Source organism: Ornithorhynchus anatinus, chromosome 2, assembly GCF_004115215.2.
Source record: "Ornithorhynchus anatinus isolate Pmale09 chromosome 2, mOrnAna1.pri.v4, whole genome shotgun sequence".
NCBI lineage: Eukaryota > Metazoa > Chordata > Mammalia > Monotremata > Ornithorhynchidae > Ornithorhynchus > Ornithorhynchus anatinus.
In genome coordinates, this window is record NC_041729.1 from 36166918 (window position 1) to 36301249 (window position 134332).

General features: G+C 49.8%; 1 protein-coding gene across 2 annotated transcripts; it reads left to right on the forward strand.

The window, feature by feature from the left end:
• The first annotated feature begins 9692 nt into the window (after window positions 1-9692).
• LOC100081081 (ATP-sensitive inward rectifier potassium channel 12) lies at window positions 9693-114674 on the forward strand. Of its 2 annotated transcripts, XR_003756243.1 has the most exons (4): window positions 9693-9795; window positions 46193-46347; window positions 98966-101121; window positions 112027-114674. XR_003756243.1 is itself a non-coding variant. In XM_029056404.1 (3 exons), exon 3 carries the CDS (start codon window positions 99121-99123, stop codon window positions 100420-100422), a length of 1302 nt encoding a protein of 433 aa, XP_028912237.1. In that variant the 5' UTR covers window positions 9693-9795; window positions 46193-46347; window positions 98966-99120; the 3' UTR covers window positions 100423-104918. The 2 variants fall into 2 exon arrangements, 1 of the variants encoding a protein (XP_028912237.1); XM_029056404.1 differs by lacking the exon at window positions 112027-114674 and having other exon boundaries at window positions 98966-104918.
• The last annotated feature ends 19658 nt before the right edge of the window (window positions 114675-134332 follow it).

The following is a 134332-nucleotide window of genomic DNA, read 5'->3' on the forward strand; positions in this document are numbered from 1 at the left end:
ACCGTACTCACCCAGGTGCTTCGTACGGTGTTCTGCACACAGTAAACACTCAATAAGTATCGATCGATCGAACCTCCTTCTAGAATTCCTTACAAATGGCCAAATGGGACCGGTCAGAGTTCTGAGGGAGGGACCAGTGATGGAGAAACAAAAATCAGGGTGGAGGAAGGAGAGGGAGCAGAAAGAAGTGGAGCTGGATAAGCATTTACCTGAGAAAATTGGCCCCCAAATCATACTAGGTACATAGTCAGTGCTTAATAAATACTATCATCCTTATTCTTAACACTGGATAAGAGCAATATGAAATTTTCTCACTCTCGAAATCTGGGAGCCTGCAGATCTGTGGCCCACCCCAACCCCATCGACATGTAGGGGTAAATTACAAGCTAAGCAAGTTGGACACTGTCCCTGGCCCACATGGGGCTCCCAGTCTTTAGCCCCATTTTACAGATGAGGTAACTGAGGCCTAGAGCAGTTAAGTGATTTGCCCAAGGTCCCACAGCAGACAGGCGACAGCGCTGGGATTAGAACCCAGGCAGAAGGACTCCCAGGCCCGCGCTCTATCCGCTAGGCCGCGCAGCTTCTCCTTACTCCTAGGAAGTGCTTAACAAACACCACAGTTCTTGTCATTATTGGAAGACTTCACAGGGGAGAGCGGCACCTCACCCCACTGACTTAGTTTAGCGGCTTCGCTTTCCCCGACCCCCTTGCCAGCCTGGCAGGGGAGAGCAATGGAGGAAGGCAAATCGGCTACGTCAAGTCCCACGGCCTTTCGTTGGCCCAAAAGGAAGAGAGACATCGCTAAGTCAGGTGCGACGCAGCCGGCTGAGCCACAGAGTAGGATTCCCCACTTTCTCGGCTGAGGAAGCCATGGCCACACTCGCCATTAGCCCCCTTTCTCCTGCAGTGGTGAAGATGGCCAGAAGAGAAGTCGGAGGTGAAAGGTAGTTATTCATTTTCTGCACTGGAAGGGAACTATAGTTATTCAATTTCTGATGCTGCCCGTGGAGAGAACACAGGACCGGAAGTCAGGGGACCCGGATTCTAATCCTGGCTCTGTCTTCTTGCCCCAGGGTTTGGCACACAGAGCTTTTAAAAAAAAGTTCCAGATTTCTATTTAAAACTAAATCTGTACCTGGAAAAAGGGATCCCAAGGTCAAATCGGTAGTAGTAATAATGATAATAATAATAAAAGCACTTTCCGTTATGTCAAACACTGTACTGAACACTGGGGTAGACAGAGGATAATAAGACTGGTTACAGTCCTTGCACCATACGGGTCTCAGAGTCTAAGGGGGAAGGAGAACAGGTTAGGCGTATTGGCTAGAGGCCGGGCCTGGGAGTCAGAAGGTCGTGGGTTCTAATCCCGGATCTGCCACTTGTCTGCTGTGTGACCTTATTCATTCATTCAATAGTATTTATTGAGCGCTTACTATGTGCAGGGCGCTGTACTAAGCGCTTGGAATGTACAAATCGGCAACAGATAGAGACAGTCCCTGCCCTTTGACGGGCAGGCAGGTCACTTCACTTCTCTGGGCCTCAGTTCCCTCCTCTGGAAAATGGGGGTTGTGACTGCGAGCCCCGTGTGGGACAGGGACTGTGTCCAACCCATCCAGCACTTAGTACAGTCCTGGCACATAGTAAACACTTAAATACCCTTATTATTATCATTGTTTTTATTCAGCCCTATTTTACAGATGAGAAAACTGAGACACAGAGAAGTTAAGTGACTTGCCCAAGGTCACACATCGGGCAAGTGGCAAAACTAGGAGTAAAACCCAGGTCCTCTGACTCCCGGTCCCATGCTTTTTCCACTAAGCAATGCTGCTTAGTATTACCTCCGAATGATTCGATATTCTGAATCTAAAATCCTTGGTTTTTGAAAGCCTCAACCGGAGGCACACACACATTTTCATTTTTTGCACTCCAACCTTAAGAGATGAGGCGGAGCAGGTTTCTACCTTCCCACGTGATGGATGGGTAAAATGGAGGCACAGGGAGGATGGTTCACTTGCCCCAACAGTGGCCCGACAGTGGCCGAACCGAAAACAGAACCCCAACCTTCCAGCCCCCACCTGGCCATACTGATCCATCCTGAGGAAGAAGGACTAAGTTACGGAAGCAGTGTGGCCTAGTGGATAGAGCCTGGGTCTGGGAGTCAGAAGGACCTGGGTTCTAATCTCAGCTCCTCCACTTGCCTACTGGGTAACCTTGATCAAGTCACTTCATTTCTCTGTGCCTCGGTTACCTCATCTGTAAAATGGGGATTAAGACCGTGAGCCCCATGTGGGACCCGGTTAGCTTGTGTCAGCCCCAGCGCTTAAAACGGTGCCCGCCACATAGTAAGCACCTAATTTGTCTCGTCCTATGCCGTAGAGTCATCTCCGACCCATAGCGACGCCATGGATATATCTCTCCCTGAACGTCCCACCTCCATCTGCAATCGTTCTGGTAGCGTAGCCGGAGAGCTTTTGCGTAAAAATCCGGAAGCGGTTTACCGTTGCCTTCTTCGGCGCAGTAAACTTGAGTCTCGGCCCTCGATTCCCTCCCGTGCCGCTGCTGCCCAGCACAGGAGAGTTTTGACTTGTAGCAGATTTCTTTCAATCGCTGGCCACTGCACAAGCTAGGAATGGGATGGGTAGACCTCTGCACGACTTTCCCTCCCGTAGTCGAGATTGGTAGAGTCCCGGAAGCGCCCCAGGTGCCACCCTGAGAGGGGGTACCTAACGACAACAAAAAATCCAGTGGATCGCCGTGGACGGTCTTCCGCCTCCGCTCTCCCGGTCTTGGAGACTCCTACGGAGGTGTGTTAGAGAGCCTGGAATGGTCCGAGGGAGAGCACTGTCCAAGCCCTCTGTCTCTGTTGCGGTCAACCTACGTCGCCTCCTCTGAGAGGCGGATTCTTCTTGGCGCCAGGATCCTCGGGAGGACTCCGAGCCAAACCGAGGCCGGCCACCACCTGGTGGGCAGCATGGGGCCCTCCGGGACAGCTGTTTGGGGTTGAAGGCCGCGCAGGAGGCCTCTGCGGGGAAGGAGGAAGAGTCGGGAGCGGCAGATGGCAAGGAGGATTGGCAGTGCCACGGGCCTGGCCTTTGGACCGAGGTCAGGAGGCGGAAGGGATCGCTGCCCTGTAAAGCTGGCACCCCCTTCTGCCCCCAGGTGTGCTGGGGGGAGGGGAGAGCTGGGAGAAAGCCAGCTTTGTACTGGCCGGTATGGAGTTTGTGTCGTGGACACGGCCCGCCCTCAGCAGGGACGGCGGCCTGGATCTCTGAACAGAGTGTTCGGGTTGGTTTTTTTCCCCTTCCTTTCATGCACATTGTTTGGATTGCTGCTTCGTTTATAGTGCCTTCCTCCACCTTCCCAGGCCCTGCCTGCCGTGACCATGTCCCTTTAAGAGGGAAGCCAAGGTAGATCCCCTGGAGAACTATCGCACTCTCCCAAGCGCTCAGTACAGTGATTTTCACATAGTAAGCGCCCAGTTAGTACCACTGATTGATTGGTTGCAGAGCGAGAAGAGAAAGCTCTGGGGAGAATATCAGAGGAATGTCTCTGGGTTCCGGGAGTGAAATCCTGTGGGTTGTCTGGGAAAGAGGACCATATTCTAAAGGAGGCTGTGTCTGTCACCTTTCTTCTCATGCCCCAGTATCCTCGCTGAACTAGATTTTCCCTTCTTCTTCTTCTTTATCTTATTAATAACAAGAACAGTATTCATTCATTAAGTGCTAACCATGTGTCAATGCCGTGGGAGATTTAAGATAACCAGATCGGATGCAGTTCCTGTCCCTTCGCGGGTTTCCAGTCTAAGGGGGAGGGAGAAAAGGTATTTTATCCCCATTTTACAGATGAGGGAACTGAGGAACAGAGATCACACAGTTGGCTGGGTTGGAGCCGAGACTAGACTTTAGGTGTCTTGACTCGCAGGGCAGGGCTCTTTCCACAAAGGCTGTCCTGCCTCTTTCTTCTCTCAAATGATGCCGTGCCTGAAGCTTAACTGTCACTTTTCCCAGAAAATATTGTGCTGAAGGGGGCCTGAGCCCCAAAGCCGGGCTGGGGACTGAGGTGTGGGCCAGGCGGGAGTGGAAGAGAAGAGGAAAGGCAGCTGCTAGATCTCGGGGCAGCGGCTGGGGAAAAGTCTCCAAATGCAAGAATAGGTTTTTGTTTGTTTTTTTTTAATGTAAATCCAAAGTCTGATCGATAAGTGTTTCCTGTTAGGAGGCTGTGTGCCCTTTTTAAACCTGTCATCCGCTTCTAAAATTTGCTTTTTTCCCCTCAAATCAATTTAAAGGGAAACAGCCAGCTCTGAGCATAGAGTGGTGAGTGTGTGTGCGTGCGCGTGTGTCCGAGTCCTCTAAGATTGATGCAAATCACTCCCATCACAAGCTCTTAGAGCGGCAAAAGGAATCTCGTCGTTTCCAGGGCAATTTGTCCCGTCCTTCTTTGCAACGGAATCGCTGGGAATGGCTTGTCCCATACTGAGTGGTGACTGTGTTGTGAGTTGAGGTGAAGGGGCAGGGGTCACCCGCTCACCCCTCCCAGGTTGGGTCAGGGGGCTCGCCGCTCAGCCAACCGTCCGCAGAAGGGCTGCTGTGGCCAGTAGGGAGGGGATGGGGACAGGTCTACCCAGGACCCAGGCATTTTCTCATCCAGCTTCCCTGGGTCCAAGGATGGTGCTCTCCTGAAAGGAGCAGAAAGGAAAGGAGCTGCTCAAATGCAGCCTTGAGCAGAGGCATTGGCTACCACGACCCAGCATTTAAAAAGATATCAGCCTGACCATCAGTTGCAATTCTGGCAGAGGCTCTAATGAGAAATTCAATCCACTCTGCCTCTTCTTTCACCTATTCCCCTTTGCTTTTTTTTTGTCAGACTCTGGGAGGAAATTCTGAAAGAGAGAGAGAGAGAGAGAGAGTTCATAACAGCCAGAGGCTTATGCTCTTTTAGGCGACAGTGGCCCTGAGAAATGGGCACATGATTCTCGGAGAATTTAATCCACTAAGGCATCGGAAGCCTTTGTTTGGTCTTTCAGTGGGCTCGCCAGCCCATTCATCATACCTATCATTTCATGACGAGGCACTAAACTGGTCTGAAATACTTTAGGAGTTCAGCTCCGTACTTTATTAGCAGTGATGCTAGCCATTCCCGTCGCCATCCCCCAGCATGACCAGGTCCCCCAGGCATTTCACACATATAATTGTTTGTTCGTAGACCTCTCCCCGGGCTTTCAAACTTGGCTCCCAGACAACCGGGGCCCAATTCAAACTCCGGTTTCTAAAAATGAAGAGGGGGTTTCACTCCCTCTTTTGCCCCACTGAAACACCTTCCCCTCTCCCCTTCCACTCCCAGCTCACCTCTTATCCCAGGTCTCTCCAGGAAGAGTTTTGGCCCAGGCCTTGACTGGGCTGATTTTCTGCTATTTCTGGCTTTTGCTCTGTTGAGGAATCTCTGCCAGCCTGACAGGTGGTGTGAGCGTTCTCAGCCCAGCCTGGGGTGGCAGGGGTCCCCCAGGTACCAGCTTGGATCTGCGGGCACACCTGGCCTGGGGCCCCGGGGCCCCGAGAAGGAGTCGGGCAGCCTGAGGGGAGTGAGTGACCAGCTGACCGACTGGCAAGGGAAGTGGCTTTTCCCTGCTCTCCTCCATCTTTCCTCCTACAAACGCCCGCCGTTTGTATGTGTGTTGGGGTTGGGGGGGCCGGTGGAAGGGAGCCATCTCAGATCAGCAGAGGAACCATGTTAACGTGGACTGGGCCAAGGACGCCATGTTCTGGTAGTCGGGTTTGACTAGGCATAGGCTGAAGAGGAGAGTGAGAGAGAGAAAGAAATAACAATAATAATAATGATAATAATAATAATGGCATTTGTGAAGCTCTTACTATGTGACAGGCACTGGGATAGATACAAAGTGATGGGGTTGTACCCAGGGCCTGTCCCACATGGGACTCAGTCTTCATTTTCAGATGAGGTAACTGAGGTAACTGAGGCACAGAGAAGTGAAGTGGCTCACCCAAGTTCACACAGCAGAGACAAGCGATAGGGCCGGGATCAGAACCCAGGTACTTGCGTGTGTGTGTATGTTGGTAGGGGCGGGAAGGGCGGGGGAGAGGGTCATTCCTCACCAAACCTATGGAGAGAAGCTCTGGGCAAAACCCCCTGGCTGAGAGGTGTTATGGTCCTGAAACCCCGAGAGATGCCCGCGGTCCGGGTGAGGGGAGGAGAGTGCACAAGGAAAGTGGAAAACGTGGGACCCCACTAGGTGTGGAGCTTTAAAGGAAACCTGCTGAGAAATGGGATACGAAATATCTCCTCAACACTGGCCCCCTCTGGGGAGGGAAACCAGATCCTCTCCCGGTGGAAAAGAAGGTGAACGGATGTCGGTCCTAAAGGCTGGAAGCATCTCCAGGAGAATCCAGGGATAGAAGGGACCTGGAGAAGTCATTTTGTCCATCCCCCTGCCTCCAGGACATCTAACCCGGTCCAGGCAGATGAAAATCTCTCTTTTTCCAAAGGCCCTCCAGAGAAAGTGATTCTGTAGTCTCCCTTGGCATGCGGTTCCAATCACCTATCCTTTCAGGAATAATAATAATAATAATAATGATAGTCGTTATTTTTTAGATGCTTATTCTGTGCCATGCACTGTACGAAGCACTGGAATAGAGAAAAGATAATCAGGTTGGACACAGACCCAACCCAGATGGGGCTCTCAGTCTAAATAGGAGGGAGAAGAAGTACTGAGACCTCATTTTCCCGATGAGGAAACCGAGGCCCAGGTAAGTGACTTGCCCTAGATCACACAGCAGGCAAGTGGCAAAACTAGAATGCTCCCAGGCCTGTGCATTCCCACTGTGCTACCCTGCTTCCCAAAGCCTTCTTGCTGTCTGACCTAAAGCTACCATGCTGCAGCTGAAGCCCATTTCCTCCAATTCTCCCCACGATGCTCAGGACACCTGGCTGGAAACGCTTTGCAGGAGCTACGGGAGAAGCTTCTGCCAGTCAGCCTCCTGTTATGCGTCGGAATCGAGCAGCAGCAGCAGCAGCAGCTCTGTACTGACCCAGGCCCCTAGACCTCCGGGAGCCCGATCTGAGGGGGTGCAGAGATTGTGGGGGGAGGGGAGGAACCATCCCCTCCCTCCAACTCATTAGCCCGCGAGGTCTGAATCGTCCCCCCTCCCTCCCCTGGCTGTGCTTCATGACCACACATCGGGTCCTTAGGGTGAGTCATTTCCCTTGGAACAGTTTCCCTCCTTGATCATGGGAGGGGAAAGACGAAAAAGACCCATTAGATCATCGAGCCCCCCTCCCCAGAGAGCATCCCCCAGGAGAGTTGTTCTAAATCCGGGCAGCCTCGGCCCCACCTGGGAGGGGGCAGTGGGGGGAGAGATTATTGAAGGTGCCTGGGCCTCGGCCTGACCACGCTGCTCTCCCCGGCCTTGTCCACGCGCAGTGGGCCTCGCGTCCGCTCCCGGGCCCCGAGGGAGAGGTCCCGTGGGCCTCGTCGATCCCGGCTCCTCTGGACGGCATCCTGGGTTAAGAGCACTTTAGAGCCACTGGAAGCCACGGCAAAGGTTCCCGGGAGTAAGTCGGGAGGGGCGGAGAGGAGGGACGCATGTTGCGATGAAAAATGCCCAGATCTCCGGTGAAGCTGCTTCAGTTTCTTCGGGGGCCTCCCCCTCCCCCCGCGTCTCTTCCATCCCGTCCAGAGGTCTCTCTCTGACAGACCTTGGGCCGCAGCCAGGTCTCCGTCCTCATCGTTTGGAGTCCTTCAGCCGATTTCCATGCCGCTCAGCCACATAATTCTATTTCACATTAAAGTGAAAGAGTGAACCCGACGATCGAAGGGGAAATCTTTCGAATCATGTCTCTGGAAAGGCTCTAATATGTAGATATCCATATTTCTGCCTGTGAATGAAAGGAGAGTGAAAAGAGCCCAAGAATGAAACATGACTCTCTCAGTTGGGGAGAGAAAGGAGGCGACGGGCCAGCAAGCCCGGGAGGCCGTGGAAGAGCTAAGCGGCCCCGACCGAGCTCTGAAAGCTGACGAAAAGGGACGGACTATTTGACCGGAGAGTGCAGGGCTGGGAGAGAGAAAGGGGAAGATCGGAGGGAGAAGCAGGGCCCCAGAGCTGGTGGAAAAGGAAGGGCCCAGGGGCCCTTACGGTGTGTGCGGTCCCTGCGCGCAGTCCTCTCGGGAAGACCCCAGACAAAGGGGAGTGGGATGTGAGGCTGGACACGGTGGGAAGGTTTGACCGGGAGGGAAGGGAGAAATGGGACACAGGTGAGGGGAAGACAGGGAAGAGAAAGAAGGATGGGGCCGAAGAGGAAAACCCAAAGCCAGGGTTGGGGAAAGGAGGAGGGGAAACACGAAAGGGAGAAGCAGAACAGTCAACGAAAGGGATCTTAAAGGGAGAGAACGGGGGAGCCCGAAGAAAGCGGACAGGGGCAAGGGGAAAATGAAATGAACCCAATTCAGGGAAAGGGTGAGGAGGAAGTAAACCCAATTCAGGAAAAGGGTGAGGTGAGGGTGAGAGGGGATGGGATGGGGGTGGGGAAGCACGAGGGAAAGTCGGCAGAGGCCAAAACCGTGGAGAAGGGGCAAGGATAGGGTGGGAGGGCGGCCCGGGTTGGGGGCTGGTGGGCTTGCGGGAAGGAGTTCTGCAAGTGGGTGTTAATAGACCTAAGTGGGAGGACCCCGCTGGCATCTTGGGTTGCTTGGGTTCCGCTTGTAACCTGCCTAACCAACCCCAGGGGAGGGGACAAAGGTGGATGAAGAAAGGGGGGCGTGGAGAGAAAGGGAAAGGTTGGAACAGGTGGATAAGCTGTGGGGCAGGTCGGAGCAGCAGAGGAGCAGGGAGGGGGCACAGGGGCAGCAGAGGAGCAGGGAGGGGGCACGAAAGGAAGAGCAGAGGAACAGAGAGGGGGCACAGGGGCGGCAGCAGCAGCGGTAAGAGGAGCGGGGAGAGAGGCACAGGGGCAGCAGCAGAGAGAGGAGCAGGGAGGGGGCGGCAGCAGCAGCAGAGGGAGGAGCAGGGAGAGGGGCACAGGGGCAGCAGCAGAGGAGCAGGGAGAGGGGCACAGGGGCAGCAGCAGAGGAGCAGGGAGAGGGGCACAGGGACAGCAACAGCAGTAAGAGGAGCAGGGAGAGGGGCACAGGGGCAGAAGCAGCAGAGGGAGGAGCAGGGAGGGGGCACAGGGGCAGCAGCAGAGGAGCAGGGAGGGGGCACAGGGGCAGCAGCAGAGGAGCAGGGAGAGGGCCACAGGGGCAGCAGCAGCAGCAGATCAGAGAGGAGGAAAAAGCAATTGGCGGGGGGCGGGGGGCGGGGGGTCTGGGGGCGGGGAAGGCCTCCCTCCGGGCCCGAGGCTCAGAGACCGCCGGGGATCGGCCGGGGTAGGTGGCTGCCAGCGGCAGGGCCCCCGGCGGCAACGGCTCCGGGCCCCCCGGGCCCCCCCCCCGGACCCCCCGGGACCCCCGGCCCCCGGCCCGGCCCCTGCGGGCGGGAGCGGGGGGTTGGGGGGTTGGTCGCAGCCCCCTCCGTGCCCCCGCCGTGCCCTCGGCCTGGGCAGTGGCCGGAGCCCCCCGGGGGGCGGGGTGGGCGGGGGCGCCCGTTGAGTGGGCACCTCGGCATGGGGGGCCCGAGGCTGCACCCCGGGGGGCGCCCGGCGGGGGGCGGCAGGGGCAGGGGCAGCGGCCGGCTGGGCGGGCAGCGGGTTCCGGGGCGGAGGAGCGGGCGGCTGCCCTTCCCCACCGGCGGCTAACTCTGCCCACGCCACGGCCGGGACCGGCTCGGCGCCCAGCGGAACGGCCAGGTAAGGGGCCCCACCCGGGGGGGCGATGGAAGAATAGGGGGTGGGCACGGGGGACGCCCCCGAGGGATGGGGACACCGGGGGGGGGGGGACGGCTGGACCCGGAGACGATGGGGGGGGGGGAAGACTGAGGGCAGGAGGATTGAGGGGTGGGGGGCACCGAGGGGCGGGGGACGGGGTGACCGAGCGACCGGGGAACGGCAGCACCCAAGGACGGGGGAGGGAGTCGGACAAACCTTGGAGACGCAGCCCGGGCATCTTTCGGGGGGCAGAAGCCCCCCCCCCCCCACCTTGGCGGCACCCCCCGGGCGGCCCCCCTTCGGACCCCCTCCTCCCGCCCCTCACCCCCAACGGCTCTCCATCCCCGGACCCCCGTCCCCTTCCCGTCCGGCCGGACCCCCCGGCCCCTCTTCCCCGGAGGGCTTGGATTCCTCGAGGATCCTAAAAATAATCCTCCCCGAGCCTATATTAGGGACGAGGTTGTGTCGAGATGGCTTCTTCTTCTTCTTCTTCTTCTTCTTCTTCTCACCGAACCGGAGAAGCGCTGCCGGGGACCTTCTATTTCGCCTCTGATAGTTCTACGTTTCGACCCCAGAGCTGAGAACGCAGCGCTCGGCACAGTGTTGAGGGCTTAACAGAGATCCCGATCTCATTTGTCACCGCGCCTCTCATCCGCAAACCTCCTTCCTCTTTGGAGGTAACCCGCCTCCCTCCCCCGGGGCAAGAAACTTTGTGGGCCAAGGTTTGTCTTTTTTTCTTTTCTCCTTTTCACTTCGATCACCTCCCTGCCCACCCCCCGCCTCCATCCATCCCCTCTAACCCGCCAGACCCCCCCCCCCGCCCACGCCCGCGTAAAATCTGGATATTTGTGAGACTCTGTGTGTTTTCTGGGGTTTTTTTTGGGGGGTGGGTGTCCAACCCCGCTTCTGATTTCCCCCCCAGTGACCTTCTGAGGCCCTGGGTTCGGCGACGGGCTTCCGATTAACGCATGCCAAAGCGACTGACTCCCGGCGCTTAGAACAGTGCGTGGCACCTAGTAAGCGCCGGACAAACACCACCGTTATCCTTTGGAGAACGAGCGGGATTCCCCCTTGCTGGGACGGGATTGTCTCTGTTTGTTGCCGGAATGGACTCGCCGAGCGCTTAGTGCAGGGCTCTGCACACGGTGAGCGCTCCATCAATCCGATCGAATGAATGAAATCCTCGGGAAAATCAAAACAGACGCTCCCGGGATTCGATCTGACTCTCGCTCGAATTGCCTCATCCCTTATAATGAGATCCGATGTAGTACAAATATCCTTAAAATGTCTTCAATTAGCAACCTGACAACTCAATCGGCGGACCGGCTCGAAGTCATTCTTAATTAGAGAGCAAACAACGCTAGAAAGAGAATGTGTGTGTGAGGTATCGGCTTCAGAGAAGCGGCGTGGTTTAGTGGGGAGAGAGCGCGGTCTTGGCAGTCCGAGGTAGTGGGTTCTAATCCTCCGCCACTCATCGGCTGGGTGACTTTGGGCCAGTCACTTCACTTCTCTGGGCCTCGGGTGCCTCATCCGTGTAATGGGGGTTGATGATAGTGATGGCATTTGTTAAGCGCTTACTCTGGGCCAAGCACCGGTCTAAGCGCTTCCCAGTCTTAATCCCCATTTTGCAGATGAGGAACTGAGGCACAGAGACTAAGACTGCGAGCCCCGCCTGATGACCTTGTAGCTGTGCCAGCGCTTAGAACGGCGCTCGGCACAGAGTAAGCGCTTGATAAATACCGTTATTATTAATTCCAGCCGATGTAAATCGCGGGAACCTGATCGGAAAAGGACTCCGTTGCTGGGGGGAGGATCGGGAATGTTTTGGAGAGACCCGGGGTGGGGTGGGGGGAGAGAACGAGTCATTATTCTCTGCCACCTGTTTCTAGACTAGATCCACAACGGAAACCTTTTTCAATTTTATTTCTGGTCTTTAAGCGCCGAGGACTCTTTCCGTGGGCTTACCTCACTGGGATCTGATTCTTTTAACGACACATATGTTGCTTCTCGGGGCTCGGGGGTTTCAATCGCCGCCTCCCCTCGGAACGCGGCAGTTAAAGCCAAATCCCACGCCTTTTCAAGTGTGGAAGGATTCCGAGGTATTGACCGCGGTGTGAAAATTCGCATGGGGCCGTGTCTTTGCTCCGAGGCTATTTTAGGTCCCTCCAGATCAGCGCGAATATCGTAGGTGGTTCGGTTTTCCCTTTTCTTTTTTAAACGTTCAAAGTCACCCCGAGCCATCGGTGACCGGTCCCGGGGGTCTCCCCGGCACTCAGGGTCGGGGGGCTGCCGGGGCTCCCCAGATGTTCCTCGGGACGAAGATGAGTTGGGAGATGATCCTCGGAAAGGGACGAGACCCCAAGGCCTTGGGGGTCAGAGTCTGGCCCTCTGCGGCCTCTCCCCTGTCCTCTCCATTCTCCCTTTCCTCTCCCACCCCTTTCCCCGTCCGGAGGGTCGAGGGGGACCCCGTGGCGGGAATCGCCCATTTCTCACTGTCCCAAGCAAACCCTGTGGGCCTTGGGTCAGGTGTTTTGCTCCCCAGCCGACGTGTCCACCCCGATGCAGGGCGCTGCCCTCCGCCTAGGCCCACTGAAACCTGACCCCTCCAGAAGGGAGGCCCGTTGGGGAGAGGGGTATGTGTAGATGTGGGGGGGGGGGGGTGCGTGTGTTTATAGGGGAGCAAGCGCCCAATTTCAGTTGCAGGGGCCTGATGATTCTCTCATCCTCCAGGACAGGTCACCCTGGACAGCCCTATAAGGGGACCCCCTCCTGGCGACCCCCACCCCACCCCTTCCTGGCTATTTTTCCTTCCCCGTTCTTGGTCTCTGGAGTTCCGCCTCTCTGTCCCCCAGCTCCGTCATCGTCCCTCTCCCCTCTGCCCTACCCGCAACCCGCACCCCGACTGTGGAGAAAAAGTTGCCGGGGGTCCCGGAGGAGGGGTCGGTGGGGAGCACGCTGGCGGGAGAGATAGTAATAATAATGGTATTACGTTAAGCGCTTACTACATGTCAAGCACTGTTCTAAGCCCTAGGGTAGATACAAGGTCATCAGGTTGTCTCACGTGGGGCTCACGGTCTTAATCCTCGTTTTACAGATGAGGAAACTGGGGCCCAGAGAAGTGAAGTGGCTTGCCCAAGGTCACAAAGTAGACGAGTGGTGAAGTTGGGATTGGAACTGAGGTCCTCTGACTCCCAAGCCCTTGCTGTTTCTGCACCCTGGGGGCTCCTTAGGTACCCGGGAGACCCTGAGCCGCAGGGACGTCGGTGAGGGACCCCCCCCAACCCAACCCCCACCCCAACTTTCCAGTGTCGAGGTGGGGAGGCCCAGAAGGAACTGCCCGGCAAGGAAGGAGGGAGAGGAGGGTGGGGAGGGGGCATCTGGGCTCCGGTCTCTGGTCGGGGGTTCTGGCCTGGGCTCTCCCAGCTGGAAACCGCCCCGCAGACGGGCAGGGGTCGTTGCCCCGCAGACGGGCAGGGGCCGTTCCCCCGCCCCCTCTAATAATAATGCTAATGATGGTATTTGTTAAACCCTTACTATGTGCCTTTCATTCATTCATTCAATCAATCGTATTTATTGAGCACTTACAGAGCACTGTACTAAGCGCTTGAGAAGTACAATTCGGCAACAGATAAAGACAATCCCTACCCAACAGTGGGCTCACAGTCTGTGGTGGGGAACTAAAGCATGTTCAGTCAACGGTACCTATTAAGCGCTTACTGTGTGCAGAGCACTGCACGGAATGCTTTGGACATTCCAATCCTAGCTCTGTCACTTGCCTGGTGCTGTGACCTTCGGCAAGTCACTGAACATCTCTGTACCTGTTGTCCCATCTGCAAAATGAGAACAGTAATAACGTTGGTATTTGTTAAGCGCTCACTACGTGTCAAGCACTGCTCTAAGCGCTGGGGTAGATACAAGGTCATCGGGTTGTCCCACGTGGGGCTCACAGTCGTCATCCCCGTTTTACAGATGAGGGAACTGAAGCACAGAGGAGTTAAGTGACTTGCCCAAGGTCACACAGCAGACAAGTGTCTGTTGTCTGCTCTATTCATTCCTTCGTTCATTCGGTCATATTTATTGAGCACTTACCGTGTGCAGAGCACTGTACTAAGCACTTGGAAAGTACAGTACAGCCAATAAAGAGAGACAGTCTCTGCCACAATGGGCTCACAGACCAGAAGGGATAGACAGACACCAATACAAGTAAACAGGCATCAATATAAATAAATAGAATTGTAGATATCTACATATATGCACAGGTGCTGTGGGGTGGGGGGCGGAGGACGAGCAAAGGGAGGGAGTCAGGGTGAGGGGGAGCTGAGGAAAAGTGAGGCTTAGTCTGGGAAGGCCTCCTGGAGGAGGAGTGCCTTCGAAGGGGCTCTAGGGGTAGCCCCCGGTCCCCCCAGGGCAGCTCGGGGAGCCAGAACGCTCCCCCGCCCCACCCCGGGTTGGAGGGGGGAACGCTGCCTCACCCTCATCGTCGGTGCTCGTTGGTGGTAGAGCACCGTCCTGGGCACTGGAGATGCCCCGCAGAAATAAAGCACATCCCGTCCTGCCCTGGAAACTCCCCCTTCCCCTCCCCAGGGCCAGAATCCCACCCAAATGGCGCAGCGGCATAGCGCTGCGTATGTCTGCCCAACCCCTGTTCCCCACCCCACCCCGACCTCCCTGCCCCTCCCCTCTACCACTCAGAAAAGGAGTCCCGGGGATTCTGCTTTTGAGCAGCCCTCCTTGCGGACTCCAAGCGGCTCCTGAATTTGCATTCTGGTGCTTTGGAACCTCCTTCCCAGCCCCATCAGCCTGGCCTCAGTCTCACCCCTCTTGGACCCCTCCCTCCTCATTTCACTCCTTCATTCATTCAGTCATATTTACTGCACGCTTACTGTGTGCAGAGCACTGTACCGAGCGCTTGGAATGTACAATTCGGCAGCAGATTTCCCCTGCCTGCCCCAGCAGAGGGAGGGTCAGGCTGGTCCATCCCATCCAGTAGCCCCGGGAGGCGACGGGAGAGAGGGTTGGTGTCAGCTCGTGGACAGAAGATCTCCTTGCCCCCTAACCCCAGCTCTGCCTGAATCACGTCTGAAGCCATGAGGTTCTCAGAATACTGGGGCTTGGGAAGGAGAAAGGGGGAATCATCAACATCGTTACCATCGTCATCGACTTTATCGAACCCCTGCTGCATGCAAAACACTGTTCTGGCCTCTGGGGAACGTACGGCAGAAACGAAAGGCAGGATCTCTGCCCATCTCCCGGGGGATGAAGGAGAATGACCAGACACAGGGTCTCTGCAGGCCCGGTTAGGGAGGTGGGACAACCACTCAACTGTCCCTGCTGGCCTCTCCAGCAAGGAGTGGTGCGGCCTAGTAGAAAGAGCACGGGCCTAATCCCAGATCCCCCTTGTGGCGGCTCTGTGACCTTGGGCAAGTCACTGAACTTCTCTGTGCCTCAGTTATCTCATCTGTAAAATGGGGATTCAATATCCATTCTCCGCCCTACTTAGATTGTCAGCCCAAGGTGGGACAGGAACTGTGTCCGACTTGACCATCCTGTAGCACTTGGAACAGGGCTTGGCACGTGGTAAGCACTCGACGAATGCCACACGTATTAATTATTATTATTCTCCCCAGGCCCGGGCCCATTTAACGCCTTCCCCAGAGTCGGATGTGCTGGCCATCTCTCTCCGCCATTCCCCATGAGCGTGATTTTCCTCCGCCTGCACGAACCCACAGACTCCGAAGCTGGAGTCTGAGTGCCCAGACCCTCTCTCCCGGATTACAGGAGGAATCCTATTCCTCCTTCATGGACCATCCCGGAGTCTAGGCCTGAAAACTCAGTCTCCCTGGGATGTTCCAGGTCACGGGGATGGATTTTGCCCTGAGGTTGTTTATTCAGCCATTTATAGTTGTTCTTTTTAAATATTTATTGAGCACCCACTGTGTGCTAGCTAAGGGGCTAACTCAGCGGCAAGCGACCAGCTACCAGGCTAGGAGTGGGAGTTGGGATGGACCAGAGAACCCTGGCCAGCCCATCACCCTTTTGATGATGAAGACGGGGTGGGGGGTGTGTGCGTGTGTGTGTGAACATCCCCAAATCTCACTGCAGGCTGCCATCTCATTAAGGTGACGCTACTCTGCTCCGAGACTGTGAAATGGTTGCCCTCCCCCTCGTTCCCACCGACTGATCTTGGGCAAGGGTACGTGATTCTCTTGCGAGGCCCGGTTGAGATTTTTAGAAAAGCTAGGCTCACCAAGACTGTAGCCAGGGAGAGGGATAGTCCTGGTTTTCGACTAGGAAAAGTCCTGTGTGACTTGGCTGAACTCAGTGTCTCTCCAGGCCAGTCCCAGCCTCAGCTCTTCCCCACTTGCTGGTTTCCCAACGACAAACCCCACATCCCTGGAGGATGGGATTCAGGGATCACGTGCTCAGTAGAGTGCTCTGCGCACAGTAAGTACTCCATAAACACCACTGATTGATGGGTTGGTTGAATTCGAGCTGGGGCAGAGAACTGGACTGTCTTCCGGCACTGGGCAAGTCACCGAACCTAGGACCTAATTTCTCTTCTCCCTCCTCTACTATCTTTCCCCCACTCCTAAAAATGAGGAATGAGTAGAGGCTTTCGATGTGAGTCCTGTGGGGTAAAGTCTATGTACCACCTGACTCTCTTGTACTCCAGTGCTCAGCACACAGTAAGCACTTGGCATGACCTCTGTGAAGCGAAAAGACAGAGGTCTAATAGCAATCCAGAAGCCACAAGTCCAACTTAGTTCTCTAGCAGTCAGAGGGCTGAGTATCGTCTAGAGGAGCGAACTCGGGGCTAGTGGATAGAGGATGGACCTGGGAGTCAGAAGGACCCGGGTTCTAAATCCCGGCTCCGTCATTCATCCGCTGTGTGACACCGGGCAAGCCACTTCACGTCTCTGTGCCTCAGTTACCTCATCTGTAAAAGGAGGATGAAGACTGTGAGCCCCACGTGGGACAGGGGCTGCGTGCAACCTGATTAACTCGTATTACCCCAGTGCTTAGTACAGTGCTTGGCGCATAGTAAGTACTTAACAAATATCATTAAACAAGAAAGATTGAGGCACCCGAGGTGAAAGGCCCTCCAGAGTCCAGACCCTCCTACTCTTGCCTGCCTCCTGCACCCCGAGATTATGGGCTTGAAGGGACCCATCACTAAGCCGTGGTTTCTGGGGTTGGAGATCCAAACGCGGACCCCAACTCTGCTCCCATTGCCGCACCCCAATTTCCTGGCTCTCCCTCCTGTAGGTGGGGGCAGGGTTGGTTTGTCCGAAGCCTCGGAGGCCCTGGTGAGGAAGGGCTCCTGCCCGGCTCCAGCCGGAGCCTGAGCTGAGTGAGGCCAAGGGAATCATTTCAAGCAATCCAGATGAAATGGCTGCCCACCCCACTCGCACTGGCAGCCTCGCCGGTGCTGAGGCTCGACCGGAAGAGCCAGGCTGAGTGGACGCAGTGCGTTCGCGTAGACCAGATGGAGGAAAAGGACTTCTCTGCATCCAGGCTCTCCCCTCCCGTCCCTATTTCACTCTGCTGCCTTGACCATCGTTCTAAAACATGGCTTTATACGCATCTCCTCACTCCTCAGAAACCTCCTCTCTGCCTCAAGCAGAAACTCCTGACTGTTGGCTTTGAGAAACTCAATCAGCGCTCTGCCCACTGCTCATCCTTGCCCCCCCTCCCAGTGCATCCAGCTCGCCCACTCCGCTCCTCTCGAGTCAACCTACTCACTGTCTCTCATTCTTGTCTCTCTCATCCTCCCTTCCTCCTGGAACTCCCGCCCCCTTCATATCTGACAGTCCACCACTCTCCATCTTCAGAGCCCTCCTGAAATCATACCCCCTCCAGGAATCCTTCAACTGACTAATTCCCATTTCCCTATTTCTAACCCAACTGCCGCTTCAGCTCTGTCGTGTCACCTAAGCACCTGAGTACTCACCCTTCCCCCACCTCTCTCTGTTCCTTCCCTCTACCTGTAATTTATTTTAGGGTCAGTCTCCCCTGCTAGACCGTAAGCTCCTTGAAGGCAGGGATCATATTTACTGATTCCGTTGTACTCTCCCAAGTCCTTAGAACAGTGCTGTGCCCATAGTAAGTGCTCAACTATTGATTGATTGACAGATTGATTAGGTGAGGGAGAGGTGGGTGATCCCATCAGAGGAAATGGAGAACACGTTTCTGGGTCACAAGGGAGCAGGGCATGCACACACACACACACACACACACAAACACCCACACGCACAACTTGGGATTTAAACCAATTGTAAGGAGTTGTTGGTTTGTGATTGTTGGGTTTTCCAGAGGGAATGGGCCTAAGTAGCAGGAGGAGAGATTTGGGTTAGGCATGTGGTACTTCCCCACCCGCAAAAATTGAGACTGGAACAGGTGACTGAGGGAGCTCACAGACATTTTTGCTGGAGACATTTTCAGAAAAGAACAGGAGGATCATTATATTGGGATGGTTTGCAGGCAGCCCTGCCCAGAGACAGGGGGATGACCAGATAACTTCATGACATTCCTTCTAACCCGAAGATTTCATGGTTGTTGAGTTCTGAAGCTTTCAGAGCCCCCACATGTAGCTGCCAGAGCCTTTCCACCCTTTGACCCTGGTTTAGTTGCGTCTACTAAAATCTCACCCGGGAATCGCCTGCAGATTCAAAATGATCGCTCTGTTATGTAACTGGTGTCTCTGACTTAATAAAATGGCAGGTTAGGCCTAAGTGCAGTACAATGGGGGACAGCATGGCCTGGTGGAAAGATCAGGGATCTGGGACTCAGGAAACTGGCCTGCTGTGACTTTGGGCAAGTCACAACCTCCCTGGGCCTCAGTTTCCTCTCTTGCAAAATGGGGAGAAGATACCCACTCTCCCTACTTCTTACACTTTGAGTCCCCTGTGGGTCAGGCCCTCTGTCTAATCTGATTATTTTGTAGAACATAGTAAGCCTTAAAAACATTATTTACAGTTATTACTATTATTGCTATTATTATTATTACTTTTTTGAAAGACATATATACAAGCTAAAGTTCATTCTACCCACCGAGGAGCTGTCTGTGTTAGGACATCAAGCCCTGATAAACCCTTTCCCAAGAAGTGTGCAGAAGCAGCGTGTCCTAGTGGATAGAGCATGGGCCTGGGAGACAGAAAGACCTGGGTTTTAATCCCGGCTCTGCCACTTGACTGCTGTGTGACTTTGGGCAAGTCACTCCACTTCTCTGGGCCTCATCTGCCAAATGGGGATTAAGACTGTGAGCCCCATCTGGAACTGGGACTGTCTCTAAACTGATTAGCTTGTATCTATCCCAGTGCTTACTACAGTGGCTGGCACATAAGAAGTGCTTAACAAATACCACAGTGATTATTCAGTGACCAGAAAAACCATACAACTGGCCAATGTGCCCAGGAAAGCTATTTGATTGCCCCAAGACAATCTGTACCTGGCCTCCTATCCCGTCTCTTTGAAAAAACAGGGGAGCTACAAAGATTGTCAGCTTCCCCTGTCTTTTTGGGAGGGATCGGGACTGTCAGGCTAAAACTCTGCTAAGGAAGCCCCCGGGCCTAGCCCCAGAGACTCTCCTAAGATAGGGGCGTTGGCATAGTATGTTAGGACGCCCCAGCCAGAGGCCTAGGTCTCATTCATTCATTCATTCAATAGTATTTATTGAGCGCTTACTATGTGCAGAGCACTGTACTAAGCGCTTGGTATGTACGATTCGGCAACAGATGGAGACAATCCCTGCCCATTGACGGGCTTACAGTCTCAGCTTCTCTGCTCTGAAATTCTGACTCTAAGCTCACTGTGGGCAGGGAATGTGTCTGTTTCCTATTGTATTGTACTCTCCCAAGGACTTAGTACAGTGCTCTGCACACAGTAAGCGCTCACTAAACCCTGGGCTCCAACCTAGCTTTCCTGGCTTCAGCCGGGTGGATATTCTTGTTGCTGTTCAGCCCTTCGAATCGTCTGTGTGGAGGTTATTCAGAGCTCTTGGGTGAAGGGAGGAGGGCCTGATAGGTCCTGAGAAGACACTGGAAGGACTCTTTATATGTGTGTGTGTGTGTGTGTCTGTGTGTGTAGGGAGTGGAGGGCTGAGGGCAAATGCCAGAGGGTGAGGCGGCTCATCCTGGAGGCGTGCGGGTAGAACTGTCACCTCCAGTGTTCTTGGCTACAGCCAGGGTTTCCAGTCTTTCATTTTTACAAGTACTACGCTTCCTCCAAAAACAGAAAAAATATGAAGCAAACAGCTGGCTTTCATGGTGGTGCTGGAAAGCAGGACATCTAGGCACCCCCGCTTCCCCAGGCTCTTCTCCACCCCGTTGACAATCGGAATCTAGACTGTGAGCTCGTTGTGGGCAGGGAATGTGTCTGTTTATTGTTATATTGTACTCGCCCAAGTGCTTAGTAGAGTGCTTTGCACACAATAAGTGCTCAATAAAAATGATTGGATGAATGAATGAAAATCGATCTGCACACTTGCTCTGGGGGTGAGGGGCATTTCAGATAGAGCAGAAACAGGAGTGGGAGATTGGGAAGTAGAAGGGCTGATGTTTTAATGCACTCAGATGAGAGTTCCAGAGTAGAACCCAAACCTATAAGAGAAAGAATTCCTTGGTTCTAGGCCCAGTTCTGCTCCTGACTCGCCTTTTAACCTTGGGTCAGTCATATAAACCCACTGGGCCTTAAATTCCTCATTTCTCAAATGGAGAGTACAGTAACTCTCTTTCACTCCTTTCCTTCTCCCTTTCCGTCTTCCCTCCGTCATTCCCTCCCTCCCAGGAATATAGAGGGGAGAAATGAGTTAATGAACATTACTCTCTCCCTCACCTCCCTCTCCTGTTCTCCCGAGGAAAAGGTTGGCAAAGTTCACGATTGTATTTTCCAAAAACCCCAACTAACTTGGGCGCCGAGATTCCGCAAGCCACCACGTCGTCCTCGTGTAGACTGCAATGGGGCATGGCTCAAGGCCCAAGTGGCACGTGGCAAGCTGGGCAAAGTAGGCTCCTCTGCCCGTCGTCTGGCACTGCCCGCTGGCTCCCTCAGGAGCTGGTTGCCCATAGGTTCGATGGGCACTCTTGGGTTCCGGTCTCACCTACTGTGCACCGTAGAGAGTGGGGCTGGAAGGGGCGATGGGCAGATAAGCCGGAATTCACCCGGCAGAACGAGGAAGGCAAGAAGGAAGGAGTATCTGACCAGCGAGTCCGGCAACTTTCCGACGAGAACCAAGCTCAACATCCACGTGCGTGTTTAGGGCTTTTTAGAAGAAAGGTGCTGAGGAAATTGAGGTTCTTATTGTTATTATAAGGCCAATTTCTCACCGCTTAATCTATTAGGGAAGGAAATCAGGCTTTCTGGCAGCTGTTTCAACTCCCCGCCCTTCTTGTTTGGAGAGGCGTTGGTGTTCACTTGGGCCCACGGGAACTCGGAAATTGGAAAAGGAGCTAGATGGTGAGGGTCAGAATGGCCCAGCTGCTGGTCCCTGCCCAGACTCTAAAGACCACCGGGTATGATTGCATGCAGTTGGCATTCGACTCATATTATTGCATAGGTTTGACTTATCTATCTTTATTCTTGGTATTCACCGGTCTCTGATTCATAAGTTCTTTGACAAGTCACTTTAGAGTCCTGATTTGCTTTCCGGGCTAGGATGGCTTGGCTGAGAGTTTGGCTCAAGACCACCCGACAGCAGACGGAGGCCCCCTCTTCCCCCCGCATCCACATCTTCAGCAAGGCCACTTGAGGGGACTGTGCAGTCCTCAAATCCTAAGGCTGGGCTAAGGTGGCTCCCAATCCAACCAGGCCCTGAACAGTTTAGGGAATTGGGATAGTCGACCTATCCCTCCATCCATCCACCCACTTTTTTTTTTCAGTGGTATTTGTTAAGCGCTTACCATGTACCGGGCACTCTACTAAGCACTGGGGTAGATGCAATCTAATCAGGTTGGATACAGTCCATGTCCCACGTGGGATTTGCAGCCTCATCCCCATTTTACAGATGAGGAAACTGAGGCACAGAGCAGTGAAGCGACTCACCCAAGGTCACACAGTGGACAAGCGGTGGAGCCGAAATTAGGACCTTTTGATTCGTAGGTCCGTGCTCTATCCACTAAGTCACATTCCATCCACCCATCCATCCTTCTCCTGGGGACTTCTTTTGGGCTTTAAAGAATTTTAAAATGGAAGAGGCAGAATGGAGAGGGGGAGGGAATCTTCGGTCTAGAGAGACCAGGAGTCAAAACAAAATCACGAGTCAGTTCGTTGGCGACCCCGGTGCCGACTGAAGCACTGTTTCTATTGGCCCTGATGGAGCACTGTTTCCATTGGCCTTGGAACAGGAGGCCTGGGTCATTGGAATCTTTCATTCAGTCGTATTTATCGAGCGCTTACTATGTGCTGAGCACTCTACTAAGTGCTTGGAATGTACAATTCAGCAACAGATAGAGACAATCCCTGCCCAACAACGGGTTCACAGTCTAAACATCTTACCCCTGCTGGGACCCAAGCTGCTGATGACCCCTGACATGCCTCATGATCCTTTCTTTGGACTAATTCATGGGAAAGGTCTGCAGCCTCCTCATCTGAATTAAGGGAATGTTGCCGAATGAAGCAAGATCGGTATGGTGAATAGTATGGTAACGGATTCATCTCTCTCTCCCCCATACGCACACACCCCCACGCATTCAGGCACAGACACACCCCTCCTCCCTTGTCCTCATCCTAGGCCTCGGCGTCCGGTGGTCCAGCTAGCTCCTCCGTATTTCATTCTTTTGGTTCGATTTAAGGTAACGCCGATCGATTCCCTTTCGCACTCCTCCCTCCCTCCGCGTTTTAACCGACTCGGCCGGTCAGGCGGCTTGGAGAGCTGATTGATTTGTCGTCGCTGTCATCGGTTGCTGAGTTAGTGGCTGGGGCGCCCGGACCCTCCCCGGGTGAAGTTAAAAGGACCGGTGCGGGGAACGCCGGGGGTCGGGGCAGTTGGTTCTATAAGGCAGCTGACACAAAGCCCCTCTCATCGGGAAGCCCAGCTTTGGGGCCAGATGGCCGGGTCATTCGGGGACGTGGGCTCCAACCCAACCCTGACGTTGCAGCGAGGTGGAGGGGCCGCGGTCCCCGGTGAGGTGTCCTTAACGTCCGGGCTCCCTGCCCCTCTCGGGGAGCCGACCGTGACCAGGGCACCTTTGGAATAATAATAATAATAGTAATAGCGGCATTTGTTAAACACTTACTGTGTGTCAGGCAGTGTTTTAAGCAGTGGGGTGGATACAAGCAAATCAAGTTGAATACAGCCCCTGTCCCACATTCATTCATTCACTAGTATTTATGGAGTGCTTACTGTGTGCAGAGCACTGTACTAAGCATTTGGAATGTACAATTCGGCAACAGATAGTGGGGCTCACAGTCTTAATCCCCATTTTACAGATGAGGTAACTGAGGCAAAGAGAAGTGAAGTGACTCACCCAAGGTCACACAGCAGATAAGTGGCAGAGCAGGGATTAGAACCCAGGTTCTGCTGCCCTGCCTCCCCCCAACCAGGCCCGTGCTTTATCCACTAGGCCGCGAGAGCCGCACAAGGTTTTTGTTGCACACATGCCTTCTCCCACCTCGGTCCATCTAGGCGCTTCTGGGGTGGCATGTTGCGGGAATCAGAGGGCTCCTTGGCTTGGCGGGAGCTGAGAGACCTGTGGGAGACCTCGGTTCCTGGATCCTGGTTAGGTGAGACTCCCTCTGATCGGAATCTGGCAATTTCTCCCTTTCCTGCCATAAGGTTTGGGATATTTTGCCTCCCGCCTCACCGGGCCGAGAAGTCAGAGTAAAGGCTGTTGTGTAATGAGCGGTTGCCTTTTTTGTAGTTAATTATATGGATTGGTGCCATAATCAGACAAATAAGTAGTGTTGTCCCAGATGGCAAATACTAATAAGGGCAGAGGGAGAAAGTGGAGTTTGGCGCTTTCTGGATCGTACATCATTGTAAAGATTCGCTACTAAATATTGAGTGTGAACTGGGTGGTGTTTGCGTCTGAGGGAGAAACATTATCTCTGTGGGGAGAGAGGTTTTTATTTTCCTTCCATGCGGCCTCAGTGGCCAAGTGCTTCTGTGGCAGGCAGCAAGGGAGGACGTTAGCCTAATCACTGTCATCGTCGGTGTCGATATCATCACGTCACCTTCACTGTTGTCATGATCTCATGTGCACACTGTTTGAATGTCTCGGAGTGAATATCCCGGGCCAGGCAGGATACAATTTACAGTCTCGGGAAGTTTACGGCTGGATGGGGCTAGATGAACATCGACATGTTGACAAGATTTATTCAGGTAGACTTGACTGGGCCTCAGTTTCCCTGTCTGTAAAATGAGACTAATACTGCCTGCCTCTATTTAAAAGGCAGAGAGCCCCCCCGGACACACACACACACACACACACACACACTCTATTTAGGGATTTTGATGTTAGACTTGGATAATTACCACAATATCATTACCAGCATCATCAAATGTTTAGCAATTTTCTTTGGTTGGTTAGACATCTCAGCTAATGTCTCTTATATTGCTTGTTTAATCATTGAGGGAAGGCAGGATTCACCCCATTTTACAGATGAGGAAACTGAGAATGAAGAAAATGGTATTTCTTATTCAAACCTAACCGCCACACTAGCTGTATGGAGCCCGGGGAAAGGTGGGGGAGAGAGGGGAAGAAGGACAGAGGAGTCTTTGTGCTATTTTGGATAACTGAATAGGTAAGGAGGGACGGGGAGTGAGGATATAGAAAAATGGAATAACTAGAATCTCAGTCTGCCCACATCTGACAGAGTCCTTCTCTACAATATCCACTTATATGAGACATCCACACCCACCTCCTCCAGAAAAATGAGCTCTCTGCATTGGACGGGCACTTCTAAGACTACCGGCTCTCTTTCTCAGAAAGCATAAATCCCGTTCTCCCGAGAGAGTGAGAGGTATTTCAGAGGTTGGCTGTAATTAGAAGCCCACCTGTCATTCAGCCTTTCTTCCTGGTGTTTATTTGTGGATCCTGAGCCTATTGATTACGATGCTTTTGATGCTCTCTGGCATTTTTCTAGAACTTCAAAGGGAAGTTGGTTCTTTTTCAGCGCAGTATCTTTCGCCTCTGTGAAACGCAGCCCATTAATTACGTGGCTGCAGTGAAATTCAGCTATCACTGAGCCGCCGCTGGCCAGTGGTGGAACAAAAAGGGTGAGGTGGGGGCTGTCTGATGAAGACGTCAATTGTTGTGGCGATTCTCTCAATGACCTGACAGAGCTAATGCCAGGTCTCCCAGCACAGGAAAAGGAATTTCCCAGATTTCTCGAGTGTGGGTGTTTTTCTAGATAATGTAGTGTAGGGTGAGACTGTTTTCCCTGTGCAACATCTTTTGTTTATGTTTTGTTAGATCAAAAAGTCATGTTTGATTGGATGAGCGAGAGCAAGGCGACTCATTTATGCTGTCAGCTGCTCTCTAGGCTGAGCAGATGTGTGTTAGATATCATTCAAGCAAGGTGACTTTAAATGGGGCCGACTCTAAAGAGGCGAGAGGGTGCCTCGAGAAAGTGGAAACGCTCTGGGTCTGGGGTGGGAGAGGTGGGAGTGATCTGTGTTCTTCTGGGGTCTCTGACTTCCTCTTCGTTGCCTCACAGACCCTCTTTCGGAGCCCAGCCAGGATTCCCTGTTTAGCTTGCCGCAGGCTTTCTGGCTGAGAAGCAGCCTGGCCTAGTGGAAAGAGCGTGAGCCTGGGGGGTCAGAGGACCTGGGTTTTAATCCTAATTCTGCCGCTTGCCTGCTGCGTGACCTTGCCCAAGTCATTTAACTTCTCTGTGCCTCAGTTCCTCATCTGAAAAATGGGGACTCAATGCCTGTCTTTCCATCAAGGGTATTTATCGAGCTTACTTACTTGCAGAGTACAGTATAACAGTAAACAGACGCATATTCTGCCCACCACGAGTTTACAGTCTAGGGGGCTGGCAGTGCAGACGGCACCAGGGAGGGAACTGGGAAATCAATCCACCAACGGTATTGATCGAGCGCTTACTGTGTGCAGAGCACTGTACTAACCACTTGGGAGAGGCCGATCCGGCAGAGGTCCCCGCGTTGGCCGCGCACCACTGAACCCCGGAGATGCGTAGTGGCTAGAGCACGGGCCGGGGAGTCAGAAGGTCATCGGTTCTAATCCCGACTCTGTCACTTGTCTGCTGTGTGGCCTTGGGCAAGTCACTTCACTTCTCTGGACCTCGGTTACTTCATCTGTAAAATGGGGATTGAGACTGTGAGCCCCAAGTGGGACAGGGACCATGTCCAACCCAATTAGCTTGCATCTCCCTCAGCGCTTGGTCCGGTGCCCTGAACAAAGTAAGCACTTAACAAATATAATTACTGTTATTGCTACTATTAGAGCCTGCCCGTCCTACCAACCCGGGCCGGGCCCGATGCAGCTGTCAACTCGAGGGCCTTACCCGGGCGCTGTCTCAACGGGTGGCGACAGGTTCCCCAGCAGAAACTCCATCTTAGAAGGACACGCTCAGCAGCCACCTATGGCTTGGACCGTCCTCCCCCCTCCTGGTCCCTCAGAGCTACCGGTCCTCGCTCCTGCTTAGACTGTGAGGCCCATATGGGACCTGATTAGCTTGTATCTACCCCACTGCTTTGTTCAATGCTTGGCACAAAATAAGCACTTAACAAATATTATTCTCATTATCTCTCAGGACTTGATAATTCCTGATGGGAGGCCCCATCCTCAGAGGGTTCTGAAAAGGTCTGTCCTGGGAGCTTGGTTACAGAATAACAATTCTGAAGTTGGGTCTTTGGGGTGCGAAGAACCAGCCTGCTCTGCCCTGGCTTGGAGGGATAATAGAGTTTTAGGGAGGAAATTCAGCTCCCACGGGCACTGTGTTGGCAGAGTGCCGATGGCAAGACGCTCCAGCCACGGGGTGTCTCCTGGCCTCGCGAGGCTGGTTGAGGGGGCAGCGATTTGCAGACTGGGGGTCAGAATCCCTGGGGCAGTAACAGGGGCAGACCCCTGGGGCTGGAGGATCCTGGAGTCGAGGAGCACCGAGCCGCACTATGGTGCTCTTCGGAACACTCAAGGAGGAGAGGGAACAAATGTGCTTGTGAGCCGCCAGACGGAAGCTGCCTTTCCCTTCCCCGCTATCGCACCACCTCAGCTGATCCACCTTGGAAAAGGGTCTCACCCGCTAAACTTTGCTGATGCCCCTGGCAGGATGGAGGCCGTTCCCCAGCCCCCAAGGCCACAGGAAAGCAGGAGGTTCCTCAGCCCACGATCTCAGAGTGCTCCAAAGAGATCCAGGACCTAGAGACCCCTGGACTGCCGGGAGGGGAACGGACAGACCAAAGAAATTTGGGCTTAAGACACTTTTGACTCTGTGTAGACTTCGGGCTCTGGCCATCTCCTAAGGAACCTAGGGCCTTCCTAGTCCCCATCACTGATCTTGGGCCTTTGCCAGAAAAGTCCCAGACACTCTCCGTGGGGGTAGGCTTGAGCTTCTTTCGGTTTGACTTGGAAAATCCTGCAGACTGTAATTATACCCTGGTTGCCGGCTCCTGCAGGTGGCTTGGTAATTACACTACATGGGGCTGATTCCGCAGTCCTTCCTCATGCCTGGCTCCCCTCGGGAGTTTGAACACAGAAGAACTGCCGGCAAAGAGCCATCGGACCCACCGAGATCAGAAGGCAGAACACGAAACCGAGAGGCCTGATTCAGACTCGGGGCCGGGAGGGCCTGGATGTGTCCGGTAGTCCGGCAGGTCGGGGTCTGGTAATTTCCCCCTCAGACCTCCAGGACATCCCCTGATGCCGATGCAAGAGTGAAGATCGATGAGTGGTATTTATTGAGTGCTTCCTGAGGGCCGAGCCCTGTGCACTTGGGAGAATGCAATACAAAGGAATCAGTTCCTTGCCCACAGTGAGCTTACAGTCTAGAGGGTCTATGAAGAGGTATTAACCTAGGCTGGGGGAGTCTGGTTGGTAAATCAGGGGACACTCTGTGGGTCACTGGGACCAGGCCCGACGTTGGCAAGTAAAGTTGGATGTGAGCGGCCCCAAGTGTCTTCTGAGAAACGTGGGCACAAGGCACACAGAGTTGAGGAGAAGGGGCCCACAGAGGCTGCACACAACGGCAGACCCCCCCCTTAGGCTGGAGGAAGCTGTCCCTAAGCCCGCTGAGGCCACTCACAGTGACACTCCTTCTCGGCTGCGGGAGGGTGTCTCTAGACACTACGGAACGGAGAGTGTGCACACCTGGATATTAATAATAATAGTAGTTGGTATTTGTTAAGCGCTTACTATGTGCGGAGCACTGTTCTAAGCGCTGGGGTAGATACAGGGTAATCAGGTTGTCCCACGTGAGACTCACAGTCTTAATCCCCATTTTACAGGTGAGGGAACTGAGGCACAGAGAAGTGAAGTGACTTGCCCACGGTCACACAGCTGACAAGCGGCAGGGCCGGGATTCAAACTCACGACCTCTGACTCCCAAGCCCAGGCTCTTTCCACTGAGCCATGCTGGTTCTCAATTGTATTATTATTATTATACTTTGCTCCCAATCCTTTCCAATCAATCAGTCCATCAGTGGTATTGACTGAGCACCTATGAATTGCAAAGTCCTGTACTAAGCACTGGGGAGAGGACAACTGAAGCAAGACACATGTTCCCTGCCTTCAAAGTGTTCACAATCTGGTGCTTCCTGACGAGTCATTAACTGAATCCAGTTAAGCATCCTATTTTGCTCACAGACCCCCTTACTTTTTCCTTCCTCCCTTCCCCATCTCCTCTAAGAGATAGAAGTCTAGTGGATAAATAAGGAGTCCCCTGCCTGTGTGACTTCGAAGAAGTTGGTCAACCTCACGGAACCTCAGTTTCCCCATATAAAATGGGGATGATAATACCTACCATGCTCCTAAAGGGATGTTTGGAAAATGAATGATAGGATAGATGCACACACACAACAAGTAATATTAATACTAATAGCCAGAGGTCATCATGGCATCAAACTAAATTTAGGGGGCCAATTTACTTCCCCCTCTAGGCTGTAAGCTCCTTGTGGGCAGTTGCCGCGTCTCCCATTTCTGCTAGATTGCACTCTCTCAAGCAGTTGGTACGGTGCTCTTCGTACAGTAAGCTCTCAATAAATGCAATTGATTGGACCAGGATTCTAATCCCAGCTCCGCTACTTGTCTGCTGGGTGACTCTGTGTCTCTGTACCTGTTACCTCATCTGTAAAATGGGGATTAAGACCGTGAACCTCATGAGGTTCAAGGACTCCGTTCAGTCTGATTAGCTTGTATCTACCCCAGTGCTTAGAACAGTGCTCGACACATGGTAAGCACTTGACAAATACTATAATTATTATTATGATATGTTGTCCCTCCCTGGCTGCCTTATAGCCTGTTTTCTTCAAGGATCCACTTACCCTTGATGCTTAACTCACACTCTCCCATCACATCATTTGTTCCAGTCCCTAGTCTCGGCACCACACCCTCCACCTTCTCCTGACCCTCATCCTAATGGCTCCCCTTCGGGACCCTGATCTTCCCTGATTTCCCTTTCCCGGCCGAGAAAGGCCGATTCTGTTTCTCCTTTGGTCCTCTGTACTTGTCAGGGATGCTACGGCACTGCAGGCACCGAAAATGATCGTAAAACCTGGGGCTCACATTTGACCTACTTTAAAAATTGTTTTCTAGCCTGGACTTCTCTCCAGAGTCCCAAAAACAATCAGTCTGATCAAAGAGAAATCCAGGGTTCAGACAGCACTGTTTGTGCAGTGTCTACCCCAGAACCAACGGCCGATAAAGGCTTTGGTTAATCCCGTTCCGGCTTTTTCTCCCGGTTGGATGGGGCGAGCTGGTGTGCAAGAAAGGAAGTGAACCCCCAAGGACCCCGCTCTTAAGGGAAAAAGAGGAAAAGGAATTGAAGGAATTAGACGAGCGCTCAGAGCCAGGGAGCCCGAGGTTTCCCAAGCAAAGCGGCCAAGTCAAACAATGCAGAAACCCTCGTCCGTGTAAATGGGAAGGGAAGGGAAGGGCCCTCGGCCAGCACTGTGCTGCACTCTCTCCTCCGTGTGCTATTTCCGGCTCCATCAATAGTGGGTGGAGTCTTTGCCGACCCATTGAATTAGGACTCCAAGTGAACTCCCTCTCTGGGGCCCCTTTCTCTGGAGGCTATGGGGAGGGCAAGCAGCTGTGGAGCACCTTGAAAGAGAGGCACAGAGGGAGCCCATGGAAATCATCATAGTAGAAATAGCAGGGTGTAGTAGATAGAGCAGGGGCCTGGGTGTCAGAAGGTCCCGGGTTCTAATCCCGGCTCCATCTCTTGTCTGCTCTGTGACCTTGGGGAAGTCACTTCGATTCTCGTTCACCTCATCTGTAAAACGGGGATGGAGACTGTGAGCCCCATGTGACAGGGACGGTGTCCCACCCCATTTGCTTGTATCCACCCCAGCTTTTAGTACAGTGCCTGGCACAGAGTAAGTGCTTAACAAATACCACAATCATTATTATTTTCGTCAACTCAGGCATGATCAATCGGACCTCCAGGACTGCAGGCTTAGTGCTTTAAAACCCAACAGAAAAGTGTATGCACACACAAACACACCCACAGAGACACACACAGACACGTGCCCAGCGGTTCACATCCACATCTTTGCTTTGCCAGCCACCGGCATACCTGCTGAAATTGCAGCCTTCACCCTGGGGCCCCGGAAGAAGGGTGGGGGTGGGTGCCCAGAGCTGGTGCTACAAGGGGAAGAGCTGTGCCTTAAGCTGCCAGGGAGACTCGCTGAGGGTAAAAGCAGAGAAGCAGCATGGCTCAGTGGGTAGAGCACGGGCCTGGGAGTCAGAAGGTCATGGGTTCCCATCTCGGCTCTGTCACCTGTGTGCTGTGTGATCTTGAGCAAGTCACTTGGCTTCTCTGGGCCTCAGTTACCTCATTTGTAAAATGGGGATTCAAACTGGGAAGACCACATGGGACCTGATTTGCTTGTACCCACCCTAGAGCTTTCTACAGTGCCTGGCCCATACTACACACTTGACAAATGCCATTATTATTATTATTATTATTATTATTATTAAAACAGCTCTGACAACGAAAGAGCTCGACCCACTCCTCTTCATCTCCCGCTCCTCTGTTAACTCACAGCCGCCACTCAACACCTCGGGCTTCCCGCCTCCTCTCTTGGGCCCCATTGCAGCCCCCCAAATGCTGCAGCTGGTTGTAGCTGCGGTGCCATCGTTCGGTTTGAAATACCGGGAAGCCATACACATGTGGCTCATTCCCTTGGAGCCCTATAATCATTCTGTCAGCCAAAAAGCCCTTCGTCAAGCCCCCACAAGCGCACTGGGAGACTTAATGAATTTAGGAGAAGAACCTAGAATCGATCTGTGATTTTTTTTTTTCCTTTCGGAGGGGTGTACGTGTATATAAGCGAGCGCGTTTTTTCTGAGAGCCTGGCGGTGGCCGAAATGCCCACTGATAATTCATGGAAGCCCACGGCTGGGGAGGGAAGCAGCGGGGCCTTTGGAAAGAGCACGGGTCTGGGAGTAAGAGGACCTGGGTTCTAATACTAGCTCCGCCACTTGCCTGCTGTCTTACCTTGGACGAGTCACTTAATTTCTCTGGGTCTCAGTTTCCTCAAATGTAAAATGGGGATTTAATACTTGTTCTCCGTTCTACTTAGACTATAAGTCCCATGTGGACTGGGACTGTGAGTGATCCGATTAACTTATATCTATACAGGTACTTAGAACAGGGCTTGACACATACAAAATCCCTAATAAATATCATCATCAGTGATATTTGAGTGCTTATAGTGTGCCGAGCACTTGGGAGAGTACAATACAACAGAGATGGTTTCCTGACCACAATAAGTCCAGAGAGGGAGACAGACATACAAATAATCAATCGATCATATTTATTGAGCACTTACTGTATGCAGGACACCGTAATGAGCACTTAAATGCAACACACACGACTCAACAATCTACCGGTCATATTCAATAATTTATAAGATATAATTTATAGATATGTACATAAGTGCTACGGGGCTGAAGGTGGGCTGTGTATCAAATACCCAAAGGTCATAAATACCAATGCATAGATGACACAGAAGGGAGAGGGTATGGGAAAAAGAGGGATAAATTGGCAAAGACCTCTTGAGGGAGATGTGACTTTAAAGGTGGGAGAGTGGTGATCTGATGTATGGGGAGAGTAATGATCTGCCCTATGTGGAGAGGGAGGGAGTTCCAGGCTAGGGAAAGGATGTGAGAAAGCGGTCGGTGGCGAGAAAGACGAGATCGAGGCATAGTGGGCAAGCTGGCGCTAGAGGAGCGAAGTGAGCGGGCTGAGCTGAAGTAGATCAGAGAGGTAAGGTAGGAGAGAGGCGAGCTGATTGATGGCTTTAGCGCCAATGATAAGGGGTTTCTGTTTGATGTGGAGGTGAGTGAGCAATCACTGGAGATTTCTGAGGAATGGGCAGATGTGGATTGAACGGTTCTTTAATAAACAAATATGATCATTATTATGAATCATTATTACTGACACTCTGATTTAGAGGCAGTGAGGATTTGCAGTGGATGCTCTTTACCCAGGCATTCTTTCTTTACTCAGAACTTGGAGAAGCAGCGTGGCTCAGTGGAAAAGAGCACGAGCTTTGGAGTCAGAGGTCATGGGTTCGAATCCCAGCTCTGCCACTTGTCAGCTGTGTGACTGTGGGTGAGTCACTTCACTTCTCCGTGCCTCAGTTCCCTCATCTGTAAAATGGGGATTAACTGTGAGCCCCACGTGGGACAACCTGATTCCCCTGTGACTACCCCAGCGCTTAGAACGGTGCTCTGCACATAGTAAGCGCTTAACAAATACCAACTTCCGCCTTCAGGCCGGAGCTCTCTCCACTAGGCCACGCTGCTTTTCATGGCACATTCTGCTGCACTTTCTATCTTTTCTCCCCCGATTCCAACGCTGTTTTTCGGTCCTGAGCTCCACTTCCCCTGCCCTGGCCTCTCTGGGTAGTGACAGATGTTCAGAACACACAGATTACGAAGGAATACGGCCGAACAAATCAGCTCCCTGCGATTCCCACAAGGGTTCGGCTGAATTTCTCCACTTAGAGGAGAGCCAGCTGAGTGTTCCCTACTTTTTGCTCTTAAAAAAAAACCAAAACAATTAAAAACTCCCCAGAAAAAAACACTCTAGTTTACAGGTTTTTCCATCTCCTTCCTGTCAGTCCTCTCTTTGAGGCCCTCAAAGTTCCGAGGTTGGCAGTACCTTTCTACATGGCAGAGTTTTTTCCCTAGCTCCCCCAGCTTCCCCCTCCAAGTACTTCATCCTTTGAAACGAGACTTTTTGAACTAGCGGCCGAACCTTTCCTCATGGTCAGGTCCGGGGCTGGCACCGTGACCGCAAAATTATACACCGGCCCACAGTGCCGGGAAAGAGAACCGGCCAAAGAAAACAGTTCAACATTAAACCAAATAAAACTGAGCTGGAAGCTCCCAAGCAGAGCACTGGAGGCCTGCCAAGAAGAGCGAGTTCCAGCAGGGCCCCGGGCCCGAGGGAGCCTCAGAAATGGCTCCCTGGGCAATCGAGACCATGGTGGGAGGGAGAGTGCTCACTGAGCTTCATGACAGCTTCCTCCTCGCTCCCCAAGAGCGGGAATTGGGTGGGGTCATTATACCTCAGGCAGGACTCTCAGAAGTAGTAGAAGTGTACCACTCTCAGGACTCTCGGAACTAGACGGCGTGGGAAAAGGGGTGAAGGGCAATTGAAGATCATTCAGTAATCAATTGATGGTACTGCACTGCACTATATTAAAGTGCTTGGGACAGTGCCATAGTTTGTATTCATTCATTCAATAATATTTATTGAGTGCTTACCATGTGCAGAGCACTGTACTAAGCGCTTGGAATGGACAAATCGGTAACAGATAAAGACAGTCCCTGCCCTTTGACGGGCTTACAGTCTAATCAGGGAGATAGACAGAGAAAAACAATAGCAATAAATAGAATCAAGGGGATGAACATCTCGTTAAAACAATAGCGAATAAATAGAATCAAGGTGATGTACATCTCATTAACAAAATAAATAGGGTAATGAAAATATATACAGTTGAGCGGACGAGAACAGTGCTGAGGGGAGGGGAAGGGAGAGGGGGAGGAGCAGAGGGAAAGGGGGGGAAAGAGGGCTTAGCTGAGGGGAGGTGAAGGGGGGGAAGAGGGGGAGCAGAAGGAGAAGAGGGAAAAGGGGGAGCTCAGTCTGGGAAGGCCTCTTGGAGGAGATGAGCTGTAAGTAGGGTTTTGAAGAGGGGAAGAGAATGAGTTTGGCGGAGGTGAGGAGGGAGGGCATTCCAGGACCGCGGGAGGACGTGGCCCGGGGTCGATGGGATAGGCGAGAATGGGGGACGTTGAGGAGGTGGGCGGCAGGGGAGCGGAGCGTGCAGGGTGGGCAGTAGAAAGAGAGAAGGGAGAGGAGGTAGGAGGGGGCAAGGTGATGGAGAGCCTTGAAGCCTAGATTTTGTTTTGTGTGGAGGTCGATAGGCAACCACTGCAGGTTTTTAAGAAGGGGAGTGACATGTCCAGAGCGTTTCTGCGGGAAGGTGAGCCAGGCAGTGAAGCGAAGAATAGACTGGAGCGGGGAGAGAGAGGAGGAAGGGAGATCAGAGAGAAGGCTGACACAATAATCCAGCCGGGATATCACGAGAGCCTGTAACGGTAAGGTAGCCATTTGGGTGGAGAGGAGAGGGCGGATCTTGGCTATATTATCAAGGTGAGACCGGCAGGTTTTGGTGACGGATCGGATGTGTGGGGTGAACGAGAGAACCGAGTCAAAGATGACACCGAGGTTGCGGGCCCGAGAGACGGGAAGGATGGTCGTACCATCCACGGTGATAGGGAAGTCAGGGAGAGGACAGGGTTTGGGAGGGAAGATGAGGAGCTCAGTTTTGGACATGTTGAGTTTTAGGTTTTAGTTTTAGTTTGTAGAAGACTATGATCCCTGCCCTCAAGGAGTTAACGGGAATGGGGAATGGAGAAGAAGGGCAGAGGTGGGTACCCTGGATGGGGCCTAATTGTGGCTACCTGGATCTCACTCACTTTTCTCTGAGGGATACGTGTTTTCTGAAATCCATAGCGGGTCTGACCCAAGCCCATAAGTTGTCTGGAGGCCCTATTAATGATCCTAACCCTTTCCCGTGATCTCCACGGGGATCGTTTCTAGGTCTGGGTGGGGATTTCCCCACAGAACCCTGCTCCATCACCCTTTCATCCCCCCTTTCCACTTTTCCTCTCGGGAAGCTCACCCCTCCCTCCCCTTCCGTGATCCTTCCGTGGAGGCTTCAGGCGGCATCATTTGCGCTGACCCCGAATGGCCATGTAAAGTTCATCTCTGCTCGGGGAAAAGCTACAAAGGAGGGAATGAAAGGAAACTTAAACCCTTTAGAGAAGAGCACAGCTGATTCCTTTGGTTTGAGGGTGCCTGTGCGGAGGCTGGGAAGGGGAAGTGAAATTTCTGGTTCTCTCCCTTCAGAAGCCAGGGAGAGCAGGCTCTTTTCAGTGCTGTGGGGAAGGATAGGGGTTGGGGGGTGGGGGGAGCCAGCAGGGTCTCCCTGCAGAACAGCAGACTTCCTCAGCAGGAAGAATTCTGGGTTTTGTCACCAGAACCCGGGACAAACTCATCTGGAGCCCTGCCCATCTTTTTAACCTTTCGGGTAATGAGGTGACAGATGCCTATAGAGTCTGCAGAAGGAGGGCAGAGTGGAGTTGAAAGGTCAACACAGTCCCATCGGCAGAGAGATTGGCCAGCCCTGGGAGAAAGGTGAGGAAATAGGACAGGAAGGGGTGAGATGCTTCTTCTCGGGTCCAAGGAAGGACTAGAACCCTCACGGAGGATTAGATCTGAGAGAGAAGGGCAACAATGAGGAAGCCATGAGAGGGGGAAGGAATATCTGGGGCACAGAGCTAAGTCCTTCATAATTCCTACCCTGAGAATTTGAAAGAAGCTTCCAGCCTACTAAGCCAAGGTCTTTTGGGAGAGGGAGCCCTTTCGGGAAATCATCAATCAGTCAGAAGGATTGATTGAGAACTTACTGTGGACAGAACAGTCTTACTATTGTCTTGGGAGAGTTCAATAATAGCATCGGTAGACAACCCTCAAGGAGCTTGGAGTCTAGCAACGGAGCCTGACGTGAAAATAAACTCCAGTAAGAGGAAGCGGCAGAGTATAAAGATATGTATATAGGTGCTACTGGGGTTAAGGGTTTTGAATTCTTAGGAAATGCAGACATGCTGAAGTGGTAATTGGGGAAATAGAGGATGGGGAAATGAGAGGTTAATCGGGGCAAGCCTCCTGAAGTAGAGGTAATTTCAAAAGGGGACACTTAAGTAAGAGGACAGTTAAGCAAACTGCCCTTCCAAGGGGCCAGCGAATAGAATTATCCAGAGGGAAGCTGAACGGGGACTTCAATTCCCCAGCCATTCAAGTTCTTTACTAAGCAGTTGGGAGAGTACGATGGGAACAGCATGGTCTAGTAGCTAGGGCCCGGGCCTGGGAGTCAGAGGTTCTAATCCCGGCTCTGCCGCGTGTCTGCTGTGTGAACTTGGGCAAGCCACTTCACTTCTCTGTGCCTCAGTCACCTCATCTGTAAAATTCATTCATTCAATAGTATTTATTGAGCGCTTACTATGTGCAGAGCACTGTACTAAGCGCTTGGAATGTACAAATCGGTAACAGATAGAGACAGTCCCTGCCCTTTGACGGGCTTACGGTCTAATCGGGGGAGACAGACAAGAACAATGGCAATAAATAGAATCAAGAATAAATAGAATGGAGAATAAGACTGTGAGCCCTATGTGGGATGGGGACTACGTCCAACCTGATTATCTTCTATCTACCCTGGGGCAGCACATAGTGAGCGCTTAACAAGTACCACTTTATTAAGCCATGGACAGGAAGAAAGTGAGACCCAGAAGAGTGGGACTTGAAGCTCAGGAGCTGGTGAAGATAAAGACAGAGAGATGTCTGGCAAATGCCTGCTAATGACCTGGTGTCTTTGTCTGGGGTAGATCAGATGCAAGGGTAGTGGCTAGTTAATGCAGGACTTCTGCTCTGGCAGGCCATCCCATTCTTCTCGGGCTTCTAGGGGGGTGATGATAGTATTTGTTAAGCACTTACCGTGTGGCAAGCACTTTTCTAAGCGCTGGGGGGAGATACGGTCTAATCAGGTTGGGCGCAATCCCAGTCCCACGGGGGGCTCACGGTCTTAATCCCCATTTCACAGGTGAGGTAACTGAGGCACAAAGAAGTTAAGTGACTTGCCCAGGGTCACACAGCAGACAAATGGTGGAGCCGGGATTAGAACCCTGGTCCTTCTGACTCCCAGACCTGGGCTCTATCCACTGAGCCATGCTGCTTCTTTACAGAAGTAAGGTGGCAGGGAGGGTGAACGGTGCCCATGTGGAAATGGAAATCATGGCTGACCCACCAGAAAATGGGCCGGTAGTTATTTACTGCACCTTTTCGGGTGCAGAGAACGGCACCTCACGTGTTATTTAAAGAATGGGATGAGCCGTAACAACCAGTGGCTTGGCAGACAGTTCCCACGGCCTGACTCAGTTGGATTTGACAGCCAGAGATTCTTGTCATTTGCCAATCCCTGAGTAGTTCCTCAAGACTCTCCGTGGCTCAGTGGAAAGAGCACGGGCTTTGGAGTCAGGGATCATGAGTTCGAATCCCAGCTCTGCCACTTGGCTGTGTGACTGTGGGCAAGTCACTTAACTTCTCTGTGCCTCAGTTCCCTCATCTGTAAAATGGGGATTAAGACTGTGAGCCCCACGTGGGACAACCTGATTCCCCTATGTCTACCCCAGCGCTTAGAACAGTGCTCGGCACATAGTAAGCGCTTAACAAATACCAACATTATTATTATTATTATTATTATTATTATTATTATCCACGTTTCGCTCGGCCCTCTGAAACTGGGGCTCCCCTGTTATGAAGACAATCACATTTTCTTCTGGGTGAGGAGGGTTTTCTTGGAACAAGTGGGAACCCAGTTGTTTCCATATATCAGTCTTCTATTCATAGGGGGAGCAAAAAAATCAAATCTCAGTTATTTTGGATTTCCATTTGAGATTCCCTAGTCCACACTTGAGTAATCAGCCTTTTCCCTTTATGGGCAGGATTTAGTCTTGTGAGCTCAATAATGCAAATTCTCTGCCTTTGCACTAGGCATCTTATTGGTTTGGTGACAAGTTCTGACAATTAGAATTCCCATTGCCTGCAGGTAGTGGTGGTGGGGGCTGTGGGGAGGTTAGGGGGAGGTGATAGAGTGCTTGACGGGGGACTCAGCTTTAACTTGCCAATGTACAAGTTATTATCATTATCATTCCATGTTTGGAGATCAGAGAGGGTCACCTCACAGTCCCTGCCCCCATGCTCAACTTCGGGAAACTCACTCGAAGAGGAGAGAAGGTACCCTCCCCACATTCCTCAAGGTCTTTGCCTGAAAATCCAGCTCCCTGACCTCTCTAAGTCACGTTCTGGAGGGTGGATTTTGTTTCCGCCACATCCTCCGACATTTGGGGGCACCGTGACTGAAAATGAGTTTCTGCTTAACAGCAATTTCAACATCATCGCCATCATACAGGAGTTTGGGGGCGTGAGGGAACGGTGATGAGGCTGGGAGAGGAAAATACCTTGTGCCACGTCTCTTTGGGATTCAAAAGACTGATTTCTTTTCCAGTCCATTCTGTCTCCAGGCTCCCGAGAGTGGTAAGCACTTAACACAGCATCCTGTCCACTGTAAGCGCTTAATAAATGCCCGCGATTGGTTGATTGTGTGTACAAAAAGAATTATATCTAGGCCTGATCAGGGAGCTTAGTTCAAGATGCAGAGCACAGGAATGTACGTTTATATGAGAGGGGTTTTTTTATGAAAGTGGATGAGATGAGAAGAGAGTGATACCGTTTGCATTTCTGTAGAGACTTTCATCCATCAAAGGGACGTGGGACAAATTGAATGCAGCTTCTGAAGGCACTCTGAGCATCCGCCAAGCTGGTGCTATTGTCCCCAGATGGAGAATCCAGGACTCAGGAGTGTCAGACCTAAATTCCCCATCACAGAGAATGCTGATGGAGGGGAGGTCAGATTAGTCCTTTAATGTGAATTTTAATTCCCTTGACTCCCTTTCACAGGCAGAGCTGTCTCCAAGGGTATTTGGAACTTTCTCCCTCAGCCAGGTTGAGATGAAAGGGGAATAAAGGACCATGAAAAAGGACATCAGAGAGGCCTCCCCCTTTAGTACGTGTGAGAGAGAGATCCTGAGAGCCCCCCCAAAAACCTCCCAGGTGGCAGAAAAGCCCCAGCCAGCCTTGTGTGGCCTGGGCAGCACCTAACCATCTGTCCCCGAGGTGGGAGGAGCAGGAGAAAGGGACTCGGCCAGCAAACAAACCTGCCACGAGATGCATCTGTGCGAAAACCAATCTCTCCCAAGGTGGCCGCAATTTTCACCTACAAATTACCAAACACGAAACGCCAACCCCGGCAGCACAACCTTGCAAATAGTTTTCAGAACTCATCAGCCCGCACACATTCTATCTCCTTTGGAGACTCTGCCCTGGACTTGCCCACAGTTCTCAATGCTTCTTCCCTGCCCTCCTAACTATTCCCACCTTTCCCCACCCACCCGGATGGCCAAAAAGGTCACAGGGAGGGCAGGGAGACTGTGTAGCCTATCGGTCAGAGCACGGGACTGGGAGTCGGAAGATCTGGTTACTAGCTCCAGGTCCACCACTTGCCTGCTGGGTGACCTTGGGTTAGTCATTTTCTGCTGTGGAACTCAGTTTCCTCAACCATCTCTCTCCGTAGACTGTAAGCTCCCTCTGTGGGCCGGGATCGTGTCTACCAACTCTGTTGAATTATACCTTCCCAAGCGCTTAGAATATTGGTCTGTAGAGAGTAGGTGCTCGATAAGTACAATTGACTGAAGGTAAAATGAGGATAAGATCTCTGCACTCCCTCCCACTTAGACAGTGAATCTTGGGTGGGACAGAGTCCACCTCCAATCCAATTATCTCGTATCTACCCCAGTGCTCGGCACATAGTAAATGTTTAATAAGTATTATTATTTTCGGGGAGAGTCTGTGGATATGCAGTTTTACTCTCACTGCTTAGTTTACATACATTAGGCCTACCTTGCTTTCTCTGAAGTCCCTGGCCCATGCACCAGCGCTTCTTTTCATGGCTGTACCTCAAAGACCCATATTTTCTCCATCAGGGGAAGGGAGATGTTAGGGCTCCTTCTCCCCCTCCCACTTCTTAATAGGTTGTGAAGATGTTCTGATCCCTTTCTTTAGAGTTAATCTCTTCCTGCTGGCCTATTAAACTCAACCGTGTCTAAGACCAAACTCCTCATCTTCCCTTTTAAACTCACTTCTCTTTTTGACTTTCCCATCTCTGTTGACCACCTGACCATCTTTCCTGTCCCCCAAACCCACAACTTTGGTGTCATCCATATTTCCTCACTCTCTTTGAGTTCTCACAATCAATCAGTGGCTAAATCCTGCTGGTTCTTCCCCCACGTCATTTCCTAGATCCACCCCTTCCTCTCCACTCAGGCAGCTACCACTCTGATCATGTTCTCATCATATCCTGATACGACTTCCGGATCGGCCTCCTCACAGGTCTCCCAATCCCTCCCCAGTTCAATCTACCCTATCTGCTGTTGCTGGGATTGTCTTCCCAAAACGGTGCTTGGCTTCTTTCTTTCCACTCCTCCGAAACTTCCAGCAGCTGTTCATTTCCCTCTACATTAAGCAGAAAACCCTTCCTACTGGCTTCAAACCCTTCCACCAAATTTCTCCTTCTCATCTTCTCTCTTCACCTGCTACTCCCTAGCTCCCACTGTTCACTCCTCTCAAGCCCACCTTCTAACTGTATCTCTCTCTTAACTCTCCCACCTCTGCCTTCCTACACGCTCTATTCCCCTTGCCTGAAAATTCCACCCCCTTCAAATATCCCAGATAACAGCTCTCCCCATCTTCAAGACCTTCCTTAAACCCCACCTCCTCCAGGAAGATTTTCTTCATTAATTCCCCACATGGCAAGTTGTGTCAAGCCATAGTTCCCCATGAACACTGATGCATCTATACCCATCCACAGCAATATAAATATATATAGATATATTGTTTAAATGCCAAAGATGGGGAAACAATAAAGAATGTTCCCACCTCTGCCAGATTTTATCTGAGGATTACAGATCACGTGAATTAAGCCTAAAACGTCCCATCTTCTAGTCTTCGAAATGAAAACTCGTATGTTTAAGCTTAATGCTTTTATTCTGTTTGTTGCAGTTTCTCTCTGCTGTCTAAGAGAGTCATTTCAACTCATAGAATAAATACATTCCTATCAAATGTAAATTGAGTGTTTTGGGAAGAAGAAGGAGGTACCGTCAAAGTGATTTTTTCCTTCGACGAACTTAGCCCAAGGTGATTAGATATACAGAGGGGAATAGAAGAGAAAATATTACCCTGAGAGAGCTTTCGAATAAATCATAATTAGTGTCATGGGACTAGTGCATCAACTAAGTGTTAGGTGGGAGATTGGATGGCTAATTATGTGGGAAGTCCAACTGTGGGCAAAAAGAGAAATGCTCACCGTCTGTCCTGCCTAGGGGTTTCTTGGCTCTCTCCCATCATTTCTTGGTTTTCAAGAGCCAACTGTTGCTGCTGTTTTAAAATTTCCCACCCGTTTCCTAATTAGATATTCATGTGCCAGTGTCTCCTCCCACACACTGCCAACATGCTTTTCCAAAATGGCTCCCTGAGTGTGCCGGTCAGTTCCTGCCCAAAGAACCAGGAGGTAGGTGTTTTTATCCTTTACACCACTTCAGCTGCTAACATCAAGAGAATAGAACTGGAAGATGGTTTCTCCTCTGAAGTGGCATCTTCTAGGGATTAGATCCTCTGGAGGGGGATCAGGGGATCTGGGACCAAATCCCAGTCCTACTGTTGCCACACAGTGAGAAATTCAGAAGGTCTCCGGGCCTCAGTTCTCTCACAAGTGAAACAAGAATAGTAATCTCTCGTCCTACTTACCTGACAGAGCTGTTGTGAGGTCAAATCAAATAATAAACGTGGCAGAGAAGTATGACGAAAATTCCTCAGGGTGCTTTTGTTACACTACTCTGTTGGTGGCACCGAAAACTAGCCGACAAAATTAGGTGGACAGATAACCGTGAAGGGCTCTGTTCAGCTCTGTGACAGTTTGGGGCTAAGTCAAGACTGCCAGAGGAGATGAGGGTGGCACTGCGGGATCCACTCCGGGCTGCATGGATGATGAGGGAGAGGCCTTTGCCACTCCTTTGCCAGGACTATGGGAATTGTAAAGCTTGCCACAGGAAGTAATTTTAAAAGGTCATCTAATACTCTCCCCTCCCTCTGGGGGAAAGACTTAATTCAGACCATTCCAGAAAAATGGCAGTTTATCCAGAGCTTAAAAACTCCCAGACAAAAACCTCCACGCCCTCCCTCGATCACCGGGGTCAATGTCTCTAAATAATAATAATAATAATAATAACGTTGGTATTTGTTAAGCACTTGCTATGTGCCAAGCACTGTTCTAAGCACTGGGGTAGATACAAGGTAATCAGGTTGTCCCACGTAGGGCTCACAGTCTTCAATCTAGCCAGAAAGTTCTTCCTCGTGTCTAACTTTCCCCTGCTTCGAGTCAAGCCCAGGGACTCTTCTCCTATTCTCAGGGGACCTGGAGAACAGCTGCTCACCATCTCTCAGACATTTCCCCATCACTTTCCCATCACAGACTGTGCCTGTAGACAGGTAAGTTCCCCCCTTCAGCCTTTTCTTCTCTGGGCTGTTATCAACCTCGTTCAAAGAAGCTCTAGTTCTCCTGCGCATTAGCATTCCAGCCCATCCTTCCTCATGGATCAGTGTGTTGGCTTTTTTTCCCCTTGCTTTTTTTGGTCTCTGTGCATATGGAAGCCAGTAGAATTTTTGTTGCAGCCCCAAATACGCCAGCCTGCTGGCAGTACCCTGACAGAGACATTTGGCAAAACCCGAGGGGCAGACTGAGGTGGGCTGTGACACTCAAGTAGCTAATCTGCAGGGCTCTCCTCATCTAAGGCTGTACATCCTTCCCCCTCTCCCCTCTGCCGAGCTCTGCCTTTGGCCCACTGCTGGACACAGAAGGCCAACAGTGGCTTCTAAACAGCCTCATCCACTTGCCCTCAGCCAACTCATTGACACCAGGCTTTCTCTAGCACCTAGGCAGAGAGAGGATTTGAATCTTGGTCCCTCATCCCGCTCTACTCTCAAGGCCGAATGCTCTTGACCTGCTGGACGCTCGTTCTTCCTCTTCTTGGCACCAGGGAGACATTTCCTTCCTTGAATAACATCCGGCTCCTCCCTCACCTCAACTCGTGAAACGTGGCTCTCCTAAGGGTTCCTTGTGCCTCCGAGACTCGCAGCCACTTCTCCCACAAGACGCCCTGCCCTGAGTTTCATATAGCATGACCTCCAAGAGCTCATTACTCACCATCTGTGGTTTTCCCAGGCCTCCGTGATTCTGGCCCCTCTCCTTCTCTCATTGGCCATTTCCTGGTTTATTTGTGCCTTCCTCTGAAGTTGTCAGAAGAAGAGGGAGATGAAGTTCTAGTCAGGTCATCTTGCATCTTGCAGCTCTGAAAAAAGTTTAGACGGGGAGGAGAACGTCATCGTTGTTGACATTAAGGTATGTGGATTGTCTGTGGATTTCCTTCCATTATCCAGTCTCCCGTTGGCTCCTTGTCGGCAGATGTTGGAGAATTAGCAGCAGTTGACAACGGAGGAACTGTGCTTTGAGGATTACCAGATCTCAGCTTGTGAACTCAGTAAACTGACTGCAGTTAGCCTTTACCTGACCAGGAAAGTTCCCATAAAGGGCAGAGTGCCACATTCCCTCCTACCAGGGAAAACTGGGGACAAAGCAAGATGCTAGAGGACGATCACCCATCTACTTGGGAAGCTCTGGCAGCCCGAATTCTGAGACGGGAGAATTCCCAGGTCTCCAGCCTTGCTAAGGTCTCCCTCATCATTCCCCTAAAGGGTTTCACCTTTTCCCTCTTCTCTTTGCTCTCAAAGTAACAACTGCTCAGAGCCCATTGCGGGCATGGCACTGAACTGGCTGCTCAGATATATCTCTTGAGGCAAAGGATAGATCTGTTCCCCACCTCTGAGAGCGGACCATTTAGACACAAATGCGTTATATGGACACCCATAGCTACAAGGGCTAACAGTAAAGAAGTCATCAGACCAATAGCTGGCACATGCTTTGCTTTTTTTCATTTTGCCAAATGCTATTGACTTTTAAAACATTCTACCCAGTTTGCTATTTTTCCAAGCTTTTCTATTGTACACCCCCTCACTAGACTGCTCCCCCCAGTATAGTTTTCAGGGCATTTTCCCTCTCTTTCAGGGAGGCCCTCGTTACCTGGAAGGCCTCTCTCTCTTTCCTGGGTATCTGCCTCCCTGAAAGCCTTCTTTCTTTTCCAGAGTTCAGGCCCGGGCCTTCTGGGGATTCACCCCCGGAGGAGATTTCTCCTCCTGGAGCAGTTTCGTCTCATTTAAGGACACAGGAAGGTCTTGGGGGAGGGAGGCGGAAGGTGGAGCATCTTTCTTCTGGAGATGAACTCTGAAACAGATTTGTAAATAATGTCTTGGTAATTAAAACTGGCAGCGTTCACCCTCCTGCTGGCAGTGAATGACTTGCTGAAAAACAAAGTCCTTAGATGCCAGCGGGAGCCTCGTGTTAGGGTCTATAAACTGGTCTTCCCAGCACCGAACCATCTGGGCTGAGCAAGCAGAAGCGGATCCAGTTTACTAAGCTCCTTTATGACCTATCGAATCAGGGTCCTGGATTCAAAAGACTTTGGACCTGGGTGTCTCTCACCCAAGCTCTGCCCAGCATACTCCCACCTCTTCCTAGCCTCAGGAGGGGAGAGGACTCATTTAATGGCTCATCCTTTGGGATGAAGGAGCCAAGGACTCCATGGAAATAAGGGGTGAAGAAATATCTAAAGGAGACGGGGATGGGGCCATGGATGGAAAGTGGGCAGGGAAATATCTACAGCAGCTTGGATGGGGCCATGGATGGAAAGTGAGCAGGGAGGGGTGTCTAGGAAGAGGAAGAAGGGAAAGAAGACTTGCCCTACATAACTCCCAGTCAATGGCAGGGATTGGGGCACCAGGGGAAGAAGTCTCCAGGAGAAAATTATTGAGTATCAAAACCTATTTCCCAAGAGAGTTCACCTCCCACTACTCTGTGACCGTAGATCCCCAACTAACTAATTGGTAGGGGGGTGTTGAAGGCATTAGAGCCATCTTGAAATTTGGCTTAAACATTAGGATGGCCAGAGGATTGTATGACTCAGGCTATGGTCTGGGGATGGATTGGGAGTCCCAAGTCCATCCGCAGTGTAGATCTTGAGTGAGTGGGGAGGTATGAACCCAGGAAATCCCCAAAGGGTGAGACTCTCTGCTGCTTGGAGGTCCCACTCTGTGGTTCTGGGCTCCCTCTCTTTTCAGGAAATGGGACCTCTCTGGACTGATTTCTATCAGAGCCCGTTATCTTTCAGTCAGACTCTGGCCTAATCACGTCCCTCCCTGCCTTCAAAATCCTCTTTGAAATACCCTTTTTTGTGCAGCCACCTCAGATTAACCCCACCTGATCCTGTCATTCCAGTATCCCCTTAGATGACTGGATATCTCTCGAAATGCTGTGTTTCCATGTTTCTGTCAATTGCGCTCCTTTGTATTAAGCTTATTTTTTTCCTTTGCACTTGTGTTGGATCTGAAGGTGCATCTATCGGTCAGTGGTATTTACAGAGCATTCATTGTGCGGAGAGCACTGAACTAAGCGTTGGGGGAGTACAATGCAATAGAGCTGGTGGACACGATCCCTGCTCTCAAGGAGCTTACAATCTATTTGGGAAGATAGACATGAAAATACTTTACAGAGAGGGGAGGCAGCGGAATATAAGGATGTGAACGTTCTTATCTAACCCCAGTAGACCGAAAGCTCCTTGATGGAAGGGACGATGTCTCATTCGTCCTCTGAAATTGCTTGCCCTAACAACTATACTACTCAGGCTAGCAAAAAATGCTTCTACAATCAGATGATTGACATGTTAGACGGAGATCAAACCTTTCCTAAGGTTGGGAAGGTCTAGGTGTCAAGAGTCCCGGGCCATCTCTACCCAGGTTGGATTAGTCCAGTTTAGAGTGGTGCCTCTGATCCAGAAAAAGCACATTTCCTATCCTCAATGGCTTTCTTTTAATTTTGTTTTTGTTTTGTTATTTTTGTCCTTAGAATCCTTCAAACGAGTGTTCCACTCACCCCACATCACTAAACAAAGTGAAAAAAATATGATCTTCTAGAGACAGCTGCGTTGGGGTTGTCATGGCGATTGAATCTTCTCTCCCCGACTCTGCAATAACCCTGACACTGTTGCTAAAGTTGGGCAAGTGAGTAATGCATGCACACGCAAATACACACACAAATGCATCCTGCTGAGGTGGAGGTGACAGTTGTCAAAGCTTCCTGCAAAGCTTTTGTGGGTTGGAGGGGAAGAGGCAGCAGCGACTGCATCTGGAGAGATCGGAGGAGGCAGAAGAGGAGGCAGAGCTCCCCACGGATCGGGGTGGAGGCTCCCGGGTGGGTGATCTCAACAGTTATCTGGGTGACACAGATCCCAACGGAGTCAATGATTAAGTAAATAATCATAATAGGTATGGTATTTGTTAGGTGCTTACTATGTTCCAGGTGGGGTAGATACGAGAGAATCAGGTTGGACCCGGGGGCTGTCCCTCTTGGGGCTCACAGTCTTAATCCCCATTTTACAGATGAGGGAACTGAGACACAGTGAAGTGAAGCGACTTGTCCAAGGCTGCACAGCAGGCAAGTGGCGGAGCTGGGTTTAGAACCCATGACCTCCTGACTCCCAGGCCCAAGCTCTGAGTTCTGTCCAGTTGTGGCAGGAGAGATCATTCCCAGCAGAAATGGCTGGCGGGGTTCATCCAGGTGGAGCTCGTCCACCGACAGTAAGACCCCCCTACTCTGACTGGGCTTCTCCCCAGAACTACGGTGGACAGATTGTTTCTCCCATGAGCTCAGAGCGCTAGCATCTGTGGAAAGAGCACAGGCCTGGGAGTCGGAGGATCTGCATTCTAATCTCACCTCTACCACTTGTCTGCTGTAAGACTTTGGGCAAGTCACTTCACTTCTTTGTGCCTCAGTTCTCTCATCTGCAAAATGGGGATTCAATCCTTGTTCTCCCTCCTGCTTAGACTGTGAGTCCCATCTGGGTCCTGATTATCTTTCATCTACCCCGGTGTTTAATACAGTGGTTGGCACTCACCTCCGCCAAACTGATTCTCTTCCCCTCTTCGAAACCCTACTTAAAACTCACCTCCTCCAAGAGGCCTTCCCTGATTGAGGTCCCCCCTTTTTCCCTCTGCTCCCTCTACCCCCCCTTCACCTCTCCGCAGCTAAACCCTCTTCTCCCCCCTTTCCCTCTGCTCCTCCCCCTCTCCCGTCCCATCCCCTCAGCACTGTACTCGTCCGCTCAACTGTATATATCTTCATTACCCTAGTTATTTTGTTAATGAGATGTACATCGCCTTGATTCTATTTATTTGCTATTGTTTTAATGAGATGTTCTTCCCCTCGATTCTATTTATTGCCATCGTTCTTGTCTGCCCGTCTCCCCCGATTAGACTGTAAGCCCGTCAAAGGGCAGGGACCGTCCCTGTTACCGATTTGTACATTCCAAGTGCTTAGTACAGTGCTCTGCACATAGTAAGCGCTCAATAAATACTATTGGATGAATGAATGAATGAACATCATAAAGACTTAACAAATACCACATTATTATTATTATCAATAGATGATCTCCAGCATAATTTAAGAGGGCTCTCTCAGGAGCATGCTATTACTTCCATGCTAGGGCTACCTACTCTGTTTCGCTAGTGCCTTCGAGACAACAGTGAAGAGCAGGGGGAGAGGGCGGAAGGCAGACTTAAGAAGGGTCTCCACTTCCTCCCAAGGGGGCTCCTACCTTTCTCAGCCTGCCAGAGAGTGCTGGAGGTATTAGGCATGACACCCAATGGCACCAGCTCCCTCCCAGTCAGGCTGGAAAGGGCCTATGGGCCAGATAATAATAATAGAATTTGTTAAGCACTTACTATGTGCCAGGCACTGTGCTAAGCACTGGGGTGGATACGAGCAAATCGGGTTGGACACAGTCCCCGACCCATGTTGGGCTCATAGTCTCAATCCCCATTTTACAGATGAGGTAACTGAGGCCCCTGAGAAATGACTTGTCCAAGGTCATATAGCAGACACGTGGCAGTCAGGATTAGAACCCATGACCCGCTGACTCCCAGGCCCATACTCTATCCACTGTGCCGTGAAACCACACAGAGGACAAACGCTGGCTGTGAGACGCCCCTGCTCTTCATACATCCACTATTTTATTTTATTTTTGAGAAAATGGCGCCTTAGGGGAGCTGAATATCAACTGTTAGGGCCAAGCTGGTTGGGAGCAGAAAGATCCAGTCCCCTTGCTTTCCCTCTTGCATTATCCATCTCCCACCCCTTCTACCCCAGCCAATCAATCAATTAATCAATCAGTGGTGTTTATTGAGTGCTGACCCTGGGCAGAGGACCGTATGAAGGAAGCGCTCGGGAGAGTAAGATGCAATACAGTGGGTAGACATGATCCCTGCCCTCAAAGAGCTTTCATTCTAGTGGGGGAGATGGACGTTAAAATGAATTACAGCTAAGGGAAGTGGCCAAGTGTACGGAAGTGTACATGGTGCTGGGGGGCGGGGGGGTGATTGAGGTGAATATCAAAATGCTGAAGGGGTACATCCAAATTCAAAGGCAATGCAGACGGGAGGGCTAATAGAGTGGGAAAATGAGGGATTGTTCAGGGAAGCCCCCTCGGAGGAGTTGCGGTTTTAATAAGGCTTTGAAGGTGGGCAGAGCGGTGGTCTGTTGGATGTGAAATGGAAGGGAGTTCCAGGCCAGAGGGAGGAGGTGGGCAAAGGGTTGGTGGCAAAGTAGACAAGATCAAGATACACTGAGTAGATTGGCATTCGGGGAATGAAGTGTACAGGCTGGGTTGTAGTAGGAGATTGATGAGGTAATTGGAGGAGGTGAGCTGATTAAATGCATTAAAGCTTTAATGGAGAAGCAACATGGCCTAGTGGAAAGATCCCAGGCCCGGGTAGTCAGAGGATCTGGGTTCTAATCCCTCACATGCTACTTGCGTGCTGTGCGAACTTGGACAAGTTACTTTACCTCTAAGTTCCCTCATCTATAAAATGGAGGTGAAATACATGTTCTTCCTCCTACTTATAATGCGAGCCCCATGTGGGACCTAATGATCATATATCTACCCCAGTGCTTAATACAGTACTTGATGTATAGTAAGTGCTTAACAAATATTGTTATCATAATTATTATTATTATTACTACCACTAATAATAAAAAAGCCAATGGCAAGGAGTAGCTGCTTGATGTGGAGGTTCTTGGGCAACAACAGGAGGTTTCTGAGGAGAGGGGAATCAGGAATTGAATTTTTTTCAGAAAAATGATCCATGGAGCAGATTGAAGCATGGACTGGAGAGGGAAGGGACGGGGGCGGGGAGGTCAGCGAGGAGACTGATGCAGTAGTCGAGGTGGGATGGGGCGGTGCCCTGACTGATCTCACTTCCCCAATCCCTACAAGTCCCGTTCCCGCAGGACAGTCCATCCATCTACCCCCAGCTGACACACTTGGATTTTGTCCCTGCTTATTAGAGTGGTCTGCACACAGTAAGCACTCCATAAATGCCATTGATTGAATGATTGATCCACCAGCCACCCTCCAGCAAAAAGTCCCTCGCACTGCCATGGCGGCCCCAGGGGTTTGGCGGGAGCTGGCGGAAGCCCAGGGCAGAGCAGAGTCACGGTGACACCTGCGAGTGGCGGGAAGGGGAGGGGGTTAGTCCAAATGGCAGACAGGCTCAGCTGCCCTTTCCTCAAGCTCCCCAGAGGCCCCACCTCCGCCCACCCCCTCTGTGGCTGCCCCTGAGCTCCACGTTGGGCGGCCGCGGAGAGGGATCTCGGAAATAGGCGGTGGCTTCGGCTACCTCGGCCTGCGGCTTGTACCTCCCCGACTGCTTCTGCTTGATTCTGACTGTGTCAATTAGCTGCATTTGTGTTTTTGTGAGTTTTTATGGGTTTTTCTATTCATTTATTGATTGATATTAATATCTGTCCCTCCCACCCCGGACCGTGAGCTCGTTGTGGGCCGAGAACGTGTCTGTGGATTTTACACTGTACTCTCCAAGCGCTTAATACGGTACTTTGTAGACAGTAAGCACTCAATAAATACAATTGAACGAATGACTAGGTAGGCGTAATGTGTTCCTGAGTACAAGCGGTCCGTGTGGATCCGGGAAGGGCATATGGGTATGTGAGGGGGTGTTGAACCATTGTGGGACCGGTCGAGTGTGGCCGGGTCCTTTATTCCTGTCACGTGTCTTGTCTCTTTCCTGTTGCCCGCCTCCGTCTCTGGCGAACTGCTCTGTCTCTGTTTCCGTGCAACGTATTGCCACTGGGCAGAGGGGCACCCGGCCAGAATGTGCGGCTGGTTTAGTGCAAACCGTCATCTTCCTTTAAAAACAACTCCACCACCTGTCCTGCTGGTGGTGGGACTTCCTTTTCCCCTCAACCACTGGTGTCTCAACAACGCTCATTCAAAAGGCAAGGAGCCAGGAAGGCCGGCCTACGGTATTTTCATGGACAAGTATGCAGATGTGCGAGAGATTTTCTCTCCAGGCACTCGCCAATGCAAATTCACTCTGCATGGGCTTGGGAGTTAGAGGAGCTGGTTCTAATCCTGGCTCTGCTACTTGGTTGCTAGGTGACCCTGGGCAAGTCACTTAACCCCCTTCGTCCTCAGTTTCTACATCTGCAAAATGGAGATTCAATTCCCGTTAATAATAATAGTTGCGGTATTTGTTAAGCGCTTACTATGCTTCAGGAACTGTATTAAGCGCTCGGTGGATACAAGCAAATCGGATTAGCTACAGTCCCTGTCCCACATGGGGCTCACGGTCTTAATCCCCATTACTGTGTGCAGAGCACTGTATTAAACGATTGAGAGAGTACAATGCAATAATAAGCGGACACATCCCCTGCCCACAATGAGTTTACAGTCCCAGGGACCGGGACAGTGTCCAATCTGATTCTCTTATTCTACCACTGTGTTTACTTCGGTGCTTGGCACATAGTAAGCACTTAAACAAATATCATCATCATTATTAGTATCTTCAAACCAAAGGACAAATCTACTGTTACTGTCTGTATTTCTCCGTTTTTCCCTTTACTGCTCTTTTCTCCCCTATTGTACCTTTCACTCTAACCCTACATGCTTAGGGCATTGGTGTGCCCCTGAAAAACCTGCTTCCATCCCACTCTAAACTCCAGGAAATATAGTCATTTGAAGCACTGGGGAAATTTAGCTGCTTTCTGGGTGGAAGTAGTCTAATCATAAATGAGTGAATCGATCATTAATAATAATGTTGGTATTTATTAAGCGCTTACTATGTGCCAAGCACTGGGGTAGATACAGGGTAATCAGGTTGTCCCACGTGAGGCTCACAGTTAATCCCCATTTTACAGATGAGGTAACTGAGGCACGGAGAAGTGAAGTGACTTGCCCACAGTCACACAGCTGATAAGTGGCAGAGCCGGGATTCGAACTCATGACCTCTGACTCCCAAGCCCGTGCTCTTTCCACTGAGCCGCGCTGCTTCTCATTAGTATTGTTCGATTAGTATTTATCATTAGTATTTATCGATTGCTCACTATGTGCAGAGGACTGTACTAAGCACTAGGATGAGTGGGAAGAAGCATGTCATAGTGGATAGAGCATGGGCGTGGGAGTCAGAAGGTCATGGGTTCTAATGTCGGCTTCGCCACTTGTCTGCTGTGTGACCTTGGGTAAATCACTTCACTTCTCTGGATCTCGATTCCATCTGTAAAATGGGGATTGAGACTATGATTCCCACAGGGGACGGGGATTGTATCCAACCCGATTTGCTTGTATCCACCCCACCATTTAGTACAGTGCCTAGCACTTAACAAATGCCATAATTATTATTATTATTATTATTATTACAAGAGTCACATTCCCTGCACATAATGAGCTTCCAGTCTAGAGGGGGAGATAGTCATTAATATCAATAAATAATTTATAATATAGAATTTAAAGATTGGTACACTGCCTAAGGAGTCTGATAATGATCGTTCATTTCTAATATTTAATTTAAGGATTTATTTACTGCCTAAGGACTCTCCTAACGATCAAGCAAGGTGATGCCTTCCTTAGTACCATAGCTCAGGACTAAAATGGTTAGTTTTTAAGGGATTGGCCACCAGCATCGCTTCAGCTGATAGAGCACTGGCTGAATGAGAGGTGGAGTCAATGCAGTGGGTGGGTGATCGATATGTGTGAGATCAGAGAATCAATGGAAAATATCGCTCCAGGAGAGGCAGAGGAAATCAATGTTGTATTTGGCCATTTCCCACTGGATGTTTGGTAGGGTGGAGGGGGCGGGGGGAGCGTGTGTGTTTTCAACAGGAAAGAGACCATTTGGTACATGTCAAACTGGGTGACTGCAGTTTATAAACATGCCTAAGATTTACAGCTAAAGCGCTGTTAAACAAGCTGTCAACCAAAACCTTAGATTTAGGATGTTTTCTAAGTTAGACCTGGGGAAAGGGGCCGGGAAAACACCTCCATCCAGTTGGGTTAGGATCGCAATATGGAGCAGGAGCTACGTACAGCGACAAAGACACCAACCTAGGCAGGCAGTTGGGTACAGGGACACCCCTGTTCCCGCTTAGGGACCCAGTCGCGTCCACGGTCAGAACTACAGTGGAAGCTTTTCCTGGTCGGGCGGCCCGAAGATCCCTGTGCGGTATCCTGAATCCAAACCAAACCCGTAACAACATCTCTGGGTCAGTCCAAATCCCCCATTCTTCTTTGGGCCAGAAGATACAGCCTTTCTAGAAATAGAGGAGAATCAATTACCCATATTCACAAGGGGAAAGGAGTTGCATAGAGCCTTCATTTCTTGAAAAACGCTAATTACAGTTGTAATTATGTTCGATCTCCGTAGGTAACTTAGATTCGTCTTATGCCTCTCCTGTGGGCAATTGAACTGTTTCCCAAGCAGCAACCACATTCTCTCCCTCCCTCCCTTTCCCCACTCTCCCATGAAAGGGGAGAAAGTTAAGATTGTAAGCTCCTTGAGGGCACAGGTAATGCCTAAGACAGAGCTCTGCACAGAGTTGACCCAGAGGAAACAGATGATAATTATGATGGTGATGATGATTGATGTTGAAACGTCCCCTGGATCCTGCAGTTCTCCTCTGATTCATTCCAGAAAGCCTAGGGGATTCTTCAGAGAAGAGCCAGCAGAGTAGAGATGAAAATTGCCCCTTACATTCAAAGCAACCTCACTGCCCACCAATTTTACCTCTTGAATGAAATGGGGGCCAAGGAAATTGATGGCAGATTGACGGTCCCAGTCGCACCACGAAAACCCAAGAATAGCCCTCGCGTTGATTTGCTTAGCGGCTGCGGAGCCCGCTGCTGCTTTCGTGTTCGCCTCTCACCATCCTCCTGGGTCTCAGTTGGTCCTTTCTGGATTCCGGTGTGCCCAGTTGCTCTACCCGCCCCACCTGTGCCCCGGCTTCCATCTCTCTTGCCAGACTGCCGGAGTCCCAGCCGGTCCTAATGAATCCCTTTAAGGATTCCTCTATCCTCCTTGCTTCCGGTTACTCCATTTCAGCTTATCACGCAGTAGCTGTTCAGGTAGCCTCCTGTCAACCATTCTCCGCTCCAGACTGTAAGGTCATTTTGGGCAGGGAATGTGTCTGTTTATGGTTATAATGTACTTTCGAAGGGGCTTAGAATAGCTCTCTATACACTATAGGCGCTCAACAAATACAACTTTCTGGCTCACCCGCGACCGCCACTCAGTGAAGTTGGGCCGAGGGGAACATGGTTTCTGTGCTAGGAGACAGACTCTGTGGCAGGATTTTGTTGTTTGTGATCTTTCTTGCCACTTGCTGTTGAGTCTGGCACAGAGGTGAATCTGCTAGAACTGCTCGAGGAGTTGTCTGTGGAGTTTGTGGTGAGCCTGGATTTCCCAACCCCGCAGCTCTGTAAAACTTTGTTCTGGTCTGAAGTCAGATGCCACGCTGACAGCTGACAGTTCCCAAGAGATGTGCTCACCTTTTTGCTTTGAGGCAAGAAGGCAGAAATTAAGCTCTGTAGATCTCCCCCTTGTCCCTTCAGGTTTTCTCTTTTTTATTGGTATTTACAGAGCACTTACTATGTACCAGGCACTCTTCTAAGCACTGGGGTAGATGCAGGCTGATCAGGTCCCACGTGGGGCTCACAGTCTTAAACCCCATTTTACAGATGAGGTAACTGTGGCACAGAGAAGTGAAGTGACTTACCTAAGGTCACCCAGCAGCCAAGTGGTGGATCCGGGATTAAAACCAGGCCCTGGTGACTCCTAGGCCTGTGCTCTAGCCACTAGACCACACTGCTTATTAATAATAATAATACTGTGGCACTTAACTCCTTACTAGGTGCCAAACACTTATGGCTCAAAAGCGCTGGGATGGATACAAGATAATCAGGTCCCACGTGGGCTACTAGTCGAAATAGGAGGGGTTTAAGAAGGTGAACAGGGAATGAACCCCCATTGTGCAGATGAGGGAACTGAGGCACAGAGAAGTTAAGTGACTTGCCTAAGATCACCCAGCAGGTAAGTGACAGAGCCGATTTAGAACCCGGGTCCTCTGACTCCCAGGTCCACGTTCTTTCCACTAGGCCATCCTACTTCTCCTGCCCAGCCCAACCTAGCCATCATGTCAGGCTTGGACTAGCCAATAAAGGGTGAGCCGGATTTGGGACAGCTTTATCTCCCTGGGCAATCCTCTACTGCACCTCCTCTGCCCCTTGTTTTTGCGTCATAGCAACCCCATGCAAACATACGGCCCAATGGGAAGGTGCCTGGCAGGGATGAGAGCGGCCCTGGGCAAACCATCATCCCTATAATTAATGCCCTCATACAGGCTCTCGGGCCTGAAATCTCAGGATTGAGGCGCATCTGACGTCTCCATCGGACATCTGCCAGCTTCAGGGCCAAACTCTGGGTCCTACTGAGGGCAGTGAGTTAGGAAAGATTCAGCGTGCTCTTAGCTGAATCTTTTGAAGGATAATGGGGGAAAAAAGCCTACTTGCTTTATATAACTTTCTAAGCCCTCAACAATCTGCTCAGAACTCTACTGTTCTGCCTGCATGTTTTAGTACCTTTGCTTTCCAGGGCTTGATGCGTGAGAAAATTAAACCAAGATGTGGGGAGAAGCTCTTAGCTCTCTGTCTCACTCGTCCTTCCCTGTTTCCTTTCCCAGTGCTTACCCTCATTACCCTCCTCAGTGGCATTTCTGAGCGCTTACTGTGCACAGAACACAGTACTAAGCATTTGAGAAAATACAATACAACTGAGTTGGTAATAATAATAACTGTGGTATTTGTGGCGATTACTATGCGCCGGGCACTGTACTACGCTCTGGGGTGGATACGAGCAAATCGGGTTTGAAACCGTCCCTGTCCCGCATGGAGCTTATGGTCTCAATTCCCATTTTACAGATAAGAGAACTGAGGCCCAGGTATTTGTTAAGCGTTTACTATTTGTCAAGCACTGTTCTAAGTGCTGGGTTTTAGATACAAGCCCAAGGTCACACAACAGACAAGTGGTGGATCAGAGATTAGAACCCATGACCTTCTGACTCCCAGGCCCATCCTCTATCCACTACTCCCTGCTGCTCCTGCTAGTAGAAGTTTCCAGAACTGACATCTGCTTCCCAGAAGGGATGGAAGGTCACGGGGCCACCGGAGTGACCAACCCAGAGTTGGGGCCCCAGGGATATAGGACAATCTGAGGCCCTGGATGAATAATAATAGTAGTAATAATAATAATAATTGAGGTATTAGTTAAGCACTTACTATATGCCAGACACTGTACTAAAAACCAGGAGAGATTCAGGTAAGTGATGTGGATTCAGTGCCACATAGGACTCACATTAATCCACATTTTCCAGATGAGGTAACTGAGGCCCAGAAAAGTGAAGTGACTTGCCTGAGAGGTCACAGAGCAGACACGTGGCAGAGTCAGGATTAGAACCCAGGTCCTTCTGACTCCCAGGCCCGTGCTCTAGCCACTAAGCCATGCTGCTTCTCCAGAGCAGTTTCCAAACCACTCAGCCTTCTTTTTATGGTATATGTTAAGCGTTTATTAAACGTCAAACATTGTTCCAAGTGCTGGGACAGGTACAGGTTGATCAGGCCAGACGCAGTTCCTGTCCCCCATTGGGTTCACAGTCAAGGTGGAGGAAGAACAGGTATTGAATCCCCATTTTGCAGTTCAGGAAACTATGCCCCAGGTTACAGAACAGGCCAATGGCAAAGGTGGGATTAGAACCCAGGTTCTCTGACTCCCGGGCCTGTGCTTCATCTGCTAGCCGGTGTTCTTGAGGCTTAAATGCTCGTCCATCCCTGCCCGCCTCTCATGTCCGTGCTTGATGTAGTGGAGGGAGGAGACCCAAATTGAAGTTCAGCCCTGGGCCCATGGCCTGGATGTTCCACCTCTAGGACTGAGTTCACCCACGCACTGGAGGACGGGAGGCGAGGTTTGTGCAATGCTTGGCCTAGTGGGAAGAGCACAGGCCTCAGAGTCAGAGGACCTGGGTGCTGATCCCGGCACCGTCCCTTATCTGCTGTGTGACCTGGAGCGAGTCACTTTGCATCTCTATGCCTCGGTTTCCTCATCGGCCAAATGAGGATTCAATACTTGTTCTCCCTCCTTCTTAGACTGTGAGCCCCATGTGGGACCTGATTATACTGTATCGGCCCCAGGGCTTAGTACGGTGCTTGGCACATAGAAACCCCTTACGAGAACCCCAATTATTATGCTCATTCATTCAATCAATTGTATTTACTGAGTGCTTACCGTGTGCAGAGCAACGGAAAGAGACAATCCCTACCCAACAAGGGGCTCACAGTCTAGAAGAGGGAGACAGACAACAAAACAAAATAAGTAGACTGGCATCATTACCATCAAAGTAGATAAACAGAACCATAGACAAATGCGCATCATTAATGAACTAAATAGAGCAGTAAATAAGTACAAATATATACAGGTGTTGTGACGGGGGGAGGGGGTAGAGCAGAGGGAGGGAGTAGAGGCGATGGGGAGGGGAGGAGGAGCAGAGGGAAAGGGAGGGCTCAGTCTGGGAAGGCCTCCCGGAAGAGGTGAGCTCTCAGTAGGCCTTTGAAGAGGGGAAGAGAGTTAGTTTGGCGCAGGTGAGGAGGGAGGGCATTTCAGGTCAGGTAGGACGCGGGCCAGGGGTCAGCGGCGGGACAGGCGGGAACGAGGCACAGTGAGGAGGTGAGCGACAGAGGAGCGGAGTGTGTGGGCTGGAAGGCTGGAAGCGCTTAAAGAGTACCATAATTAAATTAAATCTGTGCCCCCTGAGTGGGATGGGGCTGATTCCTAGATCCCTGCTGTCCCTACTGCCCTGGGGAGAGGCCGGAGCAGTCTGTGGAGCCGCTGGGGGTCTGACGCCAAGGTTTCCAGTTCATCCGCTCACCTCCGCTGGCCAGATTCGGCCTGGACTAACTCTAGACCAACTCTTGCTCTAACTGGGAGACCTTCATTCATTTATTCAATCAATCGATTTATTGAGCGCTTACTGTGTGCAGAGCACTGCACTAAGTGCTTGGGAGAGTACATTATAGAAATAAATAGATACGTTCCCTGCCCACATTGAGTATTCCCTTACTAGGGTGGGCCGGGGGCCGGGAGGTTGCATGTGTGGTGGGAGCACAGTTGTCCCACTTTCCCTCCCTGTCCTCCAGCCCCGTTACAGGAATCCCTGGAAATAGCCCAGCTTCCAACCTTCCAGCTCTGTTGTCGCTGCTCCCGCTGAAGACATCAGGCGCCGAGGGAGAGGAGTCCAGGAGGGAGGACTTCTTCCCATCCTCTCCCTTGGGCAGCTCTGTGCATTGAGGTGCCACTTGCCAGCTGTGTGACTTTGGGCAAGTCACTTAACTTCTCTGTGCCTCAGTTACCTCATCTGTAAAATGGGGATTAAAACGGTGAGCCCCACGTGAGACAACCTGATCACCTTGTACCCCCCAGCGCTTCGAACGGTGCTTTGCACATAGCAAGCGCTTAACAAATGCCACCATTTTTTATTGAGGTCAAGTTCAGACCAGTGGGGTGGCCGGAAAACTGCCCGCTCTTCCCTCCTGTTGGCTATTAGGGAGGATTATAACTCAGCCCGCCTCCAGGAATGCTATCTTGTTACCAGCAAGTCAGGGATAGATAGGGAGAGCAATTCAGAAAATTCAACCGGGCCCATCAGGAGCAGAGGATCTCAGAGAGGAGGCCCAGGGGACTATGGGGAAGGGAGTGAGGAAGGAGTTCTCTACTTGGATTGGCCTGGAAAACCTTTGAACCTGCCCAGAACGTAGCCTGCTGGCTGGCTCAGTGGAAAGAGCCCGGGCTTGGGAGTCAGAGGTCATGGGTTCGAATCCCAGCTCTGCCACTCATCAGCTGGGTGACGGTGGGCAGGTCACTTCACTTCTCTGGGCCTCAGTGGCCTCAACTGTAAAATGGGGATTAACTGTGAGCCTCACGTGGGACAACCTGATTCCCCTGTGTCTACCCCAGCGCTTAGAACAGTGCTCGGCACATAGTAAGCGCTTAACAGATACCAACATTATTATTATTATATATAGCTGGCCTGCATGTTGAGAGATGGATGACGGTGCTGACAGTGAGGTTCCACGCCTGCGTGGGCTGTGGCCAAAAAAGATCTATACGCCAGTGGATAGAGCACGGGCCTGGGAGTTAGAAGGACCTGGATTCTAACCCCTGCTCCACTACTTGTCTGCTGTGTGACCTTGGGCAAGTCACTTCGCTTCTCTGGGCCTCAAGTACCTCATCCGTAAAAGGGGGATTAAGAGCGTGAGCCCCGGGTAGGACAGGGACTGTGTCCAACCTGATTAACTTGTGTCTACCCCAGCACTCAGGACAGTGCTTGACACATAGTAAGCGCTTAACAAATACCGTTATTATTACACTATTGATGTCTGTCTCCCCCACTCTAGGCCGTGAGCTCGTTGTGGGCGGGGAATGCCACGGTTTGTTATATTGTACTTTCCCAAGCGCTTAGTCCAGTGCTCAGCAGCGTGGCTCAGTGGAAAGAGCACGGGCTCGGGAGTCAGAGGTCATGGGTTCGAATCCCGGCTCTGCCACTTGTCAGCCGTGTGACTGTGGGCAAGTCACTTCACTTCTCTGTGCCTCAGTTACCTCATCTGTAAAATGGGGATTAACTGTGAGCCCCACGTGGGACAACCTGATTATCCTGTATCTACCCCAGCGCTTAGAACAGTGCTCGGCACATAGTAAGCGCTTAACAAATACCAACATTATTATCATTATTAATAAACGCTTAACAAATATGATGGGATGAATGAATGAAATACACGCCATAAGCGAGTAGGGAATCATTTCTAGCCTCTTGTCCGAGGGCATGAACGAAACGTCCAGAAATAGGCCTGCACAGTTTCCAAAAGAGGCCACCCACCCCTGAACCACGACAGATGAAATTGGGGCAGCTCATTCGTGCGGGTCTTTAGATTAGCTGGAGGAGGAGGGAGAGAAGGAGGATCCTCTCCTCAGCGGGACGTGACGGTTGGCACTGAGTCACGCCCATCTCCCACCCTCGTGCTCTCATCCGGTGCCCCCGTGGCCAACGGCGGGAGGGGTGAGTCGGCTGGAGGGGTTAGAGATGTCATTTCTAATCGCTGGAGAGAAAATCTCGGTGACCGTCAATGGCGGGGGACGTTACTGCCCCTGACTCGTTTCACTACTACTAATGTTAATAATGTTGGTATTTGTTAAGCGCTTGCTATGTGCCAAGCACTGTTCTAAGCGCTGGGGGAGATACGAGGGCATTAGGTTGTCCCACGTGGTGCTCACAGTCTTCATCCCCATTTTATAGATGAGGTAACTGAGGCCCAGGAAGGTTAAGTGACTTGCCCAAAGTCACACAGCTGACTACAAGCGGAGCTGGGATTAGAACCCGTGACCTCTGACTCCCAAGCCCTGGCTCTTTCCACTAAGCCACGCCGCTTCTCTGTTCTATTGGCTCTCCTAAGTGTCGGGGCTTCCTTTACTTGCGGAAATTGAAACAAATGGATACGGTACATTCTAAGATTCCCCCAAGGCCTCCCCACCCCAAAAATGAGCCAGCAGAACCTTCTACTGTCTACCAACTCGGTTATATTGTACTCTCCCAAGCGCTTAGTACAGTGCTCTGCACACAGTAAGTGTTCAATAAATACCATTGATTGATTAATTGGTTTTACAGCTGCCCACCCCACAGAAACTCCAGTTATCAGTTGGACCTGTCTTAGCCACTGGCCTGGCCAGTTAGCTAGAGTGTCGGGGGCGTCCAGGAGCACGGCCATGAAAAGAAGAAGCTCAGTGCTTGGGGTCACGTCCCCTTAATCCCACCGCACACAGTGAATGACGAATGTAGCACCTTCTGTGGGTGCTCAATCCATCAATCGGTGACATTTATTGGGCGCTCACTGGTTGCAGAGCACTGTACTAAATTCATTCAATAGTATTTATTGAGCGCTTACTATGTGCAGAGCACTGTACTAAGCGCTTGGAATGAACAAGTCGGCAACGGAGACGGTCCCTGCCCTTTGACGGGCTTACGGTCTAATCGGGGGAGACGGACAGACGAGAACGATGGCGATAAATAGAGTCGAGGGGAAGAACAAATCGTAAAATCAACGGCGACTAAATAGAATCGAGGCGATGTACATTTCATTAACAAAATAAAAGCGTAATGAAAATATATACAGTCGAGCGGACGAGTACGGTGCCGAGGGGATGGGAAGGGAGAGGGGGAGGAGCAGAGGGAGATGGGGGGAAAAGAGGGTTAAGCTGCGGAGAGGTGAAGGGGGGGCGGTAGAGGGAGTAGAGGGAGAAGGGGAGCTCAGTCTGGGAAGGCCTCTTGGAGGAGGTGAGTTTTAAGTAGGGTTTTGAAGAGGGGAAGAGAATCAGTTTGGCGGAGGCGAGGAGGGAGGGCGTTCCGGGACCGCGGGAGGAGGCGGCCCGGGGGTCGACGGCGGGGTGGGCGAGACCGAGGGACGGCGAGGAGGTGGGCGGCGGAGGAGCGGAGCGTGCGGGGTTGGGGGTAGAAAGAGAGAAGGGAGGAGAGGTAGGAAGGGGCGAGGTGAGGGAGAGCTTTGAAGCCTAGAGTGCGGAGTTTTTGTTTGGAGCGGAGGTCGATAGGCAACCACTGGAGGTGTTTAAGAAGGGGAGTGACAGGCCCAGATCGTTTCCGCGGGAAGACGAGCCGGGCAGCGGAGTGAAGGATAGACCGGAGCGGGGCGAGAGAGGAGGAAGGGAGGTCAGAGAGAAAGCTGACACGGTAGTCTAGCCGGGATATGGCGAGAGCCCGTAGCGGTAAGGTAGCCGTCTGGGTGGAGAGGAAAGGGCGGATCTTGGCGATATCGTAGAGGTGAGACCGGCAGGTCTCGGTAACGGATAGGATGCGTGGGGTGAACGAGAGGGACGAGTCAAGGATGACACCGAGATCGCGGGCCCGAGAGACGGGAAGGATGGTCGTGCCATCCACGGAAATGCTTGGGAGCGTACGAGACGACAGAGTTGGTAGTCACGTTCCTTGTCCACAAGGAGTGTGCAGTCTAGAGGAGGAGACACATTAAAATAAACTACGGATAAGGATGTAAGTGCTGAAGGCTGAAGCTGAAGTAAATATCAGGTGCTTAAAGGGTAAAGATTCAACTGCAAAGGCGAAGCAGAAGGGAGAGGGAGAGGGGAAATGAGGGATTGGTTGGGGGACATTGACGTGGGGCGCAAGCCCGACTCCCCCCAGGCTGGAATTGAGTGAGAAAGGGGTGCCGACGTGACAGTGGGAGGCAAGGGCTGTTATTGTCATCAGTAAACAGCGTGGCTCGGTGGAAAGAGCCCGGGCTTGGGAGTCAGGGGTCATGCAGTCTAATCCCGCCTCTGCCACTAGTCAGCTGGGTGACTTTGGGCTAGTCACTTAACTTCTCTGTGCCACACTTCCCTTGTCTGGAAAGTGGGGATGAAGCCCGTGAGCCCCACGTGGGACACCCTGATTACCTTGTATAATAACGTTGGTATTTGTTAAGTGCTTACTATGTGCCAAGCACTGTTCTAAGCGCCGGGATAGATACGAGGCAATCAGGTTGTCCCACTTAGGACTCACAGTCTTCATCCCCATTTTCCAGATGAGGTAACTGAGGCACAGAGAATAATGATAATGTAATGATGGTATTTGCTAAGCGCTTACTATGTGCAAAGCACTGTTCTAAGCGCTGGGGGGCGTGGATACAAGGTGATCAGGTTGTCCCAAGTGGGGCTAACAGTCTTTATCCCCATTTTACAGATGAAGGAACTGAGGCACAGAGGAGAAGTTAAGTGACTTGCCCAAAGTCACACAGCTGACAAGTAGCGGAGCTGGGATTAGAACCCGTGACCTCTGACTCCCAAGCCCGGGCTCTTTCCACTGAGCCACGCTGCTTGTATCTTCCCCAGAGCTTAGAACGGTGCTTGGCGCATAGTAAGCGCTTAACGAACGCCATCAGTATTATTATTATTATTACCTCCACAGCACTTATGGACATATCTGTGATTTATTTCTTTATATTAATGTCTACCTCCCCCTCTAGACTGGAAGCTCCTCGTGGGTGGAAAATGTGTCTGTTTAATGTTTTCTTGTACTCTTCCAAGCGCTTAGTACAGTGCTCTGCACACAGAAAGCGCTCAATGCATACGATTGAATAAATGAACGACTGAGTGAATTCCCACTCCCTTTCCCAGGTGCTACCGATGTCAATAATTTAGAGCTATGGACCAGGCCAGGAGGAAACGGGGGTCGAGATAGAAACAGATTTGAGGGGATATTTGGGGGGGGGGGTCTATTGTTGTCCCAGTCAACGCTGCGGGTGGGGGTCACTGGGCCTCGGGTTGAAACGTGGCGGGGTCAGTCCTCCCCCAGATCCTCTATCCCCCTGCTCTGGGGAAAGCCTCATACGATGCCCTCCTAAGACTTAGATAAGTGTGGCCACAGAACAAGAAGAGCCAACGTGGAGGGCCGAGAGGGGAAAGCAGGGAGCAGCTGCAGCTGCTGTGAAAGCATTTTGAAACTGATCAAGAGACCCGACGTCTGGGGAAAGGGCGGCCGGTTTTGGGTGCGGGGGGAGGTTTACCCCGCATCTCACCGGGAATGTGTCTGGCCGGGTCGAGAGAGTGCAAGTGGCATCGTGGAAATGTCTGGCACCGTAGTGAATTCCTTTGAGCAGGTTTTTTGTCCCGGGGTCCGTTATTCCCAATGGGAGGTACCATCGTCATCTATTTCAATAGAAAAATCTACATTGTCAGAGAAGTGACAGAACCCTGGAAACACGGTCTCTCTCTCTCCCCTTCCCATTTCCCTTCCCTGTTTTTCTCTCCTCTGATGATAACTGTGGTCTTGGTTAAGTGGTCTCTGCCACTTGTCAGCTGTGTGACTGTGGGTAGGTCAGTTAACTTCTCTGTGCCTCATTTGCCTCATCTGTAAAATGGGGATCAACCGTGAGCCTCAAGTGGGACAACCTGATTACCCCGTATCTCCCCCAGTGCTTAGAACAGCGTTCTGCACATAATAATCGCTTAACAGATACCAACATTATTATCATTATTGTTTACTGGGTTCCCGGTTCTGGATTCAAGCAGATTAGACACAATCCCTTTCTGAGATGGGGCTCTCGGGCAAGAGGGACGTATAGAAGCGATGTTGCCGGTGATTAGAGAACAGCCCAGAAGTCAGAAGGACTTGGGTTCTAATCCTGACTCTGCCACTTGTTTGATCTGTGATCTTGGGCGAATCACTTGACTTCTGTGCCTCGGTTACCTCATCTGTAAAGTGGGCTGAAGACTGTGAGCCCCATGTGGGACTAGGCGGTGTCCAACCTGAGGAAGCAGCATGGAGTAGTGGATTGAGCACGGGCCTGGGAGTCAGAAGGTCGTGGGTTCTAATCCTGGCCCTGCCACTTATCCTTTGGGTAGGTCAGTTCACTTCTCTGTGCCTCAGTTGCCTCATCTGTAAAATGAGGATTGAGACTATGAGCCCCATGTGGGACAGGGGCTGTGACCAACCCGATTTGCTGGTATCTACCCCAGCGCTTAGAATATCGCCTGGAACATAGTAAGCACTTAACAAATACCACAGTTATTGTCACTGTATCTACCCTAGCACTTAGTTTAGCGCCTGGCACATAGTAAGTGCTTAAAAAATGCCATAAAAAGTAGCCCCATTTTACTGATGAGGAATCAGAGGGACAGAGAAGTTTCGTAACATGCCCGGGGTCACACAGCAGTCGAATGGTGGAGCCGAGATTAGAAACTGAGACTCTTGACACCCAGGCCTGTTCTCTTGCTACTAGTCCACGGTGTTTCTCTGTGGCTCTTTTCCAGTCTCCCCACTCCCCATTCTGCTTCATTTAAGAGTAGGTGCCGCTGATATCTCTCGGGACCCTGGAGCGGAGGTCACGGTCAGGCTGATCATCATCTTTCTTCCCCACCGAGCCCAGACTAAATCACTGTGCTGCACCTCTGGCCAGCCGGAGGTGGCTGGCGGGAGCCGGGAGCTCTCTTTCCTTGAAAACAGCCCGGGGAAAATGAAGGCCGAAACTCCAAATCCAGACAGAAGTAGCAAGGAAGCCAGTGAGGTTTTCTTTTGAGGGAGAGAGAGGAATAAGAAGGGGGAGGGACGAGAACACGGTTTCTGAAAAGATTGCCAGATTAGGCACAGAGACCCACTTTACCTCTTTTTTTCCTGTCTGGACCCCAAGAATGTATTATGGGAGCAAACTCTTTCGGACCATTCCGGTGATTTAGATACGGGTGATGCGTGTTTCCTGGGACACGGTCTTAGTAGGTTGTTCTGCGGCCTAGCCGGAATCTCATCGTTAAGTCGTTGGACAAGGGGGAGGGTGTGGGGTGTGTTTCTGTGTGAGTGCGAGTGTTCACTGGGGGGCTGGTGTTGGCGTAATAGAATACTGCTGGATACAATGGCTCGAACCTGTGGTTGGGAGGTCAGATCTAAAGTGGGGAAGCTGTCAAGGGCCTGATATCTGTGCCCTCGGGCGACCCCAGCCAGAGGGAAATGTCACATCCTTTCTGTTTACTAGTTCATCCTGATGACTGCCCATCTCACTTTTCAGAGCGTGGAAATAACCGTTCTAATTCGAGAACTGAAAGGCGCCGGCGCAAGACCGGAATGGTTCGGGGGTGGGGGTGGGAGGTGGAACGGGGATTAGGAGCCAGGTGGAATGAGGGCACCCCCTTCCATAGTCCAACCGGCCCAAAGGGACGTGGGACAAGCCTGGGGCCCGAATGGGCCAGTAGACTGGGGGCCATTGGCCACCCAAGGGGAGAAGTCAGGGATCAATTTGTCTCTGGAGAGCTCTGGGGCTTTGTCAGGAATTCTGGGAAAATGGAATCCAGTCATAGAGGAGCTTCCATTCAATTCCTTCGGTCGTATTCGGGTGCGAAGCACTGTTCTGAGTGTTCAAGCCACCCACCCCCACCCCCCGGCTACTCTCAAGCTTTCAAACCAGGATTTCCCCTCTGTTTCCCAGAGCCCAGCCTCCTCCGATCTGCAGGGTGGGAATCTGAACTCTTTTAGTGCAGTCCAATTTGAGCCGGAGACCCCGCTGCCCATAAAGGCGGTGGTCTCCTTCCCTTCACCCCTCCACCCCCAAACCAGCCAGACCACCCTACTGCCCAGAAAGGCTTGCCTGGCTTCTTGGCTCCCCACTCAGAGTCCGATCAGCCGGCCCCAGACCTACCGGTCTCTCCCTCCCTCCCGGTCGTCCCGAGCAGCCCCTGGGCCCGTCCTTTTGATTTCTTCCCACGACATTGACTTTGGCTGGCAGCAGATGGCCGCGTGGCCGGTCGGTCAGAGTTGGGTGGGGGCCGGGGGACGGTGCGGAGACGGCTGCTTCTTCTCTCAGGAGCACAAGACGGCCAGGCCGGATGCCCCCGGAATGCGCTCCGGCAGGTGCTGCCTCTGAACAGACCGTCCCCTGCCCGGGACCCGCGTTCATTCCAAACCGGTCTCCGGGTCTCCAGTGACGTGGAGTAAAGAGCACAGAGGGAATTCAAGCTGAGCTATTTCGGACCCGGGAACGGGGAAGGAGAGGCTAAGAGAAGGTCCCGAGTGCAGTCACTGGAGGAGGTGGAAAAAGCATGGGCAGTTGGCTCCGTCCCGTCCATCTTTACCACTCCAGGTGCAGAAAGTTTAGAGGCTGGCTTCAGTGTGAGCTCCGGCTGGGGCCATCCGGGCTCTTCTGGAGAGGAGAGCAACCCATCAAAATCACCAGTGGCTGCTTACTGGGCCAGACCAATCATATGGAATCAATATATAGATATATATAATCATATAAATCAATCATATCTGGTGAGCATTTACTGTGTGAGAGTAATAATAATAATGTTGGCATTTGTTAAGCGCTTACTATGTGCAGAGCACTGTTCTAAGCGCTGGGGTAGATACGGGGTCATCAGGTTGTCCCACGTGAGGCTCACAGTCTTCATCCCCATTTTCCAGATGAGGGAATTGAGGGCCAGAAAAGCGAAGTGACTTGCCCACAGTCACACAGCTGACAGGTGGCAGAGCCGGGATTCGAACCCTTGACCTCTGACTCCCGAGCCCGGGCTCTTTCCACTGAGCCACGCTGAGAAGCAACGTGGCCTACTGTATAAAGCATGGGCCTGGGGGGCAGAAGGTCGTGCTTTCTAATCCTGGCTCCACCACTCATCTGCTGCGTGACCTTAGGCAGGTCACTTCACTTCTCTGGGCCTCAGTTTCCTCATCTGTAAAATGGGGTTTGAGACTGTGAGACCCAAGTGGGTCAGGGACCGTGTCTAACCCGATTTGCTTTTATCCTCCCCAGCATTTAGTACAGTGCCTTGCACATAGTAAGCGCTTAACAAATGTCATTATTATTATTGCAGAGCTCTGTACTAAGCACTTGGGAGAGGATAATACGACAGAGTTGGTGGATATTCTTCCAGCCCACAAAGTTTCTAAGATCCAAGTTACATCCTGGTTTTAAGTTTGAGTCTCCCGAGCGTGGCTCAGTGGAAAGAGCCCGGGCCTGGGAGTCAGAGGTCATGGGTTCGAAATCCGGCTCTGCCACTCGTCAGCCGTGTGACTGTGGGCGAGTCACTTCACTTCTCTATGCCTCAGTTCCCTCATCTGTAAAATGGGGATTAAGACTGCGAGCCTCACGTGGGACAACCTGATTACCCTGTGTCTAACCCCAGCGCTTAGAAGAGCGCTCTGTACGTAGTGAGCGCTTAACAAATACCGACATTATTAATGACGCACAGACTCTTTCAAGCCACCAGCCAGTTGGCGTCTGTTCCTGAGCGGTTCCACCCACCAGCTTCTGAAATCTGACCGACTCTCGCTCACAACTTCATCCCCAGTGGAGTCTCTGATGTGTAAATATAATTTTGGAAATCCAGAAGAAGGAGCAGCTCGCGGTAAATGCAGTTTTCCTCCATCAGTATTGTGCAGATCTAGGCCATCACTCCGCGATGTGTTTTGATGATGGGTAGGTCTGCCCTGAATGGTTCAGAATCATACCGCGCTGGAAGCAGCAATTTAGAAGGGGTGTGGGAGGGTGGGCAAACTGCTGCCCTTAAGCGCAGAATACTGTGCAGAATGTTCCACTGCCAGGACCTTTTACAGTGGGATAGTAGAATCTGGTATTAAATGGCCCAAACAGAGATATCCTGGATAGTACGGCAGGGTGGAAAAACCACCCCACTTCCAGCCCTGTAATCTGATATGTACAGAAGAATACTCTTCCGAAATCCCCAGATAACGTCAGTCAGTCGATTGTATCGCTAGGGAGCTTACCGTGTGCAGAACGCTGTACCAAGCGCTTGGGAGTGTACGGTACGACAATAAACAGACACATTCCCAGCCCAGATTCCCTGCTTCGAGTCTAGGGGGGAGACAGACATTGATATACATTAATAATGCTAATGTGTTGTTGTTATAATTACCTCCTTTAATTTTTATAGCACTTTTTCCTTTTCCCAAGGAGTTTTTCAACAGTGATCTCATTAAGAAAGTTCATATTTAGTTCATAAGGTACATAATGGTTTCTTATTTTTGTGCTGTTTTGAATTATAGGTTGAACTACAAGCTTACTGTTACGAAACTAATAGGCTAGACTAAGAATTGAATAGAATATAGGCTATAAATAATCACCATTTCAGATTCTGTTTTTAAATATTTGTGAAATGTGGTTTTTTTTCAATTTATGACAAATCTGAGACCTACAAAACTTAAACCCCTATCACCTCTAGGCTGTACCATGTCTACCAACTCTGTTGTGCTCTCCTAAGTGCTTAGTACAGGGTTCTGCACCCAGTAAGTGCTCCGTGACTCCCACTGATGATGATTTTCATTAGAATTCATTTTATTTCTGCTGTGTTCTGAGCACTGTCCTGGGGATTTGGGGACATATAAGAGATGATATAATTTCTGTCTTCAAGGATTTCATAATCTAATGGATTGTGTTCTAAATCCCCACTGACTCTATGGCTTCTATAACTCGATTTTAGGAAAGCCTCTACCTAATGACCCTGACAGGATGAATTCTAGGAAGGTTTGTTAGATGATGAGATGACGTTAAGATGTTAACTGTTAGAGAAGCAGTTCACTTAATAGAGTGCCTGGCGTTCATTCATTCATTCAATTGTATTCATTGAGTGCTTACTGTATGCAGAGCACTGTGCTAAGTGCTTGGAAAGTACAATTGGGCAGCAGGTAGAGACCATCCCTACCCAACGACGACGGGCTCACAGTCTAGAAGGGGGAGAAAGACAACGAAACAAGTAGGCATCAATAGCATCAAAATAGATGAATAGAATCATAGATATATACACATCATTAATAAAATAGAGTAATGAATATGTACAAATATACACGAGTGCTGTGGGGAAGGGATGGGGGTAGAGCAGAGGGAGGGAGTCGGGGCGATGGGGAGGGAAGGAGGAGCAGAGAAAAAGGGAGGATCAGTCTGGGAAGGCCTCCTGGAGGAGGTGAGTTCTCAGTAGGGCTTTGAAGGGGGGAAGAGAGGTAGTTTGGTGGATGTGAGGAGGGAGGCCATGCCAGGCCAGAGGTAGGACGTGGGCCAGGGTTCGATGGCGGGACAGGCGAGAACGAGGCCCAGTGAGGAGGTGAGCGGCAGAGGAGCGGAATGTACGGGCTGGGCTGTAGAAGGAGAGAAAGGAGGTGAAGTAGGAGGGGTCAAGGGGATGGAGAGCTTTGAAGCCAATAGTGAGGAGTTTTTCCTTCATGCAAAGGTTGATAGGCAACCACTGGGGGTTTTGGGGGAGGGGAGTGACATGCCCAGAGCATTTCTGTAGAAAGATAATCCAGGCAGCGGAGTGAAGTATAGACCGAAGCGGGAAGAGACAGGAGGATGGGAGATCGGAGAGGAGGCTGATGCAGTAACCCAGTCGGGATACGATGAGAGACTGTACCAATAAGGTAGCGGTTTGGATGGAGAGGAAAGGGCGGATCTTGGCGATGTTGCGAAGGTGAGACCAACAGGTGATGGTGACGGATCGGATGTGTGGGGTGAATGAGAGAGCCGCGTCGAGGATGACACCGAGGTTGCGGGCCTGTGAGACGGGAAGGACGGTCGTGATGGGAAAGTCAGGGAGAGGACAGGGTTTGGGAGGGGAAGATAAGGAGCTCGGTCTTGGACACGTTGAGTTTTAGGTGGCGGGCGGACGTCCAGGTGGAGACGTCCTAAAGGCAGGAGGAGATACGAGCCTGGAGGGAGGGAGAGAGAACAGCGGAGATGTCGATTTGGGTGTCATCTGTGTAGAGATGATAGTTGAAGCCAGCGCGTAGTGAGTGTTTAATGTGTATTATAAAATATACCTAAGTATAATAGTATAATAGCATACTATGATTATAAAAGTATGATAATGTTCAATAAGTGCTTAGTATGTACCCAACACTGTACTAGACGCTGGGATAGATACAGTATAGGCGGATTGGACACAAACAGACGGTAATATAAATAAATAAATTACAGGAGGAAGAGAAGGAGGAAGGCCCTGAATCACCCTTAAACCAGCTAGACAGTTCTTGACTAGGACTTAGTATTTTCAAGACTCCAGAAGGGTCAGGGCCCTGTATTTAACAAGCATTTTTGCTTTTTCACCTGCCTGCCTCTTACTCGGCAGAATTTTCACGTTCTTGTCTCTCTTTCTTCTCCTTTTCAGTCTTTGATCCATTTCCATTTAACTGAAGTGGTCTCGTCAGCATACATTTCTGTGGACATGTCTCCCTGCCCTTGCTCACTTGTAATTGGTCACGGCCTCAGCTAGCCCTGTCATAATAATGATAATGGTATTTTTTAAGCACTTATTGTGTGCCAAGCACTGTTCTAAGCACTGGGATAGGTACAAGGTAAGCAGGTTGGACACGGTCCCTGTCCCACCTGGAGCTCACAGTCTTAATCCCCGTTTTACACATGAGTTAATAATAATGTTGGTATTTGTTAAGCGATTACTATGTGCAGAGCACGGTTCTAAGCACTGGGGTAGATACAGGACGATCAGGTTGTCTCACGTGGGGCTCACAGTTTTAATCCCCATTTTCCAGATGAGGTAACTGCGGCACAGAGAAGTGAAGTGACTTGTCCAAGGTCACACAGCAGACAAGTGGTGGAGCCGGGATTAGAATCCACATCCTCTGGCTCCCAAGCCCATACTCTTGCCACTAGGCCATGCTGCTATAGAATCTACAGGTTGGGTACACCGAGATCGTTGAAGCCAAACTCTGATAAATAATTGCAAATGCCATGGGGATACTTGAATGGTAGAAGGCCCGACTCTCCCGCTGAGGACGGTGAGCCTCCCAACCGATTAAATCCATAGCCGCACGCACCCACCCAGATTTCCATCCGCGGCCCAGGAGGCCTCGACTATATTCCATGTTTCCCAACAGCCCCATCCACATCCACTTTCTCTTTCAGGACAGCCCACCAGGGCCATCCTCAAGGTTGAAAGTTCAGGTACTCTGGGAATTCTTTTTAGCCATATAAAGTCTTATTTGTGAGTGGAAAAAAAAAATCATCGAATGCCTATTTTCCCTGACCGGGCGACTCAAGGACATCTGGACTGGTTCGCTTCAAATGCCTCCCAAGCCCTCCTCGTTCCCGAACTCACCTTTGGGCTGAGACCCATCATGGAAAAATCCAACCCCCACGGAGAGTTCTTCGCAATGCAAGGAATGAGGGGAAAACGTTTTGGTTTTTCTTCCCAGGCAGGGAGGGGAGAGTTTTGCAGAGTCTCAGAGGAACACACGGACACATACACACACACCCAGAGTCCTCCACTCCTCTTGGACTTCATGTCAGAAATCAAACGAGCTGTCCATATGGTCCGATCGCCCCATGGTTCACGTGAATGTGGTCTCTCTTTCCTGACCGGGGCCAAGCAGCTGGTGTCCTACTTACCGGTGGCTACGCTCGGCCTTCCGCCTCTCCTGTCTTCCCGCTGCCGCCTGCTCTTTGGGAGATTCGGGCCATTAGCTCAGAGCATCTGCTGCATAATGAGCCCAGACGGCTTTGAACCAGTGGCCCCCAAAGGGAGCTATCGATCAGTCTATCGGTGGTATTCATTCATTCAGTTGTATTTACTGAGCGCCTTACCTTGTGCAGCATACTGAACGCCTGGGAAAGTACAATATAACAATGAGCAGATACGTTCCCTGCCCACAGTGAGCTTACAGTCTAGGGGGAAGCGCTTACTGAGTGCAGAGAGCCGTACTAAGGACGAGGGAGTACCCTATTTATTTTGTTAATGAGGTGTACATCCCCTCGATTCTATTTATCGTGATTAAGTTGTTTTGTTTCTGTCCGTCCGACTCCCCCGATTAGACTGTAAGGCCGTCAATGGGCAGGGATCGTCTCTATCTGTTGCCGAATTGTACATTCCAAGCGCTTAGTACAGTGCTCTGCACATGGTAAGCACTCAGTAAATACTACTGAATGAATACAACGAGTTGGTAGACAGGATTCCTGTCCCCAGAGAATTTACAGTCTTTTGGGGGAGACTGACATTAAAATATATCACAGATGGGGAAATAATAGAGTATAATGACATATATTTAAGTGGGGCTAGGGCGAGTACCCAAGGGCTCAAGGGGTATGCAGTCAAATGCATTTTTTTATGGTGTTTGAGCCACTCTGTGCCAGCCATTTTATTAAGCACTGGAGTAGACACGACCTAATCAAGTTGGATAAAGTCCGTGTCCCACGTGGGCTCAAAGCCTTAATCTCCAGTGAAGAGATGGGGTAACTGAGGCACAGAGAAATTAAGGGACTTGGCCAAGGTCACGCAGCAGACAAGTGGCAGAGCCGGGACTAGAACCTAGGTCTTTCTGACACCCGTGCTCTATCCACTAGGCCACGCTGCATAGTTGAGACATCGGCAAGGGCAGATGAGGGAAATGAGGGCTTAGACAGGGAAGCCCTATTGAGATGGGATTTTTGGAGGGTTTTGAAAGTGGAGATAGTGACTATCGGATAAGAGCGGAGGGTGTTCCACTCCCAGAGGAGGATGTGGGCATGGGATCAGCGGTGACACAGATGAGATCAAGATACTGTGAACAGGTTGGCATCTGTTGGAAGATGCTGGTTACAGTGGGCATGGTCAGTACGGTTGTCCTGCCGGTTACGTGAGGCTATTTCACACCCGTGTTTGAGCCAAAAAGGTAAATCGGCCTGAAGACGCGGCTCTTTGATGGAGGTGCAGATAACGTTTGGCGAAGCTCTGTTCTTCTGCCTTCCAGAGGCAGAATAATGAGAAGGAAGGGGTCTGGATTATCCAAAAACCGGGTACTCGACCCTTGAAGAGCAACTATCTTATCCTGACTTTGCCCATCTTCTCTGGTGACAGTAGTTGCCAAAACAAGGGAATGATTCTAGGTAAGGTTTGAAAGGCTACATCCTCATAGCTCTTATCTGTCTCCAGGCTTTGTGTCAAATACGAAATCCTGGGCTGCCAGATGGGGTGACTTTGTTTCATTTCTAACCATTGCTCTCGAGAGGAGAAGCTGGGGAAAGCACCCACTCTGTTATATTGTACTCTCCCAAGTGTTTTGTACAGTGCTCAGCGCAGAGTAAGCTCGTAGTAAATATCATTGATTGACTGATGATGGGCGTGTCCAACTCCCTCCTTGAGGAGGCACTTACTTTGGAGTCACACATTCACCTGCAGACCGTGCTTCAGGACAGCCGCAAACTGCTAGGGCGTTATTTGTAAAATAATTAACCTTGTCTGGGCTCTAAGCTGGTCTTGGGCAGGGAGTCCGCCTGTAATATTGTTACACTGTTCTCTCTCCAAGCACTTGATACAGTGCTCTGGACACAGAAAGCACTCAATAAGTAGGATTGATTATCATTCCATAGACCCAAAAAAATGAAATGGGTGAATAGAATCACCTTAACGGTCAGTTCTAGTATAATACAGAGGCCGTGTTCCTGAATAATCTTGTGTTACAGAAACCTTGCCTTTTAGAACGCACGCTGCCTCTGAGGCCTCACACTGCACACACCTCCAAAACCATTTCTTTGAACACCACGTTGCGTTGTTTCCAGATAGATGTGTTGTTGCGGGAAGAACGTTCCCTAATTCCGCAATAGGGTTCCATCCAAAATTCTTAGTAAAAATAAGCAGTGTGGTCTAGGGAAAAGATCATGGGCCTGGGTGTCAGAGGAGCGTGGTTCTACTCCTGGTCCTGCTACTTGTCTGCCCTGTGACCTCGGGCACATCCCTTAATTTATGGGCCTCAGTTCCTTCATCTGCAAAATGAGGATTAGGACTCGGAACCCCACACGGGACATGGAGTGGGTCCAGTTTGCTCAGCACGTATCCACTCAGCACTTAGTACAGTGTCTGGCACATGGCGAGCACTTAAAAGATGCCATTAAAAAAATTCCCGTGATAGAAGAAAGGATGTTAATTGTTCATTCATTCAAGAGTATTTATTGAGCTATTTATTTACTATGTGCAGAGCACTGTACTAAGCACTTGGTTGCAAGCAGAGGGATAATGGATGGGACTTTTCAGGGAGGAGAGTGAGTGATAGGATACTAGGGAGTGAAGAATGTAAAGGGAGAGACAGAGAGGTAAGAAGAATGGAGAGGAGAGCCACATACTCATACACACACATTCCCACTCTGCCTCACACATTCCCACACTCTCTCACACACTCGGCACACTTTCGCACAAACACCCTCCCCCACAATCACTCCGACACTCACACATAAACACATACACACACCCAGATGATCTTCCCATCCGTCGGTCGCAGCAGCAGGAGCGAGACCCAGCGGAGACCACCCCCTCCCCCTCACAATTCCACCCTAGGCCCCCCAGTCCACCCCAACCTCCGCCAGCAGTCCAGCTCGTTGTTCTGGTCTAGAGTGGCCACTACTCCCAGAACTGGGTGCTGCCCACATTCATTCGTTCGTTCGACTGTATTTATGAAGCTCTTACTGTGTGCGGAGCACTGAATGAAGCACTTGGGAAAGGACAATACAACAGTAAAAAAGTGACGATCCCTGCCCACAACGAGCAGTGTGGCTTAGTGGAAAGAGCGCGGGCGTGAGAGTCAGAGGTCAGGGGTTCTGATCCCTGCTCCACCATTTGTCAGCTGGATAACTTTGGGCAAGTCGCTTAACTTCTCTGTGCCTCAGCTCATCTATAAAACGGGGATTAAGACTGTGAGCCTCACGTGGGACAACCCGATAACCTTGTATCTCCCCCAGCGCTTAGAACAGTGCTTGGCACATAGTAAGGGCTTAACAAATTCCATTATTATTATTATTATTATTAACAAGCTCAGAGTCTAGAAAGAGGGTGTCAGTCATCAGTCAAATAAATAAAATTACAGATATATATGTAAGTGCTTTGGGGCTGGAAGGGGGAGGGGAGAGCAAAGGGAGCAAGTCGGGGGGACGTCAAAGGGAGTGGGAGATGAGGAAAAGTGGGGCTTAATCTGGGAAGGCCTCTTGGAGGTGATGTGCCTTCAAGAGGGTTTTGAAGGGAGGGAGATTCATTGTCTGTCGGATTTGAGGAGGGAGGGCGTTCCAGTCCAGAGGGAGGACCTGGTCCGGGGGCTACGGTGAGATAGGCAAGATGAGGCAAGTGAGAAGGTTAGCACCGGAGAAGGGAAGTGCGCAGGCTGGGTTGTAGGAGAGAAGTGAGGTGACGTAGGAGGGGGCGAAGAGATGGACTGCTTTAAAGCCGGTGGTGAGGAGTTTTTGTCTGATAAGGAGGTGGATAGGCAACCTCTGGAGTTTTTTGTAGAGGGGCTATGTCATGAACCTTTTTGTAGAAAGATGATCCGGGCAGCGGCGTGAAGTGTGGATTGGAGTGGGGAGAGACAGGACCACAGACTGCAGTGACCACCGTGTCAGGAGCCCCTTCACACTGGTGCCAGGAGCTGGGCTGCAGGCAGGGGATGGCGAGGGTTGGTCTCCCCCGATCTCTCTTTCCACCCCTCTGATGCCAGACTTGGGCTGGGTTTGTTCTGGAGCTGGCTGCATTGGACCTAACAGGAGACTGCATGTTTGATACCAACCAATCAGTCAGTCATTAGCATTTTATTGGGCAGATACTGTATTCAGTACGTACTACTTGGGGGGAGTACAAAGGAAGAGAAAGACATGATTTCCTCCTTCAGAGAATTTACAGTCTGGATTGACCCAGATGAGCGTACACTGAGAGTCAGCCTGGGGGTGGACTGATTTGGGGCCCATCTAATCAATCAGTCAATCCTATTTATTGAGTGCTTACCATGTGCAGAGCACTGTATTAAGAACCTGGGAGAGTAAAATATAACAGAGTTGGTAGACGCGTTCCCTGCCCACAGGAGCTTACGGCCTGGAGGAATACATTGGTTTTCATTTAGCACTTTTATTCTCAAAGCATTCTCATTTTTTTAACCATCACAACAAATTTGAAGGATAATAAGGAAGGCAGGTGTAATAATACCATTTTGCAGAGGAGGCAGTTGAGGTACGGAGAGGTTAAGTGACTTGCCCATAGTCACACAGCAGGCCAGTGACAGAACTCGGACTTCCACCTGGATCTTCTGTCTTCCGCACCAGTGCTCTTCCTTTAGGGATCGCTTTCCAAGGGCTGTATCGAACCTGTTTAGCTTGTATCTCCTGCAGAGTTTAGATACATGATTACATTGTTATTATTATTATTATTATTATTGTCAAGTGCCGTGGAGTCATTTCCGATTCACAGCGACTCTAGGGATATACTTTTTCCAGAACGTCCTGTCCTCTGCCATAATCCCCAACCTTTCTAACCTTCCGTTCCATAGTAGCCGTTCAACAAATACTATTTTAAAAGGGTGGGGAGGGAGGGCGGGAGGGGGAAGGGAAAGGGTGTTCAGGACTGGGTCAGCCTGGGGCCATGCGGAGGTTGCCCTGGAACGGATCTGAGTCGTCAGGCAACCCTGACCCAGGTTCTGGGGTTGGCTGGACCAGGATTGACGGCAGGCAGTGTGGCCTAGTGGAAAGAGCTGTAGGGCTGAGAATCAAGAGGCCTGGGTCTTAGTCCACCAGTTGCCTACTCTCTGACCTGGGCCTCTCCGGGCCTCAGTTCCCTCATCTGTAAAATGGAGTTCAAATACATGTTCTCCCTCCCTCTTAGACTGTGAACTCCATATGGGTCAGGGACTGGATCCAATCTGACTATCTTGTATCTACCACAGGGCTTGTCACACTTCATAAATATTCTTGGTATTCCCGAGGGGCATACCAGGTTGGAGCAAAACCACCTCACCCCTGAAGTCAGGCAGCATGGTGTAGTGACTGGATCACGGCCCTGAGGGTCAGAAGGTCACGGGTTCTAATCCCAGCTCTGCCACAGGTCTGCTTCGTGACCTTGGGAAAGTCACCTCACCACTCTGTGTGTGCCTCAGTTACCTCATCTGTAAAATGGGGATTGAGACCGTGAGCCCCACATGGGACGGGGACCGTATCCAATCCGACATGCTCGTATCCACCACGGCGTTTAATACGTAGTAAGCACTTAATAGATATAACAATTGTTATTATTAGGCAAGGGAAAGGCTAATGATCACCTAGCCCTCCGTCCGGCCTAATGGGGTGGCATCTGGGGTGTTTTCTTTGACCGTCACTACCTAGGTTTCTTACTTTGTCTAATGAAAGGAGTGAGTTGAGTATGTTTATGCTGGCTTGGTCAGAGGGGAACCGGTGAAGATAATTCCATTTCAGCTCTTGGGTTTAGCGCTGGGGAAAAGGAGACCCGGGTATTCCCACCGGACAATCTGTTAGACTCGAGGGGAATGGGAATTGATTGAGAGGCAAGCCGCTGAATAGGATTGCCTTTGAGGTTAGCGCCTGAGATGGGGTGAGAAGATTCGTGAAGCTGGAAAACACCATCGCCCTTTAAAGACCCAGCAGGCAATGGTAAAGGAAGCAGACAGACGGAGCCGAAGTGGAATTGCTGAACAGTAATTCTGCTCATTCGCTCCAGTCTCTTCCGGGACCCGGGGAGTCGATTTCAACGTCTGGATCTCCGCAGCGGTCGGGAGGGAGGGTAAATCGATGGAAGTAAATTAAAGGCACAGCAGAATCTCAGGGGTTGCTGTTGTGGGAGGGGATCGTTGTATTTGTTAGGATGCTGCTAATTGAAGAGTTTTCTCCTTATTCATTGCTCTGCACCCAGTAATCGCTCAATAAATACCACCGACGGATTGATCGTGGGGTTCCCAGAGAGAGGAGCTTGCCGGCACCTTTGGCTCCGGGACGGTCATTCATCTCGCTGAGCTCAATGGGACCAGATCCTACCATGGGGTTGTTCTAAATAGCTCGCGACGGGTCAGATGGAACAGGGAAAGGTTGACCAGTTGCTGCTGACATCTGCAAGTGGAGTGGAGAGGCCAAAGCTAATCTAAGCATATAACAGCAGCACGGCCCAGTGGAGATGGCCTGGGCCTGCCAGTCAGAAAGACCTGGATTGTAGTCCCACCTCTGTCATCACTTTGCTGTATGACCTTCGGCAGGTCACTCAACTTCTCTGAACCTCAGTTTCCTCAACTGTAAAATGGGGATCCCCTACTTGGACTGTGAGCCCCACGAGGGACAGGGACTGTTTGCGACCTACTTAACTTGCACCGACCCCAGCACTCGGGACCGTGTTAGATGCACAGTAAGCGCTTAAAAAAAAACAAACCATAAAATAATAAATAAGCATGGGAAAATAGTTCAAAATGGGGAAATAGTTATTAACCCACCTACCCTTCTTTCACCGATGAGGACTGGAAGCCCTTTCCCCTCTCTCAATACCCCACCCTTTCCTCCTTCCCCAACAAGCACATAAACACACTCAGGCTGTATGTAGCTCCTTAGGAAAACTTTGCCCAGATGAGGTTGCTGGTTAAAATTGGGGTTCTCGGGTTTTCTAGGGCTGATGAGTCCCTGTGGGAGAATGAAAATCTGTCAGCATGCCAAAATGCTTTCCAGCTCCCGAAATCTTTCCCACTTACCAAAGCCTCCTTCCGTGTACAGAAGACAACCAATCAATCCATGTTATTTACTGAAAACTTATTGCGTGCAGAGAACTCAGTAATAGTAATAATAGTAGGGGTTGCATTTACTAAGCACCCATTTTATGTGGTGCACTATAGTACGTGCTTGAGAATTATAGACTGAAGAAATATAGAAATAAAGAAATATAGAAATGACAGAGTTCCTGCCCATAGATAACTTACACTTTATAGTGGAAAGACAAGCATAAAAGTATTTACAGCTGAAGTGATCAAAAATAAATAATAGAGCAACTATATATCGATATATACATACACACATATATATACACCACTTTCATCTTATTATTCTTACGAAGTGCCAAAGAGTCATTTCCGATTCATAGCGACTCTATGGATATACTTTCTAATAGAGGATTGATGGGAGGCAGTGTGGACTAGTGGAAAAAGTTTTAGGGCTGAGAATCAAGAGGACTGAGTCTCAGTCCATCAGGTGCCTACTCTCTGACCTGGGCCTCTCCGGGCCTCAGTTCCCTCATCGGTAAAATGGAGTTCAAATACCTGTTTTCCCTCCTCCTTAGACACACTTATATATATATAGAGAGAGAGAGAGATGTATGTGTACATATAAATCCTTCATTTCTTAAATACAAATTCCCCACAGATCCCCAAAAGATAAGAGAGTGGAGAATTTATTTAGGTCATTTTAAACTCACGCTGTTCATTTTACCAGAACGTTTGCTTGACTCCTTTTAATTCATGGCCTTGCAGGCGAGGGTTAATTTGCATGGAGGAGAATCAGGTGATTTTGAATGAAGTCATCAGGGAAGATGCTGGTTTGGCATTGGCCCTAGAAGGCTCTTGGTACATAAATATTTGTGCCTCAGCCACTTCCTGGTACCAGCCCAATATTATAGAAGATGTCTTATATTTAAGAAATAGATCGCCGGTAGGGGAAAAAAAACTGTAGGTTAATCAGGCAGCCATTATTAATTTTTAATTACAAAACCGAAAGGCATAAATCTGACTTTCCTGACCAAAATAAATAGTATTTACAGAATTTTAGGGTCCATCTCTGTGGTGATGTCCTGTTACTGCAAGATGGTGGAAAGTGTTGTGAAGAAATAAAATAATAATAATAATAATAATGTTGGTATTTGTTAAGCGCTTACTATGTGCAGAGCACTGTTCTAAGCTCTGGGGTAGATACAGGGTAATCAGGTTGTCCCACGTGAGGTTCACAGTTAATCCCCGTTTTACAGATGAGGTAACTGAGACACAGAGAAGCGAAGTGACTCGCCCACAGTCACACAGCTGACAAGTGGCAGAGCCGGGGGTCGAACTCATGACCTCTGACTCCGAAGCCCAGGCTCTCTCCAGTGGGCCACGCTGCTTGGAAAAGGAAGGAGTATAGCATCAAGATGATATTCTGTGGATGGGGCTTCTAGCATGCTACTGTGTATAACTTCCTTTGCTTCATAAAAATCTTGTCCTTCCGTCACACTGCGGTGTAAGTGTGGCTTTTTTTTTTTAACATTTGCGGCCGTAAAATGTGACAGGTTGGGGCTGGACTTTATGACCCAAGTGGCCAATGTCGCCAGTCTGGTTGACACAAGTTTGGGTCTCTTGGTTTGCAAGCTGAACTGACTAACCAAAAAGTCAACATAACTCTGAGCCTCCCACCTGCCTTGTCACTCAAGCCTGTCCAAGTGGAAGGACTGAGAACCTTCTCATTAGCCGGTTAAGTTGCCCGACTCAGCTCGGCGACCTCTCTCTGTTCCTCGTGCTGGGTTTGAAGGGTTACTGTTTTGTGAAGGACAATTCTGTTGCCATCTAAAGGAAGAACCACTGGGGTTTATTTTATGGGTTGCTTGGTTTTTATTCTTGTAGTTAGCATTCTCTCTATGCTTGTGCTTTTACTTAGATGCTCGAGAAATACAGAAAAAAAAGGGAGTGTTGCCACAGACAAAAGATGACAGGGGAGGTCATTAGCCTTTAAAGTTGTCCTGGACCCTGACTTTGTGCTTAGAAGAGAGAGCTATAATTAAAGGGGCTTCAGCCTTCAGTTGCCCTCTTTGGTGGCCAGTGGTTACCCAGTGTCCCCAAGGCAAAGGGGGAGTTTTTTATGGTTTTTTTTTAACAGTGAAAGCAATGATTAAGTTCCATAATTGATCCGAAAGGTCTCCATGAGAGGGAAGAAGGAAAATTGTTTTCTTTCACTGATGTAAAGAGAATAACCATCACAAAGAGAGGATCTATACAAGCCAGAGTGGGCACCTGAGTTAATAATAATTATAATAATTACGGTCCTCGTTAAGCGCTTACTATGTGCCAAGCACCGTTCTAAGTGCTGGGATAGGTACAAGTTAATCATTTTGGACACAGTCCCTGTCTCGCGTGGGGCTCACAGTCTTAATCCCCATTTTCCAGAAGAGGGAGCCGAGGCCCAGAGAAGTGAAGTGACCTGCCCAAGGTCACACGGCAGACAAATGGAGCCGAGATTAGAACCTATGACCTCTGACTCCCAGACTCGAGCTCTATCCACTACGTCATGCTGAGTTCTTTGGGGTTGTCTTAATGAGGTCAATACCTAATATTCAGTGATATTTATTGAGCACTTTTGTATGCAGAGCCTGTATTAATCACTTGGGAGAATAGAGGAGAATTGGTTAACCTTATCTCTGCCCTCAGCGAACTTTCAATCTAGTGGGGGAGAGAGACAGTAAACTGTGGTGCTTGTTGAGTGCTTACTATGTATGGAGCACTGGGGTAGATACGATATAAGCAGATTGGACACAATTCTCTTCTCACGTGGAGCCGAGTCTATGAAGATGGAGAACAGGCAATCCCCATTTCACACAACCCCTATTTCACACAATCCCCATTTCACAGAAGAGGAAACTGAGACCCAGAGAAGTGACTGATCCAAGATCATACAGCAGGCATTTGGTGGAATCCAGATTAGTACTCGGGTCGTCTGACTTTCCTCTCTTTTTTGAATGGTATTCGTTAAGCGCTTTCTCTGTGCCAGGCTCTGTACTAAACGCTGGAGTAAATACAAGCTAATCAGGTTGGACACAGTCCCTGTCCTACACAGGGCTCGCACTCCTAATCCCCATTACACAGATGAGGTCGCTGAGGCACAGAGAAATCAAACGATTTACCCAAGATCACGTAGCGGGTACGTGGCGGAGCCGGGATTAGAACCCAGGTTCTCTGACTCCCGGGGCCGTGCTCTTTCCTCTAGGCCATGCTGCTTTTCAGTAAAATGATTTATATTCAGTAGATGTTCAGTCGGTATCATTGATTGATGGATGAACTGCCCACCTAAGACGGGTCAGGCCCAGACTGGCCTCATGTCAGACTTCATGTCCGGAACCTCCTTCTCAGCTAGCACCAACCCCACCTCTCAAGAGGAACACTGAAGGATTTTCCAGGAAACACCCCCCCAAAACCTACTTTGGCCTGTGTTCCTCCACCTGGGATATGTAACCGGTCCCTATCCAGGAATAGCCAGAGAGCATCACTAATCCTAATATAGGAATCATCTGGCTGCTAAATAAAGTGGCGTTGCCCCGGTTAATTCTGACAGGGTGAGAGTCAAGAAGGGCACGGAAGCAGACGATGTGTGAGGGTGTGCGCCGTGAGGCCTGAGAAGCATTCGTTCATTCGGTTGTATTTCTCGAGCGCTCCCTGTGTGCAGAGCACTGTCCTAAGCACCTGGCAGGGTACGATCTAACAATAAATAGACACATCCCCTGCCCATAACGAGCTTATAGTCTAGAGGGGGAGACGGACATCAGTAGAAATAAATAAATTACAGATATGTACATAAAGCGCGGTGGGGCTGGGAGGCAGGGGGTGAACGAAGGGAGAGGGAGAAGGAGAAAGTTTGCCTCACTCCCGGGGCTAGGCCTGACAATCCGAAATATAGTTGCCGACGAAAGCACAGAGCAGCTAAGCCCCTAGATGGGCATTAGCAGAGGCGGGAGTAATAGTGTCTGGTATCTGGCGGAAATCCAGACATCAGGCCGACCTTGTCCATCAGAAACTCATCCTTGCCTGCTTTAACTCGGCCCTCTCCTCCGCCCGGCATTATTATCTCTTCACCCTTAATGACTCCTTCTAGACCGTAAGCTCGTTGTGGGCAGGGAACGTGTCTGCCAACGCCGTTGTATTGTTACAGTGCATTCCCCCAAGCACGTAGTAGTGCTCTGCATCCAGTAAATGCTCAGTGAATACAAGTGATTGACTGACTGACCTTAGACAAGTCACTTAACTTCCCTGTGCCTCAAGTGCATCATCTGTAAAATGGGAATGAAGACCATGAGCCCTACGCAGCGTGGCTCAGTGGAAAAAAACATGGGCTTGGGAGTCAGAGGATGTGGGTTCTAATCCCTGCTCCGCCACTCGTCAGCTGTGTGACCTTGGGCAAATCACTTCACTTCTCTGTGCCTCAGTGACCTCATCTGTCAAATGGGGATGAAGACTGTGAGCCCCACCTGGGACAACCTGATTACCTTGTATCTCCCCCAGCACTTAGAACAGCCCTTGGCACATAGTAAGCGCTTAACAAATACCAACGCTATCATTATTATGTGCGACATGGACGGCGTCCCCCCGGATTAACTCGTAGCTACCCCAGCACTTAGTACAGTGCCTGGAACGTAGTAAGCGCTTAACGAATACCCTAAGAAACAGGGGCCTGCCGCCTTTTTAAGTGGGTCATCCCTCAGCTGTCTGTGAACTCCTCGCCTCTTTCACAAACCCGGCAATGAGGGAGGAGTCGACTTGGGTCGTGTTGGTTCTGTGATCCTGGCTCAGAAACAGCCCTGATGGGGAGGTGGGTGGGTGGTTAATGAGTGGTACTAATCTGGGGCCCTGTGCCGTGGGCCTGAAGTACATGTCACTCACTGCCGGCTCCTGCTGGAAAGCAGACGAGCGGCTGCGTGTCTTCTCCCGGTGGAACCCGGCCAAGGACAACCTTCCCGACGCTTCCTCGATGGAAGGGACAGTCTCGAGATAAAAATACATTTTGAAAATTCCTTGGCCCCCGCTATGACCCCTTGTTCAAACAGAAGGAGCGATGAGAGCAGAAGGAGTCTTTCCATCTAGCCGAATGTAGCACCCGAGGAGCTGTTTAGTTGCTATTCAGAATCTGAATCACCTTGGAAGGGAGACATGTTTTAGCCTATTCCCAGGCAGCGGAGAGAATCCTGGGTCTCTGACAGACCGAACGGCCAATTCGTCCGCGAGATCAACCCGTCCGATTCCCCCGCCCCAAAGCTAGACAGATCCTGGCCTATCCGTTTCTTCTTAATACCACCCAGGAAGGATATGCCAGGGTCCTGTGGCCCTTTGCAGCGGACAGTTCTTCCTAACGGCTAAACCCTTCCTGTGTTGATTTAGACCCATTTTTTAAGATTTTCCGTCTCTCTCGGAAATCCAGAAACAATCTCCATCTGTCAGAGCTCAGCCCTCGGGGAAATGAGAGGGAAAAGCAGCATGAGCATGGGTCTGGGAGTCAGAGGGACCTGAGTTCTAATTCCAGCTCTGCTACTTGTCTGCTGTGTGACCTTGGGCAAGTCACTTCACTTCTCTATTCCTCAGTTACCTCACCTGTCAAATGGAGATTAAGACTGTGAGTACCATGTGGGACAGGGACTGTGTCCAACCTGATTTGCTTGTACATTACCTGGCACATAGTAAGTGCCTAAGAAATACCACTATTATTATTTTTATTATTGTTGGTGCTTTTCGATTGGCTTTCCCATTAGACTCCAGAGCGTGTGTCAGGGGCTGCATCTGTCCAACTTGCGATTTCTATTCCCAGCCATCAGACAATCCTTAGGTGGGCATATGACAAATGTTGAACTGATGACAGGGGTGATGAGCAAGCTGAAACACACAATATTCCCACAGGTCATTCTGTTCATCAGCTCCCTCCTGAACTGTGACGGCTGGGGAGTAGCTACTCATCAGAAAAATAGAAAGGAAAATCACGTGTTCTATTGCGTGAACATTTTCACAGGCCGTGCCCTTTGAGTAAACTATTCTGGGAGCTAAGATTTACCAGGTGTAGTGGATAGAGATCGGACCTGGGAGTCAGAAGCTCATAGATTCCAATTCCGGCTCCACCACTAGTGTGCTGTGTGACCTTGGGCAAGTCACTTCACTTCTCTGTGCCTCAGTTACCTCATGTGAGCCCCACTTGGGACAGGGACTGTGTCCAACCTGATTAACTTCTCTAAGAACAGCGCTTGACACATAGTAAGTGCTTAATAAGTACCATAATAATAATTATTATTATTATTATTACTGTGATTAGAAGGTTCAGTGATCTTTCACTCACTCTCAGAGGGTGCCACACCATGGGCAGGATAAATCTTAAATAGAATGATATGATGGCATCCCCTCGTGTAATGAAATGGAATAATCCGGGGGCTTTGCTCAAAGATTCATTTTACGTGAGAGATGACAAGACAACTTAGGCTTTATTATTTTTTCCTAAGATTCTTTAAAATGACCATCTGTCTGATACATTTGATATATTAATTTAAAGCATTTGTTAAGCACTCCCCTAAATGCTGGGAAGAGGTACAAGGACATGAATTCAGATGTCATCCTCGGCCCATAGGGACCTCATAATCTAAAAAGCTGGAGAAGGTCAAATACATGAGGAGAGTGTAATAGAGGAAATTCAGCAAAAGCAGCAATTCATCAGCCTCAATCAATCGTTTTTACTGAGAGCTACTGTATGAGGAGCGTTGTAGAAGCTCTTGGCAGGGAGCAGTGAAGTCAGTAGACACGATTCGGCCCTCGGGAAGTTTAAAATGCAGCGGGAGAAGTTAAACAACATTAGCACAAGCAGCGGTACATCACACCTGGGACGGAATCGTCCTCGGGTCCCTGATTGCTCGGAGCAGGGCCATCTTTGGTCCAATCTGGCTGCCTTGTGACCTCCCCAGGCTTCTAACATTGGGAGGACGACTTCCGCCCAGCCCACGCTCAAGTGCCCGTTAGACTGCAAATTCTTTGAGGGCAGCGAATATGCCTACCAACCCTATCGAACCTTACATGAAGTAAGCGCTCCATAAATGCCATCGATCGATCAAGCAAAATGGGTCACCGCCTTGGCGTCGGCGAGGGGAGAGCCTCTCCGGTCATCCCGCGACCACTTGCGGCTCCCACAGCCCCGTGGGTGAGAGAATTTGGGGTCGCGTGGCTTTAATACGCACAAGTGCCTCTCACCTGGTCCTCTATCCAAACCAATATGCCATCTTCTCCTTCTGAACGACTAAACTTGTACTGAGTACTTGGGTGAGTACAATATAAGCGGTGTGCTGGCTCATGGGGTGACTCCACATAGTGAACAGAGCTAAGGGAGAATGTGAAGGTAAAAGGCAAGACGACTTCAGGATCAGTTTGAGTCTAAAAATCGGACTTAACTTACCTGCTTTTTAAAGCGTGAGAAACAGCATGACCGAATAGAAAAGACCATGGTTTGGGAGTCGGAAGATCTGGGTTCTAATGCCGGCTCTGCCCCTTATCTGTTGTGTGACCTAGGACAAGTCATTTCGCTTCTCTGGGCCTCAGTTATCTCATCTGTCAAATGGGGATTAAGACTGTGAGTACCATGTGGGACAGGGGCTGTGTCCAACCTGATTAGCTTGTATCTATCCCAGTGCTTAGTAAAGTGTCCGGCACCTGGTAAGTGCTTAACAAATGCCATTTTTAAAAAAAAAAACCTTTGAGTTTTGCATAGTTTAGGGAAGGAAGAGGAAATTAGGGGATCTCCTAGAAGTCTCCTAGGTATTTGTGTTATTGAGACCTACAAGGCAGGTCAGAACTGGGACATTCTGCTATAATTAAGTCTTGACCAGATCTTTACAAGGGGATGGCATCCTGCTTTCACTGCTGCAAGTCAGGAAGGATGTATAGAAACTGGAGCCATCCTGTTCTAGTGCAGGGAGCGTGGAACCGACAGTCAGGAGGACTGGGTTCTAAGCCTGTCTTTGGATTGTTGGGTGACCTTGGCTAAGTCAACTCTCTGTTCCTTGGTTTCCTCATCTGTAAAACAGGGATGAAATCCTTATTCTCCCTCCTTCATAGACTGTGGGACAGGAACTGCGTCTGATATTTTAACTCGTTGTGGGCAGAGAACGTATCAATACTCAATAAATATGACTGGATGAATGACGCACTTAGTACAGTGCTTTGCACACGGTAAGGACTCAATGAATACCATGAATCGATTGATCGATTGCCTTGTACCTATTCAAACACTTAGTGCATAGTAAGTACTTTATAAATACCATAGCAAAACAATTATCAACCAATTAAATCGGCAAACACTAACTCCTGGTAGGAGAGGTGAACCGATTGTACTTTTTAATGTAGATCCGATGACTTCTCTGAAAATCCCTCATTTTTCAAGGGGCAACGAGGAAGCAGAATTCTCCAAGATGGCCGAACGCCCCGTCTTGCCTCATGATTGAGGTGGGATTCCCTCGACAGATATTTTTGCGTGAGGTGAACTGTGGAGAAACCCGGGAGGAATGAAGTAGCTTGTTAGTTCGGGGCACCAAGACATCATCTCAACAGATTGTCTGTGTACCAGCTGCTGGAAATTAGGTAGGTGTCAAATTAGATTTAATTAGCTCAGGGAAGGGACCTAAGGTGAAACACCTCTCCCCAAGCAAAGGGGAGGGACAGGGAAGAACCAACCTCCTAATTGGATAGGAAGATGGCAAACTGGGGGCGGGTGAAGAGGTTGATTAAGTTCACCTGCCAGGGTAGGTGGGCGAAAGCCAAGCTGCTCTTGCTCTGACCTTAGCCTTGCAGGGCAGGGTGAGGAAAGGCGGAAACAAGCTGAAATTCTGGAACTTGGAATTTCCTGTTGGGTTTATGCATCCTTCCTTTAGGGGCAGGGGAAATTAAAGCTGCTGAGAAGAAACCATCCGGGGGGCGGTGATCAAGGAGGATTTTATGAGGCTAGATGGTCTCCTTCCCCCTCTCCATGGCCTTCTCCAACTCCCTGGGCCTTTGACTCAGTCTCTTCCGGAAATGGCAAACGGACCGTAATATCGACTGAGTGCACGATGCGTGTCCCGCACTGCGTTTGACATCATGGGGGTTGACAGAGGAGGAACAAGATGCAGTCCACCCTCTGGAAGTAGAGCTCTCCGTGGATCCTGGAGCCACTGTGCCGAGTGGGGCGAACACACAGTGGAATGCAGCAAGCCCAGACCAAGTTCAGAGGGACTCCTAGCCTTTGGCCACCCCTATTTTGAATGTGAGAGGGCCACAGTTTAGGGTTTGGTGCATCCCTGCAGCCGAAGGGAGGCAGCGCCACTCCGGAAACGGTCTGGGCCTCGCTCCCTCGGCCGCTGGGACTTCAACTCCCGGCAGATCTCAGGGCAGCCAAATGTAGCCGGCCGAACCTCCTGGAAATGACGCCGGGCCTAAGTCCAGTTGGATCCGGGTTCATTTCCAGTTCAACTTGGCTTTCAAGTGCTGCGGTCTCGAACTCCGCCTGGGAACCGTGCAGACCAGGGTCGGCTGGATCCGGATTCCCGGCCCGTGCCGGCCTCTTCCTTGCTCGGACCTTGCCGTCCGATGAGGAGCGATGCGACCAATACAACCGCGGGCGTTCAGGTAAAAACCTAAAGCCCAGATGAGAGAAGCATACAATGTATCTAGGCAGTTCGGGGAGGGCCAGAGGCTGCAGGAGATTGCAACGCCACCCACAAGGGAGTCGGAAGAAGTTCAAGAGCGGCATCTTGACCTCAGAGATTATCGTTCTGTGCCATTTGTCCTTCACTGATTCTATGCCAAGAGCTGGACAGAAGAGAGAATTTGGCATCGTTCCTGCCCTGTGAGTTTCGGTCTCGGAGAGCCAGACGCAAAGCAAGCGGGAGGAAAGGCTGAGACTCTATTCAGTTGGAAGATGGGAAGAGACACACCATCCAGGTCAAATGGAATGCCATGGTGGAGGGATCCAGTCTCGGATCCCTCAGTGATTCAGAGGTTATGATTCTTGCAAGAAAAACAACGCCTCCCTTGAGAAGCAGCGTGGCCTAGTGACAAGAGAACGGTCTTGGGAGTCAGAGGATGTGGGCTCTAATCCTGCCTCCGCCACTTGTCTGCTGCGTGACCTTGGGCAAGTCGCTTCACTTCTCTGTGAAATAGGGATCGATAATAATGATAATCATTGTGGTATTTCTTAAGCGCTTACTCTGTGCCGGGCAGTGCTCAGTATAGAGCTTGGTAAGCAGTTAACAAATGCCACGATAAAAATAATAATAATTACTATTATAATGGTTAGTATTACCAGAGCAGTCAAAAGCCCTTATAGGATATGGAGGATAGGACCATGTCACCAGCAGGTCCTGCACACACCTGTCAATCAATCAGTCAAACTTATTGAGCGCTTACTGTGTGCAGTACACTGTAGTCAGAGCTTGGGAGAGTTCTTGGTAGACACATTACCTGCTCACAACGAGCTTACAGTCTAGAGGGGAAGGCAGACATTAATATAAATCAATTAATTATGGATCTGTACATATGTACAGAGAAGCAGCGTGGCTCAGTGGAAAGAGCCCGGGCTGGGCAGTCAGAGGTCAAGGGTTCTGTTCCCGACTCCACCGCTCGTTAGCTATGTGACTTTGGGCATGTCACTTCTCTGTGCCTCAGTTACCCCATCTGGAAAATGGAGATGAAGACTGTGAGCCCCACATGGGACAACCTGATGACCTTGTATCCCCCCAGCGCTTAGGACAGTGCTTTGCACATAGTAAGTGCTTAACAAATGCCATCATCATCATCGTTATTATTATTGTTATTATTATGTCCTGTGGGGCTGAGGGAGGGGAGAATAAAGGCTGCAAATCCAAGTGCAGAGGCGAGACCGAAGGGAGTGGAAGATGAGGAAATGAGGGCCTGGTCGGGGAAGAAGGCCTCTTGGAGAAGATGCGATGCTAATAAGGCTTTGAAGGTGGGGTTTGAAGGTCTGACACATACAAAGAGGGAGGGAGTTTCTCACCAGAGGCGAGACGTGGGAGAGAGGTCGGCGGCGAGACGGATGAGATCGAGGTACGGTGAGTAGGTTGGCATTAGAGGAGCGAAGTGCGCGGGCTGAGTAGTAGTAGAAACATTTCTGGGGATTTCACGCCAAGGCTTGGCCTAGGCAGAGCAAATCCTACACAGAGCCACGCTCGTGAAGCGTGCGGGAGGTGGAAAGAGGGAGTTGAACACTTTACACACATACTCCACTGTGTAAGCCTGGGTCGACTGTGCCGTTACAGATCTATGCCCTTCCGATCTCTCATCTTCCCACCCCCTCCTGCAGGGGAGAGTTGGGCTCCTCATACTCTGTACCTCCTGGTGAACTGACTGGTTATTTTGGGTTGACAAGTTTGTTTAAAGATGTATGTTTTCCTCTTGATCCTGCTTCTTGTTACTTCTCCTTTCTCATTAATGTGTAGTAGGCGAGGGGTAAGGAGCTGGGATTTCCGAAAGGGTTGGAAAATGGAGAATCTAAGAAGGGTTAAAGAAATTGGAATTTAATGAGGGGAGAAAACAGTGGGACTCGTAATAACCTTCAGCTTTACGAAGGATGGTTGCAGGGAGGCTGCCGGGTTACCATTCTCCATCTAGGGGAAATGGACAAAAATTGCAACAGGATGGAAAGGAATTAGTCTCGCTCACTCGAGAACCGGTCAAGAAGACTTGTTAGAGGAGCAGATGTTTGGAGAAAGTGGAGGAATCTCCTTTCCAGGAATCCTTTAGCATAGGATGGGAGGCAGGGGGATGGATTAGAAAGCCTCTTGAGCTCCCTGAATCCATGGAGTCCCAACGCTCTAGAGATCGGGGCTCAACCCTGTCCAGATGTGCCCCAGCAAAGTGGCGCCAGCCTTGAAGGTCATCAAGCCAGTGGTCAGTATGGTACTGACCGACCTTCCAGCTTGAGAGGCTCTTTCCAGTTCCTTGTTACCTTCTGGAGGGACAACAGCCATTCCACCCTGGGAATCACCTGGCTTTGTAGAAGCAGCAAAGCCCGGTGGCAAGAGCACGGGCTAGGGAGTCAGAGGATGCGGGTTCTAATCCCCACTCTGCCACTTGTCTTCTGTGTGACCTTGGGCAAATCACCTAACTTCTCTCTGACTCGGTTACCTCATCTGTAAAATGAGGATTAAGACTGCGAGCTCCACGTGGGACGGCGATCGTGTTCAACCCGAGTACCTCATATCTACCCCAGTGCTTAGAACGGCACTTGGCACATAGTAAGCACTTAACAGATACGATAATGATTCATCATTATTATTATTTGGCACCCCGCTTCTGTAGCCGCTTGTCGGGGAGGAAGCCCGCGACTTTTAGAACCTCTGAGAGCATTTTAAGAGCCCAACCAGCTCGCTCTCTGTCGAAACCAAAATGGCACCCCACGTTCAGAGAGATCACCGGAGGGAAGCAGACCCTCTCCAAGGACGGCAGCATGTGTCCACTGGCTAAAGGCGACTAGGCCCCTCTCTCTTCTCTGCCCTCATCCCGCAAAACTACTAAACAGCCCGGCGCTTGCATGGCTGAGCCCAGATCGGAAACCAACTCCTAATCAGTCATCTGGTGGTACTGAGATGTGAAAGTTAAGTACAGGGCAAGGCCGTAGAGCTTTCTGAAGTTTCTTCTTGTCGATACTATTTTATTGCCGTGGTGATCTTTTAACTCCTATGTATGATGGAACTCTGTAGTGAATTGCCTTGTTCTTATTTATATTATTTATAGCGAAAATAAGTAATAATGATAAGAATAATGCCCTATGTTAGCCTTAGTCTCCTCGTCATAATTTATCAACTAACAAATAATAATTTTGATATTGCTATTAACACGGTATCTTTGAAAATGAAGGCTACTACATATTTATAGATGTATACTAACACTAAAAGGTCATTTTGAGTGTAATGCTTTTACAGTTTATTTTTAGAATTAATGTATTTTTACGATTTATGACTTTGGAGTTTTTACTCATGTTTCACTTGCTGTGTCTTTTCCGGTTATATCTGGCTACGTCACAGAGTGTACCGAGGAGCACATTTTGGTGCTGTGTTATCGGTTTCTTAGTTCAGCTGAAAAATTTCTGGGCCCCCGTGTTCTGCGGGGAACGTGTCCCCGTACTGGGACCGGTTCGCAGTCCGTTCAGTTTATTCTTTGTAATTCCATACGTGTTGGTGGAACTCGTGGGCCGTTCCCAACCCCCCCAGCTTTCACCCCCACGGGTGACCGTTAGTCTGGCTGGCGGCTGCGGGGACAATTAGACTCCCGGTTGGGGGCAAACCTGCTGTTGGGTCATTACCCTGTGCGGTTCCTCGCAGGGGCAACGCTGCAAGAACCCTGGACCCCCGAGACCAGCACGATGGAAGAATGGTTTCATCAGAGAGAACCGTCCATTCAGGGGCCTCATGGCAGGTGGCAGATTGGCCCTTTTTTATGGTTTATGTTAAGCACTTACTCTATGCCAGGCGCTGTGCCAAGCTCTGGGGCAGAAACAAACTTACCAGGTTGGACACAGCCCCGTCCCATGGGGTTCAAAGTCTTAATCCCCCTTCGATGAGGCTCAGAGAGGTGAAGGGACTTGCCCGAAGTCACCCAGCAGACAAGTGGCGGAGGCGGGATTAGAACCCAGGTCTTCGTGACTCCCAGGCCCGGGCTCTATCCACTAGGCCAAGCTGCTTCTCTCGGTCCTGCTGCAGAACCTCAACTGCGGGGCCCCGGCCGTGGGGCCAAGGCAACCTAGCTGACTCCCTCGAGGGGGTTTCGGACGGTGGTGGACTTCATACCCTCACCGCCTTGGCAGACCACAATCTTTCCAGTTCTAGTCTGCCCTCGGCCGGCCCCAACTGGTGAGACCCTTAACCTCGGATATTCGGGTTACAGTTAAGGGAGGATTATCCATCTGAAGCAGGGAAACAGCGTGGCCCAGTCCAAAGAGCGTGGACCTGGGAGTCGGAGGATATGGATTCTCATCCCTGTTCTGCCTCTTCCCTGCTGTGTGACCATGGGTAAGTCGCTTAATCGATTGATCACTCAACTGTAGTTATCCAGTGCTTAATATGTGAAGAGCACTGTGTTAAGCGCTCGGGATAGTACAATATAATAAGGGTTGATAGGCATGTTCCCTGCCCACAAGGAGTTTACTGTCTAGATAGGGAGACAGACATCAGTATAAGTAAATAAATTATGGATATCAGCCAGTCAGTTGCATTTATTGAGCACTTACTGTGTGCAGAGCACTGTACTAAGTGTTTGAGAGAGTACAAAATAAAACAATATAGCAGACACATTCCCCGCCCGGAGCGAGTTTACAGCCTAGAGATAAGTGCGTTAAGTGGAGGTGTGGTGAGTAAAGAGTACAGATTCCCATGCAACGGTGACAGAGAAGAGAAAAGAAGTAGGGGATTGGGGGCTTAGACGGGGAAAGCCTCTTGGAGAAGATGTGATTTTAATAAGATGTAATTTAATGAGACATCTTCTCTGGGCCTCGGTTTCCTCATCTGTAAAACGGGGATTCGATATCTTTTCTCTCTCTCCCTGTTAGACTGGGAGCCCGACGTGAGAGAGAAATCGTGTCTGATCTATTATCGTGGATCTGATCCAGCACTTAGTACAGTGGTCGGCACGTAAAAAGTGCTTAACCGATCCCATAATTATGATTGTTTAATTATAATTATCTAGAGTTGGGAGGGTCTGGGATGGGTTTCAGGAGGAGGCTGAGGGATTTCCCAGGCCTCCCCACCAGGATAATATCTATAAGAAAAGGATAGAGCTGTATCAGTTTGGTGTTAAGGTGCGGTCGCCAATCGGGGGCGGGCGAAGGCACTAAATGTCCCCCGTAAGATCCTAGACGGGCTTACCATGCTCTGATTCTTTGCTCTGTCCAGGGAGAACTTCAAGCCAATTTGCTTTCTTCCCCATGGAGGACAAACCACCCACCCCCAACCACAGTGCTTAGAACAGTGCTTGGCACATAGTGAGCGCTCAACAAATACCACCATCAACTCAGAGTCTGTCACTGCCCACTGCCCCCCCCCCCCCTTTGCACTTATGTGAGAAGCAGCAGAGAGAAGCAGCGTGGCTCAGTGGAAAGAGCCCGGGCTTGGGAGTCAGAGGTCATGGGTTCTAATCCCGGCTACTCCGCTTGTCAGCTGTATGACCTTGGACGAGTCACTTAACTTATCTGGGCCTCAGTTACCTCATCTATAAAATGGGGATGAAGACTGTGAGCCCTATGTGGGACAACCTGATTACCTTGTATCTACCCCAGCACTTAGAACAGTGCTGGGCACATAGCGAGCGCTTAACAAATCCCAACATTATCATTATTATGTATATACATATATATCTATAATTCTATTCATGTATATTGATGTCTGTTAACTTGTTTTGATGTCTGTCGTAGTGGTCGTCGTCCCCCAAGCCGTAGGCTCGTTGTGGTCAGGGATTTGGTCTCTTTATTGCTGTATTGTACTTTCCAAGCACTTAGTACAGTGCTCTGCACCCGGTAAATGCTCAATAAATACGACTGAATGAACGAATGAATGGTCCAAATACTGAAGCCAACAGATTACCTGGTCCCGCTCTCTAGATGGATATGCCCGGAGCCACTGTGGCTTTAAACATCCCTGAGAGAAACTAGGCCTCCGGTCGGAGAGGGTCAGGGAGGACAGGGGAAAGGGAGGCCGAAGCCAGCTCCCAGTGGGTAGAAAGAAGCCGATGTACGTGCCTGCAGAGAACCGGATCTGTTCTCGGGCAGGGACCACTGCTCCTCTCCCTTGTGCGGTCAGGAGCCGGACCCCATTCCTGTGGAAAGAATAAGCCCGCTGTGTCCTCCAGCGTTAAGGCTAATCGTGGGAATCGAAGAATTGATGGGTTTAGTGGGCCCTGGGAGATTCCTCCTAATAATGTAATAATTCTGACAGCGTGATCGCCCTTTTAGAAACGAGGAGTCTGGGATCCGAGAGCCTCAAAGGGGTCAGCATTGCTAAGTGGAGGCTTAATCTGAGCCCATCAGATATTCCGAGAGGGGTGCCCCTGTCTCCGGACAACCCCAGACACATCGCCACACGGTGAACATGGTATGTGGGGAGGCGGGCGAGGAAGGCTTGCTTTACTCTCCGATAATGACTGCCAAAGGCGGGATGCTGGACCTGCTCGATCGATTGGTCGGATTCAGCCTCGTGAGCCCTAATTCGCTGAGGGGAGGGAGAGGAGAGAGTGTCCCAGATTTATTCCTCGCATTTGGCTGCCCGGTGATAATAATGATATAGTATTTGTTGAGTGCTTACTGTGTGCAGGCACTGTACTAAGTGCTGGGACGGAAAGAGCCTGGGCTTCGGAGTCAGAGGTCACGGGTTCGATTCCCGGCTCTGCCACCTGTCAGCTGTGTGACTGTGGGCAAGTCGCTTCACTTCACTGTGCCTCAGTGACCTCATCTGGAAAATAGGGATTAACTGTGAGCCTCACGTGGGACAACCTGATGACCCTGTATCTCCCCCAGCGCTTAGAACAGTGCTCTGCGCATAGTAAGCGCTTAACAAATACCGACATTATCATTATTGTGGATACGAGCAAATCGGGTTGGACACGGTCCCTGCCCCATGTGGGGGTCACAGTCTCAATCTCCATTTTACAGATGAGATAACTGAGGCACAGCGAAGTGAAGTGACTTTCCCGAGGTCAGACAGCTGGGATGAGAACCCGTGACCTTCTGACCCCCAGGCTCTATCCACTGCACCACGCTGCCAAATCACTAGCTGGGCTGGACATCCTGATGGCCGCGTGCTGGGAGAGCAGTGGCAGGATCTGCACCTCTGTACCCCATTGCAGCACCCACTCCCCAAACCCGGGGGGGGGGAATCATTCCACTACTGTTCCCATCTCAGGGGCAGGTATTCTAGAGGTGCCTTCCAGCCTCATTCTCTAGTTACCAGGAGAACTCTAATAATAACAATCATAATGGCATTTGTTAAGCGCTTAATACGTGCCGAGCATTGTTCTAAGCGCTGGGGTAGATACGATAATAATAATAACGTTGGTATTTGTTAAGCGCTTACTATGTGCAGAGCACAGTTCTAAGCGCTGGGGTAGATACAGGGTCATCAGGTTGTCCCCTGTGAGGCTCACAGTCTTCATCCCCATTTTACAGATGAGGGAACTGAGGCACAGAGAAGCAAAGTGACTTGCCCACAGTCACACAGCTGACAAGTGGCAGAGCCGGGATTCAAACCCACGACCTCTGACTCCCAAGGTCAGGTGACTGAGTGAGGTAACTGAGGCCCAGAGAAGTTAAGTAATTTGCCCCAAGTCACCCAGCTGACAAGCGGTGGAGTCAGGATTAGAATCCATGACCTCTGACTCCCAAACCCGTGCTCTTTCCACTAAGCCATACTGCAATTGTTAATAATAATAACAATAAATTTTTGTTAAGCACTTACTTTGTGCTGAGCACTGTACTAAGCGGTGGAGTAGATAATAAGAGGATCAGGTTGGACACAATCCCCACCCCACATGGGGCTCACAGTCCAAGTCGGAGAGAGCACAGGCACTGAATCCCCATTTTGCAAATGAGGGAACTGAGGCACAGAGAAATGAAGTGATCTGCCCGAGGTGACAAGCAGACAAGTGGTGGGGATGAGATTAGAACCCAGGCCCTGGCTCTGTCCATTAAGCCAGGCTGTTTCTCTATTAGGTTGGGGCTGCTGGCTGGGCTGACGGCCCGGAACTCAGGACACCTGGACTAAATGAGAAGCAGCGTGGCTTAGTGGAAAGAGCCCAGGCTTGGGAGTCAGAGGTCGTGGGTTCTAATCCCGGCTCCGCCACTTGTCTGCCGTGTGATCTTGGGCAAGTCACTCAACTTCTCTGTGCCTCAGTTACCTCATCTGTAAAAATGGGGATTAAAAAAATGTGAGCCCCGCGTGGGCTAGTCTGATTACCCTGTATTCACCCCAGTGCTTAGAACAGTGCTCTGCGCATAGAAGCAGCGTGGCTCAGTGGAAAGAGCACGGGATTTGGAGTCGGAGGTCATGGGTTGGAATCCCTGCTCTGCCACTTGTCAGCTGTGTGACTGTGGGCAAGTCACTTAACTTCTCTGTGCCTCAGTTCCCTCATCTGTCAAATGGGGATTAAAACTGTGAGCCCCACGTGGGACAACCTGATCATCCTGTAGCTCCCCCAGCGCTTAGAACAGTGCTCTGCACATAGTAAGCGCTTAACAAATACCAACATTATTAAATACGATAATTATTAAATGATTCAAAGGATTAAGGGCTGCTGGGGCTTAGGCGGGCCGTGTGGTCGGCGTGAATTGATCAATACCGGCCTTTTTCGGCTGGGGCAGTTTGCACTCAGCTCTTTTTCTCTTCTCGACCTTCCTACCTTCCTCTTTGGCTGTTGCATGGCAGATGCTCATTGGGGGAAAACAACATTAGAATTTGAAAGGACGGAAACAACAAATACCCGATGCTAAGCACTGTAAGTGCTTCCTGACAGGGCCTCCTTAATGATCTTCCTCCTCTCCAAAGGACAGCTCGCCCATATAACGGGGCAGTCAGCAAGGCCAGCCCTGGGTTTCAGTGGCGCGGAATAAAGACTCTGCACCTCTGGCCCCCTTGATAGCGTGTCTGTGTGTGTACACACGGGAGAATATGTGTGCGATTGGAAGAAATGTAATCGAATGGCCTGTGCTAGGCATGAGGAAGCCTGGATCCGGGTACTGGATGTGCCCCAGAACCGCTGAATAACTTCAAGGAAATTTCTTTCCCTTCCTGACCTTCGGGCTTCACATCTGTGAAACTGGGAAGCACCCTCAACGCGGATTTTCCCGTACACATTTTGGACGCAACTTTATTAGAGAATTAGAGAAGCGGTATTGTTTTATGGAAAGAGCGCGGGCCTGGGAACTGGAAACCCTGGATTCTCATCCCGGTTCTGTCCCTTGCCTGCTGGGTGAGCTGGGGCGAGTCACTTGGCTTTTCTCAGCCTCAGTTCCTCAGATGTAAAATGGGGATTGAAAACCAATTCTGAGATCGTGAGCCTCCCTCGAGGAAGAAGATCTGCGCCTAATTCCCACCTGTACCTTCTCTCCCGGGGCTTAGAACAGTGTTCTGCACACAGTAAATGCTTAATAAATATTACTACCGTATTACTTCTCCTGTTATCCCTCCTATTTAAGAATGGGAGCCCAATGAAGGACAGGAACTGTCATGTACCGCAGTGCTTAGTAGTGCTTGGCACATAGTAAACACTTAAGGAGTACCGCAGTTATTATTATTATTGTCAATACTGATAGCAGTAATGACGATAACAGTAATGACATTCATTCGATCGTATTTACCGAGCTCTTACTGTGTGCAGTGCGCTATACTAAGCGCTTTCAATAGTATTTTTTAAGCGCTTACCGTGTGCCAAGCGCTGTTCTAAGCGCTGGGGTAGATACAAGGTAATGGGGTTGTCCCACGTGGGGCTCCCAGTTTTAATCCCCATTTTACAGATGAGGTAACTGAGGGTCAGAGAAGGAGCCTGTCTGGGTAAGACACGATGCAGTAGACCCAGCTACTATCGTGCAAGTTTTTCCTAATGCTAGTTTTTTCAAGAACGTAATCCCCACATCCTAGGAAAACCAACTGTAACACTAGTCTCCTTGATGATCTCCAGAGTTCCAGTTTTGGTAATTATGGTTTTACATACTCCACTATTTAAGCACTCCTTCCTCCTAACTGTGAACAATTAATGCATGCACGCGGGGGCGGAAGGAGTAGCGGGGAGAGAGAGGCTGTGTCTCAGTCAGATTTTTAAGCTCCCATATGCAGGAATCGTGTCTTCCTCAGATATCGTACCTGTGAGCCCCCACACGGGTCAGGGGCCGTATCCACCCCGGCGCTTAGTACGGTGCCTGGCATAGAGTAAGTGCTTAACAAATACCACAATAATAATAATAATGATCTCTTCGGGGTTTAGTACAATGCTCTTCACATTGCAGGCACTCAGGAAATATCCCTGATTAAACGGTGAAGTAAATAACATCTTAGAGGGGCTTGGAGATCTTCTTTAGAGATCGGTCCGGCGGTAATGCAACGTCCTAAAATGACACGTTCACTCCCATCTCCCAGCCGAGTTCCTCGGGGAAAAGGGAACACCGTTAAAGCCGGTCTCACCTCTAGAACTGGAAAGACTAACCGATGTCCCCGTCCTTTCTTACAGAATTCCCTCCTGAATCGGTCCAGCCACGTAGCAGCCAAGACAGCGAAACCTGGGCATTCCCCCCAGGAGAAGCAGACTCTGGGGAGGCTGGGGGGTGGGAGAGAAGCCCGAGGAGCCAAGGGACCCCCCAGGCTCTCGGCAAGCTTCCCCCAGGGATGAGTACGGGGAGGGTCAACCATTACAGCATCGTGTCCTCCGAGGAAGACGGGTTGAGGTTGACCACCATGCCAGGAGCCAATGGCTTTGGCAATGGCAAGATCCACACCCGGCGAAAGTGCCGCAACCGCTTCGTCAAGAAGAATGGCCAGTGCAACGTTGAGTTTGCCAACATGGACGACAAGCCCCAGAGATACATCGCGGACATGTTCACGACCTGCGTCGACATCCGTTGGAGGTACATGTTGTTGATTTTCTCTCTTGCCTTTCTGGTGTCCTGGTTGCTCTTTGGGCTGATTTTCTGGATCATCGCCATCATGCACGGAGATATGGAGAGGCCCGCAGGGGACGGCACCCAGCCCTGCGTCCTCAACGTGACTGGCTTCATGGCGGCGTTCCTGTTCTCCATCGAGACGCAGACCACCATCGGCTACGGCCTGCGCTGCGTGACCGAGGAGTGTCCCATCGCCGTGTTCATGGTGGTGGTTCAGTCCATCGTGGGCTGCATCATAGACTCTTTCATGATCGGCGCCATCATGGCAAAGATGGCCAGACCCAAGAAACGGGCCCAGACCTTGCTCTTCAGCCACAACGCGGTGGTGGCCATGAGGGACGGGAAACTCTGCCTGATGTGGAGGGTGGGGAACCTGAGGAAAAGTCATATAGTGGAGGCTCACGTGAGAGCCCAGTTAATCAAGCCGAGGATCACAGAGGAAGGGGAGTACATCCCCCTCGACCAAATCGACATCGACGTGGGGTTTGACAAAGGCTTGGACCGCATCTTCTTGGTGTCCCCCATCACGATCCTCCACGAGATCGACGAGGAGAGCCCGCTTTTTGGGATTAGCCGGCAGGACCTGGAGACAGATGACTTTGAGATCGTGGTGATCCTGGAAGGGATGGTGGAGGCGACCGCCATGACCACGCAGGCCAGGAGCTCCTACCTGGCTAACGAGATCCTGTGGGGCCACCGCTTTGAGCCGGTCTTGTTCGAGGAGAAGAACCAATACAAGGTGGACTACTCCCACTTCCACAAAACCTACGAGGTCCCATCCACTCCCCGCTGCAGCGCCAAGGATCTGGTGGAGAACAAATTCTTGCTTCCGAGCACCAACTCCTTCTGCTACGAGAACGAGCTGGCCTTCATGAGCCGCGACGAAGAGGAGGAGGAGGAGGAGGAAGAGGAGGACGATAGCCGGGGCCTGGATGACCTGAGCCCCGACAACAGACATGACTTTGATAGACTTCAGGCCACGATAGCCCTGGACCAGAGGTCGTACAGAAGGGAGTCGGAAATCTGACCTCCGATCGCCTGACCCTCAGGGGTGGGATAGGGACCCGTGTTATCTTTTCTCCTACAGTCTGCCCAGGTTTACGCAGAACAGTGCAAGTGCCATAGGAACGGTGGAAAATCTAGTAGCGTTTAGTCGTTTTACGTTTCATCGCAATAACCGGGGACGGGTCCGTCGGAGAGGCCGGGGGGCAGGCAGCCGGGCAGCAGAAGGGACGGGTGGCTCTTCCCCGACAGACCGTGGGTGGAGTCGGAAGGACAATGCGCCGGAGGGGGGGCACAGAGAGCTGGTTTTGCCCCCGGGGCTTACCCTCCCCGCCCCGTGAAGCGAGGCAGGCGATGGTTTCTCAGAGCTGAAGGTCACAGGCTCCAGAAGGGTCCCAAAACGGTGGAAACGGACCAGGTTGGAATGGACTTCAAACCAACTTGAGCCTAGCCAGGAGCTGCAGTGCTGTTGCCCACGGCCAGCAACAGAGGAGACGCTCAGCCACTCGCTGGTTTTTAACGTAGGGGAGGTATCGAGTTTTTAATTTTTCAACTTAGTGCTGTTGAGACTGTTTACAAAAGAAATTTTTTAATGTGATTCGACTTTTTTTTTTGGGAAAAAAAAAAAAAGTTAACAACAAGCCCAGAGGGAATGAAGCAGCCAGAAGAGAGGCCCCGAGAGAATGGGAAGTCCACGGAAGCCAGAACTGCTCTCTTTTCCCTGGTGAGGCTTTATCACGGGGAAGGGGACTCCGGTTTCTGTCCCTGGGGTCAACAACAGCAAGCACAATCCTGGCAACATAGCTCATGTTATCCACAAGAAACAGTAGACTGTTTGTGATAGAAAAACAAATAATATAATTATTAATAATAATAATAATTAAAGGTTTTAAAATATATTTTTGGGGGAGATGGGGAAAGAATGTCAACTGGTTTTACCGCTTAAGCACTGACTTTTTCCTTTTGCACCTTCAAGATCCATTTCAATGGGGCCAGTCGAGAGTTTTTTAGAACCCAAACCCATCAGTTTCCAGTTTGGAAGATGTTCACCTCATTTTCCCAAACCTTGGGAAAGGAATTAATTCTTTACTTCTTTCATCCAGTGATCCAGTTGTCCACAGCTTGAGAAATCCATGGAGATTTTTGTTTTCAAGAATTAAAATTCAAAACCCAGTTGCCGCTCCACCAGAGCGGCTCCTTCCTCCTGAACAAGGAGGCTGGACGTAATCGAATCGCCCCCTCATAAAGACGCCCAAACGGATGCACTTGTCAAGTGCTCCAGATCACATGCAAAAGGAAGAAACAGAACATACCAAAAGCCCCGCTTTACAATTCAAATCTCCTTCCCTCTCCAAAGTGGGCTGTGCCTTAGAGATACAGAATTGTCCAGCTGAGTAGTTTTTCTACCTTACTATGATCCATCATTTTGAATGTTGCTTGTAGCACCTCCTTCCCTGAACGTCTGTTTTTTGTTGTCGGTTGCTGTTTTTTCCATCGCTGAAGTACCTGTCACCCTGGGCTGCTGCTGCCTCGGCGCAGAAACCACAGAACAGATCGATCACCTCCGATCGCCCCCTCCACCTGGGGTTTAAGGAGGGAGGGGGCCCAGATGCATTGGTAGGCTACAGGCGTTCCAACCCCTTCTGGGACGTTGGCTATTCCAATAGAGAACACGTTCCCGCTAGGGGAGGGATCTCTGCTGCTTTCTGCCCTTTTCCCGGAGAGCTCGCCAAGTGCGACCGAATAATTGAGAGTAAAGGGCCTCTTTTTAAGGCCCTTTCCCCCTTGCTCATAATCGGCCAGCCCTGTCGAGGAAAAGAGCAGTCTGGGAATTGGTGTCCTTGTTTATTCACCAGGACTTTCCCAGTCCCTTTCTCTGCAAGGAATGAGTCAGCTGGGTGGCATAGACATCTTGGGACTGGTTGTCACGGGACAGGGGCTTTAGATGACCACCCAAAGCAGGCGGTCTAAGGCCTGACAGGCTCACGATCCAGAAAGGACATAACAGAAAATATGCCAAAGTCTAGATAACCCCATTTCGGGGAGATTTTTCTCCACATCTTCCTAGTATGACCCTCAGAGGCCTTTGGCCATGAAGTCAGTTCGCAAAAAACTCTACCTTTAACCCTCCCAAACTCCATCCCTGCTCTTCAAGTGTCTAACGTATTCCAATCCCTCTTCTGTCCATATCGCCCAACTTGCAGTGGAAGGGTGGGAAGGGATAGAGAGAACAGATCTGGGGACTGGTGTTTGCTTTTTAGTTGCGTGATGTGGAGAAAATGATTTCCTTGGATGGTTTTCTCGCCGCACCTTGTCTCCTCAAATCCCCACCCCCTCTACTAGCCTCCTCTTCTGAAAAACATCTCATCCTGGCCACAGATTTTTGTGTTACCAAGACGAGAAGAGATCCCCACATTTCTCATCCATTTTATTCCTTGAAATCTGTCGGGGGAAACCACATACTCTCCAGGATCACTAATTTCCCTTGGCTCAAGGAGCCTCCCGGTACCCTTTTTTTCAGCAATAGTAGAAGGTCGGGGGGATGATATTCTTGGGGTGGGGGCCTGGGTTAGAATCCTTCTATTTATTAAATGCTTTTAAGTCCCTTCCAAGGTGCAAAATTGCTGCTGTAGTATTCTCAGAGAGTTCATAATTTCTTAATATATATCACGGTAAATATTTGTTTAAAAAAAGAAAAAAGGAAAAAGAGAAGACACCTTTAAGTAAATTATTGCTTTTACAAATTATGATTGTACAGTCCGAGTTGGGAAAATAGAATAATATATATATATATATATCTGAATTTTTTAATCGTGAGGTGGATGTGTACTCCCTTGTGAAAAGTTCAGACCCACTGGCTCAAGTGGATGGTAGCTTTTCCCTGCCGTGAGGGCACATTCCCTTTCTCTCCCTTGCTAGAGAAGACCTTGCCGTGGAGAGTAATGTTATATATAATGTATATTCTAGACCTAGAACACGCTGTTCTATAATGTAAAATGTATAAATCCGATGATGATGATGATGGTGATTTTGCCTACCTGTGAAGTGCTCTAGGTGATCATTTTTCTCACTATCAGGGAGCAACTTTTCAGACTTCCCTACAGTTTCCTCTTACTAGGATGTGGTAAACAGTGGCCTTAGAGCTTTTGGGTGAGTCTGGGAAAGAAACTAAAAAAGGCCCCCCAAGAAGTTGGCTGTAGTAGGGGTAGAGGGATGGATATTTCCAGGATCTTTCCGGTCTAGTGACCCCTGAATTATTCAGCGCTCAAGCGGGGTTGTTTTGGACGGATCGTTCACACACCCAAGTGCGCGCAAGGGAAGGGTAGGATTGATCTGCTTCGGAGGGTATTTGGATATTTCCCCGTTGGCGGGCAGTGCCGTCTACACTTTAGGAAGAGGTAAGGTGATCCTGAGAAGTTTCTTTCAAAAAACTTAGCCCTAGGGGGTACCAAGGCCAACTCTTCTGGAAAAGGGGTCTTACCTCTTTTCAGGTGTAGTTAGTCATCGCCTCTTGCCTGGAATGCCTGGAATCGCCTCTTACATTGTGAAGGGACCTAACCGAGCCCCAGGATGTCACCAGAGTAAGAGTCCTAGAACCCCAGTGACATACATAGGGTGGAGCTTCCAAGACAAAGCCTTGCCTGCGGTAAAGGGGGAACCCCACGACTCAATCTGGGCTCAATTTAGCCTAAATTCCAGATCCCCGTTGGGGGTCTAGGCTTCCGATGGTTGAACAGCACAGTCTTTCCGTTGGCCACGGAGGTCCGTCTTATTGAATGACTTTTTCCATTAGCCAAGAGTGCCCCTTTTTCCTTTCCTCCATCCACCCCCACCTCCAAGATCAGGTGGAGGACTGTGAGATCTCGTTACTATCAACCAGTCGATCAATCAGCGGCATTTATTGAGCGCTTACCGTGTGCCGCGCACTGCGCTAAGCGCTTGTGAGAGCGCAGTGCCCACAAGGAGCTCACGTTCTAGCAGGGGAGCCAGGCATTGATCTAAATAAATAATTAGATTACGGCTTCGTACTTCAGTTCGGTGGGGCTGACGGTGGGGTGTGAATATCAAGCCAGCTCTATAACGGAGAGGCAAGTTGTAAAAGAGCTAGAAAAGACTAAGACCACGATAATGTCCAAACGCAAAGCACTCAGTGAACCCAGCTAGCGCAGGGTAGTCTGATTTCAATCCCACCTAGCTCAGAGGCATGCAGTGAACCGTTCTATACCAATTAGTGCCACTGCTTCCGAAGACGTTGCTACTCACATGCCTCATTTTTAGTCAACAAGCCATGTTCGGATTTCCACTGAGCCACCACACAAGGGCACTTTTCAGATGCCCATGAGGGGAATCTAATGACCTGGCTAGACCTGGAATCTCTGTCACTGTAAAGCAGTCAGATTTCCTTCCCATTTGGGGCCGGGATCCTGAGATCTATTGATATCCGGGGCGTGGGAAGCAAAAGACTTGGTCAGAGAAGCGGCTTGGCCTAGTGGAAAGAGCACAGGCCTGGGAGTCAGAGGACGTGGGTACTAATCCCGACTCTGCCACCTGTCTGCGGCGTGACCTTGGGCAGGTCACTTCACTTCTCTGTGCCTCAGTTCCCTCATCTGCAAAATGGGGATTCAATACCTGTTCTTCCTCCCACTTAGACTGTGAGCCACACGTGGGACCTGACTATCTTGTATCTGCCCCAGCGCTTAGTTTGGTGCGTGGAACATAGTAAGTGCTTAACAATCACCACAATTATTATTATTATTGTTATCATCATTATTAAGGCAGGGCCCGCCCCATTCTCTTCCCTGCTTCTCCCTTTGAGTGGTAAGAGATCTCTCGACTCCATCTGGCCAGTAACTGAGCAACCCGACTCTCTCTCGATGAGCCTCTAGCGCATGTCCAAGCCAGTTCGGAATAAGATCTGAGAGTTTCATTCAGGGAACGGAAACTGTCATGATAAGCCTTATCCTCTTTATTATTGAATCTAGTGCACTTAGTCTTAGGGCTGGGACAATCGCACACCCTTAACCTTTCCATTTCCATCGCGTTTCAGTGCCTGCTTGACCTTCAAACCTTTTGTAGGTGATGAATTCAGAGCCGCCTTTTGTATCTTTAATAAGGCAGAACAAATGCTTTTATTTTTCACCGCTCCTATGCTTTCTCTTTTTGCTTGTGCTACAGACCAAAATAGTTTCCCTTTTTCCTTGCACTTCCAAAGGAAGAGCTGGTAGGAGGAGCAATAGACGTATATATGCACAAATACACACGCGCGTATGCACACACTTCCCCTGTGTATATGTCTCATGGTTCCGTGCGTGCGATTTATGTACACTAAGCAGAGTAAATACAATAGGACCTCCTTTCTGATGCTTTGGCCACTTGGAATTCCAAAGAGTGGAGACTCATGGAATTCAAGGAAATAGCTTTCTGCGCTTAATCGAAGCGAAGCCGTTGGGAGAATCTGGTTCTACTTTGGGGAAGACAAGAGTCTAGCTGGTGGTGGATCTGGCTCTGAATAGATTCCGCTGCAAGTGGGGTGTGTGTGTGTGTGCGTTTGTGTGCGTACACGCGTGCATGCCAAGTAACAGGATGGTGTGATTTTCCTACCAGCCCCACTGCCTCTGGCTGGTGCTGACTCTGTTTCTCTCTTACATTCCCAACTGTGGCTGCTGGCATGTCCCCCTACTAGCGTGTCCTGGAGGAGTCGGAGCCAGGACATGTTTGTTCTGTGATCGGAGGGGCATTTCTCCAAAGTGCTTGGAGACGTTTCCACCGAGAGTGTTCACGTTTTATGGCACATATGTTTCAGATATGTGTGGCTATATATACATATAAATATATATATATACACATATAAATCTATTTTAAATGACAAACCCAGAGAATTTTTGTGTTATTTTAAATACACGGCACTAACGACAACATAGAAAATAAGAACTCTACAGTGTTAAATACATTTTGATCTATTTAAGCTTATCGTGTCAAGCTGTATCTTGTAAATAACCTAATGATTTCCAACTTGAACTGGGTTTTTAACTACATTTTCTATTCGCTGAATACAGTAGAAGATTTAAATAGTGTACAGTATAGAGCGACTTTATGTCTCCCTTGTTCATGTCATTGGTCCATCTCAGGGGCAATTGATTGTTGAGAGTAGAAGCCCCAAGGGAGGAGGACCTAGCTTTCCTCTTCCCGGGTGGCTGATTCCCCCCCGGCAGCCCAAGAGATTCTAGTACATGGCGGAATCCATCTGTGGAACGTCAGAATAGCGAGGGAGGTCCTGAGAGTTGCCGTGGAAATGCATCTTCAGTTTAAATATCTGGTCCTTTGGAGAGAACTCACTTGGGCAACGTTTAGTACAGTGCTGGGCACGTAGCACTTAACAGATACCATTTTCCTCTTGTCACCGAGGTACTCCTCCCAATCCCGTTGCTCCATCTCAATCTCCGCCACACACATTCACATTTGGTCCTGGGTCTACCAACTCTGTTGTCTTGTACTCTCCCAAGCGCTTAGAATAGTGTTCCGCACACAGTAGCGCTCTATAAAAGCCACCGATGCTGACGATGCTGGTGGTGGTGGTGGTGGTCCGGCAGATGGAAAGCCCCTCACGGTAGCTTCTGGACCCGTTTGTCCCATGAAGATGCCTGGGGTTGGAGGGGTGGGAGAAGGAGGCATAGACCCACTGGGGCTTTCCTGAGGGAGAAAACTAAATATCTTGAAGAGAAGCAACATGGCCTAGTGGAAAGAGCAAGGGCCTGGGAGTCTGATCTGGCTCTCCCAGCTGCCTACTCGGTAACCTTGGACGAGTCACTTAATTTCTCTGTGCCTCAGTTTCCTCAACTGTAAATGGGAAATTCAACACCTGCTCTCCCTCGTACTGAAGCTGTGAGCCCAGTGGGGGACAGGAACTGTATCCAACCTGATTGACTTGTATCTACCCCAGCGCTTAGAATAGTGCTTGAAACATAAGAGGTGCTTAATCAATACCATAGCAGATAAAAAATCAACTCAGGCCTCAAAACCTTCCTGCAGAGGAAATCGTTTTAAGCTCCATCGAGAGGGGAAGGTGTTTCAAGTTACCTCTATCTTTACCCTCTCTCTCCCGCCCTTCCTCCTTCTCTCTCCTCCCACCCTCTCTAGAAAATGAATCCAAAAATCTACCCTCCTTCTGTAACATACTAACATACTAGACTAGGAAGACAAGAATACGATGAATAGGAAAACCCAGACTCCAACCAAGTAGACCCTGTATCTACCCCAGCGCTTAGAACAGTGCTCTGCACATAGTAAGCGCTTAACAAATACCAATATTATTATTATTATCACTAAACCTAAAGTAGATCACTTTTGGCCTCATCCTTTAGGGGAAGAAGATGAAAAAGGAAAAGGAGCAGAGATAGTACCGTTACACAACACCTGCTGTCCCCCTTCATGATTCTAGTATCCTGCACGATTGACTCTAGGTAGCAGATTCTGTGAGCCCACACCATCACGCAGATGGACCACTAGTTAGCTGTCTTCGGATTCCTGGGGGAGCCATTTCAAAATTGCAACATTTCTCAGAAACAGCTTTATTTGTGAGGCCTATATTGGGCTGAACTGCGACAGGCACTTTGAGGAAGACGAGAAATTGGGAATCAGAGGTTGTTTCAGTCCGCTGATGAGATTTCCTTGCATTGAGATCCCTTGAATCCGGCTCCATTGTTATTGATTTTGTTTGTTTTAAAAATGAAAATAAGCTTAACCAAAGTGCACAACAACTTTTGTAGGGTTCATCCTTTTTCTCTGTGAAGATATTTTCTGGGTGGCTCCTAACCCTACCTGATGAGAGGGGCCATAGTGAGAGTTTGAAGGCGTTATATTCCTTAGCTTTTGTTGAAGTTTGCATTCATTCAGTCGTATTTATTGAGCGCTGTACTAAGCACTCATCCTCCTGCTGCTCACCCATAAAGAGAGAATATTTCGATTGTGAATACTTTTAACCTGGACTGAGCTACCTGCCAAACCCAGATTTATGTTGACAACCTGTCTCCAATCAAGGTTTTCAGTTTTCAACTCAGCAACTAATACAACAGATTACACTCTGCACACTCTTAGCAGACACTGCTAATTGACAGACTCCTGTAGATTCGGACCAAACTTTTCAGAATTCCGGATAACTTTTGTATCGCAAATATCTGTCGTGTTCAAGCCAAGATATTCTTAAAAGAGCATATTGCAGCAAAAATGGAATTCCTTTAAGGCAGAATCACATAAATATGATCTCGATAGCAGTCCTAGCACAGCGACTGATTGAGTCTCTGACGTAATTACCTATAATATGGTTCCCTGGTATTTTCATAGATTTTCACGAACTCCCATTGCACTAAATATGGCCTAGATAGATAGTAAGCCTTCTTTTAGGTGTCATGGTATCTAAATTCAGACACTTTGCTGGAGGATTCTAGAGTTGGCTGCCTATACTGGCAGAAACACAAATCGGGTTGCTATCGTATTTGACTGATGCCACGTTTGATGCTAATAATCCCAGTGAAAAATAATTTCCTCTGGGGTCATACCCTATGTCCCCTTCAAGTAGCAGCTCCTTTTTTTAAAGAGAGAAAAAATATGCACACCTAAACGCTCAACCTGAGGTTCATTCTCTTGCTTAGAAAATTCAAATCCTTTATCATTCATGATGTACTCAAGTGAGGTTAGTTGAGTTATAGTCAAATAAATGTCATGCAGAAATAAACAATACTGCATACACAGCAAGAGAGAGAAAAAGGGAGAGCTACCCAAGTTGCACCAGCCCAGGGACAAAGTTTGTGCATTATCACTTATCTGGCCTTTCTGGGTTGTTCCTGCCTGCTCTTTATTAATTATTTAAAATGGGTTGAAAGGAGCCTCTTGCATGAGAAAAGAGTTCATTTTCATTCAGTGATTTGCTTGGACATTCGGTTTAGCCTCAGAGTTCCCGGTTCTTTAAATAATGGAAACTGAATCTTGGGCTCAGCTTAATCTTAATTATTGGTGTTGCAGGCAGCAGATGAAAATTCTTCCTTTGCATCAGGGATGTTGGATTGATTGAAAGATCCACATCGAGCTGTGGCAGAGCAAACCCCAGGCCCAGGGCAGTGGAAGTCCAAGGAGTTAGAGAAGCAATGTGGCCCAGTGGATAGAGCATGGGTCTGGGAGTGAGAAGGGCCTGGATTCTAATCCCAGCTCCACCACCTATCTGCTGTGTGACCTTGGCAAGTAACTTCACTTCTGTGTGCCTCAGTTATCTCATTTGTCAAATGGGAATTAAGACTGTGAGCCCCATGTGGGGTATGGACTGTGCCCAATGTGTTGAGGTTGTATCTAACCCTGCGCTTAGTAGAGTGCCTGGCACAGTGTAAGCGCTTAACAAATACCCTAAAAAAATGAGTTTTCCCACTCAGAGCTCACCTGCACGTCCCTTTAGCCAAGCGAACACCGAACTCTCCTTTCCATTTTTCTGGCTTGATTGTGGCTGTAGGAAAGGTGTGAAAATGAGTTGTTACCGGGAGGTGGGGTTGGGAAGGAGGTGCTGGAGGGATGGTCACATGGGCCTCCCTGCCTACACTGGTCTCCATGGCAACCACAGAGCGGCTCCTGATGGTCATGGGCTCAGAAGTGCTGCCATTTTTTGCCCCACTCTTCAGATGGCCCTGCCTTAACCTCTCTATTCCCTAAGTTAGAAAGAGGGAAGCGAAAGACAATGTAACAGCAGAATTGATATAACTCAGAGCCACCCAGAAGATTAGATTCGGTCTTTGCCAAAGACCTTCCAAAAGGTGAGACTTGAGTCAAGTTAAGAAAAAAAGATGGACTGATCATCTGCTCGCATGATTTTTAGGATATACTCTCCTAAGCCCTTAGTAAAGTGCTCAGGACCCAGTAAGCAGTCAAAAACTGCCATAGATTGATTAGGTAGTTTAGGAGATTAAAAATGGCACTCCAAACCTGCTCTTACCAATATCTCTGACATGCAATATAGTATCCCCAGCCAAAGGAAGAGAGTAACTAAGCATACTTAAATGTGGTTCATTCAGAGAACAAAATATGCTATATAGCCAAAGTAGATGTCGAGAAATTTGGCGTCCGACTGATTAAGTATACTGCTTGTTCAATGGTAAATGGACAACATGACAGATAGGCAATTCCTGGTGTCCTCACACCTCAAGAAGAGCACTTTTCTTTTAGCACCCAAGATCTGGTATCGTGAACACGAGATGATGACTCAGTCTTGCTACTGCAAGTCCTTGGCCGCCCAGCTCAGTATAGTGTAATTTACTCAGTGCTGAGAAATCTTTCAAGGAGTCTAACCAGGATGAAGGTCTCTTGTTCCACTGACGTTAATATTTTAATCCAAAGCTCCTCTGTTTCCTGTCCTTCTTCCCTTTTCCAGTATACTTCCACACAAACATCTTGGATCCCGCCATCCCCCCCCCCCCCTTTTCTCATGGGATAGTTTTCTACAAATGGTCTTCGGTCCAAGTTGGGTCTCTAGTTTTGAGCAGCTACCTGGATTGAACTCATGTTGGGTCAACATGGGGAGAAGATATGTTTGTTTTGGGTCTTTCCACTCGAGCCACGAGTTCAAGTCGGGAGGGAAAAAAATCTTCTCAAGGCATTTCCATGTCAACAGTTGGGAAAGAGTTTCATGTGACAGACTACATCGTCTCATTAGGTCTTTTGACTTCTTGAGTAACAATCTCTACTGACTAGGCAAAAGTTGGAGGGGGAACTGCATGATCTGAAACCTGTAATTCTAAGGAAAATAACTGAAGTTTCAATTCCCTATGTCCAGGAGTGAGGATTCCATCCATGGTGTGTGACAACCGTGGAAGAAATGAAAATTCAGAGTCTTAGAGGGCTGTTTGGTCACTTGGTCATTGCGTTAGCAGTTCTAGGCGAGGCAAAAGAGTGTCGCTTGGATGGGATGGGTTGGCCTCAGTTCTCCTGTAACACAGGGAAACCTCGTGTTAAAGGATGTGCACCCTGACTAGGGCAAATGCCACCGTTCCTTCTAACATCGCAATAATGTTCTTCCCAGACATGGCACATTGTCTGAAGACTGTTCCCTAATTCCCTGTCAGCGTTCTAACCAAATTGTGTTGCGAACACATGTGATTGGTTATACTGCTCTAGGTGCAATCCCTCTCATCAGAACCATTTAACGGGAAAGACCTGCCCAGCAAAAGACCATTGCCATGGTCTTGTGGATAAAAATATTATAATGGAGAAGGTAGCAGACACCCCTCCTAAGATGTTGGACCTGGGCAGACCTCAGCTTAGCTTAGTTCAGGCAAAATGACTGTACCTCAGACATGTTTCTTTTAACCGGATTTGTATAAGAGCCTATCGTTTGGATAATATTAATCCTGAGAATGAATAAGCGAGAGTCAATCAATCAATCAGTCGTATTCACCGAGTGTTTACTGTGTGCAGTCCACCGTACTAAGTGCTTGGGACAGTACAGTATAACATGTAACGGACACATTCACTGTCCACAATGAGCTTACAGTCTGAAAGGGAATCTGGAAAGTAAGGCAGGGCTTCAGCGTTGTCCAAAAGTTACAGTTTTGCAAGATTTAAATGGAAACATCTCTTTCCTTTATCCTGGCAGCACACACTCAGACAAGAAGTAAGGTGATAAAGCATCAGGTGTTTCTGCTAACTCAGAGTTCCAGAATGACTGGGTAACTCAGCTGATTGCCTGAGAGGATCCCAGCCCGATTTACAAATGAACCACTCCATCATCATCGTCGTCGTCATCGTCGTCACTGCTATTTACTGAGAGCTTACTGGGTGTATTGAACTAAGCGTTTGGGAGACAGACAGCGAGCTTACAGTCTAGGCGGGGGAGACAGATATTAATACTCCTCCCAACTATTAGTTATTGTGAAGTTAATGAACCAGTAGGAGTGAGCCAAGAATGCTCAAGTTGTGGGCCAGGGTACCCAATGTGGAAGCGATATTTCTGAAGGACTTGTAATATGGGAAGATTCGCCTGATCTCACGCCTTGTCTCTCTTCTCCCCACGGTAAAAGTATTAGTGCTGTTTTCAGCACAGACCTCTGCATAAGAAGAAGGACTAATTTATGGCAGTTGACATTTCTGCAGCAAAGACTGCAGAGGATGTAGTATTTTTACTTTCACTGTTGAATCTCCTTCACGCAAACTCCCTCGACCTAACCTGTGGAAAGATGAAAAGTCCCTATTTTACGCGATGCTACTGTGTGAAAATAAACTTCAGAGCTCTGTCTTCCTTACCCCGCTCAACTTTACCCTTATCAGTGCCTTCTGGGAAGGCCCAAATAGGGAAAATCTTTGCATCTACCCTGGGGGTGGGGAATGATTCACCTGGGACAGTCAAGATTTGTCTGATCTTTAGCAGCCAGAGTAATACAACATCGGCTTTTCTTTTCTTTTTTCGCCGTGCCTCCTGTCAAGTTTTTCTTTTTCATCGGGGATTGGGGGAGGAGGGTGCCTGGTGTTTACAGGGCACCCCTCACTTGGGGAAATTCAGGCTGAGAGAAGATGAGTGTGAGGGACACAGATATTGAGCCTTGGAATTCCCAACCCACCTTCAAATAAATGAACAGCGCTTGAGTGGGTCAAAAGAAGCCTTTTCCTGAATTTGCTGGTTGGGTCAGGGCAACCTCGACCAGCACCAAGAAGTAGAAAGGGGGAGGCAACCAGTTCCCATAGAAGATAGCCATGCCATTTCTGGGTGCTCCACCTTATCACTAAGGGGCTGAAGACTGTGCAGGATCCAGTCCTGGGTCTAAGCTACTACATCACTGGCTCGTTTTTTCGAAATCCCAAGAAGCCATGGCCAGATGTCTGGTGTTCATATTTGTAAACGCAGTAATAACTTGAGGCTCGTCTTTCCCATTAGCCATATGACAGGGTCCAAGATGCAAGCAGAAATACGGGATACCAAAGATAGGCTGCGCGAAGGGGCCTTAAAGACTCTCGGATGCAGGGAAAATCTTTTCTGTACGTTGTGTGTCATGTCTGAGAGGAGGTTGGTTCGGTTGCTGAATGTTGGATGGGTTGTGTCACGGTCTGATCTGGAGTGACTCTATGGAGATGCTTTGTCCCTGGGGGATTGTTTTTTGTTAAGGAAGGCAGGGTGGGAGAGGCTGGGGTGGGGAATGAAGGTCCTGTAGATCAAGAGACTTCTCAACCGGAAATCTTTCCGCTTGCAGTTCAGCAGGTGGATCTGGTTGAGAACCAGCTACATGGTTTTCTCTGTAGTGATGGACTTTGGACCCATTCCCTCCCAGTTGTTGATGGCGGAAGCAGTTGAAGAGAGTCTCCTACGGCTTCCAGCCCCGCCGGCATTTAGGTGATAATTTGGATCCTTGCGTCTTCTCTTCTCTCTTGGCCTTTGGAACCTCTTTCCTAATCTCTCTCTCTCTCTCTCTCTCAGCTGCCACTGGCCACACTGACCCACCTTAGATAAATGCTCTTTATAAATGCACTAGCGAGAGATGAGCTCATCACCCTCCTCTCTTAGAAGAAATATGGATGAGAGAGAGAGAGAGAGAAAGAGAGAGAGAGGTTCTCGTTTTCCGAAGATGCCACTGGGGCCTCTCCTTGCCATGAGCCTCCTCTGCTTCCACTGATTCACAGTCTCTGGGATCATCAAATGCTGTATGAGAACTATTTTTTAAAAGGCCTAAGGTGTCTGAGTTTTTCAACACTAAGCAAACTACAGTTTCAACATCAGTCCCTGGATGACTGGCTTGCAGGCTGGAGGTTTTTTTTTTCTTTTTGTGGGGAGAGGGTAGATCCAGTGTAAGCTAGCATCCAAACTAGTTTAACTTATTCAGCTGTTATATTTATCGGCCTGAAACTGGGGTAATACAAAAACGCCTCCTTTACTTAACCTCCCTTGTCACGATGAAGGAAGAGACGGAAAGGCCTGGGGATTATGCTTCTGTAGGTAAGGCTCCTCACCTTCCCTCTTCCTCAGCGTTTCCTTCTTACTCCTCTTGGCTTCTCCCCGCAGACTCTGATTTCCTGCACCACTCTGAGATTGTACCCTGTCTGTCGACCTGTGAAGCTTGTGTGATTCGCTCTGAGAAAACTCCAGTATATTTCTCTTAAAGGGATAATTGGGTGATCTTTGACCTCTGTAGAAGTCTTCCTCTTTTGCCCAGCTGACGAGTTCAATTTAAACATAGATGATTCTTGTTTTTTGGAAGTTTTATTTTAATGGTATGGAGAAATTTAATAAATAAAATTAATTCTAATATGAATCAGCCCTTGTTGTCTATGTCATTTATCTGGTGGGAATTTAATCCTTGAATGCAAAAGATCATCGCTGACTCCTTTGGCCTGTTAAAGATTGCAGAGCACCTTTCTGAATTCAGCATTTCCATTCCCTGGATTTTAGGAGACCACTTTTTAATGGCATTTTTGAAGTGCTTACTAGGTGTCAGACACTCTTCTAGGCCCTAGGGTAGGTCAAGTTAATTGGGTCAGACGCAGTCCCTATCCCACATGGGGCTCGAAGTCTAAGTAGGAGGGAGAACACTTGGATATGTCAGTACAAAAAGCAAATCAATGCTGATTTAATCACTTGCATCTCCTTCCTATTACTTGCAAGAAACAGAACCCCAAGAAATTAGAGAAGCAGCGTAGCTCAGTGAAAAGAGTATGGGCTTGGGAGTCAGAGGTCATGGGTTCGAATCCTGGCTCCGCCATTTGACAGCTGGGTGACTGTGGGCAAGTCACTTAACTTCTCTATGCCTCAGTTCCCTCATCTGGAAAATGGGGATTAACACTGTGAGCCTCACGAGGGACAATCTGATTAACCTGTATCTTCCCCAGCGCTTAGAACAGTGCTCTACACATAGGTAAGTGCTTAACAAATACCAACATTATTATTTTAACTGACCCCTATTTATGACCACATGTACGGGGTATAACGGGGGTGACTCGGGCTAAGACACCTCCAGAAGGACAGAGCAGACTCAGACCCCAAGACTCCCAAGAGCACGTGCCCCAGAAGAAACGTACTAGCTCTTTTTGAAGAGCAACCTTGTGATTTTTACATGGATTTTTGGCCGGCGTGAATAAGGCAGAGGGGTACAGCTGGCCCAGGGCCATTCTGTGGCCCTTCTCACCAGCAGCGTTCTTTGTCCATGGTTCTGGAAAACTTTACGCCCGTGTTCCTGTACCCGTGAACATCCCCACCTCCCTGTCCCCTGACAAATACAGACACACATACACACACACCATCCTTGGAAAAACTGAAAGGAAATGAAGGCTTTCCTTGATAAGCCCTTCCAGTCCTCTAGGTCAATTGCCTTATTGAAGGCACATCTCCTGTAAGACTAAGCCCTCTTTTCTTCTTCACCCACTCCCTTCTGAATCATCCTTGCTTTTGGATTTGCTCCCTATATTCACCCCTCTCTCAGCCTATAGCTGTAATTTATTCATTTATATTAATGTCCGTCTCTCCGTCTAGACCGTCAGCTCGCTGTGGGCAGGGATCGTGCCTACCCACTCCGTTATATTGTTATATCGTACTCTCCCAAGTGCTTAGTAGAGTGCTCTGCAAAGAGTAAGTGCTCAATAAATGTGATTGATTGAATTGACCCATGGGGAAAGGTGGAATTTATCCAGTGCTTCCTTCCCTCCCTCCTAGACAGTGGAAAAAAAAATAATTCTCCATTCTGTGAGGGCTCTTTTCTCTCCCCTTAGAATTCCAACCCTGAACCCTACTACTGTGGTCTCTTCAAGAGAAGACCATGGGTTTAACTGTATTTAATAATTATAGTATTTGTTAAGCACTTACTCCGTGCCAAGCACTGTTCTAAGCATTGAATCTGGCAGAGCTCTTCTGTCTTTTCCCAGGGTTACTCTACCCCATACCAGAAGGGGAGAGAGAGTTATTCCTTAGGGAGAGAGAGTTATTCCTTGGTGACCCGGTAATTAGTCTGATGATACGCTCGGGCCTAAGAGGAGCTATTATTATTTTAACACGTGTTAAAAAATTCCATCATGTAAAAGGTAAAGGGGTTATGCATACCTACCATCAAGGAGTTACATGCTAAAGGAACGTGTCTGTGGTCTGTTGGGGATTGGAATGCTTTCTGATTTTCCTATGGGAAAACGTTGTATCATTTTCCTTCTTTGCCCGTCCTTTAGGGAAAAATGTAATCCGCTTCCTAGAGAAAAGTTTTGGGGGAAGGAAGGAAGGGGGCTTGGAAGATGTAGAGTAGGGTGTTGATTGAAGCTGTGAAGCCAGGAAAAGGAGAAGGGATCAAAGGAGACTGAAAGGAATGAGGCTTACCCACAGTGAAGTAGCAGGCAAAGGAAAAGAAGGAAGGGACCCATTTTTGACTACTTTCCTTTTGGGGCAAGGTACCTTCCAAAGGCTTCCGTCTCCACCCCAGGTTGGACACAGTCCATATCCCACATGGGGCTCACGGTCTCAATCCCCATTCTCCAGATGAAGTAACTGAGGCACAGAGAAGGTAAGTGACTTGCTCAGAGTCACACAGCAGACAAGGGGCGGGGCCAAGATTAGAAACCAGGTCCTTCTGACTCCCAGGCCCATAGTCTTTCCACTAGGACATGCTGTTTCCCTGGGGTCTGGGTCAGCACACACCGAGGTCCAGTCATCCACTCAGCCAGTGGTATTCATTGAGCACTTACTAAGCATGCTCGGTGGGCAAGGGATGGGTCTGTTTATTGTAGTATTGTACTCTCCCTAGCCATTAGTACAGTGCTCTGCACACAAGCAGCGTGGCTCAGTGGAAAGAGCACGGGCTTTGGAGTCAGAGGTCATGGGTTCGAACCCCGGCTCGGCCACTTGTCAGCTGTGTGACTTTGGGCAAGTCACTTAACTTCTCGGCGCCTCAGTTACCTCATCTGTAAAATGGGGATGAAGACTGTGAGCCCCACGTGGGACAACCTGATCCCCCTGTGTCTACCCCAGCGCTTAGAACGGTGCTCGGCACATAGTAAGCGCTTAACAAATACCAACATTAATTAATTAATTCATTAATCTGAATGCATGAATGAATGAATACAATATAACAGAGTTGTCAGACATGTTCCCTGCCCACAACGACCTTACAGTCTAGAGGGGGAGACAGACATTAATATAACAATAACAATAATATTAATGGGATAATAATAATTTATAATGTACAGTTAAAGAAACAGTCCCCTAAAAGAGCCAAAGAGGGTCCTCCTGAGAGTAGCTTCTTTCCAGGAATAACCACTAGCGTGATCTCGGAGTCCTCCCTGGAAAGGGAATATTTGAGATCTTTTTCATCTCTTTCTCTCATCCTCTCTGCCACAGGTTATGTCGATGCCTGGCCTTTCCCCTCCTCCCCTGCCCACCCCCGAAGCAGAAAAAGACTCCTCGCGGTCCGAGGGGCCTTTTCCACTTCCCCGCCACATGACACAGCGGCATTCAGCGCCGGCAGCTGCGGCTCCCGGAGCCCGAGGCAAAGACAGAGCTGGTAATTAAGAGAGCACCAAGGTTAAAAAGCGATGCCCTGCACGAGGCCACCATTTTAATGAACTTTGCTAAACCGCCGGAACATTTGTCTATCTAGAAAAAGACATCGGCGATGGCGATTTCCTCACCGAAGGCTGCCGTTCTCTCCGGCCTCCTCGGAATCCGAGCCATTTCCCCCACCGCGCCCCAGGGCCTCAGCCGGAAAACGAGCCCTCTGCAGCAGTTCTAGATCCAGGTGGGAAAGCAAACAGACTCCCCTTCCCTTCCACCTCTCCCTCCCCACATCTTCTAGCCTCGCCTACCGCTGTGGGTTGGGATGGGATTTTTATTCAAGGTGGCGTACCCAGTAATTAACCATATGCTATCATTCACAGGCAGGGCACGTTGGCCGGGGGTGACTCGAAAGCACCATTTCAGGCCAAAAGACCATGTGTGGCAAGACCACTGATTGGAACAACCGCAGCCTTGGGAAAGTCATTCAACTTCTCTGTGCCTCGGTTTCCTCATCTCTAATATGGGGATTCAGTGCCTGTTCTCCCTCTCTGTGAGCCCAGTGTTGGACAGGGACTGTGCCTGACCGGGTTATCTTGAATCTACCGGTGCTTAATATAATGCTAGGCAGAGAGTAGGTGCTTAACAGATATTATTGTCACTATTATTATTAATCAAAGGACCTCCGAATCTAGAGGGACGCAGAGAGAAGGGTTCAGGGCGGATGGTCTCCCGTGGACTCCGTATTATCTCCCAGAAATTTGCTTCTTTGCATCCTGTTTATGTTCTCGTCACTGCTGTAGAGGCAGCATCTCTGCAGGCACTAAAGGTCCAGACAGAGGGAAGGCCCCGGCTAAATTCAATTTCCAGAGGTCAGCGATGGTGCATCGAGAAGGAAAACATCACTCAACTTCCGGCACTAAATTGACCCCAAGAACCTGAGGGCCACAGACCTGCTTCCTTCGGGCCATCTGAATGGCTGTGATCAAGAAGTCTATCTAGAGGTCTTCTGTTCTAATCAATCGATAGGATTTATTGAGTGCTTGCTATGTACAGAGCACTGTACTAAACGCTTGGGAGAGTACAGTATATTCCCTGCCCATATAGTATCCTCTTAGTACAATGCCTGGGACACTGAGAACCTGGCTTCTAATCCTGGTGCTGCCACTTGCCAGCAGTGTGATCTTGGGCAAGTCATTTAACTTCTCTGTGCCTTAGTTCTCTCATTTGAAAAATGGGGATTAAATACCTGTTTTCTCCCTCCCCGTTAGCCTCATGTGGGGGTGTGTCTGACCTTATTAACTTTTATCTACCCCAGGAGATAAATCTAAAGGAGAAGATGGGGATGTCTCAGACTCAGTCCCAACACCGGCTCAGAGTAAGTGCCGCTGTCTCTAAATTGCAGAATTCTTCCCACCTAGCTTCTCCCATTGGAAGATGTTTCCGTAACTGACCGTGGGTAATCATGCGATCTCCGGTAACACGTGAGCTCCTTGAGGGCAGCGTTTGTGTCTACTTATTCTAATGTTCTCTCCCAAGCACTTGGCACAAAGGAAGCATTCAACAAATAAAGGACGGAGAGGCAGGATAGACGAATGGTTAGAACACGGGCCTGGGAGTCAGAAGGACCCGGGTTCCACCCTTGTCTGCTGTGTGATCTCGGGCATGTCCCTTCACTTCTCTGTGCTTTAGTTACCTCATCTGTAAAATGGGGATTAGTGCTGTGAGCCCCAGGTGGGACATGGACTGTGTCCAGCCGGATTAACTTGTATCTAATTCAGAGTTTAATACAGTGCCTGGCGCACAGTAAGCACTCAACAACTACCATAAAAAATAATCTTCATCATCACTGATTGATGGGTAAAAGAGTGAGCTCAGTCTAGGAGCCAGCTGGCCCTGAATTCTGATCCCACATGGGCTTTGGCTAAGATTTTTATCTCCTTTTTCATATTTAAAATGGGGCCGATGCTGCTACGAGACTGACCTACCTGCTCGAGCTACTGAGTTTAATCAGCTAATGCCAGTCAGGGATCAAAGTGTTTCGCCCTGTCAATCTGAGGAATCCTGGTCTTGCCCAAATCCAGGGAGGAGCAGAGATTCTCATAAGATTTCAGACTTTGTTGGAAGAAATGCTTGTGTGACCTTGGACAAGTCACTTAAATTCCTTGTCATAATGTTGGTATTTGTTAAGCGCTTACTATGTGCAGAGCACTGTTCTAAGCGCTGGGGTAGACACGGGAATCAGGTTGTCCCACGTGGGGCTCACAGTCTTAATCCCCATTTTCCAGATGAGGTAACTGAGGCCCAGCGAAGTGAAGTGACTTGCCCACGGTCACACAGCTGACAAGTGGCAGGGTGGGATTCGAACTCATGACCTCTGACTCCAAAGCCCGTGCTCTTTCCACTGAGCCACGCTGCTTCTCTGCCTCAGTTACCTCATCTGAAAGATGGGGATTAAATCCTCCTCCCTCTGTCTTACATTACAAGCCCTATGTGGGACTGGAACTGTGTCCAACCTGATTATCTGGTACCTATCCCCGTGCTTAGAACGGTGCCTGCACACATAGTAAAGTGTTTAACAAATACCATTTTAAAAAGGAAGAGGACGTATCCAGACCTGGCAAAGAAGCAGACCTGACCTCAGCTCTCTCTGTGGAAGTTTTGCCCTTTGCAGGTCCTTTATTTGGCCCTTCCCCTAGTTTACTGGTAAAAACTAGGAGACAGAGGACCTGGATTCTAATCTTGGTTCCGCCACTTGCCAGCAGTGTGACCTTGGGCAAGTCACTTAACTTCTCTGTGCCTTAGTTTCCTCACCTGAAAAATGGGGATTAAATACCTCTTTTCTCCCTCCCCTTTAGACTTTGAGCCTCATGTGAGATAGGGACCGTGTCTGACCTTATTAACTTTTACCTACCCCAATACTTAATGCAGTATTTGGCCCATAGTAAGCACTTACTAAAAGCCCCTATCATTTTTATTATTATTATTATTATTATTGTTGTAGTATCATCATCCTTGGCCCCGAGGACAGTTGCCATTTTAACTAAGAATGTTAAAACTCATGCCGGGGTCGGAGGGTGTGATCTGTGTGGTGACAATTCAGAAGGAGAGTTAACCGGATGCCCTGGGACATGGATTCTCGGGATTAGGGGCCCCAAAATATAAGAAATGAGACCAGATTTTATGCAGCGACTCAAATCCAGCTTAAGAGTCAAACCAATCATCCCCACCATCTGCCTTTCTCCCGAAAATAATGCCACTTTCACTGTTGTTCTAAGCCGTTGAAGCGGCCTTCGGGCTACCGGGTGGTCCATTTGAATCCGAGAGCCAATGTAATCTAGTGGAAAGGACCCCGGGGTCGTGACACAGGAAGCGAGTGTCCTAGTCCCGTCTCTACAACTAGCTGGCTGTGTGACTGTAAGTAAGAGATTTAACCCATCCGGGCTGCACTCGCTACATTCCCACCTGAATACGCTTTCCCAGGGCTTAACACAGTGCTCTGAACATGGTAAGCATTAATAAGAATACTACCTATCAAGTAGAGAGCATAATGCCTATTCTCTAACTTTCAAAAAATGCCTCCAAAGGCAGAAATGAAGATGGAATTACATTTTTATTATCATTATCCTTTCTACAGTTATTGAACCTGACTCTCCCTTTCAAAGCTCCCAGAAGTGCAGCGATACGAAGCGGAAAGCCTCTGCCTGCTTCCAACAGCTCCCATTCTACTAGCTTGTCAGGCAGTTGTATTTATTGAGCACCTACGGTGGACAGAGCTCTGTACTAAGCACTTGGGAGAGACTATAACAATAAACCGACCCATTCTGTACCCACAGTGAGCTTACAGTCTAGAGGATTATAGAAAGCCGTAGGGATCATTTCTACCACTTCCACTGTATAGGATTCTCCTAAATGCTTCACATATAGGAGGAGCTTAGTAAATGCCACTGATTGATTGCCTGAGTGGGAACAGCCTCTACTGGCCACCTGCTGGATCAATCAATTGTATTTACTGAGTGCTTACCTCGGGTACACCACTGTACTGAACTCTTGGGAGAGTACACTATAACAGAGTTGGTAGAACCGGTCCTTGCCCACGGCGAGGTTAGAGCCGGGAGGTGTTGAAGGGAAGGAGAGCAGCCTCGGCTGGGCTGACATCGAGACGGACCACCCACTCTCGTCAGTCGTCCTACTCCCAGAGCCGTTCCCAAGCCCTGTGGGGCGGCCTCAGAGGGCACCTGGCCCTAGGACTTGGCACAACCCCCTGGCACTGGGTGCGGAGGGTGAGGTGCTTTCTCTTCCCTCTTCCCACACCGGCCATCGCTAAGCCCAGGCGGAAGAGCGTAACCTCGTCTCTAAACGGTAAGCTCACTGTGGACGGAGAATGTGTCTGTTAATTGGTGTACTGTTGTTGTGTTTCTGCCCCAAGAGGCCTTCCCAGATTAAACCCCACTTTTCTTCATCTCCCACTCCTTTCTGCGTCACCCTGATTCGCTCCCCTTGCTCTTCCCTCCACCTCCCAGTCCCACGGCATTTATGTATAGATCTGTAATCTTATTTAATTATATTGATGTCTGTTCCCCCCCCCCCCAGCAAATGTTACTGTTTACTGTAATACTTTCCCAAGTGCTTAGTACCGTGGTCTGCATACGATTGAATGAATGATTCTTGTACTCTCTCAAACAGTACAGTGCTCTGCACATAGTAAGTGCTCAAAAAATGATTGGATGAATGAATGAAAGAGTACTTTGCCTGAGACTTTCATGACTGGGGCATTAGCTTTCAGGCCACATTCCCCTGAGAGGCAGACTGACCTAGGGAAACAATGAGGCTTGGAGTCAGAAGACCTGGGTTCTAATCCCAGCTCTTCTGCTGACCTGTTGGGGGATCTTGAGCAAACCGCTCTTCCTCTCTGTGCCTCGGTTCCCTCATCTGTAAAATGGGGGCACGGTGCGGGCCCTCCCTGCCTTCTCTATGCTTGTCATATAAGAAAGCACTTAATCGGCACCCTAACTAGCCAGCTGAGCTCACGAGACAGTTGGATTCCAGGTTAGACTAGGGATACAAGACTGAGCACCCACCTCTCACCTCGGCAGAAGAGTGGGACCCAAATTCCTGCTCACATTAAATACCCCAAGCCATCTCTGAACCGAGGCCTCACTGCTAGGAGAAAGGCCCGGGAAAATCTTTCTTCCCTATTGCACCAAGAAAGCAATAAACTTCACCGGCCACAGATGAGAGTCTTTTTTCCTTACTCTCCACAGATGGGCAGGTAGAGCTGGGCCAGGACTGTTTAAATTTCCAATCCTACATCACATCCTCCTCCCCCGGCCCCTGCCAGACACACCCATCTTTATAGATAGCTGCTGGGATCAACTAGAAAAGAACAGCAAGGTACTCCCCCCAAGCAGGAACAGTCGTGGAGAGCCAGTTTTCTCCATCAGGTCCAGTCAGCCCTGTGTGACCCAAGAACCCTGGAATTCAGGGGCTCGATTAAGCTTCGACTGAGCCCCCTTTTCCCCGGCTCCCTTTCCCTTCTGTGTCATCTGTGCACTTGGATCTGTGACCTTTGGGCACGGGATAATTGCCCCACCCTCATCCCCACAGCACTTACGTACATTTCTGTAAAGTATGTATTAGAAATTATTTATTTATATCAACATCTGTCTTTCCTTCTAGACTGTTAACTTGTTGTGGGCAGAGACCAGGTCTACCAACTCTATTGTACTGTGCTCTTCCAGGTGCTTAATACAGTGTCCTACCCACAATAAGTACTCAATAAATGCCACTGATGATTCCCCAAGGTAGAACTCCACAAGGCTCTTGGTTAGAGGCAAGTCAGAGGAATTCATCTTCTCCAGGAGGCCGTCCCTGATTACTCTCTCATCTTCCCACCCTCCGGCCCCCTCTTTGCCACCCCCCCCCCCCACACTTCCATGTCACCTAAATTCTAGGGACCTCAGCCCCCCCATCTTCTGTGCACTTTTCTGCCTATTTTTAAACTCTGTTACTTCCCCCTACCTGAAACTTATTTTAATGTCTACCCCACTGCACTGTTTGTTCCTTAGGAGCGGGGATCCTGCCTACTACCTCTACTGTATTTTCCTAGGAGCTTAGCTCAGTGTCCTGCACAGAAATTTAAACAGTCCTGGCCCAGCTCTACCTGCCCATCTGTGGAGAGTAAGGAAAAAAGACTCTCATCTGTGGTCGGTGAAGTTTATTGCTTTCTTGGTGCTCAATAAGTACTGTGGATTGATTGACTGAAAATCCCCTCCAGCTTTCCCCAGGGTGAGAGAGAAGGGGAGGAGCAGGCTGTGTGTCTGAGGCACCTAGTCGGAGCATCTTAGTTTGGAGAGTTGCCTCCCACTCTCTCGAATTTCTTGACCTGTTTGGTTGGCCTCTTGGCTACCTGCCCTCCAGGCCTCTGGCCCCAGTTCATTGCCCACAGCATTAAGAGAGGGGATTGCACTTCCCAGCTCATCCAGGTTTTGTTCTGGTAGTCTCTCCCTCTCTCCCTCCCTCCCTCCCTCCCCGGCCCTACCCTACAGCAGGTCTCAGCCGGGGCTGAAGGAAGCCGGTCTGCCTCAGACCCTGCCAAGCTCTCGGGTTGATTTTCTCCTCCGAACCTCATTTCCTCCTCTTGTTGGCCGACACCCGGAAGCCACCCAGTGCTGCTGGTGAATCATTCCCGTCACTGTCAGCGGGTTGGAAAAGCCAAATAAAGGAGCAGAAAATTAATGAAATACAGTAATAGGGAACGAGTCATAAGGAACACACAAACACACACATACGTAGGAGATTTTCCCCTTTTTACGATTTATTGACGGGGAAAAGTCTGCTTTAAACAAGGGCTGGCTTTCTCCCCTCACCGCTGGGGGAGAGAAGCCTCTAAGTCCCACAGAGCCTGTCCTGAGGTGGGAAATAGAATGGACTAGTAGAAAGAGCACGGACCTGGTAGTCAGAAGCCGTGGGTTCTAATTTTAGCTCAGCCAGTTGCCTGCTGGGTGGCCTTGGGAAAGTCATTTAACGTCTCTGTGCCTCAGTTGCCTCATCTGTAAAATGGGGATTTCTTAGACTGGGAGCCCCATGTGGGACAGGGGCTGTCCTATCTTTATATTCTTTATCTGCCTCAATGCTTGGTACAGTGTTTGGCACGGACTAAGTGCTTGACCAATACCACGGTTATTATTGAGGGAATTGGGATTGTTTCATCTGGAGAAGAGAAGGCAAAGGGGTGGCAACAGCCTTGATCAGAAAAATGAAATGTTTTTCTATGGATTGGCAATAGGAAATTGCAGTAAGGGAATAAAGAAGAACTAAGCAGTGTGGCTTAGTGGAAAGAGCCCGGGCTTGGGAGTCAGAGGTCATGGGTTCGAATCCTGGCTCTGCTACCTGTCAGCTGTGTGACTGTGGGCAAGTCGCTTCACTTCTCTGTGCCTCAGTTACCTCATCTGGAAAATGGGGATTAACTGTGAGCCTCACGTGGGACAATCTGATGACCCTTTATCTACCCCAGCGCTTAGAACAGTGCTCTGCACATAGTAAGCGCTTAACAAATACCAACATTATTATTCATGTCTGGGACAGGCTACCGGGAATCCCCACCCCTGAAAGCAGAGGGCTAGACTAGGTGAACTCTTGAAATCTCTTGTAGCAGTGCGGGTTTTGCGACTCCATGCCAAACTCTTGCTCTGGGGGCTTAGGCTAGGGGACCTCAAGACTGGCGTGAACTGAAGGGAGTGAGGAGTGGTACTGACTTCTAATCGGGTAAGAAATCATGGAAGGGGTCTGTCAAGTGGGACCCTGGAAGCAAAGCTGGAAGAGCAGCTTGGCCTAGTGGATAGAACCCAGGCCTGGGAGTCAGAAGGACCTGGGTTCTAATTCCGCTCCACCACTTGTCTGCTGGGTGACCTTGGGTAAGTCGCTTCACTTCTCTGTGCTTCAGTTACCTCATCTGCAAAATGGGGCTTAAGCCTGTGAGCCAGGACGTCGATTGTATCTATTAAGCACTTACTCTGTGCAGAGCACTGTACTAAGTGATTGGGAGAGTCCAGTATAACAATAGACAGACACATTCCCTGCCCACAGTGAACAACCCGATTAGCTTGTATCTATCCCAGCGCTTAGAACAGTGCTTGAGAATAGTAAGTGCTTAACCCCCAAGTCCTCAAATCAATCCTTAGCCCATCCTCCTCTCTTCTAGCTTCTGCCTGTTCTCCTTGGAAGTGACGTGGCCTTCCATTCTGGGAGGAGAGCTCAGAGTCCAATCTTTCATGGTGTTAACTCCCACCCCAGAAGGTGCCGCCCCCCCGGCCCCCCCTCTGGTTCCAGAAATTTGAAGTCTCCTGGTACCTGAGGTACAACCTGAGACCATTTTAAAAGAAGAGAAATTGAGGAGGAGATAGATGTTCAGAGCATGTGCCTCCTGCTTGGGCAAAGAGATCAGTGGTTTTCCTTTTCGATACAGAAATGAAGCAGTTAAGAATTAGTTACCAACTCTTTGCTTCTTTCTCCCCTGAGGACAGGAGACCCTTTGACCTTGCATATGGTCTCCCCCCCACACCCCCCGAAACACACAGTGCCATGGCCCTGCTTGGCAGCTGCCTGCAAAAAAAAGAGTTACAACTCCTCCTGCATCATCACCATTTCAGGGGGTTACCATGGCAACAGAATTTCCAGCAAAGTGGATATCAAGGCCTATTAATAAATATCATTTTCCTATCATTTAACATCCTGGCTGGGCAGCGGGGCTCCCAGGAGAGGCCAAGGCTAGGGCAAGACTATATTCCCATCAGGAGCAGAGCAAACAGCTGCTTAATTCAGAGTCACCCAGCCTGCTTAGGGAAAGGAGGCAGAGACTAACAGGTCAGCTCCTCCGGCCAGTGCAGGGAGGATGGGGGGGGAGCCAGAGCAGAATCATTATAAGATGGAAAAAAATTACTCTATTTTACTACCTTCCAAACAAATACCATAAAAAATGCTCAAAATATTGATAATAATGATGGTACTTGTTCAGCATGTGCCAAGCACTGTTCTAAGCGCTGGGGTAGATACAAGGCAATCAGCTTGTCCCACATGGGGTTCACAGTCTCAATCCCCATTTTATAGATGAGGTAGCTGAGGCACAGAGAAGTTAAGTGACTTGCCCAAAGTCACACAGCAGACAAGTGGCAGAGGATTAGAACGCACGACCTCTGACTCCCAAGTCCGAGCCCGTTCCACTGAGCCACGCTGCTTCTCTGTCTCCCCAGCCCTAAAAAAACCCTCCTTTGACCCATGGCTCCATCCAGTTATTGCCCCAACTTCCTCCTATCGTTACTCTCCAAACTCCTTGAGGGAGTTGTCTACACCCACTCTCTCCACTTCTTCTCCAATCCTCTCCTCGTCTTATCTCATGCTGTCGAATCGTCTCTGTCCCATAGCGGCTCCGTGGACAAATCGCTCCCAGAACACCCCACTCTCCAAATGCAATCGTTCTGGTAGTGGATCGTTATAGTTTTCTTGGTAAAAATGCAGAAGCGGTTTGCCGTTTGCCTTCTTCCACGTGGTAGACTTGAGTCTCCGCCCTCGACTCTCTCTCATGCCACCGCTGCCCAGCACGGGTGAGTTTTGACTTGTAGCAGATGGCTTTCCACTCGCTAGTCACTGGCCAAGCTAGGAATGGAATGGGTAGGCCAGTGCTTGAATCTCCTTCCCGTAGCTGAGACTGGTAGAATACTGGAAACTCTCCAGGTGCAATCCTGAGAGGGGAATTCTCTCCTTGAACCCCTCCAATTTGATTTCTGCCCCCTTCCCTCCATGGAAATAGCTCTCTCCAAAGTCACCAATGATCTCCTCCCTGTCAAATCCTATGGCCTCGACTCCATCCTGATCCTCCTTGACCTCTAAGATGACCGACTTTGACGTGGTGGACCACCCTCGTCTCCTGGAAACATTATCTAACTTTTGCTTCACTAACACTGTCCTCTCCTGGTTCTCCTCCCGTCTCTCTGGCTGCTCATTCTCAGGCTCTTCCTCCTTCTCTGCCTCCCGCCTCCTAACTGTGGGAGTCCCTAAAGGCTCAATTCTGGGTCCCTTTCTATTCTCCATCTCCATCCACTCACTTGGAAAACTGTCTCCAACTCTCTGCAGATGATTCCCAAATCTACATTTCCATCCCAATCTCTCTACTTCTCTGCAGTCTCATATTTCCTCCTGCCTTCAAGACCTCTCTACTTGGGAGTCCTGCCGACACATCAAACTTAACATGTTCAGAACAGAACTCATCTCCCCACACAAAACCTGTCCTCCTCATGATTTTCCAGTCACTGTAGATGTCACCACCATCCTCCCTGTCTCACAAGCCCGTAACCTTGGTGTTATCCTTGACTCATCTCTCGCGTTCAAACGCCCATAGTCAATCTGTTGCCAAATCCTTTCAATTCCCCCTTCCCAACATCACTGAAATTCTCCTACCTTGACTACTGCATCCGCCTCCTCCTACCTCCCGGCCTCCTGTCTCTCCCCTACTCCAGTCCGTCCTTCACTCTGCTACCTGGGCCATTTGTCTAAAAAAACATTTAGTCCATATTTCCCCACTCCTCGGAGAACCTCCAGGGGGTTGCAAATCCACCTCCCCTACAGACAGAAACTCCCTACCAGTGGCTTTAAGCACGAGAAGCAGCGTGGCTCAGTGGAAAGAGCCCGGGCTTGGGAGTCAGAGGGCATGGGTTCAAATCCCGGCTCTGCCACTTGTCAGCTGTATGACTGTGGGCAAGTCACTTCACTTCTCTGTGCCTCAGTTCCCTCATCTGTAAAATGGGGATGAAGACTGTGAGCCTCACGTGGGACAACCTCATTCCCCTGTATCTACCCCAGCACTTAGAACAGTGCTCTGCACCTAGTAAGCGCTTAACAAATACCAACATTATTATTATTATTATTATTTAAAGCACTCCATCAGTTCCTCCCATCCTACCTTACCTCCCGGATTTCCTATTACAACCCAGCTTTCACACTCCTCTCCTCTAACACCAAATTACTCTCTCTACCTCAGTATCATCTATATCACCTCCAACCCCTTTTCCAAGTCCTGCCTCTGACCTGGAGCTCCCTCTCCCCTTCTTATCTGACAGACCGTTCCAATCTTCGCCTTCAAAGCCTTATTTAATCCCATCTCCTCCAGGAAGCCTTCCCCGACTAAGCCCTCATTTCCCCTACTCCCTCTCCCTTCTCCATCACCCTTGCATTTTGGATCGGTACCCTTTATTTACCCTACCCTTAATAGCACAGCACTTAGGTACATATCCACAATTTATTTTAAAGCCTGTCTTCCCCTCTAGACTGCAAGTTCCTTGTGGGCAGGGAACTTGTCTGCCAACTCTGTTATAATGCAATCAATCAATTGCAGTTATTGAGACTTACCGTGTGCAGTACACTGTACTAAGCATTTGGGAGAGTACCAAATAGCCGAGCTGGTAGACAGGTTCCCAACTGGCAATAAGCTTACAGTCTAGTGTACTAGACTGTCTTAGGTACTCGGCCAGGTGCTTAGTACGGTTCTCCGCACACAGTAAATACCCAATAAATATGATCGATTGCTTGACTGATTCTTCAGGCTGCTGCTGCTCGATCTCTCAAGGGGCTCCCCAAAGTCCTTGCCTTATCGGGGAGCCCGGCAAGAAACCGCGTGCCAGCTTTTCTCTACATTCAGATCAGCAGGAACCTCAGCTCTGACGATTCCTTCAGCACGGCCTCCCTCTGTCAAATGATCTTTGCTTAAAGTTTCCAGACACTGACAAGAATAAACCAGAAAAATCTGTGCTGACAGTACTGAGCTGGGAAGAGGGTTGGCATTTTGTTGGTAGGAAGAGCTGCTACCGCGAACCTTTGGGCAACTGTTGGAATGGTGTGGAAGAGACCTGGTGACCAAATCAGGAAGACAGGAGACCAGGTTTTCCAGGTTTTCCACGTTGGTCTTGGCCCCGTCCTACAGGAAACTCACTGCCAACTCATTGCTCAAGAAGCAAGGTAGGAGAAATTAGAGAGATCAGACAGTCCAAGAAGAAACTCCTTATAGCCCTGTGCATTTGGGCTAATGGAAGGTCTAGTCATTATAACAATAATAACGGGGATCGGGGAAAAGAGAGCAACTGGGAAAAGATGGGAGTTGGGAGTTGAAACTGAGGGGAGCGGTCAGAACTGAGAAGCAAATAAGCACCCCTCTAATGACAGGGATCTCTGCCGTCGGCATGGCCTAGTCTAGTGATAATGAGCACGGGACTGGAGTCAAGAGACCCTGGCTCCTCCACTTGTCTACTGATTGACCTTGGGCAACTCAATTATGGGAAGCAGCGTGGCTCAGTGGAAAGAGCCTGGGCTTCGGAGTCAGAGGTCATGGGTTCGACTCCCGGCTCTGCCGCTTGTCAGCTGTGTGACTGTGGGCAAGTCACTTCACTTCTCTGGGCCTCAGTTACCTCATCTGTAAATGGGGATTAACTGTGAGCCTCACGTGGGACAACCTGATTACCCTGTATCTACCCCAGCGATTCGAACAGTGCTCTGCACATAGTAAGCGCTTAACAAATACCAACATTATTATTATTATTTAACTTTTCTATGCTTCAGTTTTCTCATCTGTGAAATTAGGATAAAATACCTCTTCTCCCACCTTTTTATGTTGGGAGTCCCATGTGGGACAGAGACTATATCAGATCTGATTATCTTATCTCTACCCCTGGATGGTGTCTATAGCACCTGTCGTATAGGCAGCGCTTAAATGCCATTTTTGGGGGGTTGAAGGGACTCTCTCTCCCTCTCTGTAGAAGGAAAGAAACCTCTTTTAGCCACACATCTAGCAAAATCAATTTTCTCTGCAGCTGATCATCCACCAGACCCTCTCCTTTCTGTTTTTCCTCTCTTCGCAGCAAGACTCAACAACCCCCATGAAACATCCTGACAGCTGAAGAGCATTTCCCCTCTCGTGGATTATTTTACTCCTTTCCAGGCCATACCTGGCTTAGACTGATGAAGACACCAGGACACAGCTTGATATTTTTATCCGTCCCTCTGTTTAACTGAAAGCAGAGCTAGCCCTAGCCTTTGTCAAACAGGGCATATTTTCTTGCGGAGCATGGTAAAGGGAGAGGGGTTTTTTTGCTCTTGTTGTTATGTTTTGTTTTATTTTTTTTTTATTATTAAGAAACCCTTGGTGGTTGAACAAATTCCTTGGAAAACTAGACGTTGAGGTTCTTCCCTGTCCAATAACACTGGGAGACTGGAGTCTCCCATTTCACCATGCACTGGGTAGGGATCGCTCAGTTGGTGTGCAAGGTAGAGGCCTCAAGCCAGCAGAAGAGTAAAAACCCGACGGATGAGTCCCGTAGAGAAATTACTTACGTTGACCCTGCCCAGAAATGAAACTCTCTTAGATACCGATCCTCTACTTGGCACCTGAGGGGGTCGCACACCATACCTAGCAGCCTGGATCCTACCAGGCTTCTCCCACCAGCTGCCGGATGACTGGGGACACGTCGGGCGGCTCCTTGGCTTCTACCCTCGAGCTATCACTCGAACATCAAGACCAGCCTTCGGACATGCCAGATCCAATCCCCGGGGCTGGGGTCATCTAATCCGTAGGCGAGACCTACCTATCGTGTTTCATAGCAGCAGGAAGCAGCCTGGTGTAGTGGACCGAGCCACGGGGCTAGGAGTCAGAAGGTCATGGGTTCTAATCCTGCCTCTGTCACTTGTCTGCTGTGTGACCTTGGGCAAATCACTTCACTTCTCTGGGCTTCAGTTACCTTATCTGTAAAAAGGGGATTGAGACTGTGAGTCCCATATAGGACAGGGACTGTTTCCAACCCAATTTGCTTCTATTCATCCCACTGCCTGGTACACTACCTGGCTCATAGTAAGCACTTAACAAATATCATTATTATTACTATTATTATTACTGGGCCAGACTAACCGTGCACAGAAAGACTACCACCATGAACCCCGGTCTGCTTGGCCTAGTGAATAGAGCATGGGCCTGGGAGTCGGAAAGTCATGGGTTCTAATCCCCGCTCTGCCACTTATGCTGTTTGACTTTGAGCAAGTCACTTAACTTCTCTGGGCCTCGGTTCCCTCATCTGTAAAATGGGGATTGAGACCGAGAACCCTATGTGGGACGGGGACTGTATCTACCCCAGCACTTAGAACAAAGTAAGCGCTTAGCAGATACAATAATTATTAATTATTGCTATTAATATTAACCCTCCCTCAGTGGGAAAATGGGTCAATTAGTAGATCCTAATCTGTGGCTTATCTACTGCACTGGGCTGCACCTTTCTCTACCAACCCAAGCCCTTTCCCTTTCCTCCGTGTTCCAGCTGAGGTACTAGAAAACTTTCTCTCTGCCAGGCTCAGAGGGAGGTTCCTGGAATTCCACCTGTCTATAAGCTCCTGAGCACAGGGATCTTATTTTCCAACTGTTTCATGCTCTTCCAAGTGCTTAGTACAGTGCTGTGCACACAGTCAAGTGCTCAAAAACTACCACTGATGGATTAATTGATGGATTAGCTTCTGGGGTAAAACGATCCTGCTTCTTAGAATAAGGGCCCATTTTTGATGGCAGGATCGCGTCTCTCCTCCCTTTTGTGGTCACTGGCAGACGCCAGGAGGGTCATTAGCCGACCTCTAGGAGATTAGGAAGGGGAGAAGGATTAGTAATATTTATTAAGCGACTACCTTATGCGAGACACTGTACTAAATACTGGGAAAAAGGCAAGTTTGAGAATAAGCCGCGTGGATCAGTGGAAAGAGGACAGGCTTGGGAGTCAGAGGTCACGGGTTCAAATCCCAACTCAGCCGCTTGTCGGCTGCGTGGCTTTGGGCAAGTCACTTCACTTCTCTGTGCCTCAGTCACCTCACCTGTAAAATGGGGATTAAGACTGTGAGCCTCATGTGGAACAACCTGATCACCTTGTATCCTCTCCAGTGCTTAGAACAGTGCTTTGCACATAGTAAGAGCTTAACGAATGCCATCATCATCATCATTAACAAATAACCCGTGGCTTCTGGCTCCCCAAGAGCTCTTGGGAGCCCCATATGGGACAGAGAGTGTGTCTGACCTGGTTAATGTGTATCTAGCCCAGCCTTTAGGACAGTGATAATAATAACAATAATATTGGCATTTATTAAGTGCTTACTATGTGTCAAGCAATGTTCTAAGCGCTGGGGTAGATAATAAGCTAACCAGGTTGGACACAGTTCCTGTCCCACTTAGGGATTGCTATCTTAATGTCTATTTTAGTGAGGTAACTGAGACACAGAGAAAATAAGTGATTCACCCAAGGTCACACAGCAGACAAGCGGTGGAGCCAGAACTAGAACCCGGGTCCTGCTGACTCCCAGGCCCGGCTCCATTCACTTGGCCAAGCTACTTGACACATAGTAAGTGCTTAACAAATACAACAAGGTAAACGATAATCATCGTAATAATCAAGGATAATTTGTGAGCCGCACAGTGTTTAATTGGTAGTCAGAATGGCCAGGGCTCAACCTTGGGATCTGTGGGCAAGGCCCAGGGACCTCTACCAAATCCTGACACCCCACCCCTCTAGCAGCGTGGCTCAGTGGAAAGAGCCTGGGCTTGGGAGTCAGAGGTCATGGGTTCGAATCCCAGCTCTGCCGCTTGCTAGCTGTGTGACTTTGGGCAAGTCACAACTTCTCTGATGACTCATCTGTAAAATGGGGATTAAAACCGTGAACCCCACGTGGGACAATCTGATCACCCTGTATCCCCCCCCAGCGCTTAGAACAGTGCTCTGCACGTAGTAAGCGTTTAACAAATACCATTATTATTATTATTATCATTCCCTTGCCAGAAGAAGGGCTGATCAGATCAGTGGAGAGAAGGGTGACAGAGATGATAGGAGCCAGAACCAGTAAGGAGTTCTGGTAGTGTGTAGGAGGGACCGCGGCTAAACTCAGAGGAATCTCTGCTTCCCGAACACCTCCTTCCCAACCCTGCCGTGTCCCAGCGGTTCTCCCGGTATAAACTGCGGCCTGGGGATGGGACTGGAAAGAAGAGCAGCAACAGGACTAGAGAGGAAAACTGGAATCATTCATTCGATTGTATTTATCGATGATGATGGTATTTGTTAAGGGCTTACTATGTGCCGAGCACTGTTCTAAGCGCTGGGGTGGATACAAGGTAATCAGGTTGTCCCACGTGGGGTTCACAATCTTCATCCCCATTTTACAGATGAGGGAACAGAGGCAGAGGGACGTTAAGTGACTCGCCCAAAGTCACACAGCTGATGTGGTGGAGCGGGGATTAGAACCCATGACCTCTGACTCCCAAGCCTGGGCTCTTTCCACTAAGCTATGCTGCTTATTGAGCTCTTACTGTGTGCAGGGCACTGTGCTAAGCCCTTGGGAGAGAACAATAAAACAGTAAAGACACATTTCCTGTCCCCAGGGAGCT

Coding starts and splice junctions, on each gene's coding strand:
- LOC100081081 (XM_029056404.1), top strand. CDS start 99,121: ATGAGTACGGGGAGGGTCAACCATTACAGCATCGTGTCCTCCGAGGAA.